We start from the raw sequence: 109,604 nt of genomic DNA on the forward strand, positions 1-109,604 counted from the left end.
AAAGTGCAACAAGATACCGCCAAATTTTGTGATTTACTGGATTCAATTATATCATTAAGACTTTACTCAACTTTGACCTTAACCGACTTAATTTAAGTAGTACGGACTACGGAGTACTCTGTTTGGAGTAAACAACTAAATAATGGGTGTATTAAGCACTACTCCCTCCGTTCCCTAATGTTTTTTAAGTTAATTGTGTAAAGTTGAGATATATTGGAATATTTCAATGATTGAAAGTACAATTTTATTGAAAAATATAATGTTGAGCATGTGGGGTGAAGAAATTAGAGGAGAGAGAAAGTAATAATAAGTGTTGAAAAACTATTAAAATAATACAAAAGTACAATAGTACATGAAAAAGTAAAGACTTTTGAGTAAATTTTTTAGTAAAATAAGGGTAATTTTGTCCAAAATTTATGACCAAAATAGGAAAGATACTAAATGTAAAGAATAAAAAGAAACACTTTAAATGGAAACGTAAAAAACATTTAGGAACGGAGGGAGTAGTTTTTTAGTTAATTGAGTAACTTTAAGATACTCGTAGTTTTTAGTGGTTGAGGTAGTTTTTAATGGTTAGACACCATCGTTATTTGATTAAAAAATTGATCTGTAATAGGGTGGTTTTGGTAACTTTTACTAGTTGAGTAGTTGGGTAGCTTCTATTATGTTCTAAAAAAAAGAGCCATTTCCTTAAATAATGTTGGGAAATTATATGATTCCCAAATTACAGCTACTCTTTTTTTAATTCCCATTATACCGTCCACGTCAGATAAGGAAAACAAACCGATTTTTTTTTTCTGGGTCAAGCAACAAACCGCTACTTCAAGTAGCGGTTTTAATTTTGTAAACCGCTACTTCAAGTAGCGGTTTTCCTCAAAACAACGCTAATTGAAGTAGCGGTTTATGAAATTAAAACCGCTAATTGAAGTAGCGGTTTATGAAATTAAAACCGCTACTTCAAGTAGCGGTTTATGGGTTTGTTTTGTAAGTTTTCATTAAAAACAAAATATTTGTAAATCAGTAATTAGTAAATACAAACCGCTACTTGAAGTAGCGGTTTTCTAATAAACCCGTTTTTTTTTAAATTCCCACTGAACCGGTGACGTGGACGGTATGGTGGGAATTAAAAAAAGACTAGCTGTAATTTGGGAATTAGATAATTTCCCAACATTATTTAGGGAAAGGGCTCTAAAAAATGTAGCTTATATTGAAAGTATAGAATAAAATTATTACTCCGTAGTTTATAAGGAGTTATTGATAATTTAATGTACAGCGCGTTTTCTGTGCCCCCTGCCGCACCGTACGGCCGTACGCCAGCTCAGAAAAATAACGGAGTATGACAAAAAAATAACGGGATTCTAGAAAACTTTACAAAAAACCGGAAATCAATACTTAACAAAAGCGCGGCTGACACATGCGACACATTTACCAAAAAACCTACCAACACATTTCCCAAAAACCTAAAGTTACTGCCGATTTTTCTAACCTTCGTTTTTTCTCTCACATTCGATTTTCCTCTATTCTTCACCAATTTTTGACATGGATAACGAAGAACAAACTTTTCCAGATTCTCAAGAATCCATGGACATTGAAGAGATAGGCGATTCACTAAGTAATTTAGAGATCGAAAACAAAATTAGAGAAATCAAAGAACACATACTTGAAAACATCGAAAGACAAGGTAAACCGATTTTTCTGCAATATGATGTGTTTTATGTTTCAATGAATTACAAAGAAAAAAACTTATGAATATAAAAGTAACCTCTCAAGTAACCCAATAAACACCATTATGTTACCTCCAGATATAAAAGTAACCCCATTAGTAACCTCTCTGATAACCCCATGTAACCTCTCTGGTAACCCCATGTGACCTCTCTGGTAACCACGTCGTAACCCGTATATTAACCCTTGTCGTAACCCCTGTGGTAACCTCTTTGGTAACCGCTATAGTAACCTATAGTAATCCCTTTGGTAACCCCTATTTTAACCCTTGTCGTAACCCCTGTGGTAACCTCTTTGGTAACGCCTGTGGTAACCTCTTTGTTAACCCCTATAGTAATCCCTTTGGTAACCCCTTTTTTAACCCTTGTCGTAACCCCTATGGTAACCTCTTTGGTAACCCCTATAGTAACCTCTTTGTTAACCCCTATAGTAACCCCTTTGATAACCCCTCTAGTAGCCTCTTTCGGTAACCCGTCATGTAAACCCTCTGGTAACCACTCAAGTAACCTCTCTAGTAACTCCTCAAGTAACCCCTAAGGTAACCCCTAAAGTAACCCCTAAGGTGACTCGTAAAGTAACCCCTAAGGTAACCCCTAAAATAACCCCTCATGTAACCCTTCTAGTAACCCATCAGGTAACCCCATTATATAATCCTGTTGCCAAGTTCACTGGTAACTGTTTTGGTAATCCCACTATACTAACCCTTTTGGTAACCCCTATTTTAACCCCTGTCGTAATACCTGTGATAACTCCTATGGTAACCTCTTTGGTAACCCCTATAGTAACTCCTCTAGTAACCTCTTTTGTAAGCCCTCTAGTAATCCCTTTGGTAACCCTTTTAGTTACATATTTTGGTAACCCCTCAAGTAACCCCTATAGTAACCCCTAGGGTAACCCCTCTGGTTACACTTAAGTAGCTTCTCATGTAACCACTCAAGTAAACCTTTTGGTAACTCTACTGGTAACCCCTATGGTAAGCTGTGAGACATCCATTTTGGTAATCCCTATGGTAATACTTCTTGTAATCCCTGTAACCCCTGCAATAACCTCTAAGTAATCCTTCTAATTACCTCTAAGTAAAAACCCCTATTTTTTACTAATTATCTGTATCTAAATTTTTATTTTACATTAATAACAGGATTAAGTGACAACACAGCAGAAAAGACTCAAAGTACAATAACAGAAGAAAACTCAAATGAAAACAACCTGACACAACAGAGTAAGACTCAACAAGATGAAGATTTTGACTATACAGGAAGCCTGATAGGATTTACAACAAAAACTTTGGATGAAATTTGTGAGATATATAAAAAGCATGCATTTGCTATGGGATTTGGCATAAGACTATCTACCACCAGATGGACTCAAGGAGATAACAAACAAATAAAGGGAAAATATTTTGTTTGTTCTAAAGAAGGATTTAGATGTAAACCCAAAGTTCAAAAAACTCCTCCTCTAGCCAATGAAACCAATAGAAAAGTAAAACAAGTTCCTAATACAAGAACAGGATGCAAAGCATTTATAAGAGCAAAAAAAAACAAGGAAGGTCTATTTGAAATAGAAGAACATGTCATCAATCACAACCAAGAGTTAACAAGAAAAGCATGACAACATCTACACAGGTCAGAGAGAAAGATCAGTGAAGATAAAGCAAAATTAATTGACCTTATGGCAGAGAGTGGTTTAAAGCCAACTGAAGCTTACAATTTGATGACTAATGAAGATGGTGGTGAAGATTTGTTAGGACATACTTTGATGGACAATTTAAACTACATCTCAAGAAGAAAAATGAAAGAAATTGAAGGGAGTGATGCACAAACTGTTATAGACAATCTATATAAAAGACAGGTAGAAGAAGAAGATTTTTTCTTCAGATTTAAGCTAGGAGGTGATCAAAACACAAACAGATTAACAACCATATATTGGAGAGACTCTGAAATGAAGGAAGACTTTGATATCTATGGTGATGTAACTGTTTTCGATACCACATACAGAACTAACAAATACAACCTCATATGTGCACCTATAGTGGGAGTCAATAATCATTGGCAGAATGTGATGTTTGGGTATGCATTTATAGCCGATGAGAAGATTGACACGTTTGAGTGGGTTTTATCAACTTTTAAAAAGTCTGTGGGAGGGAGTCAGCCTGCTACAATATTCACAGATCAAGACTTGGCAATGTCTAATGCAATTGAAAAGGTAATTCCCTAAATTATGTTTGTATAATTAATTGATTTAGTAACCCATTATGTAACCCCTTAACTTGTCCATTATATAAATATGTTAAATAACCTCCTAAGTAACACCCAAAGTATATCATTGTATACATAGGGATTACATAGGATTACTTGAGAGTTACTTTTATAAAATAGAGTTACTTGTATATATAGGGTTTTAATAACCAACTAAATAACCCACTGTATAAATTGATTAAGTAACCCCTAAAAGTTATCCCTATATGTTAAATTCAATAAATAACCCCCTAAGTAACCCCCTAAATAACCCATTGTTTAAATTGATTAATTAACCTCTAAAATTAATCCCTGTTTAAATTCACTAAGTAACCCCATAAGTTAAATTCAATAAATAACCCCCTAAGTAACCCTCTAAGTAACCCACTGTTTAAATTGATTAATTAACCTCTTAAATTGATTAATTAACCTCTAAAAGTAATCCCTATTTAAATTCACTAAGTAACCCCATAAGTAACCCCCTAAGTAACCCACTGTTTAAATTGATTAATTAACATCTAAAAGTAATCCCTGTTTAAATTCACTAATTAACCCCATAAGTAACCCCCTAAGTAACCCACTGTTTAAATTGATTAATTAACCTCTAAAAGCAATCCCTGTTTAAATTCACTAAGTAACCCCATAAGTAACCCTTAAGTAACCCCCTAAGTAACCCACTGATCAAATTGATTAATTAACCTCTAAAAGTAATCCCTGTTTAAATTCACTAAGTAACCCCATAAGTAACCCACTGTTTAAATTGATTAATTAACCTCTAAAAGTAATCCCTGTTTAAATTCACTAAGTAACCCCATAAGTAACTCACTGTTTAAATTGATTAATTAACCTCTAAAAGTAATACTTTGATTTCCTTGTATACTTACAGGTATTTCCTCACTCAAGGCATAGGTTGTGTATTTGGCATTTAATAAAAAATGTTGTTTCAAGATTTGGATCATTAAAACGAAACACATCTTTCAAAGATGCATTCAATAAATGCCTAAGTGGTTGTGTCACAGCAGAAGAATTTCAAGCTTGCTGGGATCACATGATAACAACCTATAAACTTGAAAAAAATACCTGGTTCAAAAGGTTATATAACCTTAGACAGAAATGGTGCACAGCTCTGAGCAAGGACTTTTTTTCTGCTGGTATTTTGTCTTCCCAGAGAAGTGAGAGTACATGTTGGATTTAAAGCAAATAAGAACACAAATCTGTCAGACTTTTTTAGAATATTCAAGCAAACCGTGAAGAGATGGAGGAAAAACGAATCTGATGCAAATTTTAAGTGTTCAAACTCTGAACCAACTTCACATTTCCCTATGTATGGACTACTGAAGCATGCATCAGAGATATACACACAGACAATTTTTAGAGATTTTGAAACAGAGTCTAGTTATTCAACAGGATGCATAGCATATCTACATGGTCAATTGGGAGATCATTATTTTTATGAGGTGCAAATTGAAAATGACATATCAACTAAGCAGAAGGTAACATTTGTCAGTACACAAAATCAAGTTACATGCTCATGCAAAATTTTTGAAGAAGTAGGATGGCTTTGTTATCACTGTTTACGTATCTTACACCAGCACTCTGTTACAAGAATTCTACATCAATATATATCAGCAAGGTGGACAAAGTTAGCTAAAGCTCATGTGTGGAAAAAAAAAGATGACAATGGAGCAGAAAATTCAACAGAGAAAGAAAAATACATGTCTTGGCGTCATACAATGGCAAGAAAGACTTACAATCTTGTTCTTAAATATCAACACCACAAAGAGACACGAAGCTTCATAGAGAGACAACTAAGGAAAATTGAAGAGGATGCTGAAAAAATAAAAAACACAACTAGAAATGCAAGAAGCACACCAAGAAGGAGAACAATCTAATGAAACATCAATACAGCAGCAAAATGAAGAAGAAATACCAACAGTGAAGGATCCAGAAAGGGCAAACACTAAAGGAAGAAGTAAAAGAATTAAGGGGCACTTTGAAAAAGGAAAGCAACCTAAACCAAAGAAAACAAAAGCAATGCAAGCAAGAGGAGACACAAGAGAGTTTGGAACAGTCACACCAGTTCTAAATCCAAAGTTGTTTTAGTTTTATTATAATGTTTGTTTATTTCAAGTAGTTCTAGTTTTAGTTTTATTATTATGTTTGTTTATTTGAAATAGTTCTATTTTTATGTTTGTTTATTTTAAATAGTTCTTTACTACTGTAAAATTTTCTTTAAAATATAAACATAATAGTTAAAATTTTTATAATTTCTATACAACTAAAAAAATAACAACATAACAAAACCATTAACAACAGAAAAAACCTAAAAAAACCCACAGGAAATAACTTAAGTAACCACTAGAGTAACCCCCTAACAAAACATTTAAGTAACCTACCTGGATATTCCCAATTTCTAATTAAATTAACCCTTCTAATAACCCCTCTGTAAATATGCTCTCTTTTAACTTATACATTCTATAAATCTGTTAAATAACCCCCTAAGTAACCCTCTAAGTAACCCCATAAGTATATTATTGTACAAATTAATTAAGTAACCCCTAACCCATAACCAATAAAAACAAACAATAATAAATAAAAAAAACAGAGAATAAAATAATTTCATTTTTACAAATTCTAATTAAATTAACCCTTCTAATAACTACTCTGTAAATATGCTCTCTTTTAACCCCCCATGTAACCACCCTCAGGAAAACTCTTAAGTAACCCCATAAGTAACCCCCTTACTTATACATTCTATAAATCTGTTAAATAATAACCCCCTAAGTAACCCCATAAGTATATTATTGTACAAATGAATTAAGTAACCCCTTACTTCAGTTATTGGATATGTATCTTTATCCAATTCGCCAACACCATAAACTGAACACTCATTAGCCAACCTTTGTCTAATATCAGAATTACTCCAATGTTTGATCAGTGGCAGAGAGGTAGGACAAGCAATACCTCTAAACTGAAGCCGATGGAAATAGCTAATTTGCAGCAATAAAACACAACCGGCAATATAACTTTGCTTAGGTTTATAACCATTTAACTTATCAGCTAAATCATCAAGTACATATTGACACCAATTATATTTGGCAATCATAGACACATCTTCCAAAGCTAAAACAAGCTTTAGATCAGCCAACCTATTTGTAGTGGGTGTTAGTAATGTGATCATTGCAAACATCAAAAAACACTTTTTAAACTCTGAATTCCCAGATTGCATACCCACATCTGATTTCAGTAATTGCTCCAACTAATTCACAGTGATTACGGACTTTGCATTCCCATATTTTTTTTCTCCAAGCAACCTTTAAATCATTATCTCCCCGAGCGAGAATTGGAACAAGCAGAGAACCCATTGGAATCCCAAATACATCATGCACATCAGCAGCAATTAATTGAAACTTCTCACCACTAGGCATAACAAACATCCTACTGCTAGGAACAAAACATTTGCAAAGCCATCGTATCATTTCCCTTGGGAATTCAATCATTTTAATCGAAAACAAGCTCCCAAAACCAATATCATAAACAACTCGTCTTTGTTTTTTATTTTCAGCTATCAATTTCATTATTAATTCAACTACACCAGAAGGTCTACAACGAACAGTAACATCAGAAACCCTAAACAAAATAAAAAGAACATGAATTAAAAATACAAATCATAATAAAAAATAAGAAGTAACCCCTTAGTAACATCATATATAACTAAAATATATAAAGAATAAAAAAAGAAGTCAACTAATCCCTTAAGTAACCCCTAATAAATTCTTAAGTAACCCCATATGTGCATATTGAAACAAATCATATAAGAAAAAAAAAACATCAATTAAAAATACAACTCATACTAAAACATAACAAGTAACCCCTTAAGTAACCTCATAAAAAGTAAAAAGAAATTAAAGCATTTCAAGTAACCACTTATATAACAAGTAACCCCTTAAGTAACCTCATAATAAGTAAAAAGAAATTAAAGCATTTCATGTAACCCCTTATGTAAGCCATAATAACTCCTCAAGTAACCCCATACTGCATATTCAAACATATTAAGTATCCACTAATATAACCCTAGTAACTAAAAAGTAACCCCAGATATAACCCCCTAAGTATTATAATATGCATATATTAAAACATATAAATATTACATAATTTATCTTACCCTTTTTCAATATCAACAACTTCAGCATCTGCGCCTTCTTTTAATGTAGAAGCTCTAGTAGAAGGTTTCAACTCAATAACAGATTCAGAGAGAGTTGTTGATGTTTTTGCGTTCCTAGCCTTTGGTTTTACATCCACATCTTCATCTTTAACCAAATTCCTACTTCTCTTCTTAACACCTACTTTTCCCTCAAAATGTTCATCAGTACTCTTGACTACCAAAACTTTTGCCTTAACCTCAGCATCTTCAACAGCTTGTGTCTTAACCTCAGCATCTTCATTCTTATTCTTCACTGAGTGACAAGTATCTTTAGCCAATAAGTACAATTGTTTAGCAGGAGGTATAGAAGAGAGAATTGTAGCATCATCTTGGTCATTAAGCTCAGTAACAGAAGCATTATCCAAAACTTCAGCCCCATCAACAACAGACTAGAATCAGCAGCAATATTTCCAGAAGCTTGCTGCAAAACTTCAGTGCCACCATCATTCACAACACCTACACAAGCAACAAAATCAAATTAAATAAAGTAACCCCTTTAGTAATCCTTAAAGTACCAAGTATAGTAACCTCTCTAATAATAACTTAAGTAACCACTGTGGTAACACCTATAATAACATCTAAAAATAACTTAAGTAACCCCTGTAGTAAACCATTTAATAACTACTAAAAATCACTTGTTAAGAAACCCCCTGTGATAACTAGTGACTTTTAAGTAACCACTTAAGCAAAACTCCTATGGTAGCTAAATCCTAGTAACTTTAAAACTAACCAATTAGATAACCACTTAAGCAACTCCTGTGCTAGCTAAATCATAGTAACTTTAAAAGTAACCCATTAGGTAACCCTTGTACTAACTCCTTAAGTAACCCCTGTGATAACTCCTATAATAACTCCTATGTGGTAACCTGATAAGTAACCCCTCTTGTAACCCCATCCAGTAACTAATGTCTGAAAACATTTAAGTAACCCCTTAAGTAACTCCTGTGCTAGCTAAATCATAGTAACTTTAAAAGTAACCCATTAGGTAACCCCTGTACTAACTCCTTAAGTAAACCCTGTGATAACCCCTATAATAACTCTTATGTGGTAACCTGATAAATAACCCCTCTTGTAACCCCATCCAGTAACTAATGTCTGAAAACATTTAAGTAACCCCTTAAGTAACTCCTGTGCCAATTAAATCCAAGTAAATTTTAAAGTAACCCCTTAGATAACCCATGGACTAACTAAACTCTAGAAAACCGTTTATATAACACCTTTCATATGTAATACAACAACTACAATCAAGTAACCTCTCTAGTATAAAATGTAGTAACCCCTAAAGTAACCCTTACAGAAACCTCTTAAGTAACATCTATGCTAAAGGCTACAAAAAACACACAATAAAAACAACAAAACAGTAGATATTTTAATTTTCATTTTTCTGATACATAAACAACTACAAAATGAACAACAATCAGTGACTTAAAAATTAAATCATTAAAAACTAGGACAAAAATAGATCAAAACCTTTTAAAAACAAAGATTATAAAAAAAAATGTAACATATAACAATAAATCAAATAAGTATACACTTCAATTTCGATAAAACAGAAAAAAATCATAGAACTATACAATTCAATTTGTTTGAAACAGAACAAAACCATACCAAAAAAAAATGTATAAAACAGAAGAATTAACACAAATTATAATAACCAAAGTTAATAATGCATAACAATAAACTACATTAAACGATCAACAAACAACGAAAAAACCATAAAAAAACGTCAAAATTACATCCTAGGGTTTGAAAATTGATATTATCAAACATAATTCAAAACAGAAAAAACATCTGGAAATACAAATAAAGAAAAACTAGGGTTCATAAAACGTAATTCAAAAACGAAAAAAACAACTATAAAGAAAAATTAGGGTTCAAACAACGAAATTAAAAACGAAAAACATAACTAACAAAATCTAACCAAAAATGAACAACAAATTACAAAATGCAAAATAACAAACCTGAATCATCAGTATCTTTAATTGTAGCAGAATCTGAAATTAAAAAAAAATAAAAATATAAGTAAAAACTAAAAAATAATCGAAAACAAAATGCAGAATTAAAAGATACAAAAAAGCGCAAAAAAAAAAAAAAAAAAAAAAAACCCTGAATCGTCGCCATTTTTGTTCGCAGAAGAAGCTTTGCTACCCTTACCGTAAACGATTTTGATTTTTCACATTGATGAACAAATTAGAATTAAAGAACAAAGAGAATTTGAAAGAAGAAAGAGGAGAGAGAAAACACTGAAGTTAGAGAGAGAAATTCAAAGACAGAATGTAGAGTGAAGTGACAAGAGAGAGAGAAATGGCGATTAACATTCTTTTTGGAGAAAAAAGAGGAAAAAAAAAAAGAAATTCAAAACTGATAACGATACCCCGTTATAACAAAACGCCGTTACGAGTCTGGGCCGGCCTTGACACGCTTGGGCCTAATATTGTGGCTGGCCGCATGGTATGGCTAGCCACATATGAAAGTTTGTGTTTAATGTATACTTTGCTTAAGAGGGAAAAAAAATTATTTTAAGAGGAAAAAGTAATTTTAAAGTAATTTTAAATAATACTAACACTTATACAGTTATACTACTCCGTACTCTTTTACTGGTAGATTTTATTTAACATAGTTATTTATCTTTCATTTAACATTCACACTTCTAGTAAAATTCGTCAAAATCTAACTCTTTTACTAGTAAATTTTAAATAAATCAATAATAATATATATTATCAAATTTAGCATTAAGTTGCCAGAAATAATACAATAATGATCCGGTCTTCTAAAATGAAACAACTTTTTTTTTATTATCTCAGGATAATATGATGTTTAGATACAATGATCAAGTGTTGTAAAAATAAAAGCAACTTTTATAATACAACCTCTAGAAGTTTAGACGGTATATGCTCAAATGTATTGTGATTGGTTAATAATTTTTATTAACAATTAAATGTATTAAAATAACTTTTTCTACTATAACCCCTCCCCACCAATATCTTTTATGTTTCTAATGTATATTGGATCAAAACCTATTTCATGTGATCAAACATTGAAAACGAATCATGCAAGTCCTTGCTGCATGACTAATTTTACGTAAATGATTTCTTTTTATATACAATGTACAACATTTGTGTTCATTACATGAATATCATAGTGTGACCATGCATAATCTTCCTCCATTTCTACTCGTATTTAGTTGACACGTTTAATTTAGGCACACATATTAAGGAGAGGAGATGAGAGAATTTGATAAAGCAAGTGGGGTATATTAAAAAAACAAGGCATAAAAATTATCCTAAAAGAAAACGTGTCAACTAAAAATAAACTCCTAAAAAGGAATACGTGTCAACTAAAAAAAACGGAGGTAAGTATCATTTAAATACATTTTATTTTTTTGACATAAACCGAGCAATTCATTTAAATGCATTTTATTTGAATGTGATAATGTGTTGAAAATATAGGATCAAGTCACATCTAAAATGTAAAATATGTATTGAAAATGTAGGATCAAATCACGTCTAAATTACTACCAATTGTTGCTCTTTAGTTCATAACATTGTTAATGTGACACCAATTTCCTTATCAATGGAGTTATACATAAAATAATCCTAAAACTTTACAATCATGATTTTCTTGGAAAAATATGATCAAGTAACCTTTATTATCAATCATAAATCAAGAAACTCTTTGGATGAATTCATCACAAGAAATCTCTGAATCTGCCACAACACTGTACAGCCATTGCCAAATGTAGCATGCATCAACTAACCCTCGACCTTTTATTCGATCTATCAAATTTTGAAGATTCGTCGATTTCTACCATCCACCCTACAAAACCATCAAAAGTTAGTTAATTATCCATCTTAAAATTGCGAATTTTTAGCATGATGTACAATATGGGTTAATATGATATCCTCCTTTATCTTTGTTAATTGAAATGGGATACAAAAAAAAATAACAAAAATTGACCAATCTATTTACCATTTATCTCTTCCTCTGATGGTATGCCTTGACTGCCCGTGTTAGACAGGCTAGCAGAGAGCTCAGACGCCTTCTCAACTCCATCTGATCTGTAAGGCGCGATATTATGAATATTGTAACGAAGGCAGCCTAGTAAATCATTTTCAATGCAATCATACCTACATCATTGTTGTTAAAACAAGATCAGCATTGGAATTTAAACTTGAAAAACACAAAAACATGCTTGTAACTAAGTGTTGATATAGAAGATGCAGCACTTACATACTCTTGCAGCACTTGCCAACAACATTAGACAAAATAATCACTTTTGATCTTATAGCCTTGACTTCTTCATCCACAGAGTACTTGTCCAATGGCTCTTCTATTAACCTTGAGAGTTTCTCAACATTAGCCTCGAATTGCTGTTGCTGATCCTCGAATAGATTCTGCTTAATCTTTTTCTCTTGTTTACTCAGGTCATTCTTGAATAATTCATCTCCAAACATGTAAAAGGCAAAGGCATACGAGTATGATAGAGCCCGTCTTGACCTGAATAATACACACATTCCTTTCTCCAACCAGTTAAACTCTCGAAGCCCTGTCTCCTCTTCACAAAAGGAGATCTTTTTTCTTACTGTTTTCTCTAGTTCAGTCTCAAGATTTAAGGAATCTCTATGTGCTTTGAACCGTTCATAATAGTGCCTATATCGGTAGAGGGTCTTTCTTCTAAGCTCAACTGAATCGTCTGGGTCTACATAACGCCCACAGGCATGGTTGTAGCTCCTTGCTTGCATACACACCCAACTATTAGAAACAATATTAAACAAACACTTAGCAAAGTCGATAATAGCACATAACATATCTAATTCTGTACTATATCTTTAAAATACTCTCTTCATCTTATTAACTTTTTATGTTGTCACAAAAAGTTACAAGAAGTCCAATTACTAAGTTCTGTAATCGAGTAAATACTTCATTGAAAAAAAACCATTTGATTGCCTAGCCTTCTAATCGGAACTTGTTCAAAATTCTTAGAAATGAAAAGACAGTAAGAATAAAAGAGCGGAGCAAACTCACCAGAAAGGCTTTCCACACAAACATCTGACAATATTGCAGCCTCCATTCTTCTCCACAGGCTTATGACATGATGGACAGTTCTTCGTATTGATCTTAATCCAATTTAGGTTCATCGATTCATCTTTCCACTTCTTTGTCCACAATTCCCACATCAAACATGAACAAGGAGAGTGTGCTTCTGATAAACAGCTAAAACAAAACTGTAACCCACATGTACATCCCACCTCGCAAAGCACATCACCCTCAACACGTATAGCATTTCCACAATGAGGAACACTCGGGCACCATTTCACCAATTTATTCTCCTCAATGTATGATTCTAGTAGAAATCGATCAAATTTCTTTGCTAGATCTTGATCTCTCTTGCTTACTAGGTTTCGTATGACAGATTCATCACATATTGTATTGCATTTGTGTGACATGCACTTAATTCGCCTGCTATGACCCTCCCTTATTTGCATAATAAAATGCTCTGTCCAGCCTAAAAAGCATATACAACGTACAATAAATATAATAGTGCTATTAGTTAATAATATGAACAATAAAAAACTATGGTAGCAGAGATAAACATGCAATTAAAAAAAAGGTATTCAAATTGCTCTAACAATGTTTCAAAGTTTTTTCTTTGATTTTGCTATTGCAGTTTACAGACATCAGGTCTGATATCAGGTAAAGTTACATTCCTATATGGTAAAGAAAATCATACACACAAAATATCACAAATTACCCTGCGATTGGACTACAGAATCCGATTCATGGGAGTGTTACTTTTCGTGCCAACAAAACAGACCAATTTCATTAGCAATGTAGACCATAATTGGTCATTAATAAATGCATATTACCATTGACCAGGTTTAGTGAAGTAGGAGTACTTACAATTGTTGCAAAATGTATGCTGGCAATCCATTTGAGTTGTTTCATTGTACCGAACATTCTCCATGCAAACATTACAGAAGAGAGTTGAAGAAGGCGATAAGTAGGTGCCAAGATCAGGGCATTTAACCATTTTAACTCCAGCTTCCGCAAACAAGTGATCTTTGCCCTTCTCAACAAACACCGTGACTAGCTTATCAACATCCCAATGGTAATGAATAAGTAAAGTACGAGCGTGGTGTACTCCCACCATCAATAAGTCCATCACTCTTTGTAAAACATCCCACTGACAGAAAAACAGAAGTGATCCTAAAATTAAACCAGGGAATTCGAAATACTATATCAAAATATAAACTTGTTAGAAAGAACTAAAGAGTAAGGTATACCTGTGCAGCTAATAGAGAGTCGCTTGTAATCACCTGCATGAACCAAAATATAGGAAATCATAACTTGATCATATGCAATCTCAATCAATATCATTAGACTGTTGGTAGTTCCAAAACTTCCAAAATCATTTGACATGTATTGACCGATCCGATTCAAGCAGATACAAATAAATTCCTGTACATCAGATCATCCTTGTGCAAATAATGGAATACAGAAAAGAGTTTCAATTCCTAATATTGTTAACAAAAAAATAAAAAAATAAAAAATCAGCAAAAGAGATGACCTTTGCCATTGTTGTTAAGGTTTAGCAGCCTCCAAGTACCACATCAAGGTATAACAAAATCAGTTTCAGATTTTCATAGAATTTCATAAGAGAATTTAAATTCAAGGCAGTGTAATTCGCATGTATGAAGTCCATGGAGGCTAAAATGACCAACTTTAGACCTTTTGTTCGATTTCAAACATCCAAGAATAATCAATGAATTTGCAAAGCAAGTTGGAAGAGAAAAACAATAACACGCTACCTACCAAAAGCAGGTAGGCCACGTGTTTATTAGTAATACAGAATACCATCCAATGTTGCAATTGTTAAAGAACGGGAGATTACCTAAATTTGAAACGCTATTAGAGATACTTTTTTTTAGTAATGTAAGTGGAAAAGACTTAGTGGAACAAACTATTCCAACTCTTTTTAAATTTACACTACATAAAAGTAGAGCTCAACTTTGCTTCTTCAATTCAACAACTTGTCATTTTGTGCTTAGCTTTTTCTCCTAAGAAAGGCATCTAAATAGAAAAACGCTTCTTATTGGCCCTTATTCTTATTATTACGTACGTATATAGTAAAATAATATGGAAAAAAAAATGCTTTGTTTTAAAAAGAGCCCTTATTTCCACTATTTACTTACAAGTCAATTAAGCCAATTTGTCAAGATCAATTAATTACCTAATTATCACTTTTCATATGAACTATTTGTTAATTAGTTTAATACACATGATACTAACGAGACTAAAATATCATAATTATCTTCTTTTAAGTTAAATCCCAAGTTAATTATGGACTTAAGTAATGGCAATAGAATTAAAAAAAAACTTTAGTATAGTAACATAATATAAATATCATAACTATTTTTTGAGATTTCAAGTATAGTCTCTTAAAAGCAACCCAATGAATCACGATTGGTCTAAGAGTCTGTTCTCTTCAGCTTATTTTCAGTTCAGTTCAGTTCTTAATTTCCTTCACCCATAAAATATTCATTTAAAACATTAATTCAATATTGATAATAAAGATGAGTCGAATTTCAATTTCACATGACTAAGATTGAAACATAATATTAGGGACGAAAGAAGTATGAATAGGGAATAATTGAGGAAAATGACGCGTGAAATCCATGATAATCTGAATATATGTAGTGTAGTACGTAAATGGTGGATCAGATTGAAATAAGAAAGAGTAGTTTAAAATCAGTATAAAAATCTTTAAAGAACAGAGCAAGTAATAAAGAATTACAGAAAAAAAACAGGACCTGACATGAAGGGAGAGGATGACATTGATGATCGGTTTTAATATCGTCAAATTCAAGGTCGTCGTCATCGCTGGAGTTGTGCGAATAATAGTCGCAATCGGCCTCGCTAATGCTATCAGCCATGTAATCTGGAATAGAGCAAGCAAGATACACAGAGAACAAAATCAAGTGATATGATGATTTTCTTGATTTTGCAGAATACTAGGTTTTGACTTGTTAATTTTTTATTTTATTTTTTTTTAAAGACTCTGTTTCGGATGAAAACAATGGGACCTCGCTGAAGGTCCAAAAAGGTGGTGAAGACTGGATTCGGTCCAAATGACGTTGGGCCGAAGGTTTCCTGCACAGCAAACACACATAAACTAGCCTCGGGGGTGTTGCCGAGGAAGGCCCCTCCGATGCTGAAGTCAGTACAATGTGTAGAGAGGAAGCTATGCAAGAGAATTAATTGCTTGAGGCTTTGTTGTCTTGTTAGAAAAATGACACATTGGTGGCTTTTATACCTTGGCATATATGAGAGATGTGGGCCTGGACCCAATTGACTTGCCTTTGAGAACTGGTCTTGACTTTAGCATGGGCTGGAGAGTTGAACCTTGACCTTGGGCTTTGGATTGGATCATTTAATGACTAGGCCCAATTGGACTAAATTGGACCCAAACAACTTGCCCCCCAGACCCGATTTGGAAGAATGACGGGTCGGGTTTGATTAACCAGAAAAAGGAGGGAAGTAAATGATTTAATTAATCCAAGGATTTGAATTTAAACCGCAATTAGTGAAATAACGACGGTTAAATGGATAATGGAGGAAGTTGGACGGATAATGGGTCATCAGATTGCGGGAAACGTGCTTAACGGTTACTTAATGAGGAATTAAAGAGCAGTTTTAAGCGTGAACCTCTTAAAATTCCCATTTCTGGAAATAAAACCAAAAGATACGCACTCTTTCCTCATTTCTTCACCCACACAAAATTGAACCCCGCACGAAAACCCCTGAATCCGTATCGAAACTTCGCTGAATCCCCGAGAAATAAGCTTAGAAACCGAAATTCATCATTCCGAACCAGTAGATCGGCGAATTCTGCTTCAGATAAAGGTAATTTTCTCTGATTTTTGCTTGATTTTCTTCAGATTTGAACTCCTTCCCCCTTTTCTTTCGATTTTCTTCGAAACTTTAATGGCGAGAGGAGTTAGAGGTAGAGCCCGTGCTCTTAGAAGAGCAAGGCCGATCCCAGATCCTCGGAATAGGACTGGGACATGGAACGGACAAGCTGTGTCCGAACCTGCCGAGGGAATTAGGGCAACTCCGATTTCATCGGCGCCTCCTGAAGGGACGGAGGGTCCGAGCACTTCCGGGCAGGACGAAGTGGTTCCTGCTGTTCTTTGGGACGTTCTCCCCGGGTATCAGGAGTGGGAGGATCCCGAGGTTGCCTCGGCTATGATAAAGAATGCCCCATACTCCTGGTGGATATTGGAAGCCGAAAAGTATCGGTTCGCTGAACAAGTTGAGTTGCACTACGGCATAATGGAGGCCGATGGATATTGGTGCCGAATGCCTGATGCATCTGATAGAATCCATCGTCCGCCCCCGGGGTATGTAGGGGTGTACCTTAGGCAGCTTCAGTATGGGCTGAGGTTCCCCTTGGACTTATTTGTCCGAGATTTGCTGATACATTACAAGGTCTCCTTGTGTCAGCTAACTCCTGTCAGCATCCGAAGGGTGATGACATACCTCTGGGTCTGCAAGTTCATGAAATATAATCCCAACTTGCACTGTTTTAAGAAGATCCACAAGCTGGTGCCGAACGTCCAGAGTGGACATGGGAACCATGGTCCTGGGTGGTTTAGAATCGAGTCTCGGCAAGGACATCTGACAATGTGGCCGAATGATTCTTCGGACAAGGACTGGAGAGGCCAGTGGATTTGGGTTAGGGCGCCCACAGATCCTGACCATCCCCATGTCTTCAGTGCGCCGAGATATCTCTCCAACCCTGACCCAGAAATGCTCAGTCTGGGCCCCTTAGAGAACGATGGCCGAGGTGATTGCAACCTCGAGCAGGCCAACATTTTTGGGAAGGTTGAGAACCCATCTGGAAGGGGTCGTCTGAAGACCATTCCAGCAACTTGGCTCCCTGATAACCACTACATCTTTCAGGAGCACATGCTTGCTGCTGTCGGCCTCAGCCGAAAGTTCAGAGATGGTAAGCTGTTTCGGCTGAGGCTGAAGCCCTTTACTTTATTTTACTGCTTTTGCACTTTGTTCGCCACTTTGACGTTGTTGAACTAACTCGTGCTCATTTTCTTTGTGCAGTGCTGAACGAGGTCACTGCCAAGATCGACTACGATCGTCTCGGCGTTGACCAAGCACGAAACATCTTGGACCGAGCCCCTTCTATTACTCCGTCCGAGGATCGTCCTGTCCATCTGAGCCCTACCCACTTCCTGATCGAGTCTTCAGACCACTATTTGCGGCAGAAGCCTTGGTGGAAGAAGAGAGATCCTTGGGGTCAGCTTTTGAACGAAGAGCTTGAAGCTGCTCGTACTGCCGAAGAGATTGCACGAGCTGCTGAAGCTTTGGAAGGAGGAGAAGGGTCCTCCCAAGCTGCTGAAGCAGAAGCAGCAGCGGAGGCAGCCGAAAAGGAGGACGAGGCTTTGCTGGAGACCTCGGTGAGTTTATGCCTAGCTTTTTGGCTTCAGCAAAATTTCTTCTTTTTTCTTCTCTTTTTTTTTTTTTTTTTTTTACTCACACCTTTCTTGCCCCCCCTGTTTTTTGCAGTCCGAAGGGAGCAAACAACAGAGAGAAGGAAAAGCTCCTGCTCGTCCCGAAGACTCCGAAGACTCTGAGATGGACGAGCAGCCCCTTCGGAAAAGGAGGAGACGGATGGCCATCATCGGCCCTCACGACTTCCCAACGGGGCCGAGGCCCGCCGGAATAAACATCAGGGAGCCTGAGGAAGGCGGTGAACAGCCGAGGGCTCCCCCACCACCACCACAATCCCCACCGCAAACCCCTCCCCCACCTCCTGAGGTGGAGGTGGACCAGAAGACTCCCGATCCGAAGGGAGGGGTCCCAGCTGAGGGGATGGCTGATAGTGCCGAAGGGCACAAAGCTGAAAGCGCTGAGAAGCCCGCTGCTGAGGGTTTCTCAGCTGACATAGCTAGAGAGGTTGAGGCTTTCGTCCTCAAACCTGAAGGGGAAGCAGAAGTCATCGTCATCGACTCTGCTGAAAAGGAAGAGAAGACCGCTGAAGAAGAAGGTGCTGAACCTCAAAGGGTTCAGGAAGTTCCTGAGTCTTCTTTTCCCTCCTTCCAGACGCTGCATTCTGCAGACATGGGGTTCTCGGCCCCCCGAATTCCAATTCCAGATCATATCTGGGACACCATATGGGGTCAGAACCGAGAAGGTGCAGAAGTCTACTTCGGCAATTTTGCTGGGATGTCCGAAGTAGACAGGGCAAGGGCCTGGTCGCTGAAGGCCACTGCTGGGATAGGGGAATCCAGCAGATCTGTCCCAGACCCTGCAAGGATGAATCAGCTGCTGATGATGCAGGTAAATTCTTACACTTGCCCTTATTTTTCTATCTAGTTCTTCAGCTTGAAGTTTTTTGTTTTGAGTTGTGCCTTTGCTTTTCAGTTTGTGCACAATCAGACTCTCACTGTAGAGCTGATAGATTCCCTACAAGATAGGGTTGATGAGGCTGAGCATGCCCAGAAGGTGGCTCTTGAAGAGCTGAAGCTTGCCAAGCTGAAGCAGGCAGCAGCCGAAGAAAAGTAGAAGGAAGGAGAAGAATATGAGAGGAAGGCCGCTGAAGCCCTCCAGACCTTCTGCACTGCCATGGAAGAGGAGGTTTTTCCCCCGCTGATAGAAGGGGAGAACTTCCTCCGAGACCACTTGGGAGTGGACGTCACTAAATTCAAGGCTGTCATTGAAAGCCGAATCAGGGACGGAGTTACTGCACAAGCTGAGGTGCAGCAAAGATTAGAAGCTTCGGAAGCCAGTAGAATGGCTGCTGAAGAAAAGCTCCAGGCCCAGAACGTCCAACTCTCAGAAGTTGCTGCTGATGCTGATGCTGAGAGAGCCAGGCTTCAAGAGGCTGAGGATCAGCTAAGGGCCAAAAATGATGAGCTGGCTCAGCTGAAGGCCAAAACTTCAGAGGTTCAGCAAGAGCTGAACAAGCAGAAAAGTGCTTCCTCCAAGCTCGCTGAAGAGCTGAATCAATCCAAGAAAAGCTTGGAGGAGGTACGGAAGAAGCTGGCAGATGCTGAGGCCCTGCTCAAGACCCGTATTTATACTCAAGAAGAGTATGAGATGGGATTCACGAACGGGCTCAGGGTGTGCCGAAGACTCTGTCTCCATGCTGAGCCAAATCTGGACTGGTCCAAGTGTGCTGAGTGGATCCAGAATTCAGAAGATCCCCACATGAAGTTCCCAACTCCGGCCGAAGCTGAGATTCTTGCAGCTGAGGAAGCTGAGGAAGAAGCAGAGAGGGAACTCGAAGAGAGGGAGGCTCAGCAGGGTGCGCGGCCTGCTTCATCTGCTGCTGGTGCTGAAGCCAGCATTGCCGATCAGTCTGATTCTCAGGCTGAAGCATAGGAAATCGGGCAGTCGTCTTCAGAATCTTGCGGTTCATCGTGCGCTCAACTTTAGACTTGCCGCTCCTGAATTATTTTTTTGCCTTGTATCCTTTTGCTTCAGCTTGCCTTGATGTACAAACTGCTTTATTGCTTTTGCGTGTACCTCGGCAGCTGTTATTTTCCGTTTGTGGACGGCTGCCGATATTTTATCTGAACATCTGAATTTGTAGCTCATTTTCTGAGCATTGTTCTCATTAATCTGATGCCTTTTTCTTCAACTGCTCTGTCTTATTTTGAATGCTTTACTCTTTCTGAATTTGAGAAATTGTAGCAAAATTTGCTAAGTTCAAAGCTTTCAGCTGAAGACTTTGCTGAAGATGAACTTGCACTGACAGTGCTCCTTGCCCCCCCAGTAATCTGAAGATCCAAGTCTTTGGATTACTGAGTTGGGTTTTAATCCTTCAGACAAAGCTGAATAAAAATGGGTATCTGAGACACAGGGCCAACTGAAGGCAAGGTCTCAGATAGTGGCCCTCTGGGATACCAGGCTCAATTAAGGCAGTACCTCAGATTTGTCCATAGAGTCTTGGGGAACAAGTCTTACTGAAGCTAAGCCTCAGCTGAAAGACTGGAGTTCCTTCAAAAGACAAATTTGTTAGCAATCTAGAACCCAGTTACCCGAAGGCGAAGGTTCCAGATGAGGCTGAGATAAAAAACTTTAATAGTTGTTATGCTTGATTTTCTGTCTATCTATAAAAATGGATACCCGAAACACAAGGCCAACTGAAGGCAATGTCTCGGACAATGTCTTTCTGGGATACGGGGCTCAGTTAAGGCAATATCCCAGATTTGTCCATGGACTCATTGTCTTTGGAGAACAAGTCTTACTGAAGTCGAACTTCAGCTGAAAGACCAGGGTTCTTTAAAAAGACGAGCTTGTCAGCAATTTGAAACCCAGTTGCCCGAAGGCGAAGGTTTCAGACAAGGCTGAATAAAAGCCCTTAAAGAGTAGATAGCAAAATGAAAACTTGAAAGCATGAAATGTTGCAAATCGTTGTGGAAATGGTGGCTCTGAGGCCTTTCATTAACGATTCAAAATGTACTTACAAAGATTTTTCGCCCCGAAGGGTTTATACATGATATTTCTTAAGCACATCAGCATTCCAATGATTTTTCAACTCAGTTCCATCCAACTGCCGAAGTCGGTATGTCCCTGGCTGAAGCTCGTCATAAATTTCGTAGGGTCCCTCCCATGCAGCTGAGAGTTTCCCATGGATTCGACTTTTCTGAACTGCAGCAGCATTCCGAAGGACAAGGTCTCCAATTTTGAGGGGCCTTGCATGGACCCTTCGGTTGTAAAATTTGCTGATTCTCTGCTTGTAAGCGGCCATTTTGTCTCGGGCTGAGTCTCTTACTTCGTCGAGGAAATCAAGGGATTCCTTCATAAGTTGTTCGTTCTCAGCCGAGAAATGGTGCACTCTTAAACTTTCAGAACCAATCTCCACTGGTAGGACGGCTTCGGCACCATACACCAGCTCAAAAGGTGAATAGCCCGTTGCCTCTTTTTCGGTTGTCCGGAGTGACCAGAGGGTTCCTGGAAGCTCCTCTATCCACTTGGACTTTTGATCTTCAACCCTTTTCTTCAAAGCGTTGAGGATCTGCTTGTTTGCAGCTTCGGCTTGGCCATTACTTTGTGGATGACACACTGCTGAATATGCCAATTTGATGCCGAATTGATCTGTGTACCGCCTCAGCGGTAGGTTATCAAATTGCCTCCCATGATCAAAGACAAAAACCTTCGGAATACCAAAGCGAGTAATAATATTCTGCCAGATAAATTTCCTGACGGTTTGCTCTGTGATATTCGAGGCTGCTTCAGCCTCAATCCATTTGCTGAAATAGTCAATGCCGACTATTAACCATCTTTTTTGGTAAGGTGCATCTGGAAAAGGTCCCAAAATATCCAGCCCCCACTGGGCAAATGGGAGCGGATTGAGGATCGGCTGAAGGTCTCTAGCTGGCTGATGGATGACTGGTGCGAATTTTTGACATTTCTCGCATTTTCTGACCAGCTCCTTAGCGTCTGAGATCATGGTGGGCCAGTAATATCCGGCCCTCAAAGCCTTATGGGCTAGGGTCCTTCCCCCGATGTGGTTCCCACAGATGCCGAGGTGAATTTCCCGAAGGATGTAATCTGCATCTGTTGGTCCCACGCATTTCAGCAACGGGGCTGAGAAGGATTTTTTCAGAAGCTCTCCTCTGAAGACGATGAACCTTGAGCTAGTTCTCTTCAGTTTGGAGGCCAAAATTCTGTCTTCGGGAATTTCTCCCCGAAGCTTGAAAGCTAGGATGGGATCCATCCAGCTAGGTTCTGGGTCGACGCAACACACTTCAGGTGCTTTGTCGACACTTCTTTCTCGGCGCACTTCCACATACACAGATCTGTTCAGCTCAGTAAGAGTTGAACTGGCAAGTTTGGAGAGTGCGTCGGCCTGAGCATTCTGACCCCTTGGGATCAGCTGAACTTCAAAAGTTCTCAGTTTCGCAATAGTTGCTTTGATCTTTGCGAGATAGGCTACCATTGAGGGCTCTTTGGCCTCGTATTCGCCTCGGATCTGATTTGCGACCAACTGAGAGTCTGTCTTTAGACAGACATGATCGGCTTCCAATGAGATGCACAATTCTAGGCCGGCGATTGCTGCCTCATACTCAGCTTCATTATTCGAAGACTTGAAAGAAAATTTGAGTGCATACTCAAAAGATTTGCCTTCGGGAGAGGTTATAACTACCCCTGCCCCCGAACCATTTACGGTGGAGGATCCATCCGTGAAAACGGTCCAGATTTTATTTTCATCGTCTAACGTCTCTTGGTACGAGCATTCGGCCAAGAAGTCCGCTAGAGCTTGAGCCTTGATGGCTGTTCTCGGCTGGTAGCTGATGCTGAACTCAGTGAGTTCAAAAGCCCATTTGGCCAATCTACCGGATTTTTCGACTTTGCCGAGAACTTTTTCCAGCGGCTGATCAGTTAAGACCACTATCTGATGGCAATCAAAATAGGGCCTCAGCTTCCGAGCAGCTACTACTACTGCGAAGGCAACTTTTTCAAGCAGAGGGTAGCGAGTCTCGGCATCCGTCAGAGTGTGACTGACGAAGTAGATCGGTTGCTGAATTTTGTTTTCTTCTTTCAGCAGCACTGCACTGATAGCGGCTGGGCTAACAGCCACGTATAAGTACAAAGTCTCTCCCTCTACTGGGCTTGCCAATGTTGGGAGCTGAGCCAGATGCTCTCGAAGCTGCTGAAAGGCTTTTCTTTGCTCTTCTTCCCAAACGAGCTCCTTTGTTTTTGGGAGTTTCAGGGCTTTGAAGAAAGGTAACCCCTTGTCCGAAGCTCTAGAAATGAACCTCGAGAGAGCTGCCATTCTTCCGGTGAGCCGCTGAACGTCCCTTTTTGTTTTTGGCTCGGGAAGATCTAGAGCTGCTTTGACTTTGGAGGGATTGGCATCAATCCCCCTTTTGCTGACCATGAATCCCAGGAATTTTCCTGACTTCACGCCGAAGACACACTTCTTCGGATTCAGCTTCATCTGATGCTTTCTTAAGGTGGCGAAGGTTTCGGCCAGGTCATTAACATGGTCCTCAGATTTTTTGCTTTTGACGATTGAATCGTCCACATAGACTTCCATGTTTCGGCCCTTTTGATCGGCGAAAACCTGATCCACCAGCCTTTGATAAGTTGCCCCCGCATTTTTCAATCCGAAGGGCATCATTTTGTAATTGTACACCCCGGCGTTCGTGACGAATGCCGTCTTTGCTCGGTCGTCGGGGTGCATAAAGATCTGATGATACCCCGAGAATGCGTCCATGAAACTAAGCAAGGCGTGGCCACTTGTCGAGTCGACTAGCTGATCGATTCTCGGCAAGGGATAAAAGTCCTTCGGACAAGCCTTATTTAGGTCCGTGAAGTCAACGCACATTCTCCAGGTACCATTAGCCTTCTGAACCATCACCACATTTGCCAGCCATTCTGGATACTGACAAGGTTCGATGAAACCTGCATCCAGTAACTTTTTGACTTCGGCTGCGATGTCTCGGTTCTTATTTGCGAAGTAGTTCCGCTTCTTTTGCTTAACTGGCCGACATGTGGAGTCGACGTTAAGCTTATGGGAGATGAGGTCTGGACTTATCCCGGGCATATCAGCTGCCGAGAAAGCAAACACATCTCTATTGTCCCGGAGGAGCTGAATAAGGTCACAACGGGTGTTCGGATCAAGGTCCATCCCGATTGTTACACATTTGTCAGCGTCTCCTTCAGACAACTCGACCGTTTCGGTCTGCTGGTCCAGTTCCATAGCAGCGGGGCCGGACTCTTCATTATCTGGCCTGCTGTCTATGTCAGCAGGTGTCCCAGACTTTTTCCTCGGCAGGCTCTCTGAGTCCTTCGGCTCAGATGAGGAGCTTGCCTTTTCTTTTTCTGACCCTTTTTCTTTGGGTACAGAACCTTGTGCCGAAGCACTTAGACCTTTCGGCTTCTTCGTGCTCGGCCCTTTTTCTTTCTCCTCCTCATCCTCATCATCGTCCTCTGGACGACTAGTGGACGGCTTGAGGTAGTTGCACCTTCGGGCCTCCTTTTGGCTGCCCTGGATCCTTTCGGGGAAGCCGCCGTCTGAAACGTATATCATCAGCTGATGATAAGTTGAGACGACTCCCTGGATCTCGTGAATTATGGGTCTCCCCAAAATCACGTTGTACACTGAAGGAGCATCAATGACCAAGAATTCGGTCATGACATTCCTAGCCGCTTCGTCGCAGCCGATGGTGACAGGAAGTAGAACCTTCCCATCTGGAAAAGTTGAAGCCCCATTGAATCCGGATACTGGGTAGGATACCGGCGTGAGGTGCTTGGGCTTCAGCTTAATTTGATCGTAGGCCCTTCGGAACAAAATATTTGCCCCGCTACCACCGTCAACTAAGACTTTGCTGACGTCATGGTTGGCCACCGTGGCGATGATCACCAACGGGTCCTCGTGAGGGTACGTCACCCCCCGACAGTCAGCGGCTGTGAACGTCATGTTCGGCACCGGTGACTGGGGTGGCTGTATATCAGCATGATTCACCTGATGGGTCAAAGCCCTGAGGTGACGTTTGTGCTCCCTCCGAGAACATAATCCTCCCGAGATAACGTGAATTGGGGGGAACTTTCCCTCCGCAGTTTTGCTGTTCTTTCGGGGGAAATCGATCTCCTGCCGAGAGTCCTTTTCGGACCTCTCTGCTTCTTTTTTCTCGCGGTGATCCGCGATGTATTTTTTCAAGTACCCCTTTCGGACCATATCTTCGATTTGGTCCTTCAGCTGGATACATTCTTCAGTGTTGTGTCCCGCTGATTCGTGGAACTCGCACCACTGATTTTTATTTTTGCGCTGATACCACTCTGGGAGCGATCTCGGCTTTCTGTAACTCTGCTCCTCTTTCGTCACGCTGTAGATCTTAGCACGCGGAAGAGAGAGCGGAGTGTAGGATTCGTATCTACCCGTGAAAGGGGCAGATTTTTCCTTCTTCGACTCGTTGGCCGAAGATTGTTCCGAGGCTTTCGCCTTTCCCTTTGTCTTCTGGCCTTGGCCTTCGGACGAGGACGCTTGTTTTTGTTTCCCTCCCCCAGACTGGGGTTGGGTTTTTGTTTTGTTCCACTCTTCGGCTCGGATGTACTTGTCCGAGGCATTCAATGCTTCCTCCAGGGTCTGAGGTGAATTCATGACCATGAAGTCGGAGAACGGCCCTGTTCTGAGACCGTGCTGAAGAGCGAAAACCGCCAGCCCTTGGTCCAGCTGAGAAATGCTGGATGATTCGTTGCTGAAGCGAGTCAGGTAGTCTCGGAGACTTTCGGACTCCCCCTGCTGCAGGCCCATCAGCTCTGCAGTGGTCTTCTCTCGGCGATTGGCCGTGGAAAACTTGCTCTTAAACTTGGAGGACAGATCGTCCCACCCAGTTATCGAGCCTTCCTTTACTCCCTTGGAGATCCACGATTGTGCGACCCCCTTGAGAGTGGTTGGGAAATACTTGCACCAAGTCGCTTCGGACCTGGGGCAAAGGTGCATGTGGGCCTCGTACGAGGCAATGTGGTCCTTCGGATCCGAAGTCCCATCATAAGTAATGTGCGACGGGATTTTTACCGTCGGCACATGGGCTTCCAATATCCATTGCTCGAATGGGGAATTGGAAGGTAGCATCACAGCCTTTCCCTTGTTCCCAGCCGAAGGGACCGCGCTTCGCCCTCTCAGAGAGGTAGAAGTGGTTTTCGTCCCTGGCTGGGAGGTCCGGGCCTCGGCTGCAGGGTAAGAGAGGCGGCTATGCACGCTCCGTTCCCTACCGCCGAGACGGTCGTGAATGCTTCGGTGGGCAGTTTCTGGCCGAGAGGCTGAACTGCTGCTTTTGTGGGTTCGGCTCGTGGTGAGCTGAGTTGAGGAGTTCCTGAAGAAGTGAGAGTTCCTGTTCTTCTCCCTCTCGGTTCTCCAAGTGTCCTCTTCCCACTCGCCGAGCTCCTTGAAGGAGGAGAGCTTCCCCCCCTCCTGGCCGATGTTCCTCCGCTGATTTCTGGTTTGCGGAGGAGTTCGGTCACGCGGAGGTGGCATGCTCTGGCCCTTCATGGCCTCCATGAGGGCCGCTAGGGCTCTCACTACCTCCTCAGAATTGAGTCCCGTCAAGGGTGTCCTCGGCTGAGAGCGGGAGTTCGAGCGAATGCTCCGGGATTGGCTCCGGGCATGAGACTGAGTCCTTTGAATGGACTGGTCGTCGTCATTCGGCCGAGGTGGACTCGGTTGATGATTGGACTGGATAATAGGAGATTCGGATCTCTCCCTAGACTCCTCACGAGAGTAGGGTCCCGCGGAGGGGCTCCTATCCCGGGGAGGAGATTGGCTAGAAGCGGGGCGTTCTAGGGGGCCCCCTCCTAGTGACTTTCGGCGCTTTCTCATAGGAGAGGCACCGTCATTTTTGTTCTTGCGATTCTTAGCCATTGGAACTAAGATTGATGTAGAACGAGCGAAATTGGCTTAAAGATTTTTTGAAAGTCTTCCCCACAGACGGCGCCAAATTGTTTCGGATGAAAACAATGGGACCTCGCTGAAGGTCCAAAAAGGTGGTGAAGACTGGATTCGGTCCAAATGACGTTGGGCCGAAGGTTTCCTGCACAGCAAACACACATAAACTAGCCTCGGGGGTGTTGCCGAGGAAGGCCCCTCCGATGCTGAAGTCAGTACAATGTGTAGAGAGGAAGCTATGCAAGAGAATTAATTGCTTGAGGCTTTGTTGTCTTGTTAGAAAAATGACACATTGGTGGCTTTTATACCTTGGCATATATGAGAGATGTGGGCCTGGACCCAATTGACTTGCCTTTGAGAACTGGTCTTGACTTTAGCATGGGCTGGAGAGTTGAACCTTGACCTTGGGCTTTGGATTGGATCATTTAATGACTAGGCCCAATTGGACTAAATTGGACCCAAACAGACTCAATTGACTTTGTTTCTGGTGAGATTAGTTTTATACGGAGTACTGTGTATTTATACTTTTATAAGTGAAAAAACTTGAGCACATCCTCCAGTTGACCTTGACTTTTAATCGTTATATTTAATTAGTCATTTTTTTGTAAATGTTCAGAAAGTACACAAATGCTAAGTTTTTTTTTTTTTTTTTTTTTTTTTTTTTTTTTTTTTTTTTTTGTGTGTTGTGTGTGTAAAGGTCGTTCAATCTATGAGAACAGGTCTTAAGTATCAATGTATTTGTGTATGCTTATGAATTATGGTGAATATGGTCGTGCGGATGTTAAATTGTCACTTTATTATGTGTTACAAGTGTATGACATACTTTCTTCATTTTATTTTACGCGTCTCAGTTTGACTTTTGCAATATTCATGTACACCACTTTAACTATTGTTGGCACTAAACCCTCATATTAGAAAGATGTGAATTGTCATTCATTAAAGAAGAGGAAATAAAATATCGCGAAGCTAAAAATTCAGAATGAAACTCCTTCAAATTCACAAGCATTTGAAATACATGTAAGATGTAAATAGGCGACTGTATTTAGGTGTTAAACTGGAAAAGGAATACATCTACTTCGTACTCCGTATTACTTTTGAAATGATAATAAATTAATAATGGGGAAGTGCCAAGTGGTAGTCTATTGGTACAAACTTAGAGAAAGAAATTTACTGTTTTATATATTTTTTTTAAAATTTTTTTTTTAATTTTTAATTTTTTTTAATTTTTATTTTTTTTTTTATTTTTTTTTTTATTTTTTTTTTTTTTGAGTTAGAACCCTCTTTTATGAGTATCCATCCCTAAAAATTCTAACCAAACAATAAAATGGATAGAATGAACTCTAACTCCATTCCAAAAGCTCCAACCAAATGACCCCTTAATAAAAAGAAAACAGTAGGACACTGTCTTAGAGGGCAATTCCTAATGCTATATTGCTATGGATCACGCAATTGGATAATAAGATCTGCCCAATCATTTGAGCAAATAAGGACTAATGATTTCAAATGCAAAACATAATTCATGATCACCATTAGAAATGTTAACAAGAGAATAAGATTGCAAAAAATCCTATTACAACGACACCGCTTCTTGACCACTTCACCTTTTTAGTTGTCCTCCAGTTCATCAATGTTGGTCCTGAATAAGAAATCTTCACGTTCCAATTCATCTTGATACAAGCAGATTGATGGAAGGTTTAGCCTTTCACTAGGTTGATAATTATTCAATGATCTTGTGCCCTGTGGTTTGTAGCATAGAAACATAATTCACTTGCATTTAGAAAAATTAGCAATAACAGAGCTGAACATAATTATGCATGATCAAATTTTAAAGGATCATTTTCGAAAGGATGCAGTCTCATGGTATTCAAATTGCATATTGGAAAGAAAAGATAGCATCATTTGGCCTAGCTAATTATTGCAAGTTTAAGTGAAGCATAGTAACATACATCCAATAATATGAATGACATGTACCGGTAAAGAGGTATACAGGTTTCTATGACACACAAATCAAGTCCTCTTGTCTACTATTCTCCTCATATACTAGTTACAAGTATTCTATAAGTTCAATATCACTCTGATTCTCCATTTCACCTCAATTGCTCAAATATGAAACTCAACATCAAACATGAGTATGTTCATTTTGGACAAAAATTAATGCAAGTTTTCATGATGGTTGTGTTGTACACTTGGCACTGTATCCATCTTCTAACCAAATCTGAGTAATATAACAGCTGATATATTCCAAGAGCTTATACAAGATAAGCTTAACTTAAGAAATTGTTTCTTCAATTGTTATAAATTAGAATAGACTCATAATGCTGGTTATAGGAATATGTAACAAATTCCTTCAGTAAATAAATGTTGGTTATGTTCTCACACCTAAAACCATACCTATTTCATAAAGCATAAAGCAACTAATCTAACCTTCTTTAGAGTGTAGAAAAAATAATGGAATCCATCCCCAAAGGTGCTCCATTTCATCGACCATGTAAAATCAGGAGCTTCAAATAATGGACGCCTAAAGTGTGGCTGCAGCAGAAAGTTAAGAAATAAAGAAGAGAAAAATCCATGCTAGATCTTATATAATTCAGTGAACCAAAGTGTGAATGTACTACCTGCCCGAAAGAAATTGATATGTAGATACCATTTGGCTTCAAGACCCGATGGATGCCTTGAAGCATTGCCATGACCTTGCTAACGGTTTCAGCTTTTGGGTTCCATGGATCACCACTGTCCACGAACAATACATCCTTGAATGACAAGTATATCCAAACTTGGCAGATTAAAAGCCAATAGCACTTACAAACGAAATAGTTAGGGCTAAGCTACTAATATCGTTCTCACCATTGTTCCTTTCTCAATAACCACATCAAAAGAATCATCTGCGAATGGCAAGTCTAGCATGTCCGCAACCATGGCCTTTATCTCTGACATTTAAGGCAGCACATATCATCCAAAGTTAAGATAAAGGGGGCAAGAAAATGCAAAAATCACTACTGTTAAACCAAAATATATTCATAATCAATCAAGACAAACAGCTTGACAATCAGACTTTCCACAAGTGGTTAAACCTCAAATCTTCTCTAAATTCACATTGAATTTTAATGAAAGGGCAACAATTAGCAACACCAACATATTGCATAAGCACAAAATGATGTACACCTTGAAAATATCCGAGGATGTCCATGGAAGGCTATGTTGTTCACACCAAAAATCAACAGCATTATACGAGATAATCACAACAATAGGCTTATAAAATTCAATCCAAATCCAAAATTCGAAGCCGGGACAAACTTAAAGTGGCTAAATGACAATATCAATCAATCAATCAATCAATCAAAGCCTTAATCCCAAAAGTGGGGTCGGCTAACATGAACCAAATTTGATTATTCCGTGTAGTCATCAACATAAATCTTTCTCCTCCATCCCTTACGATCCAAAACTTCATCCTCACGTAAATCCATGCACTTCATATCCTTCCTCACTCCTTCCAACCAAGTCATCTTTGGTCTCCCTCTTCCTCGTTTAATCCCTCCATGGTCCCACTCTTCCACTCTTCGCACCGGTGCACCCTCGGGTCTCCGTCTTACATGTCCAAACCAACGCAGACGATTTTCCCTTAATTTATCTACAATGCCCGCCACACCTACTTTCTTGCGAATAACCTCATTTCTGATTCTATCTCTTAAAGTGTTTCCACACATCCACCTTAACATGCGCATTTCCGTAACCTCCATCTTTTTAATATGCTCTTTCTTAGAAGCCCAACATTCTGTACCATAGAGCAACACTGGTCTTATGGCAGTCCTGTAGAATTTTCCCTTCAACTTTAAGGGAATGCTGCGGTCGCATAGCACTCCCGTGGCCGCTCTCCATTTAAGCCACCCTGACTTAATCCTGTGGGTCACGTCTTGATCAATGTCACCATTCTTCTGGATGATCGACCCTAGGTACTTAAAACATTCACTCATGGTCAAATCCTTTCCATCCAAACTCACCACTTCATTGCTTGTCCCCCTCTGAGTGCCAAAACGACATACCAAATATTCAGTCTTACTCCGACTTAGCTTAAACCCTCTAGATTCCAACCTTTGCCTCCATTGCTCCAACTTGACATTAACCCCATCCTTAGTCTCATCCACCAAAACGATATCATCTGCGAACAGCATACACCATGGAACCTCATCTTGAATTGGTCTAGTTAATTCGTCTAGAACCGTTGCAAAAAGAAAAGGGCTTAATGCAGACCCTTGATGCAATCCGATTGTAATAGGGAAATCTTTTGTCAACCCTCCGCATGTCCTCACATTTGTTGACACATCCCGATACATATCCTTAACTAGGTCTACATACCTTCGTGGGATACCTTTCTTCAACATTGCCCACCAAAGTATCTCTCTTGGCACCTTGTCATATGCCTTCTCTAAATCAATAAAGACCATATGAAGATCTTTCTTCTTTACCTTATAAAACTCCATCATTTGTCTTATCAAATGGATTGCCTCCATAGTAGATCTCCCAGGCATAAAACCAAATTGGTTATCTGAAATGCTTGTGCATGCCCTCAACCTTTGTTCAATCACCCTTTCCCACAACTTCATAGTATGGCTCATAAGCTTAATTCCTCGATAGTTAGAACAATCTTGAGCGTCTCCTTTGTTTTTATAAACCGGGACCAAGGTGCTCTTCCTCCAATCTTGTGGGATCCTTGTAGCCGTCCATATCTTGTTGAAAAGGTTTGTTAACCAATCAATACCAATCTTACCCAAACACCTCCACACCTCTATCGGTACCCCATCAGGGCCAACCGCCTTCTTAGGTTTCATCTTCCTCAGTGCAATCTCCACCTCTACTCTCCTAATCCTTCGCACATACTCCATGTTGATTTCTTCATCACTCATAGAGGTATCTCCTATCACAACTCCATTACTTCCATTAAATAATTCATCGAAGTACCCCTTCCACCTGTCCTTGATGCCCTCCTCTTGCACTAGGACCATTTGGTTCTTATCTTTGACACACTTCACCATGCCAATATCCTTCCTTGCCTCTTGTCTTCTCTTTGCCATCTTATAAATGATCCTTTCTCCCTCCTTGGAATCAAGCTTTTCATAAACCTCCTGATATGCCTTTTCTTTTGCTTGGCGAACAGCTGCCTTTGCCTTACTCTTAGCCTCCTTATACGCTGCAAAGGTTTCATCACTCCTACATTTTCCTAAGGCTTGATAGCATTCCCTTTTTTGCTTAATTACTGCTTTCACCTCTTCATTCCACCACGAAGTATCTCTCTGTACCGAAGTTCTTCCCCTTACTTCCCCTAAGACCTCTTTGGCCACTCTTAGGAAACAGTTCTTCATTCGTAACCAGGTCATGTCCGGATCCACCTCTCCATCCCAATCCGCTTCTTCAATTACCTTTTCTGTAAAAACCTTAGCTTTTGCATCCCTTAGGGTCCACCATCTTATCCTTGGTTCTTCTTGTCTAACTTTTTTCTTCGCCTTCTCTTTCAGACGAATAGTCATTACCAATAGCCGGTGTTGGGTGACCACACTCTCCCCTGGGATAACCTTACAGTTTATGCAACTTTGTCTATCTATGCTCCTTGTGAGCAGGAAGTCTATTTGAGTTGCATTTGCTCCATTCCGAAAAGTTATCAAGTGTGAATCCCTCTTCTTAAACCAAGTATTAGCCAAAATTAAATCATATGATTGGGCAAAATCCATAATAGCTTCACCACCGGCGTCCCTCTGCCCATACCCAAAGCCTCCATGGACACTCTCATAGCCATCTCGGCTCGCCCCAACGTGCCCATTTAGATCCCCTCCAATATATAACTTCTCTGAGTGGTGGACACCCTGCACCACCTCGTCTAGGTCCTCCCAAAATTGTCGTTTCTCTTCTGCATCTAAACCCACTTGGGGAGCATAAGCACTGATAACATTCACAATCTCCTTGCCACATAGCAACTTCAGCCTTATCAACCTATCGTTCTTCCGATAGACCTCGATCACCTCTTTTGCCAACCTCTCATCGAGAACCACACCAACTCCGTTCCTAGCTCCACCATTCCTTGTTCTGTGGCTCGTTTCTTGCCCAACATACCATACCTTATACCCCAAAACCAAGCCTCGAGCTCCTTCTCCTGTCCATCTTGTCTCTTGGAGGCACATGATGTTCACGCGTCGTCTTTTCATTACTTCTACCAATTCTGCTGATTTTCCCGTAAGAGACCCCACATTCCAAGAACCAATCCGCAAACTAAATTCTTTTCTCCCACGCTCCCTCCTGATCCCAACTCCAAGTCCTTGATTATTTGACACCACAATTGGGCAATATGGCGCGTCGCTTCTGGGCGACGACCTAGCAACCCTTACATACTTATCACTGCACCCGGGTCTGGGAAGTGCAGCGCGTCGCTCAGTAGGGAACGCCCCAATGGCACGCCCTTGCTCATTTGACACCACACTCGGGCAATGTGGCGCGTCGCTTCTGGGCGACGACCTAGCAACCCTTGCATACTTATCACTACACCCGGGTCTAGGAAGTGCAGCGCGTCGCTGAGTAGGGAACGCCCCCACGAAAATATCTGTTTGGCTCATGTCATGGGATGTGACGAAGTTTTATACTGGCTGTCACTGGCCTACCGTAACCCTCCTCCTTTATCCAGGCTTGGGACTGGCAGCGGGAAACCCATGGTGGCCAACAATTCACAGCAGCAAGCAAGATGATTGTAACATTGAAGGAAGAAAATCCCACAAAGAAAAGCACAAACCTTTGAATTCCTTCAACAACAACCTTTTCTGCACTTTCTCAACAGCAATTGGGGATAAATCAGTGCAAGTGATGTTCTTAATCCCATTTTTATACATTTCATCACTTAATTGGGAATTTCCACAACCCAATTCCAAAACCTAAAAATTGAACAAATAAAACTCATCAAATTCATATCAAACCCAGAAATTTTAAAAATAAAACCCTTCAGAAAACTACTATTCTAAAAATAATGAAACAGAGAAATTACAGAGGAATTAGGTTGAATATTCTCCAAAATTAGGTGACGAAAATGGGAATAATCTTTGAGCCATTCATAATGTTCTTCCTTAGCAAATCTAACGTTCCTAAAAGAAAATTTTAGAAATTTAATTAGATGCAATAAAATTGAGCAAATTTTTTTAGAGTGAAATTAAAATTAGAAACAGAGGATGGAAAACAAACCAGTAAAGTGGATCAAGATAAGTCAAAACGGAAGAGGGTGCTACTGTATCTTCGAGATTCTTCTTATCATAATCCATTGATGAGAGATTCTGGGTACCTTTGATTTCAGAGGGTTTTCTAAAACCCTAGATTGAGAGCAAGAGCAAAGACAGGGCTTACAGGTCAACAAGTCAAAGTCCTTTTAATTTCTTAAACCTTCTTTTGACTTTAAAACGAGAAAATCCAAGTACTCATCATGACTAACAAATTACAAATTGTGATGAAATTGTATTACTCAAATTTCCTAAAAAAATATGTTATTCAAGGGTTAAAATTGTCTTTTTATACAATAAAGTTTGGGATAAAAATGTTTGAAAAAATACACTTTAATAATCTCAATTTTGCCTAAAGCTGACACGACATGATAACACGACACGAACCGAATACGAAAAAAAACGGGTTGGTGTGATAGTGTCAAGGGTTTTGAACACGTTTAATTAAACGGGTCAACACGATATAACACATGTAATTAAACAGGTTGGGTTAGTGTTGAGATTCTCAACACAAAATTAACACGACTCAATTCGCCTAACATAAAAACACAATATTTACATAATTATTGATAAATCTATTGAACAAGACCAATATTTTTCAATTCAACACGACAACACGACACAAACCGAACACGAAAAAAGCGGGTTAGTGTTAAGGGTTTTCAACACAACTAATTAATTGGGTCAACACGATATGACACATTTATTAAATGGGTCGGATTAGTGTTGACCTTCCCCAACCCGTTTAATTTCCGACACAAAAATGAACACGACACGATTGCGAGGTCTAATTTTGCCTTATTTACTTTTAATAATCACAACTTTGAATAATCCCAATAGTAATAGTATCATCATCCATATTAAGGAACATACTGCATTTTTTTTTTTTTTGAAAAAAGGAACATACTGCATAGTCAAAGATGACTTAAAAACAAATCTGTTAGAAAAATACTTCGTATATTAATACAAAGTACTGTACTCTATTGACAGTTAGAAGTTCCACGGTAAATTAAGAAGATTACCACAAACCAAGATTAACCCATTTTCATTTTTTCAAAAAAAAAAAAAAAAAAAAAAAAAAAAAAAAAAAAAAAAAAAAGAGCAACATATTAACCATATAACTAACGTTCTCATCCATCAGCTACAACTAAAGTATTCCAGTCTGTATTTTAAGACTAAGGCCCTGTTTGATTCACCTTAATTTTGCTGAACTGAAATTATTTTTACTGAACTAAACTTATTTTTACTGAACTGAACTTAATTTTACTGAACTGATATTATTTTTAATGAACTTAAATTATTTTTACTGAACTGAAATTATTTTTACTGATTTTCTATTATAATTCTTCTTTAAGAAAACTGAATTTTACTGAACTGAACTTATTTTTACTGAACTGAAATTATTTTTACTGAACTGAAATTAATTTTACTGAACTGAACTTATTTTTTCTGAACTGAAATTATTTTTACTTAATATTATTTTTTTTAAGGTGAAGAGAACAGGGCCTAAGTAATTTAATAAAATTGCACAGGACCACTTTTGTGTTAGTATTTATAGCCTTTTCTGCGAAGGAGGTACTGGTGTAGACGCCTTATAAGCCTCGACACCCACACATAAAAAGATTGAACAAGGCCACGAGACAAATATTGAATTGGCAGGGTTGCTAGGTTGATAGAGCTTAAAGCCTATAGACGCAACAGACATGCCGCTACATCCGACGATAAGAATATCATCCATAGCAAACCTGTTGTTACCACGTAATTTATATACAACATTCTTTAATAAGCCCTCTAACAAGGTCGTTGCCCCAAATAAAAGGCCTATTTGAGTCGCACCTACTTTCGGGGCTAACAGGGCCGATTTTAAACACCTCATCTTAGATAGCTGCTGGAGACGGTATCTTCTTCTTTCTTCCCAGTATATAATAGACTTATACCATATAACATTACATGGATATTTAGCCATATACCATATAATAGACTTATCCAATGCCTCCCCTACTATTTCTGTGCCTGGTAACCAACCCGGGTACTTGCTTGCTTGAAAACGATAACCTTTCCGCTCTTGTAAAGGATAACGATAATTTTTCAGCTCGCGTTCTCTTGTAAAGAATAGTGCCAAGAGTAATTGTAAAGGATAACCGCTCTTTTAAAGTCAATCAATATTATTACGAATATAGAAAAAACATTGATATGTTTGTTTTTCATCAAATCACTTGAACAATAGTAGTTTTTGCAAAACTAAAGACATGAAGTTCAAAGAACAGTGAACAGAAAAACAGAAAACAACTTCCAGGAACCTTTGCAGCATGACTTCAGAAAGTTGTGCATCATTTATCTCTAGGTAATTGCAGCATTCATAGGATTGGATAAAAAAAATCACTGATTTTCCACCATTCTTATCAGGACCTGGGAGCATCAGTTGGTCCTCTACCATATGAATACGAAATAATTTTGTACCTCTCTCTGCGATTTACATAACTTGGGGGAGCTTGTTCTTTATTGAAGAGAGCTTTCCAGCAACGTCACTCATGTCCAACCTTTCTCGTGGGAGCTCAGCAGAGCAACAAAGTCCAATGCCAAGTATAGAAATCAAAGCCTCTAACATCATACAGTTATATTCTTCATCTTCTACTAAGCCTTCAAGCAGAGATGGATCTAAAATCTCGGTTACTTTGTCAGGTAGGGCTTCTTTCACAAAGTGGTGAAGGCTCAAGCTTCCTTTTAACATGTCATTAGTAGGCCTCCTTCCTGTAAATATTTCCAGTAAAAGTATCCCAAAGCTGTAGACATCGCCATATATAGACACTTCATTTCCCAAACCATATTCTGCAATAACAATTCATATTAATGTTATGATCATGAAGATGAGGTAACTACATGCTCCAAAAGTCCATCTGAAGTCACAATTTTACTGAACTAAATGTAAGTGCATGGATGGGGAGAGGCCGGGATTGTTAGCTACCTGGAGGAGCGTAACCAATAGTTCCCCGAACTCCCAAAGAACTAGATAGATTGGAATTAATGTCACTGGTGCTTTTTGAGAGAAACTTTGCCAACCCAAAGTCACTGACATGTGCTACCATATCATCATCAGGGAGAACGTTGCTTGGCTTCAGGTCACAGTGCACTAGGGATACACCACAATGATGATGAAGATACTCCAAGGCTAAAGCAACATCAACAGCAATATTGATTCTTTGTTGAAGATTTAAGTTTCTTGAAGCATAGTTTGCACTATTAATTCTATTGATTTCTGGGTGCAACCAATCTTCCAAACTCCCATTTACCATATAATCATAGACTAGAGCCTTGAAATCCTTGCCTTGGTAATCAAGACTTGAACAGGCTGTTATAACTTGAACAAGATTCCGGTGTCTAATGTTCCGGAGTACCTCACATTCAACGATGAAACTTTTGGAAGCACCATGGTGCTCTAGTTTAAACAACTTAATGGCAACAACTTTCCTACCATGGTTCAGGCTTCCCAGGTATACGGTCCCAAAGCTGCCACTGCCTAATATATTTTCAGAAGAAAATCCGTTTGTGGCTTTTACAAGGCTTTTGTAGGACAAATTTGTAAGAGAAAATTCTGAATCATCTGATGTTATGGGTTCCTTGTTTCTCTTTCTGCAGCAAAAGACATATACTGATACAAAAACCAGCAATAAACAGCACAAAACCCAGAAAGAGATGCTTATATTATAGTCATTTTCTGTCTCAATCTTCTTTTCTGGATGTTAAAGTTGCATTTTGGCAACTTTAATTCAGGTAGACCTCCGCAGAGCCCTATGTTACCGGTTGTTAAAACACCAGTTGCATTCTTAAAGATTCCACCAGTGGGAACCTCGCCTTCAAGGTTATTGTATGAGAGGTTAAGCAATTGCAATTGGAATGTCCCCAAAGAGTCTGGAATTTTACCAGATAAATTGTTCCGTGATAAATCCAACTTACTAAGACCCTTCAGAGTCTCCAAGGTACGAGGAATAACACCTTGGAAAGCATTTCCCCCCATAAAAAGGAATTCTAACGCTACACAAGAGCTAAGGGTGCTTGGTATTTCACCGGACAACATGTTTTCAGAGACATCTAAAGCACCTAGATTACTCAGTTTCCCAACTTCTAAAGGGAGGGGGCCCCTTAGGTTGTTATCATTCAAATATAGCGCAGTAGATAGTGCAGAAAGACTAAAAAGTTCTGAAGGTATTCTACCAGTAAGATTGTTGTAGGAAAGATCCAAAGCTAGCAGGTATTTACAGTGCCCTATCGTAGGAGGTATGTGGCCTTCAAAACTATTAGCAGATAAGCTTAGGACACTGAGCCTAGTTAAGTTTCCAATTGAGGATGGTATGTAGCATGATAGCCGGTTAAAACTAAAATCTAATTCTTCTAGGCAATGGAGGTTTCCTATACTCAGAGGAATGACACCAGAGAGTTGGTTCCCCCACACGTTAAATAGCTGCAAGTCGGCAGGTTTTCTATACAACTTGGAATTTCTCCACCTATCATATTGTTATCTATTACAAATGATGTAAGCATTGAGAAACTACAGATAATCCTAGGAAAATTGCCTTTGAAAGAATTTTGACTCAAGTCAAGTACATTTAGGTTGGTGGCATTGACCAAAGAAGAAACAAAGTTCAAGCTACCAACTTGGCCAGAACCAAGGAAGTTGTCAAAAAGCAAAAGCTCGGAAAGCATAACTAGTTTCTCTAGAGAAGGAACTTGCCCTTGAAGTTTATTGGAGCTAAGTTGAAATTTCTAAATTTGAGGCGTTGGATATTGAAGAAGGAATGAGTCCAGTAAACTGGTTATTGTGTATAGAGAAGTACCTGAGATTCGGAAGCATGTTGCCTACGTTTGAAGGAAGGCTCCCTTCAAAGTGATTCTCTCCCAAATCTAGAGTAGTCAAGAATGAGAGATTAAAAACAGAGAGAGAACAACACCAGATAAGTTATTTGAGAAGAATGAGAGAGAGGTAAGGTTTTTCAGTCTGCCGAGGTTTTCTGGGAGTTTTCCAACCAATTTGTTTCTACCAATAGAGAGTTTAAGTAGGGACGATATGTTACCCAGAGACGGAGGAATGGTTCCTGTCAGGTTGTTTATTGACAATTGAAGAATTTGAAGCTTGGACAGAGAACCAAGCTTGGGTGGAATCTGACCCTTCAACCTATTATTTGAGCCATCTAACACAACAAGGCTAGAACAACCAGATATACTTTCAGGGATTTCCCCTTGAAATAAATTATCAGAAAACAAGATATACTGTAATCTATGCAAATTACCAATTTCAGAAGGGATTGAACCTGTAAAGCTGTTATTTTGGAGCTGCAACTGCTTCAAAAAGCTTAAATTTCCTACATGTAAAGAAAGGGAACCAGTAAGCTTCAACGATTGAAGGTCCAGTCCAGTCACTCTTTTATGCCGGTTACTACAAGTAACCCCATGCCACTTGCAAAAGTAGGCAGTGTCATTCCATGATTTTAAGGATCATCAGTTATTTTGGCTTTGATTTCAAGTAATGCTAAATGATCAGTCTCCATGTGATAATCAGCCAAGGAGGACTGAAGACAGTTACAGAAGAGAGAGGTGGCACAGAGAACCATGAGAAATTGTTTGTAGGGAAGCCCCATACTACAACTATATTTGAGAGTATTAGTTTCTAATTGCATACAGTTGAAAAGAATGTCTTGTCATTCTATATAAACCAAGGCTAGTATATTAACAAAGGTATCCTGGTAGTCAAAAAAAAAAACAAAGGTATCCACATTTTTACCAGATATACTAAACTAAGATAAAGCAAATGAAGGACTCCCTATTAGTGAATATCTAGGAAAAGCAATGGTGAGAACATGGAGAAAATTACCACCAAATAATTTAACAAATGATCGGTGATTAAAAAAAAAGTCTAATTTATCCATGTGATCAAACTTCAGAAAGGGACATGAACTATTTTTTAAAATTTTATTTTTGTTTATTATGTGCTTTTGGTTCTCTAAAGATCACTAAGACAGTAAGAAGTGTAAAATAATCTCCCCAATAAAAGCATACGGTCCAGTCTATATTTTTTCTTATAAAAAAGACCAAAGGATTACATTCATCTTCATGAGTATAATTTTTTAATCCTTAAGTCTTGTATCAAACATTCAAACTTATGATTATCTCCTTTAATAAAACAAGGTACACCTACTTTCTCCCCCAAAACAACGAATCTGACAACTACCGAAGGTTATTATATCGATTTTTCTGTCCTTTAAGGGGAGTAAAGTAGCAAATTAACAAGAACACCGATGAAAATATGATCTAAACATACACACTGATGGTTAAAATATGATCCTTCTATACTTAGCTTCCTGTCTAACATTATACTCTATAGTCTCTTTCTATAAATCTTGTCCAGGGAACCAAAATGCACCCTCCTTAGAACTGATATAATGGTTCCGAACAGATAAGTAATGATATCAAGTAGTTAGAAAAACTTACTTTAACTTCACAGAGGAAGAAATTCACAGTAGTACCAAACCTTTAGGAATAAATATTATCAGACCACAAGCATCTCTTGAAAGAAAAATCCCATTAAAAAAAGAAAATGGGAGTCGAACGGAGAAAAGTGAAAGAAAAACTATAGAGATTAACATTATTATCTCATAACCACCAAACAAACATGGGACTTTATTATAAATGGGATATAATTTCCCATTCCCATTTTCTATTCCCACTGACCAACCACCCTCCTTTAGCTTTTATAATTAGTTGGTCCATAATAAATGGGAAACAAGTTTCTTTAACAACCACGACTAAATACAAAAAACACATAAAGCTTTCTATATCTATTGGAGCCATTTAGTATGAAGCAAGTAGGTTCAGCAATATATGTTCATTCATTGAATGGATACACACATGTACACCATGGACTCCACATCATAGGAAGAAGAATGCAGCATACTGAAACAGGAAGCAGAACCAAACAGAAGAATGTTTGCAAGAAAACATGTGTATTTTTTTATAATCAAACATACCATATAAACCTGGGTTTAGTTTCACACAAATATTTACATTCAACCATGAGTTTTACACTACTACAATATATATCCAGAAAATTTTGGATTAAAACAGTATACCTCTGCGACTGCTTTAATTCACAACCACAAGGCGAACTCCATGGATGGTACACCTTTGTCCCTTAATATTTGCTCCATTTGACCAAGGGGCAAACAAAAAGGGATTGAGGGAGTAGGACTTAACCGTTAATAACATTATTGTTTCATCAACCACCAAAACTACTTCAAGAGTTTGAAAGAATCAACCCACCTGCATCTAACTGATAAAAATTGATTGATTAACAAGAAAGAATATACTAGTTTGAGTACTATTTCTACAAGTATAACCAAAATATGATCTCAGCATTTTCAGGTAACGTGCTAGAAATCAAATACGCCAACACCTGTCAAGTTTCATCAACAAATCCCAAAAATTGAAATGAAATTCCACTATTCATTTTTAAAGCAATTTCTACAAGCTACTTGACATTTTTCATCTTCCTAATTCTTCTTAAGTTGCTATGCATCTATGAAAAGATCACAAACAAGCAAAAAATCAAACTGTTTTCGATAAATGGTCAAGAAGGTGAGCAACCGACATGTTAAACTAAATTCATTCAATAATCCCACCTTTTAAAAAGTTTGAGATAATCTTATGAATAGTAGAACAATTATACTCTCTAAAATATTTATTCATTTATCTCCCCTCGTTACTTTTAACTATTGTACTATATTTTAACTCTTGAAAAAAGTGTGTGGATATTTATACACCTAAAATCTTTGTTTACATATTCTCCTTATTAATGCTTCTAAAATAAGGCCAAATAGGAAGACTTTCCTGCACATGACTAACTAATTGACTATGCGCACGTTAGCCACCCTAGTAAATTAGTGGTATCAGACTATCAGATCTTCCACAATAAAAAACATGTGAGCAAAATTTAACAACTTCTCCTAATTATAGAAAAATAAAGAGTAAATTTTGCATGATGTAACTCTAGTACCATGATTTCTCCAAATGATTAACTTGATAAATTCTAAATGGGAGTTCAACCCTAATTAACCCTAATTACTCAAATTGATCAAATAAAGGTTAAGAACTACTTGGTAGAGTATAAAACACCCTCAACTATCAGCTTAAACTTTTGGTTGAGTTGGTCCTCTAAGATGATATCAAAGTCAATAGATGCATTCCTAAAACAGTGATAATCAGGGAAGAACAAAAATATACAGATAATGTTATCAGAATTCTAATTTCATGAGTATTTTTAATGCCAAATTTGTCAATCATACACCAACAAACAAAAAGAATACATTAATTACTCCGAATTACAAATTTACAAGCAGCATTTTTGATAAATTGAAAAAATTAGCACTAATTACTTACCAAAATTGCAAGAACTCCATATCATCTTCAATCGCTCTGGGCTTCGTTTTCATACAATTTACAACTATGTCGTCTCAAAGAACAAATCCTTCTACAAAAAAAATAGCGGTCAAATAGTGTGTTGGAAAATAGAAAAATCAAAACAGTGCATCAACTGTTAAACAAGGCGGTACACTAGTACTCGAGTAACTCCACTATTCGTACGGTCATACTCCCTCCGTACCTAAATTATGGGTCTGTTCTCATACGTTGAAATTCAGTTCATTTCAGTTCAGCCGAGTTCAGTCAATGAGAACAGGTCCTACATTTCTTATTTTCCTCTATTACAATATGTGAGGAATAAATGCATATGCTACAAATAAGAATGTAATTTACCATTTCTTATTTTCCTCTATTACAATATGTGAGGAATAAATGCATATGCTACAAATAAGAATGTAATTTAGGAATGGAGGGAGTACCATTTTGAATTAGTGAGTGTATTTCATAATTCTTCCTTTCATAATAATTGCAATAATTTGATTTTAATATATAAAAAACATGTATTGCTATGTAAAATATTTTTGGATTGGTCTTAATGTATTTAATTAAAACAAACTTCTATATTTCTTAGTACGGAGTAATTAATAATTTCAAATATTAATGGTCAAAGTTGTGCTTTTGCGTATGTATCATTCAAAAGTATTGCAATTACGGAGTATTTTGAAACGAAGGGAGTACATCATACAACTGATCATACTCTATTTATTTATTTATTGTTACTCACATTTTGTATTAAGTATGCGTTGACCGGTCCATGTACCATATAACTGATTTACCTTTACAAAATTGTACAACACAAAATGAGCAAAAGTTAGGTTACTCACTCACGCACCATTCAACCAGTTTATTAACAAAAAAAAAATTACCGTGTTCATTTCTATTTAAATCTTGGGTTTCGCTTCCCTTGTGATGGACCTGGAAGAGGGGGAACATGCCAAGTATCCGCGTGGGATCATGTATTCTTAGGGTTATTCTGGATGTACAACGCAATAGATACTGATATCTTGGCAGCATTCCGAGTAAGTCCTCAACCGGGAGTTCCACCCGAAGGCTATTATTGCAAAAATTGGTGAATACATCCAACTATCATTAAGAATTTCGTCTTTGGACCAAAAACAAGCAAGAGGCGGAAAACAATTTTTAATTGTTGGGACAAAAAATAAAGCAGCTGACTCAGTAGCAAGGGCTGCAATAAGGGCTCGCTGTCATTATGTTAATAAAAAGTGGCTTGGCGGCCTCCCCCTCTATGCCTTGCGGTAATGATTCCTCTGGCATTACGACCTTTACCACAACGACGCTGTCCATAGATCAAATTATTTCGTGGATTGGATTTTTGCCCATATTTGAGGTTCTTTAATTTTCGTATTTCCTCAAGAGTAAAAATAATATCTACTTTATTTGGGAAGTAGAATTCTTAATATGAGTTGATTTTGTGACATTATTATACGAGTTACCAATAATAAACTAACGAGCAAACTTTTGATTTTTTTGCTTGAAAGTTTTTTTTGCTTATTACTAGTGTGTGGTCCGGGCGATGCATTGGATTTCTAGTTTGTATTTGTTGGTTTTGAGTTTAAGGATTGCTATAAACATTTTTAGTTGTCAAATTTAATCATTAAATAATGGAAACAAATAGTATAATAAAACACCAAATAACTTATTTAAGTAAACTTTAATTTTATTGGATAAAAAAACATAATTAATTAATGGGTAAGATGGTAAGACTTGTAACTTAAGACTTGTTGGTCTTGAGTTAAAGTCTTATAATAAGCATTTTTAGATGCAAACTTAATACATGTTGTGAAGTTGACATATCATATTTATAGTAGCGTGGGGTTTAGATTTTAGACACATGAGATCCCATTTCATAGCCAAATGGTATTTGATTTGACATAAATTAATATGGAGTACAATTTTAAGCAATATCATTAGAAAAAAAAAATACATGGTAGACCTTCATTTAATTATTATGATTCAATGAAGATGAAATGTATATAAAGAAATAATAAGGATGTGACTACTTTCAAAAAAATATTATTCTAGTCATGTTATTTACTTGTATATATAGATTACGAAATTATACCATCCTTATAATATAAAAGGCCGCTAAGCTTGGTCTAGTGGTGACTGGTGAGGATGTCACCTTTCAACCTTAAGGTTGGGGGGTTAATATCCACTAATAAAAACACTTTGAAAATAGAGATCCGTTATCCTCCCCCTCTCACTCACAAAGTATATGACAAGTAAATATCAAATCACTAAACAGTGAGGGTTAATGTGTGGTCAGGGTCCTTCTCTTTACTTTACAAAAAAATATATATTTATGGCCATACTGGTGCTTATATTAATTGAAGTTGTATACTTGTGTAGTTGTGAGGATGAACCAAGCATTAAAGCACTTTTGCAGGTTGCTTGCACTTTTCTTTAAAATTATTCTAATTGATCCCGTTTGATAACTTTTTCTTGTGCCACAAAATTATAGCTTAATAGTTAATATGAGTAGCTTAATACCCTGGCAGTTCTCACTAATTTAAATTTCTTAAGATAGCTCTATATTAACTCATAAAATGTCCATATAACTTACATACATAGCCCATTGGTTTCAAAAAAAAAAAAAAAAACTTTTAACTTTTTAATAAAATAATTTTAATTAAAAAACAATCCACCCAACACTCTCCTCCCACCACCACTGCCATCACCACCTTATCAACAACAGCAGCGCCAGACTACCCCCGCATCTCCCTCAATCACAACCCTGCTCCCTCACTGCCACCGCAGCAGCACCACCCTGCACTCTTTGCTATACCAACACGCACCACCACATCAGGCACAATTAGTCCAAACCCTCAATTCCTATGCACCGCCACTTTACCGCCACCACTGCAGCCCCCTTTTGGGTTTCGCCGTTTCGGGTTTAACCCAAAAAATCCCAGGGTTTCGGGTTTTCTGGGTTAAATCGATTTCTGGTGGTTTTAGGTGAGCGAATAGAGTTTATAGGAGCTGGAAAACAGGGGAGGGGGTGGTTTCGGGGCTACGGTGGTCGGGAAGGGGTTGAATCAGAACCATTATTCGTGAAGGTGGAGGTTGGTTGCGATTTTCGTGGGTTAGGGTTCGTTTGGATGGTGGCGCGACAAGTAGGGGAGGCCGGGGTAACAACGGGTGGGGGTTAGCGGCAGTGGGTGAGCCCAACGTCGGCAGGCCAGTTTCTGGGGTAACAATTAATGGTGGCGCGACAAGTTAGTATTGCTGTAAATTTGATTGATTGGGTATTGATTGAGATGTTATTATTTGGTTTAGGAGAGGAGTTTATTGAAGGTGATTTATAGTTAGTAAAGTGGCATACCAATTCATTTGCTCAAGTTACGTACAAGTTACGAAACCTTGCTTGTAGGTGCATGTTTAAGGACGGATCGAGAACTTAGTATCATGTATAGGATTGACTGGGTTAAATTGTTTGGTTATACATTGTGAATTTCAAATGATGTGCACTATTTTATATTTCAAGTATTATTTGTGCTCTAATTATGCAAGGTGCGCTTAGAGGCAAAGGTATGTGATTGGTGTAAAGATTAATTTATTACTCATTCATGATTATGCAAACAGAATGAGTAAAGGAAGAATTTCAGTCTTATAAGACGAGGTTAAGGTTTTGGGGTGCCTTATGCACTCAAGGTGTTTATACACCGAGGTAGTTAAAGGAATAAATAATAAATGTTGCTTGTCACTAATAAATCAAGAATTGAAATTGGAAAGTTGTTTTACTTGATTGAATTGATATTGGATTTATTGGATTGATTGTATATGAGTCATCACCAAGTCTAAACCTATAAATCACGTAAAGTGCAAGATGGATGAGCAATAAAACTCTGGATTGGTGCACTTCTGGAGTAATGACAATCAGGGGTTGGGGTACACAGGGTATTAGCCGTGTACTTTTATCGAGGCCGTCTGATCTACGAGTCTCCTATTTCAAATATTTTTTTAAAAAAACTAGGAGTTAGGTGAGATCTCATACTAACTACGGTCACAGAGTCGCGCCCGTGGTCGTTGGATGTTTATTGATGTTTCCGAAAGGAGGCATGGGGTTTTTATTTTATTGATGTTCTAAATGGGACATGGGTTCACTAGTAGAAAAATACAAAAAGGCACCGCTCTATGGCCACCGGTTTTCAAAAACCGATGGCTTAAAAAATGGGCGGGATATTGACAGGGTAAAGTCGTATCCCCTAATCAAAAGTAATACCTAAGTCCTCTAACTAAAGTAGATAGGGAAGTAGGGTCGAATCCACAGGGAAACTGGTCTTTCTACTCCTAATTAATTAATATAATCTAAATTATTAAGGTAACCAATTTGTTGTGTTTAATATGAAATTATACTATGAAGATTAAGTTTAGGGAGAAAATTAATAATAAGAAGGTCTAGGGTCACAGGTTCACCAATAATTAATATTCCGGGATAAAACATAACAATCAATAATCAACATCGCATAAATAACATGATTAACAGGCTCTCGCAATTTATTAACTAACATAAATCTAACAGGCTCTCGCAATTTACTAGATCTAAGTTCCTATTGAAAATAGCCTTTAATATTAAATTAACATCTGCTCGATTCATCAATTCAATATTGCTAAACATTCACAATCAAATTACATCTGCTCGATTCATAATCTAATTGCAAAGAATTAAAACAATTCAATAAGAAGTCATCATGCAATATCAATAATCAATAATAACAAATTATCCCTTCATATTAATTATGGATCCCCATAAACCCTAGAATTAAACTACTCAGACATAATTAAATCTAAAACAAGCAAAGTAATAAAATAAGACATGATAGAAGAAATAAAATAAATAACTGAGATTAAACCAAGAGTTGTAGAGAGAGAAAATAATACTAAGAGTTTAAGAGAAGAGAGAAAGAGAAAAGTTAGAGAGAGAAAAGAGAGAGTAAGGGAAGGGAGAAAAGAATTCCCCCCTAAATTCGCTTAACAAAAGCGTATTTATACTAAGCTAGAAAATCCTAAGTTAAAACAAATTAAACGACGCTTAAAACGTCCTCCAGAAACACGCGCCCGATCGGGCGAGGCACCGCCCGATCGGGCGCACCTTTTTGATCGGGCGAAGGGCTGCTGCGATATAAGTCTTCTTTGCCCGATCGGGCGCGCCTTTTTGATCGGGCGGACCATCGGGCGGATCATCGGGCGGACCATCGGGCGGACCATCGGGCGGACACCTTTGGGCCGCTTGGACTCCTCGTTTGGGCTCGTAACTTGGCCCAAACCAAATATCCTCTTTGGGGCTTAAATCATTCGGTCCAAATGCATCGTCTTCACACAAGTCGAGCCCTTATTCACCGGCTTGATTACTCTAACCGATCTTGGGCTACGAAAGATGGTCGTGCTCCTCCAATGCTCGTAGTTGCTCCATAAAATCCCGGGAAAATGCTCCAAAGGTGCAATTCCCTACAAAACTCAACCAAAACTACGAAAACACTAGAAAACACATATTAGTAATAAAAGTGGCTCTAAAGAGCCAAAAACACTACTAATTATGACTAAGGGACGAGGGTAAAATACTATATAAAATAGACATATCAAATACGCTAATTCACATTGCCACCGGTTCAAACCGAACCGGTGGCATAAATGGTAAAGGCCACCGGTTTGAACCCGTGGCAATAATCAATTAAAAAAAAACGCTTCCCTTATAAACCCCAAACCCTACCTCCTTTCCCTCTCAGCCGCCCTTTCCCTCTCCTGCTCTCCCCTCTCCTCTTTCTTTCTCCTTTTCTCCCCTCTCCCCTCTCTTCTTTCTCTTTCAATTCCTCTTCTCCGTTCTCATCTCCTTTTCTTCGATCTCCTCGTCTTCTTCTCCTTCTCCTTCTCCTCGTCTCCTTCTCTTTCATTTCCACCATCACCAAGAACACCACCGCAACAATGCACCACGAAGACATGCACGAGGTTTGTGTTTAATTAATCGATTTTTCTTGGTTAATTAATCGGATTTTGTTGGGTTTAATTGATTGATTTTCTGGGTTTAATTAATCGTTTTTGGAATTGTTTGAGTTTCTTAATCAATTTTAATTTGGTTTTTAATCAATTTTAATCAATTAATTCTGGGTTTTTGTTTTTTGAGTTCGTGAATTAATTTCTTGGTTTTTTTTCCTCGGTTTTTAACTTATTTATGGGATTTTGTCTTTATTTTTGTTTTATTTTTTTTTTCTGGGTTTTCTTCTGGGTTTTTGTTTCATTACTAGGTATTGATTTTCCTGGGTTAATTAGTCGATTTTGGATTTTTTGAGTGTTTTCATCGATTTTAATTCGTTTTTTAATTGATTTTAATCGATTCTAAGTCGATCTCCTTCTGGGTTCTATTCGATTTAATTCTGGTTTTTTTTTTCTTTTTTTTTTATGAGTTCGTGAAAATCAATTTGTTTTTTTGAGTTCGATTTAATTCTCATTTTGTTTTTCATTCTCGTTTTGAAATCAATTCATTTTTTTTTAGTTCGATTTAATTCTCGGGTTTTCACTAATTTTTGGGAATTTTGTTTAATTTTTTTTTCTGGGTTTTTTTTTTCTTTTTTTTCCTGGGTTTTAGTTTTCTGGGTAATTTTTTTGGGTTTTTGTTTAATTTCTGGGTTTTGATTATATTTTTGTGTGTTTTTTCTGGGTTTATTTAACCGATTTATGGGTACCTGTTCTGGTTTTTTTTTTTCGCAGCTTATTTATTTTATTTAATCGATTTTTTTTTTGTTTGATGCAGGTATATTGATTTAGATGTAGATGTTAAATCGAAGAATAAAGATGCAGGATTATTGATTTTGGTGTTATATGGGTTGTTTTTTAATTTTAATGTTGTAATTTTTTTTTGGTTTTTTATTGTAAATTTTTTTTTTTTGATTTTAATGTTGGAATTTTAGTTTTGTGTAATTTGATTAATTTAGTTCTTTTAAATTGGAATTGTTGTATGAGTAATTTAGTTTTTTTACTCTTAAAAAAGTGTACAATTACTAGATACATATGAATATATATGTGTTTTTATGTATTTTACATATATATATATATAGTTTCTACCACAATTTAAGTGAAATAAATGCAAAAAAAAAAAAAAAAAAAAAAAAAAAAAAAAATTGTTTTTTATGGGCATTATTGCCACCGGTTAACCGGTGGCAATACTTGTTAATACCATTAAAAAAAATTGCGGGAAGCACTATTGCCACCGGTTTTGAACCGGTGGCTTTTTAACAAGATTATTGCCACCCCCCAAATGGCCACCGGTTCAAAACCGGTGGCATAGGGTGGTTTTGAACCGGTGGCCAATTCATATTTTCGTCTAGTGGTTGGACAACCTTGTCTATTGGTAAATCCAATGAAATAAATAAATGATGAGTTAGTTAATATTAACTAGTGAAGTCTTAATAAATTTGATAGTTGAGTCATGTGTCGAGTTTATAAACTAATGATGCGTGATGATTGACTATTAGTAGCGTGTTAGGGATTTCTTTTATGTTTTGCAGCTTGTATGTACTCAGCTTTGCTGATTGCGTGCTTTGTGTGTCTTTCTTTGGTCATGGCCTTCGCCTTTCAATGACCCTATGACGATCCAATTTTTACACTTGTAATATTGGAGAGCAGATTAACCACATGTTCTTACATACGCAGCATTCGCATCAGGGTTGTGGGATTTTGAGTACAGAGTTGGTTATTATTCGCAGTTTCTTTTCATAAGTTTGAATTTATTTTAACTCTGGATTTATTTATTTACTACTTTTGTGGGGTTTTGAATAAGGGTCTTATTGGTTCCAAGTTGTATGATTTAGTTTAGTTTTGGTTATTGGTTTTGAAACTTATTTATAACTTAGTTAGTTTTTCCGCTACTAATAGCCTTAACGTTTGAACACGTGACAGTAGCACGCCAGTAATTCTCTAAAATATCTTTAAACCTATGAGGACCCTGAACAATATTCCCCACAAGTAGTCATTTCCCTAACCCCCTAAACCAACCCTAACCCTAAACCTAACCCTAACACTAAACCCTAACTCTAACCCTAAACCCAACCCTAAACCCTAACCCTAAACCCTAACCCTAATCCTAAACCCTAAACTCTAACCCTAACCCTAAACCCTAACCCTAACCCCTAAACCCTAAACCTAAACCCTAACCAACCCTAAACCCTAACCCTAACCCTAAACCCTAACGCTAAACCCTAACCCCTAACCCCTAACCCTAAACCCTAACCCTAAACCTAAATCCGAACCCTAAACCTAAACCCTAACCCTAACACTAAACCCTAAACCCTAACCCTAACCCTAAACCCGAAACCCTAATCCTGAATCCTAACCCCTAAACCTTTACCCTAACCCTAAACCCTAAACCCTTAACTTAAACCAACCTAAGCCCTAAATTCTAAATCAAACCCCTAAACCTTAAACCCTAACTCTAAACCCTTAACCCTAATCCTAAATTGTAACCCTAATCCTAATTATAAACCCCAAATTCTTTAACCTAAGCCATAACCCTAAATCCTAATCCATAACACCACAAACCATAGCCAAATCCTAAGGCATCGTAAACCAAATCGTAAACCTAAACGAACCCTAACCATAATCATAGACCCTAATCCCTAACCACAAACCGTGACACTATGTTAATCCTAAACCTAAACCCATACGAAGAATTTAGGTGATGTCAAAAATATTTAATTAGAAATTTATGTTAGGAGCAAAAATAAGAGTAGATGATTAGGATTGAATGAAATAACATATTCAATCAAATTAAATTTGAGAGATGGAGGGAAAAGCGGAAAACATTATGGGAATTCAATATGTTGAATTATAGAAAGGTTACTCGTACAAATTTAAGAGCTATTTTAATTTTGCAAATTTAAATTGAATTCTTGAAATAAGGAAGATGAATTTTAAGTACGTAGTAATTTTAACATTTAAAAATAGTTTAAATATTATTAAGGGCTTGTTCTGATTTACTGAACCAAGCCGAAGAGAATTGAACTAAATGAACTGATTGGAGCTGAACTGAAGTTAATTGAACTAAACTGATTGGAGCTAAACTGAACTGAACATAACTGAGCTGAACTGGTTGGAACTGAAGAGAACATGCCCTAAATCACTGCCGTTAATTATAAAAATTGTGGTTGTAATTTTTCAAATGACTACTATACAATTTTCATAGAGAAGTTCTACCATAACAAATGACAAATAAAATAATAAAAAAGTCAATAGAAAGAAAACGACTATGAAGAAATGCATATGAAAGGAGGACACGTGGCAAATGGGGGTGTGTTTTTATTTTTGGTAAATTCTACAAGCCCGTAAAGTAAGTATAGATTTTATTTTTGGTAAATTCTACAAGCCCGTAAAAGTTTGAAATTGGTGTAATTTGGAAGATACATATGTATATATATGGACAATTTAGGGGAACTGAAAAGATGGACACCAACTTTTTACTCTCCTCCTCTTTTGGATTTTTATCTTAAGTTGACCAATAGATAAACACTAGATGAAGCCCGTACGATGCACGGTGTTTGTTAAATTTTTTAAAATAATTTTTTTTTTAATTTATGTGCTAAATTTTGTTATATATTTAGATAAAATTCATACTATCAAAAGATAATATTTAATATATAATTAATTTAAACTTAAAAATCTCAGTCAATTTTGCTTACGTGGTATTTTGAATTATTTAATTATAAAAGAAATTAATAATCTCTTATTTAATTGGCTAAAACTAAAATTTATAATCTTACATGGCGTACTAAGAAAATTAAATCCTACGTGGCTCTATAAAAACTTGGCAAAAAAACTCCCCTTTAAATATATATACTCCGTATTAGATTTGTGCAAATGAGCGAAATTTCGTGTAAATGAACAAATATGCTTATCTAATAGCCGGTTATACGAAATCAGTTTTTGTTAAAAGCTGTCTTTGACAAATACTAGATTAAAATGAGGCATGTAAAGCAATTACAATGGGTACACATTTTTAACATTCTAAATTAAAACCCTAAACCTAATCCTTAGCCCTAAATTTTATTTTCAATATATTAAACTTAAAAAATATCTTATTTATTTTCGGTTATTCAATAGTATTGTTACAAGCTTGTAGTAAAAGCACATAAAATACATTTAAAAGCAATAACAATTATCACTTATAAAACACAATCAATCAATGATACAAGTTTATGTAACAATACACTTAGGACCTGATCTCTTCACTTTAATTCAATTCATTTCAATTCCTTATTTCCTTCTCTCATAATCAGTTTAGTTTGTTTTAGTTCAGTTCAGCTCTGTTCAATAACTCAGAACAGACCCTTAGACCAAAGTATTTACAAGTATTACAAGATTCAATTCTCACTACTTATAAAGTCTTAATAACTTGAGAAACCTACCGAACACAAACTAGACTTTAAAAAAAATTGATAAATTATTTAGTTGGTTAAAGCTTCCTTCCCAATTTTAAAGTATTTGGAGATCAATTCTCATCACCCGTTGGGACGCAAATCAAAGCACGAAATCCAATAAAACGACGTCGTTTCAAGCATTAACATCTCCCCTCTTTATTCCCCCAATCAATCGGTCAATAGAACCCAAAATCATACACTCTAAAACGACATCGTCTCTCTTCTAGATGAACAATCTCTAAACCAAAGGAAACTCCATCATCTTCAATGGCAGCAAAACCTTCGAAAGACAGAGACTTCCTGAAGCATCTAGAAGCTTACTTAGCAAAACGCGATGGAGTCGACAAACTCCTCAAGATATCGCGATACGCTTCCAAATTCATCATCTCTTCTTCACTACTCCCCCACGCGCACCCCCTCACGCGCCGCCTCAAGTCGTTTGAATCCTCCGTTGGTCTCAGCCGAAAAGCCTTTCGCCTCGGCAAATTCATCCAAGACGTCAACGCGCTACGCTCGGCGGCGCGTGAGAAAAATCAGAGCCGTCAATTGCTTCTACTCTCTCTCCTCGCGTACGGTGGAGAAGGAATCTACTACTTCGTCGAACAAATCGTGTGGTTGACGAAATCTGGTTTGATTGACGCGCGTCACGCGCGTGAGCTCCAGAAGGTAAGCGCGTGGGCGGAGTTTGTTGGGTATATTGGGAGTACTACGTTGAAGGTTGGAGATTTGAAGGAATTGGATGAGAAATTGAAGTGTTTGAATTCGAGTGTTGAGATTGCGGATGTAAGAGATGAGAATTGTGAAGAGGAGAGAGAAAAATTGAAGGTTTTGAGGTTGAAGATGATGATGAAGAAGATGTCGATTTTGCAGGATTTTGCTGATGGATTAATGGCGTTGGCCGATATTCGGGATGGTAAAGGAAAGATTTTTACTCCGTTTGTTCTTTCTTGTGCTGGATTGTTGTCTGCTTTGATTAGTACCCACAAAAATTGGGTTTCTTGTTGATTTTTTTTTTATGTTAATTTATTGATTTTTTTAGGGTTGAATTGGTGGAAAATTGATTAATATTACAGTAATAATCTTGTATTTTGTGTAATAATACTGAAATCTGGAAATTGAATTGAATACAAAAATTATTTGCAATTTTTGTGCAATGTCTTTGAGCAAGTAGGAAATGTAGACGGAATTCGATCCCAGTTGACATCCGCTTGTGCAATGCTTTGGGAGCTGGTTGATGTTTGTATACAATTGCAATGCTGTACTTGTAAAAACAGAATAATTGAAAATCTAACTTAAGAACTTGATTCATGAATGTATCTACAATCTACATTTTTAGTCTAGTCAAATAATCGACTGCTCGTTAGCTGACTTCAAGATTGGTTAAATAGATGCACATTTTCATCTGTACTAATGTGGCTCTGATATTATGATAACTAGTTATGTGTAATAGGCTAGTAGGTAGCAAGATTGTTCCTCCTTTTGTACATGGAGTTGAATTTCGACGAGTTTATATGGGATGTGATTGAAGATAGGTTGACACTAACACTGCATATGGAAAATTCAATCTGTGTTTTGGGTTGAAGTTTGGTTTCAAGTGTCAATATCTGTGATCTTCAGCTCTTACATATGTTGACATGTTGTTACTTCAGCCTTCTGGTTTTCCAACTACTATGTCAGAATTGGACGAAAGTTTGTGTTCATTAACTGAAAGTTGGAGCTTTTGATTCAACCAAGCAAGCATCCAATTAAGGCAGTTTCATGTTGATGATCTCGATGGGCGGCTTTCACAGTGGATCGAGCAGCTGCAAATTTCTTTCTGAATCAAATGCCTTATTGTTTGTGGACCACTGAAATCAAGGTTAGTTTTCTTGAGTGTACCTCTGGGAATTTTTCGTTACTGAATAATCTGTATCACTTGTTGGTTCTGCCTTAATTCATTTTGTGCATTTACTCGAAAGAATTTAATCTTTGTATCTTGTGTTATAGAATATGGATATTTCTCTGTATAGTTTCTGTCCTTTTTTGACCTTGTGAATGAAATGGTAGTTACTTTGATTTTAAGTTATTGCGCCGTTCTGTTCAAATTATGGCTAGCTTTTGCTTAGTTTATTTTACTTGGTTGTGGAAGAAATTTTTAACTCACACTACTATGTTGTACTACAATGTATCCTTGTGCAGTAGCTATATTTTTATCTGTATTCTATTCTGTGAATGCCAGTGTGTTAACATAGGTGTCCTGCATGATTGCACCATAAATGCTAAATTATTTTTCAGATAAGCTGCAGTTTGATTTTTGTAGAATTTTAAGTTCGGGCTTTCATGATATCTGATGCACATATTACATAGGGTACACACTACACAGAGACACAGAGTAACCAAAATTACAAAAACAGAGAACTTGGAAATGCTGATCCATTTATCATCTCTGAACAAGATATATCTGGAAATATTTCCGCTGGCCTCTGGGTATCCCATGAAAATGGATCTAAGATAAGGAATTAAAAGTCTCATTGTGATACATCTAATTAATTAAATCATCAAAATAATATAGGCTGTATTCAGAACTAGATGGCTGCTTTGCTGTTCTGATCTTGAATCAGAACTCATAAGCACTAGTTATTAAAACCCCCTAAAAAAGCCTCAAGAGAAGTCACTGAAGAATATTAGCTCATCTTGTTCTTCATGTCCATCACATCTTTGCTCGTGGGAAGCTAATGTTATTTAGACATTGATCAGCTTTGTGTTCCTGCACCCAGAAGATTAAAGAGCTAATAAAATCTGATATAAAAATTTCACTAAACCTCAGCTAGAGATATAGTTGAAGAAGTAATTTTGCAATTTCTCTTTATATTATCATTTGTGAGGAAACATATTTTAAACATTACCTGCTCTAATTCTTCTCCTTTGTTGTAAATGAGTTCCAAGGAGCTTGTTTTTGATAGATGATAGCTTTGTACCCACGTCACTTATGTCCAACCTTTCTCTTGGGACCTCAGCTGAGCAAGAAATTGCTATTCCAAGTATAGAAGTCAGCGCCTCCAACATCAAGGCGCTGTCTTGCTTGTCTGTTTCCTCATGGTCTATTTCATCAACAAGGACATGATCTAAAATTTCGATAACATTTTCAGGTAGAGCTTCTTTGACGAAGCAATGCAAACTTAGGCCCCCCTTGAACATGTCGTTTGTAGGCCTCTTTCCTGTAAATATTTCGAGTAATAGGATTCCAAAACTATAGACATCACCTCTGGTAGACACCTCATTTCCCACACCATATTCTGCATGTAGTGCCTCGTATGTTATAATTGAACTAACATTAAATTATATCCTAAATGTTTGTTACTGATAGCTAAAATAGGATCACTACAGTACAGGTAGTTAATATATTTTTAGAGATAGGTGTAAGAGCAATAGTTAATTACCTGGAGGAGTGTAACCAATGGTACCTCTAACTCCAATAGAGGTAGATTGATTGTCTTGAGAATCAGTGATGTCTTTCAAGAGAAACTTGGCAAGGCCAAAGTCTCCTACATGTGCAACCATATCTTCATCAAGGAGAATATTGCTTGGCTTGAGGTCGCAGTGAACTATGGAGGTGCCACAATGGTGGTGAAGATAATCCAAAGCAAATGCAACCTCAATTGCAATATCAAGTCTTTGGCGAAAGTTCAAGATCCTTGAGGTATCATTTGTGCCATCAGCTCTAGTGATTGCCTCAGTTGGATGGAACCAATTGTCTAAACTCCCATTCACCATATACTCAAAAACCAAAGCCTTGAAATCTTTGCCTTGATAATCAACACTTGAACAAACTGTTATTACCTTAACAAGATTCCGATGTCTTATGCTTCGGAGGACGCTACATTCTGCCAAAAAACTCTTGGAAGCGCCACGATTTTCAAGGTTAAATATCTTGATGGCCACTGTTGATCCATCCTCTTCAAGAATTCCTTTGTATACGATCCCAAATGAACCAGTGCCAATTAAATTTTCAGAGGAGAATCCGTTAGTTGCTTTAAGAAGGGTTTGATATGACAAATTCTGGAAATTATCTGAATCACCAGAAGATGTGGGTTCCTTAGGCTTCCTTCTAAACCAGCAAATATATGATACCACAAGTAAAGCAACTAGTAAAACCACTCCCAAAATTGCTGAAAGAATTACAACTGTCAACTTCTTCTTGTTCATCAATCTTTTCTTCTTGTTGGTGTTGCTTAATTTGCAGTGTGGCAATTTTAAGACTGATATGCCTCCACAAATTCTATTGTTTCCAATGATGGAAAGATTCTTTGCGTTGTTGAAGACTCCACCTATTGGTACTTCACCTTCAAGGTTGTTGTATGATAGGTTTAGCCTCCTCAAATTGAGGCTTGCTAAAAATTTTGGAATTTTGCCAGATAAATTGTTGTATGACAAATCCATCTCTAGGAGACCAGTTAATTTCTGCAGTTCACTAGGAATAGTGCCTTGGAATCTGTTTTCATCCATGCCTAGGAGCTCTAATGATAGGCAACTTCCGAGAGAGCGTGGTATCTCACCTGATATCCTGTTACCGGAGACATCTAGGGCTGCAAGGTTTTTCAATTGTCCAACTTCCTCAGAGAGAGATCCAGTTAAGTGGTTTCCATGTAGAGAGAGTGCAATAGTTAAGGAGGGAATGTTATAGAGTTGTGAGGGTATACTACCGGTAAGATTGTTTTCAGACAGCAATAATCCTATTAGTGACCTACAATTTTCAAGAGTTGGAGGTATTTGGCCTTCAAGGCTATTATTATACAGGGAGAGCATTGACAACTTGGTTAAGTTTCCAATTGAGGGTGGAATGATCCCCGATAATAAGTTATCATTTAGATTTAGAAGCTGGAGATTTTGGAGCTTTCCTATCCCTTGAGGAATGACAGAAGATAGTGCATTTTTGCTAGCATCAAAATATTGCAATTCTGCTAAATTTTCTATGCAAACTGGAATTTCTCCCGCTAAGTTGTTGTCACTTAATACCAAATAAGTAATTGATGTGAAATTGCATATGATTTTAGGAAAACTTCCTTTGAACTTATTTTGATCTATCTCAAGCCATTGCAAATTAGTGGAGTTAGCCAAGGAAGAAACAAAGTCCAAATCTTGAGCTTGGCCATACCCAAGGGAGTTACTGTAAAGGACAAGGTGAACAAGGTTTACTAATTTGTGCAGAGAAGGAACTTGTCCTCGAAGATTGTTTTGTGACAGATCAAGAACTTCTAGGTTTGAGGCATTAGATATTGAAGCTGGAATATGTCCAGTAAATCGATTATTGTATATAGAGAACCACTGAAGATTTGGGAGAGTATTACCAATATCTGGCGGAAGGGTTCCTTCAAATTCATTTTGGTATAAACACAAGTATGTCAACAAAGAGAGGTTGAAAATAGAGGGGGGAAGTACTCCCGAAAACTTATTCTCACATAAATTCAGACTGGTTAGGTTCTTTAGTTTGCCTAGACTATCTGAGATACTTCCAACTAAATTGTTTCCACCTACTGAGAGCATAGAGAGGGATGATAAGTTCCCTAAGGATGAAGGAACATTGCCTGTTAAGTTATTTCTTGTTAACATAAGAAATTGCAAATGTGACAGGGAACCAACTGTTTGTGGGATTTTCCCTACAAACTTGTTTAGGGAAAGGTGTATACCAGTAAGGCTGTAGCAATTTGATATATTAGATGGAATTTCCCCTCCAAAGGAATTATTAGACAGCCGGAGAGTTTGCAACCGATGTAAACGGCCAATCTCAGGTGGGAGTACGCTGCTGAAACTGTTATTTTGAAGGTTGAGTATCCTGAGGAAGCTTAAATTACCAAGATGAGGGGAGAGGGTACCTGTGAGTTTTGAGGAATGCAAGTCAAGTACCGTTACTCTCCGGTGTTTACCACCGCAAGTAACTCCATACCATTCACAAAATGGGAGACTGTCATTCCACGAGCTCATGAGGTTGAGTGGATCATCGCTTATTTTGGCTTTGATTTCAAGCAGTGCTATCCTGTCTGTGCTAGTGTTGCTGGCTATTGAGAATTCAAGACAGCAAAGTGCAGATAGAGAGAAAATGATCCAGTATAATAAAGTGTTTGGGCTTGACATATTTTTTTTTTTTTGTTTTTTTTTTGGGAGATACTATTTGATATAACTATCCTCATTGAAGCTATTCACTTATCTTTATAAACAGATGCAGTAGTCAACGGTCGTAAAATAAGTTGCTGAAATGAAACGACCAGCACATTACTAGAAATGGTAGGGATATGCAAATTGTGGAGGAGCTTAGCCTGTTTATGAAACTTTGAACCTCCAAATCTGAACACCTTTCTATTTTTGGTGTTTTTAATTGACAAGTTGAATAATAATACAAGAGAACTTGGACTTGCAAATTTAGGTGTGGTCCATGTACTCTAAAATATCTTCACTGTCTGCCGTGAGTGATTGTTAGGACTTTGGCTTGAAAATGAGTGGAGTGAAACATGCATGATTTTTTTTTTTTTGACAGCCAACACAAAACAGTTAACAGACTAAAACTCTGTTAGTACTTGAACCGTTACTTTACCCAAAATTTGTTCTTTTTGCTGAACAAGGGTGGATCAATTAGTAACTTTGCCTGGGGTTTTACCTGTGAGAAACTGAGAATGTCTCTTTATTGAATTTTACTTTCTGGTTCTTTAATTTGTTTAAATATAATGTAGGGTATACAGGATGCATTTTTGCTTTACATAATTTCTGGCAATATCATTGAAATCTAGACCGTTTTGTTTTTGTAAAATGATGCTTGTAGAGTTGCGCGCTGTAATTGAATGGACACAACGAACCTAGAGATATCATCCAATGTATTGTCTGATTGTTCACATGATGGAATTTTGGCATGCTTTTACTTAATTTATTTTGATCAATTGTGAACGATTTCACCATTTCCTGTTTGTATGCAGGATTGCAGAAATTACTTATGTGTGCCATTGAATGTTATACAATGCTAGCAGAAAAACAATCCTTCTCGATGCTCTTCAATATACCAGAATACTTGCTAGGGTGCTAGATTTATCCTCTATTTTGTGCACAAGTGCCAAAGAGCTTCTTGCTAATTAATGATAGCTTTGCAGCAACATCACTCATGTCCGACCTCTCTCCCGGGACTTCAGAAGAACTATGTAGTGCGATTTCAAGTATAGAAATCAAGGCATCCAACTTTGCGCTGCTGCTCGCATTTTCCCCATTGTCTAGGTCTTCAAGAAGAGCAGGATCAAGAATCTCAGCTACATGTTTAGGTAAAGCTTTTTTCACAAAACTGTGCAAGTTCAGACTGCCTTTTAATATGTCATTAGTTGGTCTCTTTCCTGTAAATATTTGAAGTAAAAGGATCCCAAAACTATAGACATCGCCGTTGGTGGACACCTCGTTTCCTAGACCATATTCTGCATGTCATATACATACCTCAATACGATATAAAATATATTATTTACATAATTATTTGGAAATGCAGGGTATAGCAAGTTACCTGGAGGCACATAGCCGATAGTTCCTCTAACTCCAATAGAGCTAAATTCTTTGCCATGAGAGTTGGTGATGCATTTCAAGAGAATCTTGGCTAGGCCAAAGTCGCCTACATGTGCGACCATGCTTTCATCAAGGAGAATATTGCTTGGCTTGAGGTCACAATGAATTATGGAGGCACCACAATGATGGTGAAGATAATCCAGAGAGAATGCAACATCAACTGCAATGTCAAGTCTTTGGCGAAAACTCAAGGTTCTTGTGATATTTACGCTATCAACATTATTGAATATCTCTGTTGGATGCAACCAATCTTCCAAACTCCCATTAACCATGTACTCATAAACCAAAGCCTTGAAATCTCTACCTTGATAATCAATACTAGAACAAGCTGTTATTACCTTCACCAGATTTCGATGCCTGGTGTTTCGGAGGACGTTGCATTCTGCGGTGAAACTCTTAGAAGCTTCATGGTACTCTTGCCTAAATACCTTGATGGCAACTGTTGATCCATTGTTATCAAGGGTCCCCTTGTATACAACCCCAAATGTACCACTGCCAATCAAATTTTCCGAGGAGAAATCATTTGTGGCTTTAACAAGGGTTTGGTAAGACAAAAAATTATCAAAATCACTTGAAGTTATGGGATCTCTAGCCCTCTGCCTTCGCCAAAAACTATATAATGACACAAGTATAGCCACAAGAACTCCGAAAATTCCAGAAAGAATTGCAATTGTCAATATCTTCTTGTGCTTCTTTTTGCTTTTTTCAGTGTTGCGCCTCAAATTACATTGGGGTAACTTTAATTCGGATATGCCTCCACAGAGCCTACTGTTCCCAGTTATCAAAACATCATTCACATTGTTAAAGACTCCCTCTTTGGGCACTTCACCTTCAAGATTGTTGTGTGATAGATCGATGCTTTGCAACTGGATGCTTGTGAGAAATTTCGGAATTTCACCAGATAAGTTATTGTGTGATAAGTCCAAACGAAGCAGACCCTTTAATGTTTGTAGTGCACTAGGAATGGTGCCACTTAAATTGTTTTCCTGCATGTGCAGGAACTCTAGTGATACACAACTGCCAATAGAGCTTGGAATCTGACCTGATAGCAAGTTACGCGAAACATCCAGTTTGTCAAGATTGTTCAGTTGCCCAACTTCTTCAGGGAGGGATCCAGTCAGCTGGTTTCCAGAAAGATTGAGTAAGATGGATATGGCGGGGAGATTAAAAAGTTGTGAAGGTATCTTGCTGCTAAGTCTGTTATTTGAAAGATCTAGTATTATTAGCGATCTACAATTTCCCAGAGTTGAAGGTATTTGGCCTTCAAGACTATTACTAGTCACGAGAAAACTAGACAACTTAGTTAAGTTTCCAATTGAAGATGGAATGACCCCGGATATTTGGTTACCTTTCATTTGCAAATAGATGAGATTTTGGAGCTTGCCTATGCCTCTAGGAATGACCCCAGAAAGCCTGTTGTTATTAAGTTGAAAAAACTGCAAACCTGTCAAGTTTCCTATGCAATTTGGAATTTCTCCTGCTAAATTGATTCCACTCATCCCCAAAATATAAAGCGATGAGAATTTACATATAGTTTTAGGAAAGTTGCCTTTGAAATTATTAATACCAATCTGGAGACGTCTTAAATTGGTAGCATTGGCCAAGGAAGAAACAAAATTCATATCTCCAGCTTGGTTATAACCAAGGAAGTTGCTGTGAAGGACAAGATTAGTAAGCTTTACAAGCTTTTGCAAAGAAGGAACTTGTCCTTGAAGATTGTTCATTGATAAATCGAGATTATTTAGATTTGAGGAATTGGATATTGAAGCTGGAATATGTCCACTAAACCGGTTACTATATATAGTGGACCATTGAAGTCGTGGAAGAGAATTACCTAAATATGAAGGCAGTTCTCCTTCCAAGTCATTCCGAGCTAAGCTTAAATCTGTTAGTGACGAGAGGTTAAAGATTGAAGGTGGGACTTTCCCTGAAAACTTATTGCCCTCTAATATCAACATGGTCAGATTTTTTAGACTGCCTAGCCAATTTGGGATCTTTCCAACAAAATTGTTTTCGGCTAAGTCGATCCCAGTGAGGGATGACAAGTTCTTCAAAGATGAAGGAATGTCGCCAGTTAAGTTGTTCCCTGTCAAATAAAGCTGTCGCAAATTTGACAGTGAACCAAGTGTGTGTGGGATTCTTCCAGTTAACTTGTTATAATAAAGATTTATATCAATAAGACTATAACAACTTGATATATTTAACGGAATCTCCCCTTCAATCGAGTTACTATACAAAGAAAGATTTTGCAACCTATAAAGACGACTAATTTCAAGTGGTATTGTTCCGCCTAAACTATTATTTTGAAGATGTAGCTCTTTGAGGAAGCTCAAATTATCTAGATAGGGAGAGAGGATACCTGTGAGTTTCGAGTTACTCAGGTCAAGTGTTATGACTCTTCGATGCCTACGATCACATGTAATGCCATACCACTCGCAAAAGTGAAGGGTGTCATTCCATGAGCTCATCACACCAAAAGGGTCATCGCTTATCTTGGATTTGATGTTAAGCAGTGCTAGCTTGTCTATCTCGCCCCCCGAGATCTGAAGACAGCAGAGTATAGTCGTAGCCAAAATGGTCTGGAAATATGAAGATGATGAGCGAGACATGTTTAATTTTGTGGTTTGGTAAGGACAATAACTCTGGTATTACTTCTCACAAACTATGTAGATATAAGGCCACTTTTTTAATTAAAAGATGCAAAAATGAAATTATTGAAGTTCGCAGAAGTCTCTGAATTAAATTAAAAATGACTGGCCTGGTCATCCATACCTAATCACTTGGACTATAGTACTATACTCTAATTAATTACTCATATAAATTACATTATTGGCGTGTAATCACTTGGACTATGGTACTATACTCTAATTGATTACTCATATAAATTACATTTTTGGGCTGTTTAGTTTTAAGGTTTCAATTCAAATCTAGGAATTGGGTCAACCGGTCAAGTGTCTTGTTTGGGATATGGACAAATGAGAAGGTAACATAATTCAATAATTTAAAATTTAATAGGAAGTCTACATGAAAAATCTTATTAGCGGACAAAGACTATAATGAAGGCCAGGTAACGCAAATCACTATTTAAATCAATTTTCGTATACGAATTATTACTTATATAGTTATATGAAAGGACTATTGTAGAATCAATGGTTCAAATGACTACTGTAGAATTTTCATTAATAACAAAATATACTTGTCTAAACGAGATAATTAGAGTATTAGACTGTGAAGTTGGGGCATGTGTCGCTACACCAAAATTGAAATTACTACTGTACATCAAGCAAAATGATCAGGTTTTACACTGTATTAGTCCCCTCATTTCTTTCCTTGAAATCGAAAAATAAAAATTAAAAAGGTTCCGTCATTTCAAAAAATAAAAACCGAGGAATGAAGGATATGTAAAAATAAAAAAATAATTTTGTAATTACACACATAATTATATTTAATGTTATTTACATTTTATATAAGACAATACTCGTAGTTTTTTTTTTTTTTTTTTGTGCATGCGCGCACTCGTGTATAGAAAGCTCAATGTAAGGTATGTAGTGATGTGTTTTTTTTTTTAAAAAAAAAATAGTGATGTAAATGAAATTTAATTTTAATTTTTAAATTTTGGGTACGATATCCCTCTAAGCTAATGGTTTAACTGTGTAACACAATATAACATTGGCCAACCACAAAACGGTGTAGGTAATGACGAAAGAAAATAATACGGAGTAGTTAACAAACATGACATTACTTTTTCCAAACTTTAGCAAATACTCTATAATTCGTATTCACTCGATTTCTTTTAATATTTTACGCTTTAACTTTTATGGTCAACTTTTTTTAAAGATTTGACCCTTAAAAATTTACTACTGCTATTATAAACATCAAAGATCACAACCAATCTAGTATAGTAGTATATTGGAGGCAAAAGTGGGTTATTTACCGAATAATTAAAGGTGAGATTATTTTTAACAGTGGTGACAAAAGTGATATGGCATGTGGCTGCTCAGGTTACTAAAAAAGCTAACTTCCTTGCGCATAGTGAGATTAAACTTTAAACCTACAAGCTTTGAACCACCAAAATTGAAACTATGTATCTTATGGTCTATAACTCTTTATGTCAACTTTTGTTCTATCTTTCTGATAGATTATTGTACAATATCTTCCATGTTGTATTATTAACTCCTTAATACATAAAACTAACAATGATTTTTCTGATAGCCTTTGAAGTAAGTTAGAAACTTTTGGGCTTGTCTTGTTCTTCATGTCCACTGAATCTAATACACAGAACAACTTGGTTTGACATCCATCGCTATCGCGCACCTGCAAGAAAGCAATCAACTTTAACTAATAACGGTGTGAGATAGATAATCAGATACCCACATCAACTGTGAAAAGAAAAGTCATTGATCGAGAGGAAAAACAGTACTGCATGAAACACACCTGCTTGAGATTTCTTTGGTTATTTTCCAAAGAGCTTGTTTCTAATAGATGATAGCTTAGCATTTGCGTCACTCATGTCCAACCTTTCTCGTGGGAGCTCAGCAGAGCAAGTAATAGCAATTTCAGGGATAGAAATCAAGGCATCTAACATTAGGTTGCTATCTGTCTCTGCTCTTGCTATTACCTGGTGGAGTGTAACCGATAGTTCCTCTTACTTCAATTGAGCTGAATTGATTCACATCTGAGCTGTTAGGTTGTTCCCTTCTCGTAGGAACTTGGCTAGCCCAAAGTCGCTGACATGTGCAACCATTTCATCGTCAAGGAGAACATTGCTCGGGTTGAGGTCACAGTGAACTATGGAGGTGCCACTGTGATGGTGAAGATAATCCAAGGCAGAGGCAACATCAATTGCAATATCAAGTCTTTGGTAAAGATTTAGGCTTCTTACGGTATGATCAGTGTCTTCAACCCTATTAATAGCCTTGGCCGGATGTAACCAGTCTTCCAAACTTCCATTCGACATGTATTCATAAACTAAATCTTTGAAATCTTTACCTTGATAATCAGCACTAGAACAAGTTGTTACCACCTTGACAAGATTTCGATGTCTTATACTTCGAAGGACCTTGCATTCAGCCATGAAACTCTTTGAAGCACCGCGATAATCTAGTTCAAATCGAGGCTTTGCAACCTGAGGCTTGTGAGAAATTTCGGGATTTCACCAGACAAATTGTTGTGTGACAAGTCCAAACGAAGAAGACCCTTCAATGTTTGTAATGCATTAGGAATGGTGCCATCAAAATTGTTTTCCTTCATGTACAAGACCTCTAGTGATACACAACTACCAAGTTAGGTTGGTAGAAAATTTTAATCCAACATAAAATAAATATTTTTCGAGAAACTATATTATAAGAGTAAAAATTACATAAATAAAACTAAAAATTTGATAAATTAAAAAAATGTTGATAATAATATTTTATTTAATTTCTAGAAAATCTATAATGATATATATAGATCTTGAAAATTCATGTTTCAAAATAAATGTCTCTTTTTATTGATTTATCCCCTCTTGTTTCAAAATAAGCGTCTTTTTTAATTTTTGTGCTATTTATATATACGTATTAATTTATACTTTTTACGTATGCATGTGCTATATATATACATATTCATGTGAAACCTTAGCTTGTTAAATTTATCTCAACGGCTTTCGAATTAAATACTAACATTTTAATACTTTATACTCCGTAGCTTTTGATAATTAAAGATATTATCGATTAAAATTTTCATTAAAAAATATATTAATGGGATGTTTAGTTTGGAATGTGAGGTGTAAAGAACAAAGACTGTAAATGAAGGCAACATGGATCAAATCACTTTCTAACTCAACTTTGGAGTCAGCATCGATATTTTAGTTGAATGAATTACTTGTATATTTTACACATGTGGATGCAAGTTTTTAATTGATAAAGCTTTGGGGTTTACGCATGAGATAAATTTCATACGTATTACTCCATTTTTTTAAATTTATTTATTGTGGCTCTTTATACAATGAAATAATACTACGATCAAAATCTTGTTAGTTATACATTTTTCATGTTTAAAGCTATATTTCCTTTTGGGAGCCTCTTCTAATCATATAAATAGCTCATCAACCTCCCACAAAATCACGCCAATTTTTTTTTTTCAAAACTTTAAGAGCATGATTAACATTATCTTTAATTTAAAGGTTAATAATCAATCAATCAATTAAAGCCTTAATCCTATAACGGGGGTTGGCTACATGAACCCACTCGGGGGCGGAACTGGGGGGCTAGAGTGGGCCTTGGCCTCCCCCATGGTTTTAGTTATTAATTAATATATCATATAATTAGATTAGTTATACTATAGCTGAGTTGGTGTAAAACTTTATCACATTTTATGACATAAGCCAAATGTTAATAATAATATATATATATATAAAATTGAAAACATGTGAACTAATAAAAAAATTGAAACAGAGGAATTGAATTATACGTTAACAAATAAAAATAAATTTTCCTCAAAAAAAAAAAAAAAAAAAACAAATAAAAATAAATAAATAAATAAATATTATAGCTCTAGTTAATCTTCTTGTCAGTTGTCATGCTCAAAGTTAGACCAACTTGGTTTGAGATCAATCACTCTTGTGAGCCTGCACCGAGAAAGAAAGAAAACCACATTTAAAATCTTAACAAAGCCAATTACCAAATTACTTTTGTCAAATAAGTATTTATCATTAGCGAGCGAAAAGCAATAATTAAACCATTGATATATACCTGCTTGAACTCTTCTTCTTTGCCGTAAGCTGTATTCAAGAAGTTTCTTTCTAATCGATAATAGCTTTGCAACGACATCGTTCATGTCCATCCTTTCTTGTGGAGCCTCAGTTGAACAAGACAGTGCGACCTTAAGTATAGAACTCAGGGTCTCCAACATAAAACTGCTATCAATCTCCTGACCATGTATGTCTTCAAGAAGAACACGATCTAGAATCTCGATCACATGTCTAGGAAGTGATTCTTTGACAAAGCAATGTAAGCTTACACCCCCCTTGAACATGTCATTTGTAGGCCTCTTTCCGGTTATCAGCTCTAGTAAAAGAATTCCAAAACTATATACATCGCCGTTGGTAGATACCTCGTTTCCCAAACCATACTCTGCATAACATACCTCAAAAGTTATATTACTTCCTCTGTTTTTCAATAGATGCATCACTTTGATTTTTTACATTGTTTATACATAAACTTAATTTGACATTTTATATCTTTGATTATATATTTGTGAAAATGATTCAAGTTTATAGAAGTGATGAAAAAGTGTGAGAACATTATTATTAGTTAGTTACCTGGGGGAGTGTAACCGATGGTTCCTCTAACACCCATAGAGCTGAACTCGTTCTCATTTGAGCTATTGATGGCTTTTGAGAGGAATTTGGCGAGCCCAAAGTCCCCGACATGTGCAACCATTTCACCATCAAGGAGAACATTACTCGGTTTGAGGTCACAATGAACAAGGGAGATACCACAATGATTGTGAAGATAATCCAACGCGAATGCAACATCAATTGCAATATCAAGTCTTTGGCAAAGATTCAGCTTCCTTAAGGTATGCTCTACTCCTTCAACCGGTGGATGTAACCAGTCATCCAAACTTCCGTTCGACATGTATTCATAAACTAGAGCTTTGAAATCAGTACCTTGATGATCAACGCTAGAACAAGTTGTTACCACCTTGACAAGATTTCGATGTCTTATACTACGAAGGACCTTGCATTCAGCCATGAAACTCTTAGAAGCACCGCGATAATCTAGTTTAAATATCTTGATGGCAACAATTGATCCACTCTCTTGAAGGGTTCCTTTGTATACAACACCAAATGCTCCACTACCAATCAAATTTTCTGCGGAGAACTCATTTGTGGCTTTACGAAGTGTTTGATAAGACAAATTCGGAAAATTCTCACAATCATCTGAATTTGTAGATACCTTGGTTTCCTTCTTCTTCCATAAACTATATAAAGACACAAGTAAAGCCACTAGCAAAATAAACCCAAACAACCCACAAATTACTCCAATTATCAATTTCTTCCTATATTCTAGTCTTCTTTTTTTAGTGTTACGACTCAAGCTACAATGGGGCAGTTGTAACTCGGGTATGCCTCCGCATAGCCTATTGTTACCATCTATCAAAAGACCAGTTGCATTTTTGAAAACTCCTTCTATGGGTACTTCACCTTCAAGATTGTTGTGTGATAGATTGAGGCTTTGCAACTGAAGGCTTGTGAGAGTTTTCGGGATTTCACCAGATAAATTGTTGTGTGACAAATCTAGCCAACGAAGACCCTTTAATGTTTGTAATGTATCAGGAATGGTGCCGTTAAAATTGTTTTCTTGCATGTATAAAATCTCTAATGACACACAACTAGTAAGAGATCTTGGTATAATATCAGACAACATATTTCGAGAAACATCAAGGCTATTGAGAGTCTTCAGTTGTCCGACTTCTACAGGTAGAGACCCGGTTAGATGGTTTCCTGAAAGATTGAGTAGGATGGACATGGTGGAGAGACTAAAAAGTTGTGACGGTATTGTGCCGTTAAGCTTGTTATCTGAAAGATCTAAGCTTAGAAGTGATATACAATTTTCAAGATTGGGTGGTATTTGGCCTTCGAGCTTATTATTGGATAGGGTTAAAGTTGACAACTTAGTTAAGTTTCCGATTGAGGATGGAATGACCCCGGATAAATGGTTACCTTTCAGATATAAATATGTGAGGTTTTGAAGGTTCCCTATGCCTCGAGGAATGGTCCCTGTGAATGTATTGTTACCGGCTGAAAAGAAATGCAATTTTGCTAAGTTTCCTATGCAACTTGGAATTTCTCCATCTAATTTATTGTGACTTAGCGTTAAATAAGTAAGATTTGAGAAATTGCAAATGATCTTAGGAAAAACTCCTCCAAAGTTATTATCTTTTATTTGTAGCCATTCTAAATTGGTTGCATTAGCCAAGGAAGAAATAAAGTTCAAATCTTCGGGTTGGTTGTAACCCAGGGAGTTTGTGTAAAGGTTAAGGTAATTAAGCCATGATAACTTATGTAAAGAAGGAACTTGTCCTCGAAGATTGTTTTTCGACAAGCTCAAAACTTCTAGATCTGATGCATTAGATATTGAAGTTGGAATATGTCCAGTGAATCGATTATTAGATATGGAGAACCACCGTAGATAGGGAAGAGTGTTACCCATATACGAAGGGAGGTTTCCTATAAAGTCATTTTGTGCTAAACTTAATTTGATTAATGAAGATAAGTTGAAGATTGAGGGAGGGATTTCTCCAAATAAATTATTATTGTCTAAAATCAAAACTTCTAGATATCTTAATTTACCTAGTTGATTAGGGATCTTTCCGGCCAAAGCGTTGCTACCCATGTGGAGCTCGACGACGTATGATAAGTTCCCCAAGGATGATGGGATCTCACCTATCAAGTTATTCCTTGCCAAATCAAGGTATAGCAATTGTGACAAGGAACCAAGCTCGGGAGGGATTGCACCCACCAACCTATTATTGTCGAGACTTATATCAATAAGTCTATAACAGCTTGATATATTCGATGAAATTTCCCCTCCAATGGAATTGTTAAATAGCCAAAGAATTTGCAAACGATACAAACGATTAATTTCTTGGGGTATAGTTCCTCCAAAACTATTATCTTGAAGGTATAACTCCCTAAGGAAGCTCAAATTACCAAGATAAGGAGAAAGGATACCTGTGAGTTTCGAGTTACTTAGGTCGAGTGTTGTTACTCTTCGATGCCTACGCCCACAAGTAACACCATGCCACTTACAAAAGTGGAGGGAGGCATTCCATGAGCTCAGTACACCTAGAGGATCATCACTTATCTTGGCTTTGACTTCAAGCAATGCTTGCTTGTCCATGTCGTCGTTACCGGCTACTACAATGATGAAGTGATGGCAGCAAAACATAGTCGTAACCAAAATGAACTGCAAAAACAAAGAAGATGCGCATGACATGTTTAATAATTTGGATCAAAAAGTTTCATACAAATTGAAATATACAATGGTGTAACTATGTTAACAAAAGAGATGACTTTTTATTCAAATGCATAAGTCAAACTGTGAAAGTTCACAAAAGTAATCATAGATGAAATAAAAAAAAGAGTGGCACATGCAACATTGTTGCACACCAATGAAGAATATTGAATATTTGAATATAACAAATTAATCATTTGGTTTATAGTCTAAATAAATTATGCCCTCTCATGTTTTCATGCGTACAATAAGGGAGTCAAAAAGGTTTTATATTAATATATTATGATGCTGACATTTAAGTGTTTTGACTTTGCAATTGATGAACATGGACTAGATGAGAAGGTAACATGAACCATTATCTAAGTCAACCTTCATTTATTCACTCTTTCCAAGGGATACTAAATGATACTACTTCCTATTAGATCTTATCAGATGGAGCACGTGGACCATACAGATGGAGCTAGTGGTCAAACCAAAACGGTCAATCCAATTGATCTTTGGTGCATCCTCATGCACCTAAGATAGGTGCAACAAGGGAAGGCCCAAAACGGGCGGCCCAATTAATAACCCAGACAACAAATCCGCGATCCGTCAAAATCAACACTACGCTCTACAAAATGAACAATTAGTAAAAAAATATGAACACGAAAAAAAAAAAATTAATAATAAAAAATGAACACGTAAAAAAATGAACATTTAATACTTATAATGCATATGTTTCATAATCATATTATTTTTTTATTTCTTCAAATTTTTATGTTCATAATTAAATGCATTATATTCATAATAATATTTTATATGTTCATATATAATTTCAAATATTCATAATGTAAATATGTGTTGTTCATGAAATATTGATTAAATCTGTTTATGCATATGTTGTCTTTCTTAAATGTTTATGTTCATATTTTTTTTACGTATATGTTCACATTTTAAATGCTTATATTCACTTTAAGAAAACCAATGCTTACGTTCATATTTGAAATGTTATGTTCACTTTCTGAAATGCATAAGTTCATATTTTTTATGCCTATGTTCACTTTCTAAAAAGTTAATGTTCACATTTAAAGGAACCTATGCATATGTTCATAATGTAAATATTCATAGTAAATATTTGTTGTTCATGAAATATTCTCATTAAGCCTGTTTATGCATATGTTCTCTTTCTTGAATGCATATGTTCATATTTTTTACGTATATGTTCCCCTTTTAAATGCTTATGTTCACTTTAAGGAAATCAATGCTTACGTTCATATTTTAAATTGTTATGTTTACTTTCTGAAATGCATATGTTCATATTTTTATGCCTATGTTCACTTTATGAAAAGCTAATATTCACATTTAAGGGAACCTATGCATATGTTCATATTTTGCATAATTATGTTAATAGATAAAAAAATGCAAAAAAAATCAGATGAAATTCATACACAAATGAAATTGATCGAAGCTAAAAAAAATAAAATCAATTCATATGAATTCAAAAGTTATTTAAACTTAATCAATCGAAATTAAGCACAAATTCACCACATAATAAATTCAATTGAAAAATTGAATCAAAAAACTGAAACAAAAGAGGGAAAAAAAAAACAGAGGAGACATAAATTAAAGAAGGAAGGATAAAAAACAGAGGAAAAGAAAATCATAATGATATTTTTGATCGAAAATTTTGATGAGAATTAGGAAAGAACGCTGATCGAATTCAGAAGAACGTTGATCGAATTTTGATGAGAATTAGGAAAATTTGGCGCGAAAAATGTTGATCGAATTCAGAAGAACAGGGCTGTGTTTTGCTGCGTTTCATTCAGTGAAACATGCGTTTTGGGTTGTTGCATCTACCTCTACATGCACAAGCATGCACCTAAGTATATGCACGGTCAATCGAGTCGAATTGGGTTAGTGTTTGGATCGTATGTTTTCCTCAGTAATTATAAAACTTTTATTAATGGGTTTATCTTTAATTATCAATAAATATAAATTATATTACAATATTACATCCGTCCCTATATAATTGACAAGGTTTTGAGTTTTATTTAAGTTGGTGGTGAGATAATTTTCTAAAATCTAAAGTATTTAAGTTGGTTTTGGGAGTAATCGGGACCATCACTTTTGTTGGCATGGTGAAAGGAAAGTTGATTTTTAAAATCGTTTTCATGGAAGTTGAGAAAATAGTAAGACTTAGGAAAAATACACTTTAATAAATAATCCCAACTATTAGCGATTTACTTTCAATAATCCCAACTAAGTTTTATTATCTAATAATCCCAACTATGCTACGAGTTTTCCTCTAGCAGTCCCAACCGGTCAACGAAGAGTCAACGACCTATTATAAGAGGTAACCATGACACGTGTCGATACATGATTGGTTTAAAATTAAAAAAAAAAAAGAAAAAGAAAAAACGCAAATCCCCAGCCACTCCCATCTCCCCTTCCCCCACCGTATAACCCCTCAGCCCAACCCCTTACGGCCTTACCCCACCTGGAACCAGCCGCCGCCACCTTAACACCCTTAAAGAGCCGCCAGACCCATCTATCCCAACCCCCAAATCCAACACAACGGCCAGCGGGATCACTTCAATTAGCAGACCAAATCAGCACAGTCGTTGATTCAAGAGCCGAGGCTGGTGAGTGGTCACGACCATGGAAGTGACATCGTCGGAGGAGTTTCGGCGGCGAGGAATGAAGAATAATTTGAGGACAGAAGTTGAAATGGTGAGAGATTGGCCAGGGATTCGAAACGGTGGTAGATCGGGGGTGGGGTTTTACGAGGCTTGAGATTGGGATTCGAGTTGTGTCCGCCATTGATGCAAGTTTCTGGGGGTTGAGATTGCGGTGAGTGGCGGTGTTGATTTGCAGGTGGTTTATGGTGGTGAAATTCCGGTGCTATAATTCCGTCAGAGTTCTCGGCTCTCACTAAGCTTGAGGTGTTGGTTTGCAGGTGGTTGATTGCGGTTGTGTTGGTTTTGGGGGGTTGGGACTTGGGAGGGGTCGACCGGCTGTTTTAGGGGGCGGATGGCCGGTTTCCGAGGGGGGTCAGGGGTTGGACTAATGGTTTTACGGTGGGGGAAGGTGGAGAAGGGAGTGGCCGGGGTGTCTGGGTTTTTTTCTTTTTATTTTTTTTATTTTTTTTTTCTAGACCAACCACGTGATGACAAGTGGAATTAAAAAAACAAAAAAAAAACATTTACCACTTCAGCAGGTACCCGGTTACTCGGACTGCTGGAGGAAAACTCATAGCATAGTTGGGATTATTAGATAATAAACCTTAGTTGGGATTATTGGAAGTAAATCGCTAATAGTTGGAATTATTAAAATGTATTTTTCCTAAGACTTATCCTCAAGATATTAGCCAACTAAGCTAGTGGTGTACCACATCCTTGTTTACAAACTCGATATAGGAAAAGGACAAAAGAATACAATACGGAGTAGTTTTTAAACAAACACGTCATTACTCTTTTTAAACTTTACGGAGTAGCAAATACTAATCCATCCTCACTTGGTTTCTTTTATTTTTTACCCTTCAAGTTTTATGGTCACTTTTTAAAGTTTTGACCCTCAAAATTCACTACTCCTTAGTCCTTATAAACATCAACATAAAAAATTAAAAGCCAATATAGGTACGGCTTATTTATCGATTAATTAAAGGGTGAAATTATTTTTTTTCAAAATGGTGAAATTATTTTTAGCAGTGGTTACTAGAGTGATTTGATGGGTAAAAAATAAAAATAAACAAAGGGTGAAATTGGTCAAGATAAAATCTAGCAACAGTACCCGAAGATTTCACACAAATCACTGGAACTCTCCCGCCGGCAACCGAAAGCGGATAGCAGTTGCCGGCGTTGCTATTATTGCCGGCGAGAGAGGAGAGAGACAGACTTTCTGGAGAGTTCGTTCTCTACTATTAAATTAGGAATTCCTCTGTACTCAATAGCAGCACCGCTCATAAATTTTATCAAAGTTTATCTCAAGGTATAATTTTTTGTATTAGTATTTTCAATTCTTAGAGAAATTGATCGATTTTTTTTTTTTTTTTAAAAAAAAAACTTTTGGTTTTGTATTGAATGTATAATTTACATGTATGTTCTGGAAAATGAAAATCAGAAAATGAATCATAATTTGATTGTTGTGTAATGAAATTGATGCTGAATAATTATTCAAATAGTTTAATCTTGATATACTCTATTAAGGTTGAGGAGTTGTAAATTTATCAAATAAGATGAATTCAAAGTTTTCGAACCTGAAATGCTTTTGGCATTATCAAATTCAGAAACAGTGAAAATAAACCTAGGAAATTTAATCCTTAATCGCAAACATTCAGATATCCTGAACAGGTGTTAATGATAAATATGTACTAGCTATCAATATTTTGGCCAATTTTGTTCATGATCAATTCTATTTTGGCTGTTATATCGTGCACATATTAATTCGGCCTTAGTATTAATATGGAGGTGTACATAATTGTATGGGATGATATCCGGGCATGACCGATATCTTGCGAAAGCACGTGACCAGATCACAAGAAGACGCCGATATGTTACAGAAAGAGGACATGTCGGCCTGCCGCAATTTAACACGTGGCAACAGAAACTCGACACTTGGCGCGAAAGGTTGTGCATGGGTGAAAGCCACCTGTCAAGGTAGATTACTATAAATAAGTAGGTAAGACCTCATTAATAGGGACAATTAATGACTCTCTCTCTCTCTCTAATCTCTCTCTACTTTCTTTCTCTTACTTATCTTCTCTTCTCAAATACTTTCTGACTTTATCATCGGAGTGGTTATCCCCGGATCACCCCGGGGTTAGCTAACTTCTTCTCATTGTGTAGGTTCTCAGCTTGCCGATAGGGGTATCAGAATCTCAGGTCCGAGTTCCTGGAGGAGTTGGGATCAGACAGAAACAGTTGGCGCTAGAAGGAGGGGGAGTTGATCACTTCTATCGCCTAAGAACCTCACACAAAATATATATACAACAATAATCATGGCCGGAAACAATTTAAACAATGGAATACCAGAAGGACAACCCCAGGTGGAGATAGTAGATGAAACCCATACCCTAGAGGGTAATCAGTTCCATATGCCGATAACCCCCCCTGCAGGAGGAAGGGAGGCAGAGGATCCTATGGCAGCATTTACTCCAGATGAATTGGAAACAGCCGCAAGGGTGATGAGTGCAATGAGCAAGAAGAGAAAGGAGGCTGAGGCAGCACGGGCTGAAAGAGAAGCTGCCCAGGCCGATAGAGGAACATCGCACCATCATCAGGAGGAACAACACAATCAGCTGGAAAACTCGTCAAGGAGACCCCGACATGAGTCGTCAGTAAGGACGCATATAACATCACGGCAAGATGAGCAATCCTCGAGCCGTGTTGCGAGTACCAGAACTCAGCAGCAAAGAAGCTCACAAGTGGCAGGTCAAGCAGTACGCACGGTAGTGCAGCTAAGGGCATCCCCATTTGCCCAGCACATCTTAGAACAACCAATGGAGAAAGTAAAAATGCCAACTTGTAGATATGATGGAAGAGGGGATCCGGCAAGATTTATAACGTCTTATGAGGGACACATGATGCTGTACACAAACTCAGATGCAGTTTGGTGTAAGGTCTTTCCGACAACTTTGATTGGGGCTGCAGCCGATTGGTTTAACAACCTTGAAGTTGGATCAGTAGATAGCTTTGAAAGACTGACTGAGATGTTTGTAGGGCAATATGTCAGTAACAGCGTGAGGCAGAAAACTTCTGGAGAATTGATGGCTGTGGAGCAGAAATCAGATGAATCTTTGAGGGATTACATCAGGAGATTTAATAATGAAGCAAACACTATTCCGAAGTTACAACAGGAGATAGCTGTGATGGCTTTGATGAATGGATTAGTTGATTCGGATTTCAAAAGGTATCTTACAAGGAAGAGTCTGCCGACATTGGCGGCAGCGTTCAGCAAAGCTCACGATTACATAAAGAGTGAGGAGCTGTTGAAGACGAGTAGCAGGCATATGGTGGTAGGAAAGGGGCAAAGTCAAAATGAGGGGACCTCGTCTGGAGGGAGCAGGCCGAGAACTCCTGCCCCGGGAAGGGGAGGAGGAAGCCGGCAAGATACCAGACCGACAAGGCTGCCAATGAGATACAGCACCTACACCCCCCTGAATACACCAAGGGCTGCAATCTACTCAGTGAATCAGAACAGAGAAGATTGGTTAAGGCCGATTCCCATGAAAGCAAGGTCGAGGGACATGAAGAAGTACTGTATGTTCCATAGGGATGTGGGGCATTATACAGAAGAGTGTACCCAATTGAAGGACAACATCGAGGAGTTGATAAGGAGAGGGCACCTAACACAATACCGGTTGAATACCGGTAGAAATCAACAACCGGCACAGGCCGTTGAGAGGCAACAGATAGAAGCAAGGCCTGAAAGATCTCAAGGAAGAATAGTCCGACAAGGGGACGCAGGAATACCACCGTTATCTACTGGAAGAGTAGATGTGATAACGGGAGGACCGATTCACGGAGGAACGATTAGTGGGGCAAAGAAGCATTTAGCGGAGCACCGGCATCTGGTTTGTGCTTTGGATGTAGATAATCGTCCTCGGCCGGCATCGATACCACAAGTTGTGTTTACGGAAGAAGATGCACGAGGTGTAGTGTTCCCACATGACGATCCGTTAGTCTTGATAATCAAGATAAATGGTGCCGACATCAAAAGGGTGCTGGTAGATGGGGGCAGTTCAGCAAATGTTTTGTTTGTTCAAGCTTTTAATGAGATGAATATCGGGAGGCAATACCTGAAACCGGTGTCGTATCCAGTAATCGGGTTTAATGGATCAACTGTGAGGCCGGAGGGGAGCATTGTGTTGCCTGTAAGGATGGGTGATGGACCACAAGCAAGAGATGTGATGGCAGAGTTTCTGGTGGTGGATGTCAAGTCGGCGTATAACGCAATTATCGGCAGACCGATAATTCATGACATGCAGGCTGTTGTATCAACCTACCACTTGGCAATAGCCTATGTGTCAAACTTGGGAGCTGTGGAGAAGGTGTATGGAGGCCAGGTTATGTCAAAAGCCTGTTATGTCACAGCTTTAAAGAACCCCGTTGGTAGTGCCACAGTTCCATGCAACCCAACAAGGGAAGGTGAACCGACAGTGCAAGATTTGACAATGAAAAACTTTGATGCAAGACCTGAAGAAACACCAAGGCCGTTGCTGGGCGGAGAAACTGTCCAAGTTGAATTGCAGCCAGGCGACCCCAGTAGAACAGTGAAAGTTGGGGCAGATATGGATGTGGAGACCAGATGCAACCTGATAAGTTTATTGCGCGAGAACGCCGACGTCTTTGCGTTCTCGGCCAGTGAGATGCCAGGCATACATCCTGAGGTAATGGAACATAAGCTGAATGTTGATAGAAAGTTTAGACCGATAAGGCAGAAGAAGCGTAATTTCTCGACTGAGAAGATAGAAGCAATCCAGGCCGAGGTGAATAAGCTCTTAGCAGCAGGGTTTATAGAACCCTGTACATATCCCGAATGGTTGGCAAATGTAGTAATGGTGAGGAAGCCGACAGGGAAATGGCGAATGTGCGTGGATTTTACAGATTTGAATAAGGCTTGCCCTAAGGATTGCTATCCATTACCCCGGATAGATAGGCTGGTAGATTCGACCTCTGGTCATGCCATGCTTAGTTTTCTGGATGCATTCTCAGGATATCACCAGGTCAGCATGCATAAGGCCGACAGAAATAAAACGGCCTTTATAACGGATGTAGGTGTGTACTGTTATAAGGCAATGCCCTTTGGGCTGAAAAATGCAGGGGCAACCTATCAGAAGTTGGTGGATAAGATTTTTGAGAAACAGAAAGGGCGGAATGTTGAGGTGTATGTGGATGATACGATAGTAAAGAGTAAGAACAAAGAAGACCATATAGCCGATCTGAGGGAGACATTCGAAACCTTGAGAAAATATCAAATGAAGTTGAATCCAGAGAAGTGTGTTTTTGGGGTGAGATCAGGGAAGTTTTTAGGTTTCATGGTTAGTGAACGGGGGATAGATGCAAATCCTGATAAGGTGAATGCGGTGCTTCAAATGAAACAACCAAGAACCATTCGTGATATACAGAGGTTAACGGGCAGGATGGCAGGGCTAACAAGATTTATCAGCAAATCAGCTGATAAAGCACTCCCGTTTTTTATGGTGCTGAGAAAGAATAAGGCATTCGAGTGGGAAAAAGAACAAAGTGATGCCTTAGAAGTAGTGAGGAATCATCTTAAATCTCTTCCCACAATTGCCAGGCCTGAGAAGGGAGAAGTGTTACAATTATACATCTCAGCATCACCAAAAACAATAGCGGCCGTTTTGTTGGTAGAAAGGAAGAGGCAACAACAACCGATTTACTTTGTCAGCCATGTCTTGAATGCGGCAGAACGCAGATACCCAGTAATAGAGAAAATGGCTTTAGCTGTACTAGTAGCAGCCAGGAAGTTAAGACCTTACTTTGATGCACATCCGATAGAAGTACTCACCAATCATCCCCTAGAGAAGTCACTGCGAAAAATGGATACGTCTGGTAGACTACTGACATGGGCAGTAGAGTTATCGGAGTATGAAATAAGTTACAAGCCTAGGACGTCAATTAAGGCTCAAGCGTTATCAGATTTTATTGTTGAAACCACATACACGGATGAAGAAGAGGAGTTGGGAACATGGCAAGTATCAGTTGATGGATCAGCCGCAGCAACGGGGGCAGGGGCCGGAGTTGTGATAACGGCTCCAGATGGAAAAATATTTGAATACGCCATGAAATTTAAATTCAAGGCAACAAACAATGAGGCCGAGTATGAAGCTGCGGTAGCTGGTATGCAACTGTCAATAGCGGCAGAGGCAAAACGGTTAGTTTTGACAACTGATTCCCAGCTGGTATCAAGCCAGTTTAGTGGGGAGTACGAAACTCGAGAGCCAGCAATGGTAAAGTATTTAGAGAAGATGAAGCAATTGGCAGCTCAGTTGCAATACTTTGAGATCAAACTGGTTCCGAGATTAAAAAATGCTCAAGCAGATGCACTGGCAAGATTGGCAAGTTCAAGCTTCAATGACTTGGAAAGAACGGTTATGGTTGAGATTTTAAAGCAGAGAAGCATAGATGAGATGCCGGCAGATGTCAATTGTGTTAAAGTAGAGGATCAGTGGTATGATAAAATACTGGCATACATCGTTCATGGTGTAGGGCCAACCGATAAAGGGGAGCTGAGAAGGATACAGAAAGATAGTGTGTGGTTCGTTATGTACCAAGGCCAGTTATACAAAAGGGGATTTTCATTGCCGTTGCAAAGGTGCATAACGGATTTTGAATCCGCAAGATTAGTAGAAGAATTGCACGAGGGAAGTTGTGGTAATCACCTCGGAGCAAGAGCTTTGTAAAGAGAGGCAATGAGAAGGGGATACTACTGGCCGACAATGATTGCAGATGCGACGGCTTATGTTAAAAAATGCGAAAAGTGTCAAAAGTTTGCTCCAATTATTAACTTGCCCCCAAATGATCTGACTCCGATGTTGAATCCAGTCCCCTTTGCCCAATGGGGAATGGATATAGTAGGCCCGTTCCCATCAGCCACAGGTGGAAGAAAATATCTGATAGTGGGAATTGATTACTTCACCAAGTGGATAGAGGCAGAACCAGTAGCGAAGATAACGGCATCGGAAGTGAAAAAGTTTATATGGAAAAGCATTTTCACGAGGTTCGGCCTGCCGATGGCGATGGTTTTTGATCATGGAACTCAATTTGACTGTAAGCCAGTCAAAGATCTCTTAATGATGTATAAGGTAAAATTTGCTTATGCAGCTGTATGCCATCCACAGTCTAACGGCCAAGCAGAAGCAGCAAATAAGCAAATAATAACGGCAATTAAGAAAAAGATCGAAGACGCAAAAGGTTTATGGGCGGATTTGATACCAGAAATATTATGGGCCAACAGGACAACAATGAGAGAAGCCACAGGTGAATCCCCTTACACTCTAGTTTTTGGAACGGAGGCAGTCATACCAGCAGAAGTCGGGTTGCCGACATTCCGAATTCAGCATTACTGTGCAAATCAAAATGATTTACTCCTACGGCAACAGTTAGATTTCTTGCCAGAGCTAAGAGAAAAAGCAGCAGTTAAGTCAGCTGTTTTTAAAGAAAGAATGTCACGGGCCTACAACAGAAAAGTATCATATAGGCCGTTAAGCAAAGGAGATCTAGTCTTACGAAGAACCGCAGCAACCGGTAAGGGAAATGAAGACGGGAAGCTGACTGCAAACTGGGAAGGGCCTTATCGAATAAGAGATGTCGTCATCCAAGGGTCATTTTATCTGGAAACCCCGGATGGGATACCTCTAAAAAATGTATGGAACTCCGCTGTATTGAAAAAATACTATGTGTAATGAACAAATCCTTATTTTTTGAAACTGATATCAAAAAAGATATCGGTAATGAATGAAGAAGTATTCAGACAATACGCATTGAAATAGGCATCCTCCATTTAACAAACCATCGTTAAGTGGGATGGACAGCTAAAAACCGCTTCCATGAAGATAACAGTTATACAACCTGATCAGTTGTATATGTTAACTCATGAGGTTGCTGGTTCAAAATATAAATACCGGCCAAATCAATTCGAGTATACGCCGACATGAGGCGTAGCTCAGAAAATGATCGCCGAGAGGGTACCTAACTGGCTAAAACAACACAGCAGTAGGTGACCAGTGTTATAATCTGAACCAGCAACAACCGTTCGCTTTTATGTTCGCAACTCAGTGTGCATAGCTCTAGCGTGAACTATGTACACTGGGGGGCACAAGGAATGATATGGCGTTCAAATGCGTTGTGATATCCATAGTATGCTGATAAGTTTTTAAAATATGCTGGTAATTTTTATATGCAATTTCTCGAGCCAGGTTTTAGATCTGGTATCTTCGGAAGCTGGCGTCTTTAAAAAGGTTTCTAACTGGAAGTTTTCGGATTTCAGACAAAGCATTAGGTAAGTAACTATTTTTTGCAATTTTTTATGCATTGAAAACTAGCAAGGCGAGGCAACATGATTATCATAACCTTGTTTAAAAACAGGCAAACTAGAAAATGATAACTAAAGAGTAACACAGTTATGATAAAAGTATAGAATTTTAAAGGCAAACGGCAGACGGTAAAAATAAAAATAGGTTTACACAACAGATAAAATTAACAGCCGACAGGCATCACCACAAAAGAGGGGTATATGCCGATAAAACAACACTGTCAAAACATGTTCATACATACAAAAACAATAAAAGAGTTACGGCTGGTAAGGCCCAATGATACAAGACCCACAAGAGGATGTCGGTGATGACTGCCCGCCCCTTTAAGATTGAGCATTCTCAGGCGCTGGGGAATCCAAAATGCTGGGATTGCTGGGGCCGTCATCAACAGTTGGCGCCAGGTTATACAAGTCCTCATCAGAAAATTGTTGCGCCTAAAAGCCAGAAGGGATCTTGTAGGCTTCCTCGCCGAAAGCCTTTTCAATTTTTGCCCAATCATCCTTCTTCCAACCGGCAGCGTGAGCAATACATCTCTGAGCAGCGGTCCAACCTCCATCAAAACGATCTTGGAGCTTGGAGCAGAACTCATCAGAGGCTAGATAACGGCCGACCGCTCTCCGACGAATACCAGGTTTGTCGGCTTCCATTTTTTGAACCTTTTCTTCAAGGCTCTTAATTTTAATCCTGGCATCCCGGAGATCTTTTTCAACTGAGGGAAGCCGCTCAACGATCTTATTTTTCTCAGTGATCTGAGTCTTCAAACTTTGCACTTCTAGCTCGAGATTGGCAACCCTCTCAGCCTTGATCTTCAGCTCCGACATCTCTCTGTCGTCTTTCTCTTTTATTTTCCTTAAGTCATCCAAAGCTTTTTCAGCATTTTTGATGACTTCCTGCATAGCACTTTCGCTGGCGGAGGCTTGATGATGCTTCTCCTGATAGTAACGATACATCTCAACCAGCTCTGTGCCAGACATGACGGCCTACAGAAATGTATATATAAGCAAAAACAGGGAAGCCGAGAACACTACATAAAAATTTATATATATAAAGAAATAAAGTAATAACATATATACGTACCTTCATCATGTTGTGCATGTGAATAGCAGCAAGGGGGCCGATTGGACCAGCAGGTCTGTCCATTGGCAGTGTCAAATTGCTCAACAACCGATAACCGAGATTCCCACCTTGCATTGGGTCATCGGTTATCATAGATTCGTTCCGGCCGACATCCATAGCAGGTTGCCAACGATCGCCGGAATGGCCGGGAGGGACAGCAAACCCCTTCAGAACTTCATCTGGAAACCTTCCAGAAACACGTTCAATCCATTGATTGGACCGATAAGTCAAGGCTGGGATGCTAGAGTCCGACCCAACCGTTGTAGGAGCAATTACGGTGGTTGCCTGAGGTAAACGGGGAGATTCAGCAGAAGTGAGATCTTCGACCTCAATACCCTGAATAACCTTCTTCACAACGGCCTCAGGGCTTTTAGCTTTGTTAGCAGTCGGGGTCTTTTCAGACACCGACTGGTCTTTCTTCTTCTCGGGCGCCGGTTGCTCCCTTTTCTTTTCGGCTCGCCCTTCAGATTGCCTGGGGCTGGAGATCACAATGCCGCCTCGCCGGTTGGCTAGAGGTGTTAGTTTTCTTTTCTTGGTATTTTCATCGGCCATGATCTCAGCTCTTCTCTTGGCACTAATGGCTGGAGCACGCCCGCAAACGGAAGCAAGAGTATCGTAGGGGTCGGAAGCTTTCGGGCAGCGCCTGATAACCCTTGTCTCGTCAGAAGATAGGCCGAGTTGTCTGTTATCCAACTTGTCAATACCTGGTGAAAAGGAATGTAAATTCAATCAGTTAAATGCGAATATATATATAAAAAAATAATAATAATAAAAGGGAAAGGAAGGTAGCACCAAACAAGTAAGCTACGCCGTTTTCATTATGAAAAAAGAAAATGAATAATTAGTAAATAAGCGTAATAAAGCCAAGAAGGATAAGCTATACCATGCTGGTCAGTCCAACAAAGACCGACACGAGAAAGCGGCGCGTTGCCCAGAATGTAACTCACATTCGGCACCCACACCGCAGGAATAAGACGAACCTTGCCGTCACCTTCATCATGTTCAGAGATGTTAAAGTAATTGACAGCCCTCTCTTCATGTTTCCCGAGATTTCTCTCGGGGATTGAATCAAAGTGGGGATGAGGCTTGAAAAAAGTTCTCCTCAAAGGAAAATCCTCTGGGACTGACATGAAGAAAAACTTATCCTTCCAACCTTTGCAGCTAGATAATTTAGGATGGACGGTATATTTATGAGGTAGGGTATATAAAGACCACCACCCATCTGATTGACCATCTCTCTTTAGGGTAATAAGCCGCCTGAATACATTAAGGGTTAGAGGAAAGTTCCGATATAACATAACCCAAACTGTAGCGACAACGGCACGAATGGTTTGAGGGGTTAACTGGACCAGGCAAACGTTCCAAGCCTTCAAGATTTTAGCAACAAAGGGATGTAGAGGAAAGCGGAGGCCGAAATCCAAGTGCTTCATGTAAACAGCAACGGAACCAGCTGGACAATCCAACACTGAAGCTCCAGATGGAGGGAGAGACAACTCATACCCATCAGGTAAGTTAAAGAACTTTTTCGCACGACGACAATAGTCCTTTGTAATTGCCGTTTTCCTAAAAGCTTCACTTATCTTTTCCTTTGCTACTTTTCCGTCGCTGGCAAGAACCATAGGTTGTCGGAACTCAGCCCTATCAGTCTCAGAACTATACCCCTCGTCCAGATTCTCTTCCTGGATAACCTCAGCCGTTAAATCAACAATGTTATCCCTACTCTCATTATTTACACTGTCTTCCTGAGCGTCGTCATCTCTTAAAACTGAGTTGACGGCAGAATCATGAACAGGAGATGACGGACCTTCTTCAGGTGTCAAAGGGATATCATCCTCAAGTTCTTCTTCAGAAGAACTTATAACCTGACCTTGTCCAGGTCTTTTGCTAGATTCCGCTGCCTTGGCGGCCTCAGCTGCTTTGGCTGCTTTGGCGGCCTCAGCGGCTTCACGGGCGGCGGCTCGGGGTTGATAACTTGTACTCTTTACCCTTGGCATAGTGTTTATACCTATATTGCCAACGTTAGTGCCGTATTGATTAAAATATCGTCTCCCAGTAAAGCTGCGTAAGTGATAACGGACATTAACAGGCTCAACGTCAAGAATTTCAGTATTGGCAGGGATATCAGGGTTAGTAGGGTGAAGGGCACTTTCACGGTGGGCAATGGTCCTATGTATCATAAAAGCGCGTTTTTCCTCTTCAGAAGATAACGTCTCAAAAGGATAGTCAATATTATCAGAAAGGGAAGACGAATTACCCTGATTACTACCGGTTTCTTTGCCTAAAGATTGCCTAATTAAACGACGCCTAGCAGTACTAAGGTTAGGAAAATTCTCTTCAACACTATCTTCAGACATTTAATTGAATATAAGAAAATATATAAAATAGTCGAGAAAATAGAAGCAATCCAGGCCGAGGTGAATAAGCTCTTAGCAGCAGGGTTTATAGAACCCTGTACATATCCCGAATGGTTGGCAAATGTAGTAATGGTGAGGAAGCCGACAGGGAAATGGCGAATGTGCGTGGATTTTACAGATTTGAATAAGGCTTGCCCTAAGGATTGCTATCCATTACCCCGGATAGATAGGCTGGTAGATTCGACCTCTGGTCATGCCATGCTTAGTTTTCTGGATGCATTCTCAGGATATCACCAGGTCACCAGATCACAAAAATACCTTCGATGAAAATCGCGGATTTAACGCCTCCAACTGATAAGGAAACGACGAAGAAAGAGAAGATACGCCTGAGGAGACGGAATGCACAAACCAAACGCGAAGAAGATAAGAAAGGAAAGAACTTTGGTCGGTAACTTAAACTTTTTCGAGGAAAAAAAAAAAACTAGGAAAAAATGCGAAGTAATGAGGAAATGGCGAAATTTTGATCTAAAGAGAAGAAACTGAAAGGCCAATTGAAGTGAAAGGCGGTTCAGAGATCTGACGGCTGTTAATTGACAAACTTTTTCAAAAAGCAGCGGCAGGATTTGTGACACGTGTAAAAATTTTCCCGCCCAAACAAACAAAAAAAAAAGAGAGAAGAAAAACGGTTACACTACCATAACGTCCACCTTGCACTGAATAGACCTTGTATGTTATCAGCATACAAGGTCACTTGGGGAGGAAAACGGAGTTTTTCGCTCCCAGGTTTTTTAGGTTTTTTATAATGAGTTGACCTTGTATGTTATCAGCATACAAGGTCACTTGGGGAGGAAAACGGAGTTTTTCGCTCCCAGGTTTTTTATAATGAGTTGACCTTGTATGTTATCAGCATACAAGGTCACTTGGGGAGGAAAACGGAGTTTTTCGCTCCCAGGTTTTTTATAATGAGTTGACCTTGTATGTTATCAGCATACAAGGTCACTTGGGGAGGAAAACGGAGTTTTTCGCTCCCAGGTTTTTTATAATGAGTTGACCTTGTATGTTATCAGCATACAAGGTCACTTGGGGAGGAAAACGGAGTTTTTCGCTCCCAGGTTTTTTATAATGAGTTGACCTTGTATGTTATCAGCATACAAGGTCACTTGGGGAGGAAAACGGAGTTTTTCGCTCCCAGGTTTTTTATAATGAGTTGACCTTGTATGTTATCAGCATACAAGGTCACTTGGGGAGGAAAACGGAGTTTACAAAAGTCACCCTCTTTGCCCAATGAATAACAAAGAGTACTAAAAGTAGCAAATTAAAATGATACTTCTCAGCAAAAGAACATAGAGCTTGAAAATATATGAATGTGTAGACACTAATTTGCCAAAATTTCCAATTTAGAGAAGAGTCTGAAGAATGAGATGCGGAACCCAAAGTTTGTTTTGTTAGGTTCAGCATGTCTCCCATGATTAACTGAGCACGATGATGAACGATCATACGTCCTCACTTGGGGGGCTAATTGTATGGGATGATATCCGGGCATGACCGATATCTTGCGAAAGCACGTGACCAGATCACAAGAAGACGCCGATATGTTACAGAAAGAGGACATGTCGGCCTGCCGCAATTTAACACGTGGCAACAGAAACTCGACACTTGGCGCGAAAGGTTGTGCATGGGTGAAAGCCACCTGTCAAGGTAGATTACTATAAATAAGTAGGTAAGACCTCATTAATAGGGACAATTAATGACTCTCTCTCTCTCTCTAATCTCTCTCTACTTTCTTTCTCTTACTTATCTTCTCTTCTCAAATACTTTCTGACTTTATCATCGGAGTGGTTATCCCCGGATCACCCCGGGGTTAGCTAACTTCTTCTCATTGTGTAGGTTATCAGCTTGCCGATAGGGGTATCAGAATCTCAGGCCCGAGTTCCTGGAGGAGTTGGGATCAGACAGAAACAATAATATATGGTTGCTTTTGCCTTTGAAATTAATTTCAACTATTTGTCATGAAGAAGGGCAGGATAATAGTTACTGAAGTAATAGGATATCACTCGTTAGCTGGAAATCGGAACTTTTGGTTGTTGTGAGCTCGAAGTAACTCATTTGTTGAGTTAATGCTGCTGGAGCACTGCTTTCTTTTGGAGTTGGAACCGATCATCTAAATTTCTAAGATAACGGAGTGCTAAATTAAACAAAGGTTCGTTTTCTTAACTATACTTCTTAGAAGATCTGTTAACTATGCTTTGTTTTAAGTTTTGTTTCTGCTCGTTGGTTTAGTTGCAAACATTAAGGAAAGATATGTAAGTTGAGTTTATGGTTAGTTGTTCGAATGATGGCGAGCTCTAGCCTTTTTTTTCTTTTCAGAGTACTGATTACAGAATATCCTATCTTAGGCAGCAGAGTACTATGCATCTGTAGTACATTGAATGACCTTTAAAATGATAATTGAAAGAAATAACATGCATTTTTGGTCATTAGCTTTCCTGTCTTTTAGGTGGAGTTGGGGGGGGGGGGGGGCAGAGTGGCCTGGGTTCATTAGCTTTCCTCTCACAGATTTGTGTTTGACACTTTTATTTCATAAGAATTTATGAGTGGAAATATTGCGTCTGGCTTCTATTTTCTTATTGCTAGTGTGCTGACATTAGTTGCCTGTGCCTTTAAAGATGAAATTTCTTCAGATAAGCTACAATTTGCTCATCTTAGGAACACAGAAACCCGAAATCTTGAAAATTTGATCAATCAAGATGTATCTGATCTTCAAACCTATCTGTTGGCCATTGGGAAATGGGCATTGCAATATATTACGTTTATCATCAAATACCTAATGCAACTAAGGATTAAGAAATTTTCGTCATTACACATCTAAGCAAGCAAAATAAAAACATCAAAATAACTTAAAACTGTATTCTGAACAAGATAGCTGCTCTGATGTTCTGATCCTGAGTGAGAACACATGGGGACTAGTTATTGATAAGAAGAAAAAAGAAGCTTTTTATGAGAAGTCACTGCAGCTTATGAGCTCATCTTCTTCTTCAAGGCTATCAAATCACAAGCATGCTCATGGGCGTGCTGTTGAAATTGGTAAAACACTGATCGATCACCCTCGTGTCCCTGCACCAAGAAGAAAAGAATATAAAATCTAATAGAAAAGTAAAAACCTACAGTAATAATTATTCATTAGTGAGGCAAATAAAAGTAGTAGTTGATACATTACCTGCTTGCATTCTCCTTCTTCGTTGTAAACGAGTTCCAAGGAGCTTGTTTTTGATTGATGATAGCTTTGCAGCAACATCACTCATGTCTAACCTTTCTGCTGGGATCTCTGTTGTGCAGGAAAGTGCTGTTTCGAGTATAGAAGTCAAGGCCTCCAACCGTAAGTTGCTATCTGGACAGTCTATGTGTTCAAGAATGACACGATCCAGAATCTTGATGACATCTCCAGGCAAAGCTTCTTTGACAAAACCATATAAGGTTAGTCCCTCTTTAAACATATCATCAGTAGGTCTCTTTCCTGTAATCATTTCCAGTAATAGAATCCCAAAACTGTAGACATCGCCGCTAGTGGACACTTCATTTCCCACACCATACTCTGCATGTAATTCCTCCAAAGTTATTATGAAAATAACATGTTTCTTACTCTGTATATGCTAAACATGCATGTGATATAGATAATTAACATATAATAAATACAGATAAATTATATTGTTTTTTAATATAGCTAGGGATAAGAGTATTAGTTGGTTGAGTAAAAAAAAAAGGAGTAATAGTTGGTTACCTGGAGGAGCATAACCGATAGTACCTCTGACTCCAATAGAGCTAGACTGATTGGAATTAGAGTCGTTGATGCCTTTTGAGAGAAACTTGGCTAGGCCAAAGTCACCAACATGAGCTACCATTTCATCATCAAGGAGAACATTGCTTGGCTTGAGGTCACAGTGAACTATGGAGGCACCACAATGGTGATGAAGATATTCCAAAGAAAATGCAACATCAACTGCAATATCAAGTCTTTGGCGAAGACTTAAGTGCCTTGAGCCATTATTATCTTCCTCAACCCCAATGATTGAATTTGGAGGATGTAACCAATCATCCAAACTTCCATTCGCCATGTACTCATAAACTAATGCTTTGAAATCCCTGCCTTGATAATCCACACTTGAGCAAGCTGTTACAACTTTGAGAAGATTCCGGTGTCTGATGTTACGAAGAACTCCACATTCAGCTATGAAACTCTTGAAAGCACCGTGATTTTGAAGCTGAAACACCTTGATGGCTACAGTTGATTCATGCTCTTCAAGGACTCCCTTGTATACGGCACCAAAGGTACCGCTACCTATCAAATTGTCCGAGGAAAACCCATTTGTGGCTTTAAGAAGCGTTTGGTATGACAAATTTGGAAAATTTTCCGAATCATCAGAAGCCGTGGGTTTCTTAGTCCTCTTTTTTTGCCAGAAAATATATAGCAACACAAGAAAAGCAAGTACCAATATAACTCCTAAAAAGCCCGAAAGAATTGCAACTATCAACACTTTTTTCCGATGCATCAGTCTTCTTTTCTGGTTGTTGATGCTATAGCTACACAGAGGCAACTTTAACTCTGGTATGCCTCCACAAAGCTTACTGTTTCCACTCACATAAACACCGCTTGCATTTTTGAAGACTCCATCAATAGGTACTTCACCTTCAAGGTTATTGTTTGACAAATCTAGGCTTTGTAACTTGAGTCTCTGTAGAAATTGTGGGATTTTGCCAGATAAATTGTTATATGACAAATTTAACTCAACTAGACCCTTCAATGACAATGTATCAGGAATGGTGCCTTGAAAATAGTTTTCTCTCATGTATAGGTACTCTAATGACATGCAACTACCAAGAGAGCTTGGTATTTGGCCCGATAGCATGTTATTAGAAACATCAAGCCAACCTAGATTCTTGAGTTGCCCTACTTCTATAGGAAGGGAACCACTTAACTTGTTCAATGATAGATCGAGCGCGATGGATAAGGTAGAGAGATCAAAAAGCTGTGAGGGTATTTTTCCACTGAGGTGGTTGAAAGACAGATCCAAGAGCAGTAGGTTTTTACAATTTCCTAGAGTTGAAGGTATTTGGCCTACAAGATTATTACTAGATAGAGAAAGACCAGTCATCTTTGTTAAGTTTCCAATTGAGAATGGTATTTTTCCTGAAAATTGGTTAGCAAATAACCCTAATTTGTTGAGATTATGGAGCTTTCCTATGCCTGGAGGAATGACACCAGAAAGTTGGTTATCGAAAGCTTTAAATTCTGTCAAGTATTTAAGGTTTTCAATGCAAGCTGGAATCTGTCCACCTATATGATTATCATCAATTACTAAAGAGAAAAGCATTGATAAATTACAGAAGATCCTAGGGAAATTTCCGGATAAAATATTACCACCTATATCCAAGTATTGTAACTCAGTTGCATTGGCCAATGAATAAGCAAAGTTCAAATCACTAGCTTGGCCATACCCAAGTGTGTTATCATAAAGGGTAAGGCGCGAGAGATGTACTAATCTGTGCAGAGAAGGAACTTGTCCCGTAAGATTGTTAGAACCCAACAGAAGAACACTTAGACCTGAGCAATTGGATATAGAAGTAGGAATAGATCCGGTGAAATTATTAGTGGAAATTGAGAACCACTGAAGATTTGGTAATGTGATGCCCAAATCTGAAGGAAGGTTTCCCTCCAATTTATTTGATCCTATATCAAAATGCGTTAATAGAGTGAGGTTGAAGATTGAAGATGGGACTATCCCTGAGAACATGTTCTCGACAAGTGAGAGATATGTTAATTTTTTCAGTTTGCCTAAGCTCTCGGGGAGGTTTCCATTTAAGTTGTTGGATATTAGGTTGATTTTGGAGAGGGATGATAAGTTACCGAGAGACGAAGGGATGGTGCCTGTCAGTTTGTTTGTATTAAGATCAAGAAATTTTAGATGTACAAGGTAACTAAGTTCAGATGGGATCTTTCCTACCAACCTGTTAGAGCTGATATCGATTTGCGTGAGCCTTGAGCAAGCTGATATATTTGGTGGAATGTGGCCTTCAATGGTATTGTTAAAGAGCCAGAGATACTGCAGTCGATGCAGGCGGCCTATTTCTGGAGGAATTGTACCACCCAAAGTATTATTGTACAGGTACAACACCTTCAAGAAGCTCAAATTTCCAATAGATGGAGAGAGGAAACCTGTGAGCTTCGAAGAGTATAGTTCCAGCTTCTTCACTTTCCGGCCCAGATGACATGTAATACCATGCCATTTACAGAAGTGGATTGTATCATTCCAGGAGTTCATAACCCCAAGAGGGTCACTTGTTATTTTGGCTTTGATTTCGAGCAATGCTAACTTGTCTGTTTCATTTGTCCCAGCGATGGAAAAATGAAGGCAGTACAAGAAAGCAGTTGCCAGAATGATGAAGTAAAATGTAGAGAATGACATGCTAAGTTATGAAAGCCCTTTCTGGTTTACAGACTAGACAAGAGGACATAGGAAAGAACACTTTCAGTACATGTTCATTTTTGGGCTAGACAAGTTTCTATTGATTGAACTCGATACCTGTTCTTTGCTATTTGAGGGCTTTTATATGGACTAAATGTGTTTAGACAAAGATTTGGAATGATGAGACAACTTTATATAAAGAGTGGAGAAGGATGATTCTAGCTATTAATCATCAAGGCAAAACTTTAAAACATTGTTGAATTCTGAATTTTAAAAGGTTGTGGACTTCTTTCAAAAAATAAAAAAAGGTTGTGGGCTTCTTTTTTTTTAAAAAAAAAGGTTGTGGGCTTCTTATTTGTCAACAAGAAACGTGAAAATTAAAATATGAATCATTACTGGGTTGAATTAATTGACTCCACCAGCACCTTATGATCTATACATATACATGAAACAGTAATTGAAGCTTTTGGAGAAAAAATGTAAAGATTGTGAACGGACACTTTTCCTATTTTTTTTTTTGGAAAATTGTTCCGTGTATCCTTACGGTGTGTTTGGATTGAAGAAAATGGAGGGAAAGAAAGGAAAGGGAAATGGAGAGGTGGAAAATCTCTCATTTGGATAATACTTAATGAGGAAGGAATAGAATTGGAGGGGAGAGAAATGGAGGGATTAAATTGTTGGAAATTGATCCCTTCAACAATGGAGAAATTTGGAAGGAAAATTCAACATTCTTCCCTCCCCTTCTTTTCCTTCCTCCTTTTTTTTATTTATTTATTTATTTATTTTTTATTTTTTATCCAAACACAGTGTTAAGGTTTTAAAAAATGCCCCGTGTACCCCCTGAAAACATTCAAATGCACTATGCACTGTGTATCCCTGAGGTTTGTAAGAATTTGCAAAATACCCCTAGACTCATAACAAATGATAATTTTGTTGAATTGAGACCCCATATAGGCTATAAGCATCAAATTCTATTAAAGTGTTATAGTGTAAGTATAATGCTAAAGCATTTAATTATCAAGCAAACTTAATTGATAAATCAAATTCTAACACCTTAAAGTTTAGGATTTAGAATGATCGATGGAGTTCAAATTTTGATGTAATTTAGGCTTTTAAGCGGTTTTACTCTATATATAAATATAAAGAACTAAAAATGAGTCAGTGAGTGGGCATAATTTTAGTTTGATAAGTCAATGATATGTGCATTTGTAAGACGATCAGGGTATGTGCCTATATGGTGCATGTTTTTACAAACCTCAAGGGTACATGATGCATTTGAAAGTTTTTAAGGGTACACAATGCATTTTTCAAACCCTTAGGGGTACACGGAGCAATTTCTTTTTTTTTTTTTTTTTTTGGAGGAAAACGAACACTTTTCTTTTTAGCCCATCTTTTAACACATTTTTATTTTTGGTACCTTTTGCTAGTTTTCACACTACTCACGGAATAATGGTGCTTTTAAACTATACTAAGTTTTTAGTAACTTTGAAGATTTTCTGTCTTTTTGGATCAGACTTGGTTAGATAATTTTAGTTATACTAGCTTTGTCTTCACACACCTTCACACAAGATTATGATTGAGTTCCTTGAAAAAATGATAATAATTAACAATAAGCTATATTATGTTCATTAACGGAAAAAAATAAGCTACATTTTTGCCAGGTTGCTAACAATTAACAATACCTGTCTAAGTCTCTTGCAGTATAAGCTGCAAATTTGTTAACATAAGCTACATTGTGTTCATTAAAGGAAAAATGGCTACCGCTTATGTTGTGTACTGAAACTCGAGATCAAAGTCCTGAAGATGAGGTAGCTAGAAAGATGACTATGTGAACGTACAATTAATTTGACTGTACCTGCAACTTAAGACCTCTTCATGTAAGAGTGATTGAAATACAATTCAACTTTGGGACAAAAAATGTTATGCCCTTGAGAGGAACTATGTGAACGTACATTTTCCTTATTAGCCTGTATGTTATATTAACACATTTTTATTTTTTGTACCATTAAGCTTATCTTAACAGTTCACACTACTAACGGAATTACGGTGCTTTTAAACTAGGAGTATGTTTTACTAATATGCCAAAACTATGTAATTAAAATTATTCTAGGGTGTGCTTACACTATAAATTTTTAGTAAGATTTTCAGTCTTTAAATCAGGGTTGGGGACCATGGGGTAGATTGGTAAAATCATTCCATTTTTTTTTATAGGTGCGCGTATATCTCGCTAATCAAAATGTTACAATCTCTGCTTTATTATCTATGTTCAAAGTTTTCCAACCTGAAATGCTTTAGGCACTATCAATTTTAGAAACAGTGAAAACAGAGGAATTTAAATTCTGGATTAAAAGGATTATGATCAAGTAGTGTTAATGAGTACTAGCGGTCTAGATAGATTTTATATGAATTTGGGCAAATTGAAGCTTTGCTCAGTCGTTCTTGATTGATTATAAATTTATAATTTGGCATTGTTGGAAAATAAATTTTATTTTCTATTATAGTTTAAAATAAGATTGTTGTAGTACAAATGATGACTATGTAATATGTGAAGAGCAAGACATGGTATGTGTTTTTGTAGGCAAGGAACATAAAAAAAAAGTATCCGAGAATTATATAAACTGGAATACAAGGGGAAACATGTGTTTTATATCAGAGAGCTCTCATTTAACCCCTTTTATAGGAGAAAAATCTATCAATTGTCAAATATAATCATCAAAGAAGTTAGAAATTGTAGTGTCATGAATTTTTTTTTTTTTTTTTTTTTTTTTTTTTTTTTTTTTTTTTTTTTTTAATTGAGGGAAAGTGACTATTATTTCTTGCCTGAAAAATGGAGTATACATTTTATTTTTTATTATTCATTTTGAATCAAGCTAGAGTGTCTATCAATTGTATCATATAAAGTAGGGGGAGTAGATACGTACATTACATAGTTGAGCTCATTTTATTCTAAGATGAAACGCTGAATCTTAGCATTAGTAGCCTAATTGAAACGCTGCCAGGGGTAGTGAAAATTTTGTACATTAATATTTCTTCCATGGGATTTTTCTTACAAGTTAATCATTTCTCAGTTGGACTGGTAAATATGCCTCATTAGCTGCAAACATTATGTATTGAAAGATATGCCAACGAACTGTGTATCTGATCACAGGTCCACATCTTATTCAATTATACAAACAATAATCTTACAATAGAAAAAAAAAATAAAAAATAAAAATAGAGAGAAGCATTTTCAGAGAAGTCGCGGAATCATATGAGCTCATTTTATTCTAAGATCCACACACATCACAAGCTTGGTCATGGGCATTTTGAAGTGAGCTTGATCACCATCGTGTTCCTGCATCATGTAGTTTTTCAATACTGGTCATTTTAGAAATAATCATGTGGTTTTTCTTTGGTAGTAGAAACATTACCTGAACGAATTCTTCTTCTTTGTTGTAATCTAGTTCAATCCAAGAAGCTTGTTTCTGATTGATGATAGTTTTGCAGTGACATCACTCATGTCCAGCCTTTCTCGTGGGACCTCAGTTGAGCAAGACAATGCGATTTCAAGTACAGAAGTTAGTGCCTCCAACATCAAGCTGCTATCAGTCTCCTCAATGTTTATGTCTTCAACAAGGGAGTGATCTAGAATCTCAATCACACATTCAGGTAAAGCTTCTTTCACATAGTGATGAAGGCTTATTCCTTTACTGAACATATCATTAGTAGGCCTTTTCCCTGTAAACATCTCCAGTAGTAGAATTCCAAAACTGTAGACATCACCATTGGTAGATGCCTCATTTCCCAAACCATATTCTGCAAAAATTATTCACAACTGAAGTGTTATAATTATTGTCAAAAAGAAGGGGAGGAAAATTTGTAGAAAAATATTGTTGGAATCTAGCAATTTATATGTACTGAAATATATATAGATTAAAGGAATGAGATATTAATTAGACGATATTTTTTACCTGGTGGAGCATAACCAACAGTTCCCCTGACTCCAAGAGAGCTGGACTGATTAGCGTTAGAGCTACAGATGCTCTTTGAGAGAAATTTAGCCAACCCAAAGTCGCCAACATGGGCAACCATTTCTTCATCTAGGAGGATATTGCTTGGCTTGAGATCACAATGAATTATAGGTGCACCACAATGATGATGAAGATACTCCAAGGCACTAGCAACATCAACCACAATATCAAGTCTTTGTCGCAGACTTAACATAGGTGCAGTATCTGTGTCCTCCACCACATGACTTGAATCTGGATGCAACCAATCTTCTAAGCTTCCCCTAACCATGTACTCATAAACCAAAGCCTTGAAATCACTCCCTTGATAATCAACACTTGAGCAAGCAGTTATGACCTTGACCAAATTTCGATGTCTTATAGTCCGGAGGACTCCACATTCGGCCATAAAACTCTTCGAAGCATTATGCTGATCAAGGTTAAAAATCTTGATTGCAACAATTGATGGTTCCAAGTTATCAAGAATTCCCTTGTATACAGCCCCAATTGTGCCTCTCCCAATCAAATTGTCAAAAGAGAACCCATTTGTGGCTTTTAAAAGGGTTTGGTAAGACAAGTTTGGATAACTCTGTGGAATATTACCCAAGGGTGTGGATAGTTTAGTCTTCTTTTTATACCGAGAGACATATAATGACACAATTATTGTCACCGTCGATATAATTCCAAGAAGGCCGAAAACAATTCCATGTATGAATCTCTTTTTGTGATATAAGCTTTTTTTCTGGTTCTTTTTGTTGCATTTAGGTAGCTTCAACTCAGAATTACCTCCACACAATCCCCTAATTCCATTTAGTGAAAGACCAGTTGCATTACTAAAAATTCCACTAGTGGGTACTGCACCTTCGAGGTTGCTATTGTATGATAGATTCAGCATCAACAATGGAAGGCTCTCCAAAAAATTCGGAATTTTACCTGATAAATTGTTCATAGACAAATCTAACTCATTGAGGCCTTTCAATTTGCTCAATGCACCAGGAATGGTGCCTCGAAGAAAATTCCCATTCATGTATAGGTACATCAACTCTTCACAACTACTAACTGTGCTTGGTATTTCACCTGACAACATGTTTCCAGAAACGTCAAGCCTACCTAGATTATTGAGTTGCCCTACTTCTACCGGAAGGAACCCATTGAACTTGTTCAATGATAGATCAAGACCAATGGACAAGGTAGAGATATCAAAAAGTTGTGAGGGTATTTTTCCACTGAGGTGGTTGGAAGACAGATTCAAGGACAATAGATTTTTACAATTTCCTAGAGTTGAAGGTATTTGGCCAACAAGATTATTATTATGTAGAGAAAGAATAGTCATTTTTGTTAAGTTTCCAATTGAGAATGGTATTTTCCCTGAGAATTGGTTAGCATGTAATTCTAACGTGTTGAGATTATGGAGCTTTCCGATGCCTTGAGGAATGACACCAGAAAGCTTGTTGCCGAAAGCCTTAAATTCTGTCAAGTATTCAAGGTTTTCAATGCAAGCCGGAATTTGTCCACCTATATAATTATCATAAATTTCTAAAACAGAAAGCATTGAAAAATTACAGAAGATTCTAGGAAAAGTTCCTAGTAAAAAATTACCACCTATAGTCAAGTATTGTAACCCAGTTGCATTGGCCAACGAATTAACAAAGTTCAAATCACCAGCTTGGCCATACCCTAGTGAGTTATTGGAAAGGCTAAGGCGTGTGAGATTTGCTAATCTGTGCAGAGAAGGAATGTGCCCAGTAAAATTGTTAGATTTTAACTGAAGAACACTTAGACTCGAGGAATTGATTATAGAAAAAGGAATAGATCCGATGAAATTATTATTGAAAACGGAGAACCACTGCAGATTTGGAAGTTTGATGCCCAAATCTGAAGGAAGGTTTCCCTCCAAGTTATTCACTCCTACTTCAAAAGTCTCTAAGAGCGTTAGGTTGAAGATTGGAGATGGGACAATACCAGATAACATGTTCCCACCAAGATCGAGCCAGGTTAATTTATTCAGTTTGCCTAAGCTCTCTGGAAGGCTTCCACTTAACATGTTTAAACCTAGGTAGATTTTAGAGAGGGACGATAAGTTCCCAAAAGATGAAGGGATGGTTCCCCTCAAGTTGTTCGCACCAAGACCAAGATGTTGTAGATGTACAAGGTAACTAAATTCAGATGGGATATTTCCTACCAACCTGTTATAGTGGATGTCGAGTCGCGTCAGCATTAAGCAAGCTGATATATTTGGTGGAATGTGGCCTTCAATTGTATTGTTATTGAGCCGGAGATACTGAAGTTGATGTAATCGGCCTATTTCAGGTGGAATTGTACCACCTAAAGTATTATTGTACAGAGACAACACTCGCAAGAAGCTCAAATTTCCTATTGATGGAGAGAGGAATCCTGTGAGCTTCGAAGACTCTAGTTCCAGGGACTTCACTCGCCGATCTCGATGACACGTAATACCATGCCATTCACAGAAGTGGATTGTATCATTCCAAGAGCTCATAACACCAAGAGGGTCACCTGTTATTTTGGCTTTGAAATCAAGCAATGCTAACTTGTCTGTTTCATTTGTCCCAGCGATGGAAAAATGAAGGCAGTACAAGAAAGCCGTTGCCAAAATGATGAGGTACAATGTAGAGGATGACATTATGCTAAGTTATGGAGATAAAGCCCTCTCTGGTTTACAGATAGGAAAGAACACGTACTCTAACTGACCAAGATTAGTACATGTTCATTATTTTTGGAATAGAAAAGGTGCTATTGATTGAACTCGATACCTGTTGTTTGCTATTTGAGGGCTTTTATATAAAGTAAATTACGGAGTTAATATGTTTAGACTTTAGACAAGGACTTGGAATGGTGAGAAAACTTGAGTACAAATTGCAGAGATAATATTGTCAATGTATTCTTATATGCTTGTAGTCTTGAACAGACTTGTAATGGATGACTGGTGGATGGTGAAAGATGTATGCATGCATGGTTTCTTTCTTTCCTTGAATTGAAATACAGCGGTTTGACTGCACATTTGTTCATGTATATGTTATTTCATATTTGATCATTAATTTTTTTTAAAAAAAAAAACCGGCCATCCCCATCTGAACAAGCATTATATTCGGCTTATTAAACAAAATTGGAGTCTAACTAAAGTGTGAAGTCATGGAAATAAAACTCCTAGTCCAAACAGTGGTGGACCTGGCCTTATCAATGTCATTACCTCCCCAGTGCCGTTTCTGAGATTTTGGAGGCCCGGGGCAAAAAAAATTTATTGGGGCCCTTTATATTAACATAATTTTCTTATAAGAAATATGTTCATTTTTATTGCTTTTTTGAACAAATAATCTAATTTAACATGTTGTAATCCTAAAAGTATAATAATCAATTTGTTTTACAAAAATTGTATGTTGTAAAATACATACTACTATCTATTATCGTGGACAACTTCATGTAGATACAAATGTCTCATCTACCAACAATAAAATAACATTAAGATCATCCCTCTCCCATAAATGAAATTGATCGTTAATTTCTTCATGATCCAATATCTAAATAATTCTCTTATTATAACAAAAATTAATTGTGGTACAAACATATTTAAAATAATAGAACAAAAAATTTAAAATTATAGTTGTATTTCTCTCCATTATTTAAACGATGAATTATTAAATGAAAAACATATGAATAGGAATAGTATTGGAATATGAACTAAAGTATGTACCTTTCAAATTGGATAAAATTTCAAATGTTTAAACAATACGAAGTATATATTGAAGTTCATATCCAATTTTAGTGGGTCTTTGGTAGTATAATTAGTTTGGTCTTTGTTATAAGACAGAAGAAAAAAAATGTGTTCTTGTCTTCTTAATAAAGAAAATGAAGAATAAATAAAATAAAAGCTTAAGTACTACATACATTTTTTATGGTTTATAACGATACGAAGTTGGTTCCTTGATAAAGGAAAAAAACTCAAAAAGATAACTAAAGTGAAGTAGTTGAGTCTCGAACCCAAGAGCTGCCAAGTTGAATATAGGTTACTCTACCACCAGGCCACAAGAAAACATATAACTAATATTGACCGCATAATTTATATAAACTTAAACTATTTACTTAAAAGCTAATAAAAATTGGGCCCTCTCGATCCGTGGGCCCTGGGCAGGTGCCCCGGTTGCCCTGGGTCAGCTACGGCCCTGTACCTCCCCATTCCAATATTATTGTTATGCTATGGATTTTGATACTCCCTTGTTTTAAAATAATTGTAGGTCTCAATAATTTTGCACTATTTACATAAACCACTTTGACTCATTTTAGTGGTTTATACACAAGGAAAAAGATATAGTGATTTGGCTACTGATAGGTTGTCGTACACCTGTCAAAAATAAATTCCTAACAAACCAACTAACAATGTAGTAGGGTAAGTAGGGTCGAATCCACAGAGAGATGACTATTTAATATAGCTTTCAAGGTATGGAGAAACTAAACTATGTCACGAAATTGGGATAGAAAAATAGTCTAAATTAAAATAGAAATAAAACAATTAATAAAAAGACCTAGGGTTATGGTTCACCATGTTTATAGCTCTAAATCTATCAAATATCAATAACAATTCAATCAATCAATTATCTAGAGCAATTGCTAAGCCTACGGTCGGGTCTTAAAGCTCTCAATTTAACATATGCAGTACGATCGCTAACATAATCAGAATTGCTAATTGTAGGGAAGCCTCTAAAAGTAAGATCTTTTGATTCATACTCTTATTAAAAATAATTAATCAAACAATTGATCAGGTTGCAAGATTAACAACAGAACACTATCAATTAGAGAAATCAATAATCAAAATATTAAAATTATCAATCAAGATTCATCATATAAACATGGATTCCCAAACCCTAGAAATAAACTACTCAAACATGGAAGAAATAATTAAAACTAGATCTAAGGAATAAAACATAATTTAAAAAAAGAAATAGAAATAAAATACCTCAATTAATTGAAATAATAAACCCAAGAATCATCCATGGAAGAATCCATGGAGATGCCATGAGAAACTAGGGTTTGAGAGAAAACTGAAAAGAACGTAAAATAATAAAAAGCATAAAAAAGACATAAGGGAAAAATAATATCCCTTGAGTATATATAATATTCTAAAACTAATCTAAAGATAATTAAAATAAAATAAAATCAGAAAAATAGCAATTACAATAGTCGTGATATGATTGGTCGATTGAAAGAGTTATAATCGATGTAGGATTTCTCGTGGCTTGCGCGCACACTCCACCCATCGGGCGATGGGTGGCCGATGGTCGGAACGACACTCGACCATCGGGCGATGGGAAACCATCGCCCCAACCAGCAGCTCACGCTCGAGCGTACATCACGTCCATCGCTCGATGACTGGGTGATGGGTTGGCAGGTTCGCAGGATTGACTTCAAAGGGCTGTATCTCGCGTTCTAGGAACTGAATAGGGGCGTGTGACCTATCAATGGAAAGCTATTCAAGTCTAGTTTCCAACGCAATTTGAATCATCTCAATCCGATCTGTAGAACTCAAGTTATGATCAAAAGAGTGAATAAGAGTCAGTTTTACCACTTTGTAAAACATCGTTTAACTTCGTTTCTAACTCAAATTCAATTCCAAAAAGTGCGTAACGATCATTGTGGATGCTGTTTTCATTTCTCATGCATAAAATCCTCATAGTCAACATCCACAAACATGAGATCTTCGATTAATAAGCTCAATTCATCGACTTTTCATCTAAATATCATCCGAATCAACTCCAAACACTTCGAAAGCGTCCAAATGACTATAAAATCACCTGAAACATCAAGACAAACACAAACGGAGCGTAATAGAGCACAAAACAAACAACTTATGCATTTGAGTCCTAAAAAGCAAGAAAAGACCTAAAAAGCTACTATAAACTTAGCATAAACGTGCCTATAAACTCTATATAAATATGATTTATCAGCTACCAATTAAAATCATCAATGTATAGTTTTTATATATTTACTTTTTTAAAATTTATATTTATTGATAATTTAAATAGATTATTGGTCAAAAGGCATAATGGCATACATGCCTAATCAAGACGAGTCATTTACTCATTTATTTTAAAATAGAGGAAAACTATTTTAAGAAAGGGCCCTGCCGGGCAAAAACCACTTACACATCGGGTTAGATAATAAATGGTTTGAGAAATGTAATCAAGTAATGTTCATCATTTCAAAAAAAAAAAAAAAAAAAAAAAAAAATAATAATAATAATACACTAATCATCTAGCTGTAGTTGAGAGACTTGAGACAACACCTGCTTGAACTCTCCTTTGTTGTTGTAAATGACTTCCAAAGACCGTGATTCTAATTGATGATAGCTTAATATAGGCATCACTCATGTCCAACCTTTCTCGTGGGAGCTCTTCGGAGCAAGTAATAGCAATTTCAAGTATAGAATTCAAGGCCTCTAGCATCACAGTACCACTGCTTTTCTTCTCCTCTCTTTTTAAGTCTTTAAGAAGAGATTGATCAAGAATTTCGGTCGTCATATGTTTATTCATAGCTTCTTTCACAAAACTGTGCAGACTTGTACCCCCTTTGAACATGTCATCGGTAGGCCTTACTCCCGTGAACAATTCGAGTAATAGGATTCCAAAACTATAGACATCCCCATTTGTAGTTACCTCATTTCCTAAGCCATATTCTGCTTGTATGTATTGCCACAACTTGTTAATATAAAGAAAACATGAAATTTATATACATTATTCATGCTACATAATATAACTAAATTAGGATAATTACAAATAATATAATCATCGGTGGGTTTATGAACAATTGTACTATATGTAGTTAGTTGATTACCTGGTGGAGTGTAGCCGATAGTTCCTTTAACTCCAATTGAGCTGAAATGATTCATATCAGAGCTATTGATGTCGTTTACGAGGAGCTTGGCTATCCCAAAGTCATTGACATGTGCGACCATTTCATCATTAAGGAGTACATTGCTCGGCTTGAGGTCACAATGAACTATCGAGGTACCACTATGATGGTGAAGATAATCCAAGGCAGAGGCAACATCAATTGCAATATCTAGTCTTTGGCAAAGATTCAAGCTCCTTTTGAGATTATTATTTGAGCTTCTAGTAGAGTCGATTTCCTGTGCTGGATGTAACCAATCTTCTAAACTCCCGTTTTCCATGTACTCATAAACCAAAGCCTTAAATTCCCTGCCTTGATGATCGACACTTGAACAAGCTGTTATCACTTTCACAAGATTTCGATGCCTAATGTTTCGAAGGATCCCACATTCAACCATGTAACTCCTTAAAGCACCATGGTGCTGTAGGTTAAACATCTTGATGGCAACAATTGATTCATCGTCAAGGATTCCTTTGTATACAACCCCAAATGCACCACTTCCAATGAAATTTTCTGTCGAAAACCCGTTAGTGCCTTTAAGAAGGGTCTGGTAGGACACATTTGGAAACTTTTTGGAATCACCTGAACTTATGGGTTCCTTAGTCCTCTTCTTTTTGCAAAAACTATGCAATGTATATGACACAAGTATAGCCACTAGAACTCCGAAAAACCCCGAAAGAATTGCAATCATCAATTTCCTCATATGCTTGTGTTTTCTCTTTTTGGTGTTGTTCAAATTACAAGGAGGCAACTTTAACTCGAGTATGCCTCCGCAGAGCCTATTATTTCCGGCTATGAAGACACCGGTTGCATTGTTGAAGACTCGACCTATAGGTACATCACCTTCAAGATCGTTGTGTGATAGATTGAGGCCTTGCAACTGGAGGCTTGCAAGAAATTTTGGGATTTCACCGGATAAACTATTATGTGACAAATCTAACCAAGTGAGACCTTTTAATGTGTAAAGTGAACCTGGAATGGTGCCATTAAAATTGTTTTCTTGCATGTATAGAAACTCTAATGACATGCAACTCATAAGCGAATTCGGTATATTACCAGAGAGACTATTATGAGAATCATCAAGGCTGTTAAGATTCTTCAGTTGCCCAACCTCCTCGGGGAGGGGACCTATTAGATGGTTTCTAGAAAGATTGAGTAGGATAGAGATGGCGGGGAGGTTAAAAAGGTCGGATGGTATCCCACCGCTGAGTTTGTTATTTGAAAGATCTATTCTTATTAGTGACCTACATTTTCCAATAGTTGTAGGTATTTGGCCTTCAAGACTATTATTGTTCAGGTAAAGAACAGACAACTTGGTCAAGTTTCCAATTGAAGGTGGAATGACCCCAGATATACGGTTGTCTTTTACATGTAAATACATGAGGTTATGAAGCTTCCCTATGCCTTGGGGAATGACCCCCGAAAGCCTATTGTTACCAACCATAAAATACTGCAAACTCGCCAAGTTTTCTATGCAATTTGGAATTTCTCCTGCCAAGTTGTTGTGGTGCATCGCCAAAAAAGTAAGTGATAAAAAAGTGCATATAATTCTAGGAAAAATTCCATTGAAGTTATTATCACCAATTTGGAGTCGTTCTAAATTGGTGGCATTTGCCAAGGAAGAAATGAATTTCAAATCTTCAACTTGGTTATACCCAAGGGAGTTGCTGTAAAGTACAAGTTCAACAAGGTTTACTAATTTGTGCAAATAAGGAACTTGCCCTTGAAGATTGTTGTTTGAAAAATCGAAGAATTCTAGATTTGAGGCATTGGATATTGACGCTGGAATATATCCACTAAACAGGTTATTGTATATAGAGAACCATTTTAGTTGAGTTAGAGTGTCACCTAAATACGAAGGTAGCTCTCCTTCTAAGTCGTTCCGGGCTAAACTCAAATCTGTTAGTGAAGAGAGGTTGTAAATTGAGGTTGGGACTTCCCCGGAAAATTTATTGCCCTCTAATACCAAAATAATAAGATTTTTAAGATTGCCTAGCGAATTCGGGATCCTTCCAACCAAATTATTTTCACCTACATCGAGGTCTAGGAGGGATGATAAGTTCCCAAGAGATGAAGGAATGTTTCCAGTCAAGCTATTCCCTGTTAAAACAAGGTTTCGCAAATGTAACAAAGAACCAAGCGAGGGTGGGATTGTTCCAACCAGATTGTTATAAAAAAGGCGTATATCATTAAGATTATAACAACTTGATATATTTGTTGGAATTTCGCCTCCAATGGAATTATTATTCAACCATAAAAATTGCAACCTTTTCAAACGACTAATTTCTTGTGGTATTGTTCCACCAAAACTATTATCTTGAAAGTACAACTCCCTAAGGAAGCTCAAATTACCAAGGTGGGGGGAGAGGATACCTGTGAGCTTCGAGTTACTCAAGTCAAGTTTCGTCACTCTCTGATGTCTACGACCACAGGTAACCCCGTACCCCTCGCAAAAGAAAAGGGTGTCATTCCATGAGCTCATCACCCCAAAAGGGTCATCCCTTATCTCAGATTTGATTTCAAGCAATGCTAGCTTGTCTGTCTCATTGTTCCCAGCTATCGAGAGCTGAAGATGGTAAAACAAAGTCGCAGCCAAAATGATCCTGAAAAGTAAAGAAGACGAGCATGACATTTTTAATTTTGTATGTGAATCTAAAAGGGCCATAACTAGCTTGGTATTACAAACTATGTTTACATGAAAGGAGACTTTTTATTCAGATGCAAGAGTGAAAGTTCGCAGAAGAAATAAAAAGACTGGCACATGTAGAGGGCAATTTGAATATTACAAATTGTTTGGATTATACTTTAAATTAATATCCTCATGTGCTTTTAATACATACAAATATACAATAAGGTGTTAAATACCTTATAATATGATCCTGATGATCAACAATTTGACTTTCCAATTGTGGGAACATGGACTAGCTAGATGATGGTAATTAAAGATCGATGGACGACTCTATAAGTCAACCTTTACATTGTCAATATTTGTAAGGCAAAACTCAAGCAATGATACTCAAGATCTTATAGTGCAGAATTACAGATTGAATTGACTCTATGGCCCTGTTTGGTTTGATGTAAAAGGTTTTCATGGAAATTGAATTTTCCATTTTTTCCCAATTTCCTTTGTTTGGTTTGTTAAGGGGTGGAAAACAATTTTTCCAAGGGTGGAAAATTCCATCCTTAATGATGGAAACCATTTTCCTTCCCAAAACAAGGGAAGCCACATTTTCCTCTCTCTTCCTTACCTCCTTTTTTTACTTTCCTCTCATTCATCCTTACATTTCCACTCTTATTTTTTATTTTTCTTGGACTTTTTTTGTATGCAACCAAACAAAGGAAAACTAATTTGTAATTGTGTTTTTCCTTGAAAATATGTTTTCCATGAAAACTAATTTTCCATTGAAAATGTTTTACATTAAACCAAACGGGGCTATATGTAAAAAATGAACTGTCAAAATGAGTAACTTTGAGTTCAGATAATCATTTTCGGTCGGCTAGTTAATTTACTACGGACTACGTACCTCTCCATTCCCGTTTGTTTTTTACATTTAGAATGAAGTATGCACTTTTATTAAGGAAATGAGTAAATTATTAGTGGTATATAGGAAGTAGTTCAGTGATTAAAAGTACAATTTAAGTTACATTAAGAATATTGAATATGTGGGTGAAAAATTTAGTTCCTCCATTCTTTATTACTCTCTTTGTCCTTATTTGTTTTCTACATAAGTAAAATGTGTTTTATTAAGAATTGAACCAAAATTTACAAGTGGGTGGGGATATCCTTTTATTTTACAATTTTATCATTTTATGAGTGCACAAGTTGGGTTCATGGTAGGGACATAATATCATATACAAAAATGGAGTAATGTAATCTTTAGGGGACATAGAAAAATGAAATGTGGTGCAAACAAATAGGGATAGAGAGAGTAGATGCAACACTCATTATAAATGGAAGTTTCATCACTTTCCCTTTTAATTAATCACTTAGGTCCCGTTCTTTAGACCTGCTCTGCTCAAATCAAATCTGCTCTGCTCTGCTATGCTCAAAAGAAATCAGTAGTAATAATAATAATAACAATAATAACAACATTAATAATGTTGAAATCTGCTCGGCTCTGCTCGGCTGAAATTTAATCTGCTCTGCTGACTCCTGCTCTGCTCTGCTATGCCCAGAAGCTCAAAATAACAGGGCCTTAGTGTGTGGCCAGCCTGGACATTACACCGGATTGCTACTTCAATTATTCATTGTGATGATTTTTTTTCTTTTCTTTTTTAATTAATTAGTTATTTGTGATTTGCAATTATATACATTTATTTTCATATACATATAAGATGATTGATAAGAGTGAGGGATAGCTCAAGTGGTTAGAGCTTCCCTCCCAGCCTCAGGAGATCTTGGGATCGATTTTCATCACTTGCCCTTGTGGCTCTCTAAACACCAAAAAAAAAAAAAAAAAAAAAAAAAAAGAGAGAGAGAGAGAGTGAGAGAGAGAGAGAATGGTAATTGGCTTATATGGTTAAATAATCATCATTCTTAAAAGAGGTTCGGTGTTCAAATCTCCAAAATACTGCAAATAGTACAATGTACAATAGCACATGGAAGCTTAGGGATAAATTGCATATTTAATTTACAATGCAAGGGTGATCTTATCAAAAGTTAAGTCGTATTTAACAAAGTTCCTCTTTTCTTTTTAATCGTAACATTTGAATTTTACTTTATTCACACACATCTATCATCTCTTTGATCGTCTCTTATGATTTTATGTTGTACTTATTGCATACCGAATTGTAAGTTTGCTACATAAGAGAAAAAGGTGAATTGGTTCCCTTTATAATGTAGGTAGAGATTTTTTTTCACTATCATCAATTGATTTTAATGTAAGATCTTCGTGAATCATTATATCCCGTAAATTAAAAAAAAAAAATCCATGATTATCAAATATTCAAATGAGATTAAAAATTTTGTATTAGATTAATTATTTATTTAAAATATTATCATTAGAATTTTTATTTTCTCTTTTGCAAAGCCAATTTGGATTTTGATTTCTTTTAATGATAATAGTACCTGGAATAAAAAAAAATGACTTCACACAAATTAATGGGAAATTCCAGCCGGAAACTGAGAAAGAAAATCCAAGCTTCCGGCGAGCTTGTTGCCACTGCTCGAAAGAATCACTGTTGATAAGACGGCAGAGTAGAGAGAGTTTCTGGATAGTTCTCCTCCATTTATTTAGGAATTACTCTGTAATTTATTGGTGTTTCAAGGTATTGATTTTTATGCTCTGTGATTTTTTGCTCAATAATTTGGAAAGTTCATCGTTTATTTGTGTCTGGATGATCTATTGTTCTTGTATTTATGTTTAATTCACAATTAAATTCTGGAAAATGGTAATGAACCAAAATTTTGGTATTTGTGCAACAAAATCTAGGTTATTCAATAATGTTTCAGTTGTTTCAAACGAAATTTGTTAAATTGAAAGTTAATCTAATAGGTATTTTGGCCAAAATCTGCTCGCTAGATTCGACCAAGTTCTATAGGTCAACAGCTAGATTAATAAGGATATGAATGATAGCGTAGGTTCAAAGAATGGGGGCGAATAACCTACAAAAGATGAACAAAGGGGAAAGGGAAGAAGAGACACAAGATGATGACGCAGAAAACCCCAAGAATAAGGGTAAAAACTGCGGGTGGCATTGAGTCCACCAATCTACTAGTTTAATAATGAATTACAGGTACAATACGGGTTGTTTTGTGACTAAGAATGAATCTGTAATTTAGTACTATTGCTAATGCCTATGAAATATGATGCCTAGGGCTCGTATCTTTTGTTTTTACAATGGTCTTCCCTCCTATTTATAATAGAGGAGTCTTTTGAAGTCTTGTAACAGGTTCTTTGATGATTCCTTGAAAGTAGGAGTTAGCTGCCAGGTTCAGCTCCGAGATTCATGCCATGTTCTTTTTGTGCTTATCCATTGCCTTTTGACTTGTTCTTTGCTGTTGGTTAGTTGGAGAATAGTGGGAGTGTCCTCCATGAAAACAGGAGAAGTAGTTTGACTCCTTGATTTGGTCTTCAACGAATGTGGACTGATTTGTGGTGCAAATACATTTAACATTTCCAATTGACTAATTCCTGGTGGGAAATATCTCCTCCTTGATTGTAGGTAAGCTTATAACAACTTTGACTTCGTTCAAACTTGGATTCTGTTAGAATATTCCTTGGAAATATCTTTGTTTGATTTCGTTTAATACATGGAACCAGGTAGCTGATCACGTAGCAATCTGTAACATGTAACCTAGCAACCTGTGACCTGCAACCTAGTAACCTACAGATCAAAATCTGAACCAATAGTAAAAATTTAGGCACAACAATAGGTAAGACGAATTCAAAATTTTCCAAACTAAATCAATTTATCATTGAACAAGAAATATGATTTCGGAATCTATCTGCTAGCCATTAG

General features: G+C 37.6%; 11 protein-coding genes across 18 annotated transcripts in view; 1 reads left to right on the forward strand and 10 right to left on the reverse strand.

The window, feature by feature from the left end:
* The window catches only part of LOC145588101 (putative E3 ubiquitin-protein ligase ARI1), a 7,125-nt gene extending 3,647 nt beyond the window's left edge, over positions 1–3,478 (reverse strand). The window contains exon 1 of one of the 2 annotated variants that reach the window (XM_081644746.1): positions 3,427–3,478. The gene's annotated coding sequence lies outside the window, so the exon portion shown is untranslated. Of the gene's footprint in view, positions 24–3,426 lie in introns of those variants that run through there. The other variant, XM_081644745.1, reaches the window with a different exon arrangement.
* Positions 3,479–11,652: 8,174 nt separating this feature from the next.
* Positions 11,653–16,205, reverse strand: LOC145588102 (putative E3 ubiquitin-protein ligase ARI2). Of its 4 annotated transcripts, none has more exons than XM_081644747.1 (7): positions 15,972–16,205; positions 14,445–14,477; positions 14,062–14,344; positions 13,186–13,666; positions 12,391–12,912; positions 12,130–12,287; positions 11,653–11,976 (listed from the first exon to the last, which is right to left on the reverse strand). In XM_081644747.1, exons 1-7 carry the CDS (start codon positions 16,092–16,094, stop codon positions 11,909–11,911), a joined length of 1,668 nt encoding a protein of 555 aa, XP_081500873.1. In that variant the 5' UTR covers positions 16,095–16,205; the 3' UTR covers positions 11,653–11,908. The 4 variants fall into 4 exon arrangements, with proteins under 4 accessions (XP_081500873.1, XP_081500876.1, XP_081500874.1 ...); XM_081644750.1 differs by lacking the exon at positions 15,972–16,205 and adding an exon at positions 15,053–15,248; XM_081644748.1 differs by lacking the exon at positions 15,972–16,205 and adding an exon at positions 14,729–14,934.
* Positions 16,206–29,133: 12,928 nt separating this feature from the next.
* LOC145588103 (uncharacterized) lies at positions 29,134–34,953 on the reverse strand. The gene is made up of 7 exons (XM_081644751.1): positions 34,793–34,953; positions 34,599–34,695; positions 34,350–34,488; positions 30,422–30,504; positions 30,193–30,327; positions 30,002–30,106; positions 29,134–29,314 (listed from the first exon to the last, which is right to left on the reverse strand). The coding sequence occupies exons 1-7, from the start codon at positions 34,867–34,869 to the stop codon at positions 29,183–29,185; spliced, it is 768 nt and encodes a 255-aa protein (XP_081500877.1). The 5' UTR covers positions 34,870–34,953; the 3' UTR covers positions 29,134–29,182.
* A 2,024-nt stretch (positions 34,954–36,977) lies between these two features.
* On the reverse strand, positions 36,978–43,360 carry LOC145588104 (putative LRR receptor-like serine/threonine-protein kinase At3g47570). 4 transcript variants are annotated; one of them, XM_081644752.1, is made up of 5 exons: positions 43,252–43,360; positions 41,946–42,145; positions 40,131–40,181; positions 37,790–38,454; positions 36,978–37,653 (listed from the first exon to the last, which is right to left on the reverse strand). In XM_081644752.1, exons 4-5 carry the CDS (start codon positions 38,115–38,117, stop codon positions 37,298–37,300), a joined length of 684 nt encoding a protein of 227 aa, XP_081500878.1. In that variant the 5' UTR covers positions 38,118–38,454; positions 40,131–40,181; positions 41,946–42,145; positions 43,252–43,360; the 3' UTR covers positions 36,978–37,297. The 4 variants fall into 4 exon arrangements, 2 of the variants coding, with proteins under 2 accessions (XP_081500878.1, XP_081500879.1); XR_014101540.1 differs by lacking the exons at positions 36,978–37,653; positions 37,790–38,454 and adding exons at positions 39,653–39,723; positions 39,894–40,024; XR_014101539.1 differs by lacking the exons at positions 36,978–37,653; positions 37,790–38,454 and adding exons at positions 39,653–39,723; positions 39,894–40,024 and having other exon boundaries at positions 40,110–40,181.
* A 10,512-nt stretch (positions 43,361–53,872) lies between these two features.
* LOC145589828 (peroxisomal membrane protein 11A-like) lies at positions 53,873–54,863 on the forward strand. Its single transcript, XM_081646511.1, has one exon. The coding sequence runs from the start codon at positions 53,988–53,990 to the stop codon at positions 54,723–54,725; it is 738 nt and encodes a 245-aa protein (XP_081502637.1). The 5' UTR covers positions 53,873–53,987; the 3' UTR covers positions 54,726–54,863.
* A 1,238-nt stretch (positions 54,864–56,101) lies between these two features.
* LOC145589089 (uncharacterized) lies at positions 56,102–59,837 on the reverse strand. The gene is made up of 3 exons (XM_081645656.1): positions 57,140–59,837; positions 56,606–56,995; positions 56,102–56,205 (listed from the first exon to the last, which is right to left on the reverse strand). Exons 1-3 carry the CDS (start codon positions 59,829–59,831, stop codon positions 56,102–56,104), a joined length of 3,186 nt encoding a protein of 1,061 aa, XP_081501782.1. The 5' UTR covers positions 59,832–59,837.
* A 936-nt stretch (positions 59,838–60,773) lies between these two features.
* On the reverse strand, positions 60,774–63,898 carry LOC145589090 (uncharacterized). Its single transcript, XM_081645657.1, has 2 exons — positions 61,231–63,898; positions 60,774–61,147 (listed from the first exon to the last, which is right to left on the reverse strand). Exons 1-2 carry the CDS (start codon positions 63,896–63,898, stop codon positions 60,774–60,776), a joined length of 3,042 nt encoding a protein of 1,013 aa, XP_081501783.1.
* Positions 63,899–65,958: 2,060 nt separating this feature from the next.
* On the reverse strand, positions 65,959–71,309 carry LOC145589091 (LRR receptor-like serine/threonine-protein kinase EFR). The gene is made up of 3 exons (XM_081645658.1): positions 68,587–71,309; positions 67,947–68,398; positions 65,959–66,414 (listed from the first exon to the last, which is right to left on the reverse strand). The coding sequence occupies exons 1-3, from the start codon at positions 71,267–71,269 to the stop codon at positions 65,959–65,961; spliced, it is 3,591 nt and encodes a 1,196-aa protein (XP_081501784.1). The 5' UTR covers positions 71,270–71,309.
* Positions 71,310–88,965: 17,656 nt separating this feature from the next.
* Positions 88,966–92,253, reverse strand: LOC145589092 (uncharacterized). The gene is made up of 2 exons (XM_081645659.1): positions 89,571–92,253; positions 88,966–89,384 (listed from the first exon to the last, which is right to left on the reverse strand). Exons 1-2 carry the CDS (start codon positions 92,251–92,253, stop codon positions 88,966–88,968), a joined length of 3,102 nt encoding a protein of 1,033 aa, XP_081501785.1.
* Positions 92,254–95,692: 3,439 nt separating this feature from the next.
* LOC145588106 (uncharacterized) lies at positions 95,693–98,883 on the reverse strand. Its single transcript, XM_081644754.1, has 2 exons — positions 96,204–98,883; positions 95,693–96,048 (listed from the first exon to the last, which is right to left on the reverse strand). The coding sequence occupies exons 1-2, from the start codon at positions 98,881–98,883 to the stop codon at positions 95,693–95,695; spliced, it is 3,036 nt and encodes a 1,011-aa protein (XP_081500880.1).
* A 3,619-nt stretch (positions 98,884–102,502) lies between these two features.
* Positions 102,503–106,831, reverse strand: LOC145589093 (uncharacterized). The gene is made up of 3 exons (XM_081645660.1): positions 106,791–106,831; positions 103,086–105,688; positions 102,503–102,927 (listed from the first exon to the last, which is right to left on the reverse strand). The coding sequence occupies exons 1-3, from the start codon at positions 106,829–106,831 to the stop codon at positions 102,503–102,505; spliced, it is 3,069 nt and encodes a 1,022-aa protein (XP_081501786.1).
* Positions 106,832–109,604: the final 2,773 nt, after the last annotated feature.

This window comes from Chenopodium album, chromosome 17 (genome assembly GCF_948465745.1).
Source record: "Chenopodium album chromosome 17, dcCheAlbu1.1, whole genome shotgun sequence".
NCBI classification, from domain to species: Eukaryota; Viridiplantae; Streptophyta; class Magnoliopsida; order Caryophyllales; family Amaranthaceae; genus Chenopodium; species Chenopodium album.

Coding starts and splice junctions, on each gene's coding strand:
- LOC145588102 (XM_081644747.1), bottom strand. CDS start 16,094: ATGGCTGATAGCATTAGCGAGGCCGATTGCGACTATTATTCGCACAAC. Junction 14,478..15,971: donor ATCCTCTCCCTTCATGTCAG/GTCCTGTTTTTT, acceptor TGGTTCATGCAG/GTGATTACAAGCGACTCTCT. Junction 12,913..13,185: donor TTGTGTGGAAAGCCTTTCTG/GTGAGTTTGCTC, acceptor TGTTTCTAATAG/TTGGGTGTGTATGCAAGCAA.
- LOC145588103 (XM_081644751.1), bottom strand. CDS start 34,869: ATGGATTATGATAAGAAGAATCTCGAAGATACAGTAGCACCCTCTTCC. Junction 34,696..34,792: donor TATCTTGATCCACTTTACTG/GTTTGTTTTCCA, acceptor ATTTTCTTTTAG/GAACGTTAGATTTGCTAAGG. Junction 30,505..34,349: donor GTTGTTGAAGGAATTCAAAG/GTTTGTGCTTTT, acceptor CTTAAATGTCAG/AGATAAAGGCCATGGTTGCG.
- LOC145588104 (XM_081644752.1), bottom strand. CDS start 38,117: ATGGTAAATGGGAGTTTGGAAGATTGGTTGCACCCAGAAATCAATAGA. Junction 37,654..37,789: donor TATTGGTTACGCTCCTCCAG/GTAGCTAACAAT, acceptor TTGTTATTGCAG/AATATGGTTTGGGAAATGAA.
- LOC145589828 (XM_081646511.1), top strand. CDS start 53,988: ATGGCAGCAAAACCTTCGAAAGACAGAGACTTCCTGAAGCATCTAGAA.
- LOC145589089 (XM_081645656.1), bottom strand. CDS start 59,831: ATGTCAAGCCCAAACACTTTATTATACTGGATCATTTTCTCTCTATCT. Junction 56,996..57,139: donor CATTGGTTACACTCCTCCAG/GTAATTAACTAT, acceptor CACTACATGCAG/AATATGGTGTGGGAAATGAG. Junction 56,206..56,605: donor AAGGAGAAGAATTAGAGCAG/GTAATGTTTAAA, acceptor TCCTTATCTTAG/ATCCATTTTCATGGGATACC.
- LOC145589090 (XM_081645657.1), bottom strand. CDS start 63,898: ATGTCTCGCTCATCATCTTCATATTTCCAGACCATTTTGGCTACGACT. Junction 61,148..61,230: donor TATCGGCTATGTGCCTCCAG/GTAACTTGCTAT, acceptor TATGACATGCAG/AATATGGTCTAGGAAACGAG.
- LOC145589091 (XM_081645658.1), bottom strand. CDS start 71,269: ATGTCATGCGCATCTTCTTTGTTTTTGCAGTTCATTTTGGTTACGACT. Junction 68,399..68,586: donor CATCGGTTACACTCCCCCAG/GTAACTAACTAA, acceptor TATGTTATGCAG/AGTATGGTTTGGGAAACGAG. Junction 66,415..67,946: donor TATTTGACAAAAGTAATTTG/GTAATTGGCTTT, acceptor CACAAGCCTCAG/GTTGCAAAGCCTCGATTTGA.
- LOC145589092 (XM_081645659.1), bottom strand. CDS start 92,253: ATGTCATTCTCTACATTTTACTTCATCATTCTGGCAACTGCTTTCTTG. Junction 89,385..89,570: donor TATCGGTTATGCTCCTCCAG/GTAACCAACTAT, acceptor AATTACATGCAG/AGTATGGTGTGGGAAATGAA.
- LOC145588106 (XM_081644754.1), bottom strand. CDS start 98,883: ATGTCATCCTCTACATTGTACCTCATCATTTTGGCAACGGCTTTCTTG. Junction 96,049..96,203: donor TGTTGGTTATGCTCCACCAG/GTAAAAAATATC, acceptor TAATTTTTGCAG/AATATGGTTTGGGAAATGAG.
- LOC145589093 (XM_081645660.1), bottom strand. CDS start 106,831: ATGGAGGAACTAAATTTTTCACCCACATATTCAATATTCTT. Junction 105,689..106,790: donor CCCACATATTCAATATTCTT/AATGTAACTTAA, acceptor AGCTGGGAACAA/TGAGACAGACAAGCTAGCAT. Junction 102,928..103,085: donor TATCGGCTACACTCCACCAG/GTAATCAACTAA, acceptor ACATACAAGCAG/AATATGGCTTAGGAAATGAG.